Source organism: Chelonia mydas, chromosome 1 (assembly GCF_015237465.2).
Source record: "Chelonia mydas isolate rCheMyd1 chromosome 1, rCheMyd1.pri.v2, whole genome shotgun sequence".
Classification (NCBI taxonomy): domain Eukaryota; kingdom Metazoa; phylum Chordata; order Testudines; family Cheloniidae; genus Chelonia; species Chelonia mydas.
Genome location: NC_057849.1, coordinates 154859493 through 154989459, shown reverse-complemented (window position 1 = coordinate 154989459; position 129967 = coordinate 154859493). Strand labels below are relative to the sequence as shown.

The 129967-nt window shown below is 42.7% G+C and overlaps 1 protein-coding gene and 1 long non-coding RNA gene across 6 annotated transcripts; one reads left to right on the top strand and one right to left on the bottom strand.

Annotated features, from left to right (window-relative positions):
* Window positions 1-9568: 9568 nt before the first annotated feature.
* On the bottom strand, window positions 9569-28628 carry LOC122464074. Its single transcript, XR_006287933.1, has 3 exons — window positions 28545-28628; window positions 28195-28384; window positions 9569-9921 (listed from the first exon to the last, which is right to left on the bottom strand). It is a non-coding gene; the product is annotated as an uncharacterized LOC122464074 (long non-coding RNA).
* PDE9A (phosphodiesterase 9A) lies at window positions 26542-113540 on the top strand. Of its 5 annotated transcripts, none has more exons than XM_037903389.2 (19): window positions 26542-27012; window positions 39105-39175; window positions 40976-41053; window positions 42002-42045; window positions 59261-59315; window positions 60178-60248; window positions 70269-70353; window positions 78212-78293; window positions 80597-80671; window positions 94112-94198; window positions 98148-98252; window positions 100938-101020; window positions 102036-102192; window positions 103254-103367; window positions 104590-104694; window positions 106846-106974; window positions 107143-107238; window positions 110634-110720; window positions 113306-113540. In XM_037903389.2, exons 1-18 carry the CDS (start codon window positions 26944-26946, stop codon window positions 110682-110684), a joined length of 1557 nt encoding a protein of 518 aa, XP_037759317.1. In that variant the 5' UTR covers window positions 26542-26943; the 3' UTR covers window positions 110685-110720; window positions 113306-113540. The 5 variants fall into 5 exon arrangements, with proteins under 5 accessions (XP_037759317.1, XP_007064543.2, XP_037759326.1 ...); XM_007064481.4 differs by having other exon boundaries at window positions 26543-27012; window positions 113301-113540; XM_037903398.2 differs by lacking the exons at window positions 59261-59315; window positions 60178-60248 and having other exon boundaries at window positions 26543-27012; window positions 113301-113540.
* The last annotated feature ends 16427 nt before the right edge of the window (window positions 113541-129967 follow it).

The following is a 129967-nucleotide window of genomic DNA, read 5'->3' as shown; positions in this document are numbered from 1 at the left end:
TATCTTAATAAGGAAATTGTCCATTTCCTGCCTGTGAGAGTAGAGAGTAGCCCTTTCTTGTAGGAGTAGTGGAGCTAGTTTATTAAGGAAAACAAACTAGAATCTTTCTTCCAGACACAGTGGCTTTCTCACCTGAAAGTGGAATTAGACACCTTGGAGCAGGATGCAATGACCAATGTGACAATTAGAGAGATGATGTGGGTGAGGTAATAGCTTTTATTAGACCAATTTCTATCTGTGAGAGACATTAAGCCTTCCTCTCTGTCCTGTGTGAAAGCAGGCACTCAGGAAAGGAGACGGGCCCAGCACTTCTTATACTAGTTACTTTAGAGTGACATTTAAACTCCATGTCTATTATGTTCCATCTGTTCTTGGATTTATAGTCCATATATGTAAACAATGAATATTCCTTTGTCTTCCCTCTTACCCTGCTCTATCTTTTTTCTCCTTTTCCCTCCTCTCTGTTCCCAGCCCTCTCAAGAATTTCATGGTCTTGATCAACTTCATGTTTAATGTTGTGTGACTCTCCTAGAGATATAATGGGATTTAAAGCACTTCTGCATGGGGGAAAATGCTAGGAGCTGAAAGCAAGTTTCCAGTTAAGGAAGCTTTGCAAAATTACATCAGAAGAAAGATTTCCATGTGTCTAAAATACTTCTAAAGAAAATATGCAGGGGGACCCTGAAATCTAGTACCTTTTTATGGGGAGGTGAAGGGAAGAGGAGCAAGAGATGAAGAAATGAACAAGTATGAAAAAAAAAATTCACTTTGATGTACAAAAAACTGGAAGCCCTGAGGTGGGTTAGAAAACTATAAAGGCCCATATAGTACAGAGCAATTTCAAATGGCTTTGGTAAGTGCAGTCTGTAGCTGTGGCACTCCGCCTTACAGAGCTAGAGAGCTACTTCAGCGTCACAGAGATATAGAGCCATAGCAAAATAGATGGAGAGAAATGTTAAGTCCATCTGTCCGGGTGTTTGTAGGCAGACCCACACACTTGTCACTGCAGTGCAGACATGAAGCTGGTGTCCTGGAATGCAAAATGTATTGGGAGTAATCCCACCTTTGAGAATTCCTGAACCACTTCCTTCTCTGGTGAGGTTCCAAGTGGGACAGCTTCCAAAAACTATTGGCATAGTCCACTATTACTAGAATTAATGTACGTCTTTCTTTATTGGATCAAAAGACTCATCCTAATCTTCCCAAAAGGCCACTTCTCATTGGAATCCAGGGAACTAGAAGAGGCTGGTAGCTTTCTGAGCCACCTTCTGGCACTCTGGACAGGAGGCACAAAAACTTGCCATCTCATGATGGGCCATCAAGACTGCAACCAATCTCTGTAGAGTCTTCTCCCTTCCCATGTGGCCAGCAGAGAGTATGATATGGACAAGCCATAGAACTTCCCTTTGAACTAGTTTCGAGAATAATGTAATATATCCGAACTCTTTCATTTTTGGATAAATTGGTCCACTCAATAAAACAACTCATTTCTCAACTCAAAATGAGGAAACAAGGTGGCCAATCTTTCACGAGTTACCACCCTATTTATCATCCATCACTGGTGGTGTGCCTCCTGGAAGTTCTTCTCGTTCCCGTTCTGCCACTAGATTAAATTGTTCCCTGATAATGTCTGGTTCCAGGGTAGCAATTGATCCATATAGTAACCTGGTCTCAGAGGCCTTGAAAGTAAAAGCTGCTCCCTTATTTAGATTGTAAACCTTCAGTTTAGGGACTTTCTTTTACTATGTGTTTGTACAGTGCTTAGCACAATGAGGCCCTGATCCTAACTGGAACCTTTAGGCACAACCCAAATGAAAATAATAAAGAATATCTAACCATGCCTTGTAACTGGTTTGGCTGGTCCTTCTTCCTTCCAGCTCTCTTTGCACTTAGCCATCCGAGAGTGCATTGCCTCACATCCTGCTTTTGCTGCTCCATGCCCATGCCCTGGAGAAACTCTAGCCTCTCTGGAGCACTATGGGATAGCCGCCTACATTTTCCCAGAATGGATTAATACAAACAAGGTAGGTGTAGGCGTACAAACATGGTTGTGATGGCAGTAAAGCTGCTCCATGGACACAAATTGAACCATGTTGCCTGTAACCAGTGAAGGTGACTATGTCCTTCTCCCACCATGCTAAAACGTGACTTGATAACACGACTTCAGACATTTTAGCCTGCGTGTTGTCGGGGCTTTTTGGTCATGCAAAGCTAACTCGATTGAGCTAACCCTATTGGAAAAAACATACCCATTTAGCCAATCAAGCAAGGGTCTAGTAATTTACAAAACCAGGGTTCAAACCTCTAGTGAGGACAAAGGTAAAGGAAGTACAGTAACTCCTCACTTAAAGTTGTCCCAGTTAATGTTGTTTCATTGTTACGTTGCTGATCAATTGAGAACATGCTCGTTTAAAGTTGTGCAATGCTCCCTTATAATGTCGTTTGGCAGCCACCTGCTTTGTCCACTGCTTGCAGGAAGAGCAGCCCGGTTGAGCTAACTGGTGGGGGCTTGGAACCAGGGTGGACCAGCAGCCCCCCTATCAGCTCCCCTTTCCCCTAAGTTCCCTGTGCCACAGCCTCCCAGCAGGCTACCAATTGCCGGCAGTTCAGCTGTCCCTCCCCGCACTGCCATGTGCTGCTCCTGCCCTCTGCCTTGGAGCTGCTCCCTGGAGCCTCCTGCTTGCTGAGCGTGGGGGGGAGAGGTGGGGAAGGAAAGAGGGGGGCTAATGTGAAAGTGTCCCCCACCCCCCTGCTCCTGCACTCTGCTTACCCCATCTTCCATAGAACAGGGGGAACACATGACAGGGCTCAGGATGGAGGGAGTTTCCTGGCAGCAGCTGCTGTCTCAGCTTGCTGATCAACTTAAAAAGGCAGTGTACTTAGAGTGGTGTCAGCTACTTAAAGGGGCAATGTTCATCTCTCTCTCTCTCTCTCTCTCTCTCTCTCTCACACACACACACACACACACACACACACACACACACACGGTGTGTATCTCTGTCTGCCATGTTGTTTCCCCTCCCTCCATTCATGCTGCCTTGTAGAATGTGAGGCTACATTAACAACAATGTGTTAACCCTTGAGGGCTCAACCAATTGCTAGTTCACCACCTCAACCAAGCTTCACAATCATCATCGCTGTGTACCAGTATTAAATGGTTTGTTTAAAATTTATTGTGTGTGTGTGTGTGTATAATATAGTCTTTTGTCTGGTGAAAAAAATTTCCCTGGAACCTAACCTCTCCCCCCCCCCCCCCCCCACACACACACCCTATTTACATTAATTCTTATGGGGAGATTGGATTTGCTTAACATTGTTTCGCTTAAAGTTGCATTTTTCAGGAACATAACTACAATGTTAAGTGAGGAGTTACTGTAACTTAAATCTACTGAAAGTGCCCTGGGAGAAGCACTGTATTAAAACAGATGGAACCTTTAGCTCCTAAGATTTCTTTTCTCATTCCAGTGCTTATATTCCTATATAATACGAGTGGCAAATGTGATGTGCATGCAGGCTTATGGAGAGGCTACAGTGCTTTGAGTTTGGCAACAGAATACAAAGATGAAAGAAACACAGCAGAAATGTAAACTTCTGTACCTCATTACAGTCCATCTTCTAGATAGCCAAATTACTGTAAATACATTCCAGTGTCAGTCTTTCCTTTTTCATCTAATTGAAATAAAATTAGAAAGAATAATAACTCTGGAACTTTGCTTATCAAATCATGAGGGCCTGAATAGAAGCCATAATAGCATTAACCATCCATTGTTTGTGTATACCTCTTGGGATGTAAGTCTCTTTAACTCTGGCAGATGCTGCTGTAAATTCCCTGGAAATACCCATCTCTGTTGCCTGAAAAAGTGGAGTTTTATTTTTAATGGCATTTCACCTTCAAATACTAAAGAGACCACACGGAAGATTTTTTTGTCTTCAGCTTCCTGCAAGGGGTACGTGTGGCATTTTAAAGAACAAAACAAAAAACTCCTGTTGTGGTGGTTCTTGCATCTCAATAAAGGAATTTCAGATAGGATTCCTCCTTATACTTGTAAAAGTTATTCCATATGCTGAGTGTATATGTCCGAGGTACAAAGACTTTAGAACAATATCGGGGATGTCTAATTTATATTTATGCTGATGTCCTATTAATTCAGACTTTCTCAGTGACCTCTTAATAGATTTAAACTTACGATTCCATTTAGCCATCACCACCCATAGGTTCCTGCAGTGGTCAATACACAGGATTGCTAATGTTAAAAGTGACAAGGAGGGTTGAGGTAATATCTTTTATTGGACCAACTTGTGTTGGTGAAAGAGCTCAAAAGCTTGTCTCTCTCACCAACAGAAGTTGGTCCAATATAAGATATTACCTCACCCATCTTGTCTCTCTAATATCCTGGGACCAACATGGCTACGATGACACTGCAAACATCTATGTTATAAGTGTTGTTCAAAGTCAGATTGACCTAGTATATTACAGAAGTCAATGGACGTTCAGAGTTGTTGGATATTTTCAAACCTGGGTCTGATTTTAGGAAGATCAGTTTTAGTCAAACACAAGTTATTGGGCTCAATACAGAGAGATCTGGGTGAAATTCTTTGGCCTGTGTTATACAGGATATCAGACCAGATGATCTAAAGGTCTCTTCTGTCCTTACAATCCAAGAATTATGATTTCCTTACCTCGGAACTATGACTTTTTCAGCTTTTGGGGGGAGTCTGGTTTTTGGGGGGTGTTTTTAAAACTTTTGAAATAGAAATCACTTGCATTATCTGTCTTCTCTAATTACAGGTGAGACTGTCAAAGCTACTTTATGAATTTAGAAACACATCTCTCCTTAATTTCAATGGGAATTGTGCATCATGCAACTAGGGTGACCAGACAGCAAATGCGAAAAATCAGGATGGGGGTGGGGGGGTAATAGGAGCCTATATAAGAAAAAGACCCAAAAATCGGGACTGTCCCTATAAAATTGGGACATCTGGTCACCCTATCTGCAACGCTGAATTAGAATTTTGTGTATCCTCTTGATTGGGGGCTGGTTCAAATGTTTTTATGCTTTACTCTCAAGGGCTGTAGATGTATTATAATATACATTTCTCTTCAGAATTCAATTGTCTATATCGATGTAAAGAATTGAGCATTTCCCCTGTTCATTTCCCTTGTTATGGCTAATTTTCCGGGTGGAGTAATGTTGGAAATATATCTCCCTACAAGCAGAGAATTACTTGCCATTCGGGGAATATTCTATTGCACATACCCCTCTGTGCCACCGGAGACTAGGCTCTCTTTCTACTGCTGTAAACTTTTTGTTCATTCAAAGACTATAAACACCACAGCCAAACTTTTCTCAGACATGTTGCATATGAACGGTCTGTCACCTGTTTGAAAACCGTGCTGAGAGAATCTGTCGCAAGCTGTTCCTGAAGCTGTAGATTGCTATATATTCCTTTACCATGTTTTTATTTACTTTCTTCATCTGCCTGTTCCACTTTTTAGGTATAAGTAGGGTAGGGTAGGATTTTTTCCCCTGCTTTTACAAAAGGGGCTTAGCCATGTTTCCTTCATTTCCATGAGTGATCCAGAAGCTTACTCCATCTTTAAGGCAACTCTGCACTACAGTGGGCTTATATAGGTTCCTGTGGAAGCACACAATGCTGTATTTGACAGCTTTCTTCTCTGTTTACATAGCACAAGCTTCCCTTGATGGAAAAACATATTGTAATTAAATCGTTGTTGTTGGGGTTTGTTTTTCGTTTCCTTGTATCGCAGTACTGCCTAGAGGCCAGGGTTCCATTAAGATAGGCACTGTATGCACATGTATGCACACAAAATGAAAACAGTCCCTGCCACAGGAGCGTACAGTCTAAGTACATCACTGCTGTAAACGACACAACTCCAGATGCATCTTGCAGGTCCAGAAGACTTTTATTTTAAATTCCTGAATGACTTTTGAAATCGTGAATGACCTTGTGTTCACCTGTCCTTGGGTTCACCGGTAAAGAAATATTTTGGTAATCAAATCCATGGGGGAAATATAGCATTTAAACAGGGCCATTTTAATGCTTTATTTCCTGTTTTCTTATCATGCTTACTATATTTTCTAATGAAAGGACACCTCAAAGAAAAAATTGAAAGTGAGAATCATTTTGTGTCATTTTCTGTTATCAGAGGCAACGTTCTTTTCCAATTCTGGCAATGTTTATGATGTTTTCCCAACATTAAGTGATGATTATGGTTTTGGATACACCAGAAGACAGGCCTCTTGCGGCATACAAATGAATGCATTTGATGATGTGACGTAAATGCTTCAAAAGCTAGGGCCTGGGCTAGATTCAAGGTTTTAGAGATTGATTTGATTATGACATGATTATTTTATTTTTTTTAATAACATTTTAATTATATTATTTTAACTAGTTTTAGTTCCACACGTACAAAAAGAAGATAGGAAATGTCAGGGCTATAGCACTGTTTAGCAATAGAAAACACCACATATGCTATTTGAAGAACACTCGGCCAAGATTTTTTTAAAATGTGTGTCTACATTTAAGCTGCTAAATCAGTATGTATATTTAAAAAATGTGGCCTGTTTTGAAAAGTGCAGAGCACCTAGCAGCTCTCATTAAAAGGTGAATTTATCAGCTAACCCTAGTGTGTGTGTGTGTGTGCGCGCACACATGGGTGGGACAGGGCATTTGTGCTAGAATTGGGGTATGGACTCAAAATCTTCACTGGGAAAACAGAATTAAAACTGGTTTCAGAGTAACAGCCGTGTTAGTCTGTATTCGTAAAAAGAAAAGGAGTACTTGTGGCACCTTAGAGACTAACCAGTTTATTTGAGCATGAGCTTTCGTGAGCTACAGCTCACTTCATCGGATGCATAGCATATCGTGGAAACTGCAGAAGACATTATATACACACAGAGACCATGAAACAAAACTTCCTCCCACCTCACTCCCCCGCTGGCAACAGCTTATCTAAAGTGATCCTCAAGTAGAGCCATTTCCAGCACAAATCCAGGTTTTCTCACCCTTCCCCCCCCCCACACACACACACATACAAACTCACTCTCCTGCTGGCAACAGCCCATCCCCCTTTGAAACCCCTCTTTATAATGCGCATGATAATCAAGGTGGGTCACCTCCAGCACTAATCCAGGTTTTCTCACCCCCCCGCCTTTTCCAAAAACCACACACACAAACTCATTCTCCTGCTGGCAACAGCTCATCTTACAATGTGCACAGCAATAATCCAAGTTTAACCAGAACGTCTTGGGGGGGGTTTTGCAGGAAAAAAACAAGGGGAGACAGGCTACCTTGCATAATGACTTAGCCACTCCCAGTCTCTATTCAAGCCCAAATTAATAGTATCCAATTTGCAAATGAATTCCAATTCAGCAGTTTCTCGCTGGAGTCTGGATTTGAAGTTTTTTTGCTTTAAGATAGCGACCCTCATGTCTGTGATTGCGTGACCAGAGAGATTGAAGTGTTCTCCGACTGGTTTATGAATGTTATAATTCTTGACATCTGATTTGTGTCCATTTATTCTTTTACGTAGAGACTGTCCAGTTTGACCAATGTACATGGCAGAGGGGCATTGCTGGCACATGATGGCATATATCACATTGGTGGATGTGCAGGTGAACGAGCCTCTGATAGTGTGGCTGATGTTGTTAGGCCCTGTGATGGTGTCCCCTGAATAGATATGTGGGCACAGTTGGCAACGGGCTTTGTTGCAAGGATAGGTTCCTGGGCTAGTGGTTCTGTTGTGTGGTATGTGGTTGTTGGTGAGTTATTAAATTATTAATTAAAACTGCAGTCTGATAGATTCAGTGAATCTGTTTCAAAATAAGGAAAAGAACAGATGTAGCAAAATGACAAACTGGTATATGAATGCTCCTATTTTCAGTGTTATGATACAAAGAGTCAATTCTTTAAACAGGGAACAAATGGCCAATTTAAAGTACAGTCAACTTTTTTCAAAAGGTTTGGTTTTCTTCTGAATGACCAGCCAAAACATTGATATTAATTCTGCTGTAGAACATGAAAAATTATTTTTGGTCGAACAGTCATCATTTCATTGCATGTGAATGGGATGTGAGGTTTTAATTTAATAAATAAGGCTGATTCTGAATCTATTATTAAATCTCTCTAATTTATATGACAGGTAAGAACTGAACTTTGCAAGTTATCCTGTAACAGAATATGTATACTTGGGTCTTATATGATTAGTTATATGTATTAATACAGCTGGGATTAAAGTTAGCAGCTCACAATTAGAAAGTTCTTTACAACTACTTCCCTGCCTCGCTTTCCTTTGCCCTCAGCTCCACAAGGTTATGCATAATGACGTAATAACAATTTTAAAGTATATCTCAGCAGAGAGAGGGTCAGACCACAGAGAATTTTTATTAAGATTCATATCCTTTCATCTTGAACAGAACAAAGAACTCAGATGATGTAGAGGGATCTATGAGGGTCCTGTGCACTGGCATGAACTACCCTACTTAGGGTTTGGGTTTTGGTTCAGTGCTGAACGGGTTTTTACATTCTTCTTAGTTCTATTAGCTGTATTGAAATACCACTGAGTTTCTTTGTACTGGCCTCTCTGTATGAGTGCAAAGCAATTTGGATGGTGAACATAGAATGATCGTTTTATTTTCCTTTCCTTTTTGGTTGGCTGGTTTTTAAAAAAATCTTTGCTGTTATCCAAGTCAAGGTACTTTGAAGTGGGTATTGACTGCAGATTTGAGGAACTATTATTTTGCGGGGGCGGAAGGGGCGGGAATCTCAATCTAAAATCCTAAATGATGGTTAATTCTGAAAGCGGAATTAATTTCTTGCATAGATGAGGAAATCGAATACGCTGGCTAGCTCTCCTCAAAACACCATCTGCACATTACTGTTTGAAATAAGCCTGTGGATAGAAAGGTTATGAATGATGTAATTGTTATCATTAAAAGCAGAGCTCCTGTGTTTGACTAATCAAAATCCTCTTGTAGAACACCAAAATAATCCACTTGTTAGAGCAACACCAACATTTTGTGCCTGTGTAACCTCATAAAGGAATTTATTTTTAAGTACCTATTTGCTCCCAGGGAATATTGTTTAAGAGTTTTAATCCAAACCCTTAAAAGCATTCTAGCAGTTAAAATGAATGCATGGCAGCTTTTATGCTTTCATCTATACACATGTATAAATATCAACAACTAAGTTGGATTTTATGGTTATCTAAAATTTTCCTAGGCATGACTGAAACTGTATGCAGCCATGTGAGTCCCAAGATATCGGAGAGAAGGTGAGTGAAGTAATATCTTCTATTGGACCCGAAGAAGAGCTCTTTGTGGCTTGAAAGCTCGTCTCTGTCTCTAACAGAAATTGTCCCAGTAAAAGATATTACCTCACCCACCTTGTCTTTCAGAAGAATGACTGCCTGTAATTTATCATAGTGTTACTCATTTTTGGTATAAGGCAAAAATGTACAGGATCAAAGGAGCAGTCAGGAACTGCATGGTTTACAAGCAACTTTTAATATTCTATGACATATGAACCTAATGTCAAGCAAGGCTGTCCAAATGATCACATCATGGATTTCAGTCACTTGTCATCCAGCATCAAATTCTGAGTCTGTTTCAAGGTACCGTTCAGGCATCCTAGCTCCCCACTAGATCTTCTATTCTCAGTAGCAATGCTGTGGCTGACAGAGTCCCAGTTTGAACTTGTGGTGGTCAAGGTCAGGATGTTCTCACAGGAAGACCCATGATGATGGATTTGGCTTCTGCAGGGGATTGGGTTGAGTCTGGATCTCATCACCTTTCAACTATGATGCCGACTGCAGACCCACTTGATTATGCTGGCAGCCCCTCAAGCAATCTCATATAATGAGAAACCCAGCACAGATGGAATCGATCCACAGCACCTAAGCTAAGTAAGAAATTGACTTCAAAGGAATGAAAAGAGTACTACATTTTAGAGGTAACAATGTATCTTAATCTTACCAGATAGTCTGATAACAGAGTGAGTGTACTGTAGACATGGCTACAAATAATACTTAGCCAGGAAAATTTTTGTAAATGTAGACCCAAAGATTTACTATACATGATCTGATGTAACACAGCATATCAGGAATATGCATTTTTATAAAGCCATCACCTTCTTTTGCACTGGACCCCGTGTCTCCAATTAGTGGTGAGTAGTTGATTGAAATGTGAGAGAGTTTTTAAAATGGATCATATATTTGCAGGAATTTGTAAAACACACAAATAAATAAAAACACCAAGACCAGTTCTGAGAAGCAGATCATCAGCAAGAGGCTTTTATGTGAAGAAAACTTTTAAAAAGGCCAATTTTGCTCACTTTCCTCATGCGCATAATCCCACTGGAATGGGACATGTGCAGAAAGCAAGAAGAATTTGGATCAAGATCACAGATTTAATTCATGAAAACAAACGGATATATTGTACTTGGTCCTTCCAGCAAAGACAAGGCTCAACTGTCATTGACATCAAAGAAAGCCGAACTTGGTCTCACTGGGACTTGACACAAGGGGGCGTGGGAGTCACAGGAACTGACCAATTACAAAGGAGGGAGACTGCAGCTAAGAAAGTGAGTGCATATCAGGAATATCTTGGTTTAAGCATCTAAACTTTGCAAGAGGTAGGAATGGATGAGCTGGTTTTCTCCGGATTTAATAATCTATTGCAATAACGCAGGCTTGAAAATTGACCTCTAAATCAGGTGTTATTGGGTGGTCTGTTTGACTTAGGAGAGACTGTGAAAACGAAAGAGGGAAGAGGGGAAACTAATAGGGCAAAGGTGGAAAATGGAGCTGAGAGTGTGGGGTGAAAGGAGCAGAGGAAAAGTTGGAATGGAAAAATAAAATAGTGTGAAAGCCTTTTATACAGGCCACCCACTTGTTGTTTGCCTAACTTTGCTATATAGCTGTGTTACCAACTCTCTCAATTGTGTCACTAGTCTTGCAATATTTACTGTCTGACTTCAAGCCTCTGTCACAGAAGTCATGTGGTTGTTTACATGAGATTCTCTGCTTTCATTTATAAAACAAAATAAAAAATCTATCCTTCATGCTTGCAAAGAAATGCTTGACAATGTGGCCTGAGGGCAACCTAAAGGCTAAGAAACCTGACGGCAAAGAAAAAGAGCCCAAATGTATTACTTTTTTAAACTCTTTTTTTTTTTTTAAGCCAATCATGATTTTTATTTATTTATTTATTTACTTATTTAGTTTGGTCCCTGTGTCCTGATTTTTTTGTAAGTTGTAAATTACAAGAAAAGATGGTTAATTAACTCAGGCCAATTTGGGGAACCCAAAAGAGAGTTTGAGAGGCTTATGAAAAATTGAACTCCATGAGGCTCACCTGTCCCTGATTTAGCACTATTTTCATCTGCTTCAGACATCTTTTAGCACTCCACTGAAGCAAGTGAGAAGCCCTCAGTGCTGATCCGACCTGTTGTGGATCTAATTTGATCTTCTTCACTTGCTAAAATATTCTCCCCCTCCGTGTACTGTCATATCAGCGAGTATATCTCCACACATTCTGATATGTTGATTCTCTGATTCTTTGTATTGAAAAAGCATACCTATCTCTGCATGTTAGTGGAAGCAGTGCAGAATCATATGCATACAGAACAAAAATGTGATTGTTATGTATTATAAAGGAATACGTTTTTGTATCATACAGTGAATTATGTAAGCTAACTTCACCTGTACTGATGTAGCAAACTTCAGGTAGCTGATTCTGATCTTACCTATTGTACGTGTGTGTAAATCAGAAGTAACTTCTCTTTGCTAGGTTCCAGAGTAGCAACCATGTTAGTCTGTATTCGCAAAAAGAAAAGGAGTACTTGTGGCATCTTAGAGACTAACCCATTTATTTGCGCATAAGCTTTCGTGAGCTACATCGGCTGAATGCATCTGATGAAGTGAGCTGTAGCTCACGAAAGCTTATGCTCAAATAAATGGGTTAGTCTCTAAGATGCCACAAGTACTCCTTTTCTTTTTGCGAATACAGACTAACACAGCTGCTACTCTGAAACCTGTCCTTTTCTTTTCTCTTTGCTAGTTGAATTGTACTGGCGCGAGACAACTGAAAGTGAGATCACAAGCCCTGGAAGTGTCTAACGTGCTGTAAAACAAAGAATTTAGTTTTGTATATCACATCCATTTTAATTTTTTCCAATATGTCTAGACATAGCACACAAAAAAAGTCTGCAAGCAATGGATAATCTTAATAAAAAAAAATTAAGGAAATTAGTTAAGGAAGTGGATTGGACTGAAAAACTTGAGGATCTAAAGGCAGAGGAGGCCTAGGATTACTTCAAGTCAAAGTTGCAGAAACTATCAGAAGCCTGCATCCCAAGAAAGGGGAAAAAATTCATAGGCAGGAGTTGTAGACCAAGCTGGATGAGCAAGCATCTCAGAGAGGTGATTAAGAAAAAGCAGAAATCCTACAAGGAGTGGAAGATGAGAGGGATTAGCAAGGAAAGCTACCTTATTGAGGTCAGAACATGTAGGGATAAAGTGAGAGAGGCCAAAAGCCATGGAGAGTTGGACCTTGCAAAGGGAATTAAAACCAACAGTAAAAGGTTCTATAGCAGAATAAATAAGAAGAAAACAAAGAAAGAAGAAGTGGGACCACTTTACACTGAGGATAGAGTGGAGGTTAAGGATAATCTAGGCATGGCCCAATATCAAAACAAATACTTTGCCTCAGTCTTTAATGAAGCTAATGAAGAGCTTAGGGATAATGGTAGGACGACAAATGGGAAGGAGGATATGAAGGTAGATATTACCACATCCAAGGTAGAAGCCAAACTCGAACAGCTTAATGGGACTAAATCGGGGGGCCTGGATAATCTTCATCCAAGAATATTAAAGGAACTGGCACATGAAATTGCAAGCCCATTGGCAAGAATTTTTAATGAATCTGTAAACTCAGGGGTTGTACCGTATGACTGGAGAATTGCTAACATAGTTCCTATTTTTAAGAAAGATTAAAAAAAGCGATCTGGGTAACTACAGGCCTGTTAGTTTGCCATCGGTAGTATGCAAGGTCTTGGAAAAAATTTTGAAGGAGAAAGTAGTTAAGGACATTGAGGTCAGTGGTAATTGGGACAAAATACAACATGGTTTTACAAAAGGTAGATTGTGTCAAACCAACCTGATCTCCTTCTTTGAGAAGGTAACAGATTTTTTAGACAAAGGAAACACAGTGGATCTAATTTACCTCAGTTACAGTAAGGCATTTGTTATGGTTCCACATGGAGAATTATTAGCTAAATTGGAAAAGATGGGGCTCAATATGAAAGTTGAAAGGTGGATAAGGAACTGGTTAAAGGGGAGACTACAATGGGTCACACTGAAAGGTGAACTGTCAGGCTGGAAGGAGGTTACTAGTGGAGTTCCTCAAGGATCGGTTTTGGGACCAATCTTATTTAATCATTTTATTACTGACCTTGGCACAGAAAGTGGGAATGTGCTAATAAAGTTTGCAGATGACACAAAGCTGGGAGGTATTGCCAATATAGAGAAGGACCAGGATATCATACAGGAAGATCTGGATGACCTTGTAAACTGGAGTAATAGGATGAAATTTAATAGTGAAAAGTGCAAGGTCATGTATTTAGGGATTAGTAACAAGAATTTTTGTTATAAACTGAGGACGCATCACTTGGAAGTAACAGAGGAGGAGAAGGACCTTGGAGTATTGGTTGATCACAGGATGACTATGAGCTGCCAATGTGATATGGCTGCGAAAAAAGCTAATGCAGTCTTGGGATGCATCAGGCGAGGTATTTCCAGTAGAGATAAGGAGATGTTAGTACCATTATACAAGGCACTGGTGAGACCTCATCTGGAATACTGTGTGCAGTTCTGATGTCCCATGTTTAAGAAGGATGAATTCAAACTGAAACAGGTACAGAGAAGGGCTACTAGGATGATCCGAGGAATGGAAAACCTGTCCTATGAAAGGAGATTCAAAGAGTTCGGCTTGTTTAGCGTAACCAAAAGAAGGCTGAGGGGAGATATGATTGCTATCTATAAATATATCAGAGGGATAAATACCATGGAGGGAGAAGAATTATTTAAGCGCAGTACTAATGGGGACATAAGAACAAATGGATATAAACTGGCCATCAGGAAGTTTAGACTTGAAATTAGATGAAGGTTTCTAACCATCAGAGAAGTGAAGTTCTGGAACAGCCTTCCAATGGAAGCAGTGGGGTTAAAAGACCTATCTAGCTTCAAGACTAAGCTTGATAAGTGTATGGAGATGATATGATGGGATAGCCTAATTTTGGCGATTAATTGATCTTCGACTATTAGCGGTAGATATGCCCAATGGCCTGTGATGGGATGTTAGATGGGGTGGGATCTGAGTTACTACAGAGAATTCTTTCCTGGATGTCTGGCTGGTGAGTCTTGCCCACATGCTCAGGGTTTAGCTGATCGCCATATTTGGGGTCAGGAAGGAATTTTCCTCCAGGGCAGATTGGCAGAGGCCCTGCGGGTTTTTCACCTTCCTCTGCAGCGTGGGGCACGGGTCACTCGCTGGAGGATTCTCTGCACTTTGCAGTCTTTAAAGCATGATTTGAGGACTTCAATAGCTCAGACATAGGTTAGAGGTTTGTTACAGGAGTTGGTGGGTGAGATTCTGTGGCCTGCGTTGTGCAGGAGGTCAGACTAGATGATCATAATGGTCCCTTCTGACCTTAAAATCTATGATTCTATGAAATACAAAAGGATGACATAGCTGCAGCAATAATCTTGCCTCTAGATTCTTGTCCCCTTTTGAAATGAATGCAAACCCTGATGGATAAAGGAACTGTGCATAATTCCTTTTGGGGAGGGAAGCAATTATATAGAACTACTGTCCTTATAATTGTTCTGCAAAATGAGCATGTGAGAGAAAAATATATACAATATTACCAAAATAAAACAATATTATCCAAAACATTTAAGACTTCATACATCCAGCATGTCTGAGATTTTTTTTTTTAAATTTTTGACACTGTATCAGGTCTGTGGATCCTTTCATCCTGATATAAAAGTCCATTGAATCTTCCATCCCAAGTTCACAATAATGATTTGCCCACAGTATTCCAGAGCCAATATTATTATGAAAATATCAGTGCCTCTTTTCACTCTAAGTATCTCTCAACTTTTGCAGACTCCTTTTATTGTGATATCCAGTCCCTGTATCTGAATTATCTTACTTTCCTGGAGGATATAAAATAATACATGATTTTCCCTAAATAGAACCTGATACTTGTCTGTCTCCTATTTTGAGGCATATACGCTTGCCTAGAGCTCAGCTTCCTTGCCAAGAGGGTCGGCCAGTTTTAGTCTAGTGGACGGACTTTACTTTTCCATTTCTTGGCTATCATCTCTTTGAGTGATCCAGCAGGCGTCTCTAGACACAGTTAATTTTATTTTTTGCCCACCAGTTATTTAAGTTTTTCAGCTATGTCTATAAATTCTTCCATAACCTTGAGAAAATAAGTCCAGACAGATTTTAAGGTTGGGCTTTCCCAGAAACTCTGGATGTGGGAGCCAGTATTCTGACTACAGCCCCAACAGCTCATTAGAACATTTATACTTCTTCTTGTAGAAGAGTGCACAATGTCCGATGTGCAAGATTGTGAGGTGCTCAGATACTGTGGCAAAGAGGGCAAATAAGTAGGAATGGATTGTTGAAGTAAGAGGGGCACAGGATTAATGAAGGAGATCGGTAGAAAAGGGAAAGGAGGGAGAAAGGAGTGTGATAAGCAGGAACGGTGAGACTGTGCTGTTGAAGGGTTGCAGTGGTAAGGGAGGTGGGATGAGAGAAGGGGGACAAAAAACAGTGACAACACAACAAATGGGGTGGGAAGTTTGTCATTCTGCAATATTGGAGGCTGCCAGCAGATGGTGCCATGGCTTGGGCACATTAAATTTAAGAAAGAACTTTCTACAGGAACACTCAAAAGAGAGTCAGAAGGAAAACTGCTTAGAGATGAGAAATAGCTAAAGCCAGTTTGTGCCAGGGCCCTTAATATAACCAGCCTAAGCAGGGTCTGAATGAGCTCTCTGCTGACATGTAGTGATGAGCTATGGAAGAAAACTTCAGGAGCTGATCTCGTTTGCATGGGCATGCCTACCCTGCCGAGGTGCTCAGCATGATGGGATTGCTTGCCCAAATGATGGCTTTTGCCTGGTGTTGGATCCCCAGTCTTCTTGTTATTGGGGCAGGAGTAATAAAGAGGAGTTGTTCTTGTTTTGTGATTTAAGGGCAGCAAAACTGTGCTTAACATAGCCTGAGTGAGGGACTCATCCTCAACAAAATGACACTTGCTAGGCAGGGGACATGGGTTCCAACTTCCAGTGAGTGGGGAGAGGGTGGGAACAGGTATTTGTACCTGGTGGTGTGGGCCCTAGACAGTATTTGACCCTTCCTCTCTTCCCTGTGTAATAACATAGCTGATTAAGACTCAATTGGGAGTCTTGTTACACACCGCAGAGCTGAAATCACTGATATTTAGGTCTAAGCACTAGACCTGGGTCTCTGATACAAGAGGCTGCCCAGTGTGCACCAGCAATGAGGCTCCCCCACTAACAGCCAGCTGAAATCAGCGAGAGCTGTGTTAAGCAGTGAGACCTGAAGTCATCCTGGCGGATTGGTGATCGGGTGGCCGGCAGAGAAGACCAGAGTGCAGCCCTGCAGAGAGGTGTGGTAACGGATTGCAGGGTGGCCAGTGAACAGGAGCAGAGCACCGGTCGGCCAGCAGGGCAGCAGGCGAAGAGGAACAGCAAGCGAGTGCCTGGCAGCGGAGCAAGTAAGGTGCCTTCTTACTCCCCCGCCTCCCCGCACACCTCCACCCAGGCGGGAGGTGAACTGTGCAGAAGCACCTCTCAACTCTGGGTCTGCCCTGACAAAGGGCAACAACAGTGAGTGGGGTGCAGAGAAGGTGCAGGACTTTTGGTTGCTGGACTGAAGAACCTGAGGGAGAAGGACACAGCCTAATTTACTTGTCAAGGGTGGTGGGTCTTTTGCTCATGGTTTAGGTTTATGAACCCTATTTGCGGTGTTTTCCCAAATGAATGCTGGGTTACTTCCCTCCTTTTATTAAAAGTTTCTTTGCTACGCTCAGACTCTGTGCTTGGGAGAGGGGAAATATTGCCTCTTAGAGGTGCTGAGGGGGGGGGGGGTATAATTGTCCCAGGTCACTGGGGTGGGGACTTGATCTGGTTTCATGTTGTACTGTTGAAAAGGAACTCCTAGATACTGAATCCAGCCCTTGTTGCTGCCAACTCTGACTAGCAGAATAGAGGCGTTAACCTCAGTGTCCTGGCCAACCCCAGCTTCGATTACACACTTTCCTCTTTAGTTTCAGTTGGGTACAGTATTATTAACTTCCTCTCCTAAACTGTTCTCTAGAGCTTTGGTGTGCCATAAAACAGCTGCTGTTTTCCACTTCACTGGTCTTGGTGTGTATTTCAGCTTAAAATTATCAAGAGCTCTGGGATCCTTTTGGGATGACAGATGGTATATTATAGCATGCATTTATATTAGTGATAATAAGCTTTAAATGCAATAGCATAAACTCTGCTAAATAGTACAAGAGTAGACGTGCTCTACAATAAAATCTTCCGCCCACACACCATATCGGAAACCCTCAGCTTTGACCCCAATCTTGCAAACTCTTCTTAGCAAGCAGAGTGCTTACCGCAGTGACTAGTCCCATTGTAGTCAATGTAGTTGATGCGACTACTTGCAGCACTACACCCTCTAGCAAGTATTTGCAAAACTGGGCCCATAGACTTTGCTGGGACTTATCACATAAGAACGTAAGAATGGCCCTACTGGGTCAGACCAAAAGGCACTGCCAGGTCTGCCCCAGAGGGAATGAACAGAATAGATAATCATCAAGTGATCCATCCCCTGTCACTCTCTCCCAGCTTCTGGCAAACAGAGGCTAGGGACACCATCACTGCCCATCCTGGCTAATAGCCATTGATGGACCTATCTTCCATGAACTTATCTAGTTCTTTTTTGAACCCTGTTATGGTCTTGGCCTTCACAACATCCTTTGGCAAGGAGTTCCACAGGTTGACTGTGCGTTTTGTGAAGAAGTATTTCCTTTTGTTTTAAACCTGCTGCCTATTAATTTCATTTGGTGACCCCTAGTCCTTGTGTTATGAGAAGTAGTAAACAACAATTCCTTATCTACTTTCTTGACAACAGTCATGATTTTATAGACCTCAATCATATCTCCCCTTAGCCATCTCTTTTCCAAGCTGAAAAGTCCCAGTTTTATTAATTTCTCCTAATATGGAAGCTGTTCTATACCCCTAATCATTTTTGTTGCCCTTTTCTGAACCTTTTCCAATTCCAATATATCTTTTTTGAGATGGGGTGACCACATCTGCACACAATATTCAAGATGTGGGAGTACCATGGATTTATATAGAGGCAACATGATATTTTCTGTCCTATTCTCTATCCCCTTCTTAATTATTCTCATCATTCTGTTCACTTTTTTGACTGCCACTGCACCTTGAGTGGATGTTTTCAGAGAACTATCCACAATGACTCCAAGATCTCTTTCTTGAGTGGTAACAGCTAATTTAGACCCCATCATTTTATATGTATAGTTGGGATTATGCTTTCCAATTTGCATTACTTTGCATTTATCAACATTAAATTTCATCTGCCATTTTGTTGCCCAGTCACCCAGTTTTGAGAGATCCTTTTGTAGCTCTTCGCAGTCTGCCTGGGTCTTAACTCTCTTTAGTAATTTTGTATCATCAGCAAATTTTGCCACCTCACTGTTTCCTCCTTTTTCCAGATCATTTATGAATATGTTGAATAGGACTGGTCCCAGAACGGACCCCTGGGGGACACCTCTATTTACCTCTCTTCATTCTGAAAACTGACCATTTACACTTACCCTTTGTTTCCTATCTTTTAACTAGTTACCAATCCATGAGAGCACCTTCCCTTTTATCCCATGGCTGCTTACTTTCCATAAGAGCCTTTGGTGAGGGACCTTGTCAAAGGCTTTCTGAAAATCTAAGTACACTATATCCACTGGATCCCCTTGGTCCACATCCACATAACCCCCTCAAACAATTCTAGTAGATTGTTGAGGCATGATTTCCCATAACTAAAACCATGTTGACTGTTCCTCAACAAATTATGTTCATCTTTATGTCTGACAATATGGTTCATTATTATAGTTTCAATCAGTACTGAAGTCAGGCTTACAGGCCTGTAATTGCCAGTATCACCTCTGGAGCCCTTTTTAAAAACTGGCGTCACATTAGCTATCCTCCAGTCATCTGGTACAGAAGCTTATGTAAATGATAGGTTACAGACTACAGTTAGTAGTTCTGAAGAAACTCAAATGTGAAATTTCAGAACTCTTGGGTGAATACCATCTGGTCCTGATGACTTATTGCTGTTTAATTTATCAATTTGTTCCAAAACGTCCAATGACACCTCAATCTGGGACAGTTCCTCAGATCTGTCACCTAAAAAAAATGGCTCAGGTTTGGGAATCTCCCTCACATCCTCAGCTGTGAAGACCGATGAAAAGAATTCATTTAGTTTCTCCGTAATGACCTTATAGTCCTTGAGTGCTCCTTTAGCACCTCAATCATCCAGTGGCCCCACTGTTTGTTTAGCAGGCATCCTGCTTCTGATGTACTTTAAAAAAAATTGCTATTACTTTTTGAGTCTTTGGCTAACTGTTCCTCAAGTTCTTTTGTGGCCTTCCGAATTGTATTTTTATACTTCATTTGCCTGTGTTTATGCTCCTTTCTATTTTCCTCATTAGGATTTAACTTCCACTTTTTAAAGGATGCCTTTTTGCCTCTCACTGCTTCTTTTACTTTGTTGTTTAGCCACAGTGGCTCCTTTTTGGTTCTCTTACTGTGTTTTTTAATTTGGGGGTATACATTTAAGTTGAGCCTCTATTATGGTGTCTTTAAAAAGTTTCCACACAGCTTGCAGAGATTTCACTTTTGGCACCGAACCTTTTAATTTCTGTTTAGCTAACCTCCTCATTTTTATGTAGTTCCACTTCCTGAAATTAAATGCTACAGTGTTGGGCCACTATGGTGTTTTTCCTGCCACGGGGATATTACATTTAATTCTATTATGGTCACTATTACCAAGCGGTCCAGCTACATTCACCTCTTGGACCAGATCCTGTGCTCCACTTAGGACTAAATCCTCTGGTGGGTTCCAGGACTAGCTGCTCCAAGAAGCAGTCATTTAAGGTGTCAAGAAACTTTATCTCTGCATCCCATCCTGAGGTGACATGTACCCAGTCAATATGGGGATAATTGAGTTTTTTATGTTAATAGCCTCTCTAATCTGCCTAAGCATTTCACAGTCACAATCACCATCCTGGTCAGGTGGTCGGTAATATATCCCTACCACTGTATTCTTATTATTGGAGCATGGTATTTCTATCCATAGAGAGTCTATGGTACAGTTTGATTCATTTACGATTATTACTTCATTTGATTCTACACTTTCTTTCATATATAATGCCACTCTCCCACCAGCACGACCTGTTCTGTCCTTCCGATATATTTTGTACCCTGTATCCCATCGATTATGCTCATTCCACCAAGTTTCTGTGATGGCTATTATATCAATATCCTCATTTAATACAAGGCACTCTAGTTCACCCATCTTATTATTTAGACTTCTAGCATTGGTATATAAGCACTTTAAAAACTTGTCTCCTTTCAGCTGTCTGCCATTACACGATGTAATTGAATGGGACTCTTTTTTATTTGACTGGTTTCAGAGTAACAGCCGTGTTAGTCTGTATTCGCAAAAAGAAAAGGAGGACTTGTGGCACCTTTGAGACTAACCAATTTATTTGAGCATGAGCTTTCGTGAGCTACAGCTCACTTCATCGGATGCATGCTGTGGAAATCGCACAAGACATTTTATACACAGACACCATGAAACAATGCCTCCTCCCACCCCACTCTCCTGCTGGTAATAGCTTATCTAAAGTGATCATCAAGTTGGGCCATTTCCAGCACAAATCCAGGTTTTCTCACCCTCCGCCCTCCCACAAACAAACTCACTCTCTTGCTGGTAATAGCCCATCCAAAGTGACCACTGTCTTCACAATGCATATGATAATCAATGTGGGCCATTTCCTGCAGAAATCCAGGTTCTCTCACCCCCCTCCAAAAACCACACACACAAACTCACTCTCCTGCTGGTAATAGCTCATCCGAAGTGACCACTCCCCCTACAATGTGCATGATAATCAAGGTGGGCCATTTCCAGCATAAATCCAGGTTTTCTCATCCCCCCCCCCACACACACACACAAACTCACTCTCCAGCAGGGGGAGTGGTCACTTCGGATGAGCTATTACCAGCAGGAGAGTGAGTTTGTGTGAGTATGGGGGTGGGGGAGTGAGAAAACCTGGATTTGTGCTGGAAATGGCCCACTTTGATTTTCATGCAGGTTGTAGGGAGAGTGGTCACTTTGGATAGGCTATTACCAGCAGGAGAGTGAGTTTGTGTGTGTGGTTTTTGGAGGGGGGTGAGAGAACCTGGATTTCTGCAGGAAATGGCCCACATTGATTATCATATGCATTGTGAAGACAGTGGTCACTTTGGATGGGCTATTACCAGCAAGAGAGTGAGTTTGTTTGTGGGAGGGCGGAGGGTGAGAAAACCTGGATTTGTGCTGGAAATGGCCCAACTTGATGATCACTTTAGATAAGCTATTACCAGCAGGAGAGTGGGGTGGGAGGAGGTATTGTTTCATGGTGTCTGTGTATAAAATGTCTTGTGCGATTTCCACAGCATGCATCCGATGAAGTGAGCTGTAGCTCACGAAAGCTCATGCTCAAATAAATTGGTTAGTCTCTAAGGTGCCACAAGTCCTCCTTTTCTTTTTATTTGACTGTTTCTCATCAGACCCTGCCTGTATTTTATCATCTTCCACCCTCTCCTCCTTACTTGGACAGAGAGATTCTCTATTAATAGATCCTCCCTTAAGGGATGTCCGAACCATGTGCTCCTCCGCAGCTGTCAGCTTTCCCCCAGCCCTTAACATTAAAAAGGTCGTAGAGTAGTTTTTAAACTAAGTGCCAGCAATCTGGTTCCATTTTGGTTTAGGTGGAGACCATCCTTCCTATATAGGCTCCCCCTTTCCCAAAAGTTTCCCCAGTTCCTAATAAATCTAAACCCCTCCTCCCTGTACCATCGTCTCAGCCACGCATTGAGACTCTGCAGTTCTGCCTGTCTGTGGAACTGGGAGCATCTCCGAGAATGCTACCATGGAGGTCCTGGACTTCAATTTCTTACGTAGCAGCCTAAATTTGGCCTCCAGGACCTCTCTGCTATCCGTCCCTATGTCATTGGTACCTACATGTACCACGACCACCGGCTCCTCCCCAGCACTACACATAAGTCTATCTAGATGTCCTGAGAGATCCGCAACTTTGCACCAAAACAACAAGGAGTCCAGTGGCACCTTAAAGACTAACAGATTTATTTGAGCATAAGCTTTCATGGGTAAAAACCCCACTTCTTCAGATGCATGGAGTAAAAGTTACAGATGCAGGCATTATTATATTGACACGTGAAGAGACGGGAGTTACCTCACAAGTGGAGAACCAGTGTTGACAGGGCCAATTCGATCAGGGTGGATGTAGTCTACTCCCAACAGTAGATAAGGAGGTGTCAATTCCAGGAGAGGCAAAGCTGCTTCTGTAACTTTGCACCAGGCAGGCAAGTCACCATGTGGTTCTCCCGGTCATCGCAAACCTAGCTATCTATGTTTCTAATGCTCGAATCGCCCATTACTAATACCTGTCTCTTCCTAATAACTGGAGTTACCTCCCCTGGAGAGGTATCCTCAGTGTGAGAGGATACCACAACATCATCTGGAAGGAGGGTCCCAACTATGGGATTGTTTCCCTCTGCTCCAGTTAGATTCTCTCATGTGCAAGAACCCATTAATTGGCATCTGCCAGTCTTTGGTATGCTAGTGAAGTAGTAGTTCTAAAGGACAATGAAATGGTATTCAGGCATTACAGCTTTTAAATGATCATTATGTATTTATTTATGTTACAGTAGCATCTAGGAGCCCTGATCAAGAATCGGGGCCCCATTGTGCTAGGCTTTGGAAAGGGCAAGTATCAGTACAGATAGTCAAAGCTCCAGAGAGCTAGCAAACTACAAGGTAGACAGCATACAACATGGAGTGGAGGTGGGGGATTTGGTAACAATACCACAGTTTACCATGAAAGGAGAACTCTCAGAATTTCACTTGCCAAACTAATGCCAGATGGTAGCAATTTGTAAGCATCACAACAGAGGCAGGTTTTAAAGAAGGATTTAAAGGAGCGCTGCACATTTTAACAGGTATTTTTTTCCCCCACACAGGGAGGGCTGGCTGGGGGAACACACAAAGTTGCATAAGGGGGGAAGCAGATGGAGGCGGGTATCACTGGTGGAGCAAAGGAGAGGGTTGATGTCTCAGGAAGTGGGTAGATCTGATCAACGGTGGGGGATTAAGTGATGAAGCACCTTCAAGGCCAAGACGAGGGGTTTGTGATGGAACAGGGAGAGCTAGTGGAGAGGGGCACAAAGAGGAGGGTGAGGAGGCCTAAGCAGGGAGCCGGGAAGATGATCCTGGCAGCAGCACTTTGAATGGATTTTGGGCAGGGAGGGGGAAATGTGGCTGGTGCCAATAGTAGAGGTGCCAAAGGATGAGGGCTTGAACAAGCACCTTGGCAACCTGCACAGACAGGCGCAATGATATCTTAGAAATGTTCTGTGATCGTTGATTAAGCAGGATGTAATCAGCATCAAATGTGATTGTTTCCAGTGCTGGCTAGGGGGAAATGGCAAAGGAATAAAAGAAATGGGAGTAGAGAAAGTATTAAGGGCTAGTCTACATGGGAAAGTTGTACTGGTATAAGCTAAGGTGTGAATTTAAGGGGGTTTAAGATAAACCAAAAAAAAAACACTCTTATTTCAGAATAAGAGTATCTACACGGGTGTGTGTGTGTGTGTGTGATGCCCAATATAACCATCCCAGTATAATATGTAAAACCTTCCTGTGAAAACAAGCCCTAAAACAGATTTTTGGGGGGTGGAAATCTAGGAGTGAGGGTGGAGAAACTGAGCAGGGAAAAACCCTAAAAAAGAGGTGAGTGAGAAAAACAGATTCAGAGAGAGATAACTGGGGGGGAGGGAGGCGGAGGGGAAGGACAGTCAGAGGAAAGTTTTTGAGCTTCAGGGGCAGAGGAAATGAAGCATTAGAATAAATGAAAGAGTTAAAAACTGTGGAAGAGTAAAGCAGTAAGACAAGGCCCTGAGGGGAGCCGATGAAAGTCTGACCTGAGAGAGGCTTATAGCAGAAGCTCGGAAATTGGGGAAAAGGATGCAGGTGAGGCAGAGGAAGCAAAATGGGAGGCAGAGATACAAAATAGACTAGAAAAATGTGTTTGATTTCTTTTTAATAACCTCCCTGTACTTTAGCCAGAGCGGTGGCTACATGACCTAATCCCAAGAAATATTTTAGCTTCCTGAAACGGTTGGTTCAAATCATGCTAAGACCAGTGTCTGGCCCTTCATGCTTCTGAGGCAGATAATTACATTTCCATTTCCACTGGTCTGTGTGTCTCTTTCAGATGAAGCTTTAAAAACTGCCATCCTGTCTTTCCTGTATAAACACTAGAGAACCCACAGTGCTTTCCGTAAGTACAGGGGTTTCCCCTTGGTGGCTTTGATGAAAGCCTCCTTTGCATCCCCTGCCAGGATTGCTGGCACAGCTCTAGTGCACTGGATGGTTGAACCCAGTGTCACACAGGTCTGAGGTCCGCACTAGAAAATTAAGTTGGCTCAACTGTGTTGCTCAGGGGTGTGAAAAATCCACACCCCTGAGCAGCATAGTTAAGCTGACCTAACACCCAGTGCAGACTGTTCTAAATTGATGAAGAATCCTTCCATCAACTGAGCTACCGCCTCTCAAAGAGGTGGATTACCTATGCCGATGGGAGAACCCCTCCTGTCGGCATGTGGAGTGTCCACACTCAAGCACTGCAGTGGTGCCACTGTAGCATTTTAAACGTAGACAAGCCCAAAGTCTTATTCTCAAAATTACTTCTAGTTGTCTGGGATAGGAATGCAGTCACATGGATTTAAAACTGGCTGGAGGACAAAACACTGGTAAATGTAGAGTAGGGAATAAGATGCATGAGCAGGGAGCTGGATTAGATGGCTTTAGCGGTTCTTTAATTCTAGATCCACAAGAAAAGGGCAATGGTACATGGCAATCCGTCAAGTTGGAAGAGAGATCTATAGGGGTACGAAAGGGATTGGTGTTGGGTCCAGTCACACTTATCATAGATTCCAAGGCCAAGATGGACCATGGTGGTCCTCTAGTCTGATCTCCTCACATCTTCATTAATGATCATGAAGAGAGAGTAAACAGCATGTTAAGGAAATTCACCAATGATGCCATGTCTGCGTGAAGACTGAGAGAGCCAAAATATGGGCAGGAAATAACAAAACGAGGTTCAGCACTGAAAAATGCAAACTCCCTTACTTTTGTAGTGATAATCAAGATGGGCCATTTCCAGCAGTTGACAAGAACCTGTGAGGAACAGTGTGTGTGTGAGGGGGGAATAAACATGGGGAAATAGTTTTGCTTTGTGTGATGACACATCCACTCCCAGTCTTTATTCAAGCCTAATTTAATGGTGTCCAGTTATCCCTACAAAAGGTTTTTTTTTCTCTCCTGCTGGTAATAGCTCACCTTAACTGATCACTCTCGTTATAGTGTGCATGGTAACACCCATTGTTTCATGTTCTCTGTGTTTATAAAATCATCCTACTGTATTTTCCACTGCATGCATCCGATGAAGTGAGCTGTAGCCCACGAAAGCTTGTGCTCAAATAAATTGGTTAGTCTCTAAGGTGCCACAAGTACTCCTGTTCTTCTTGTGGATACAGACTAACATGGCTGCTACTCTGAAACAATGCAAAACAAGACAGACATTGAGCAGATGGCATTTGGAATTCACTTAGAATCAAAGAGCAAATGTATTGCTCCCTCCAGTTTTTAGACTGTGTTTTCAAATATGGTACACATTTCCCGGAGTACTTAACATTTCCCTACATTTCTTTTAAATGGAGGAATTGCATTTAGGACATTGGTCAATAGCAACAGGCAGGCTTTGTTTTCTTCAAACTTTATTACTGTAACTCTTTCTTGCCTGTCTTGTGTTCTATGCATTGATAACAAAGGTGGTATACAAATGAAACTGCTTCGTTTTAGCTGGGTCAGTCCCAGCTCTGGCTAAGTGGTGTTTTTAAAATGGGCTGTGTCCGTGTTCAGTGCAGCCAGGAGTCTGTCACACTTCTTAAGATGTATAGAAAGGCAACTAAAAGGATAGATGTTAATGGATTATTCTGTTTCCATTTCATCATAAAAAAGAGTGACACTGACTGCAATTCAATCTAATGTAGAGGATTCTCCCAGTGATAAGTGGTACTTTGCCTTGTGTGTTGAAAGCAACTAATCAAGCCCTGCTCTCCAGTACAGCATTACGGATTGATTGCCCACAGGCTCCCAGCTCTGAAGTCAAAGGGGGTTGCTATGGGAATCGGGAGGGCACTTGAAGACAGGATCTGAAGCTTGTGTTTCCCTGTCCAAGGCAGCTGAAGTCAGAGAAAAGGGAAACTAAGAGGAGGTGGCACACACACACTGCCACAGCAAAATGCATGCATGTTAGAGGAGGGATCTTCATAGCATGAGACTGTGGTATATAGAAAAGCAAAGACACTAAAGGATCTGGCAGTGGTGGCTCAGCATTGTTTGGCTAATCCCTTTTTCCTGCTATATAGCTGACAGTGAGAAAGTACAGTAAAAGTCCAACTGTAGCAAGATGGGATCCGGCTCCTCAACTTACCGGCCCAAGTGTATTTATTTGGATATTGATGGAAGAATTCAAAAGGTACTTTTCTTATGTTTCACAAACTGGTGTCTCTTTCAGTAAGCAGCAGCAATAATGATGGCAGGCTGTATTTATTTTGTGACCTATAAACTATAAAAGGTTGTTTATATTCAGCTCTGGTATGGATCTTGACTCTTTGCAAAATGCTCTTGAGTTACTTCTGTTTTGCGAATGAATATAGGGTTTTTTTTAAATGCATTTAGGACTCTCTGTGCTGCAGGGTGTGTGTGTGTGTATTCCTGATTTAATAGTCTTCCAGGGTTGCTCTACAAGAGCAGCCCTTTACGTGTTTGCAAAGTTTTGCATGTGGAAAGGTGCTTTCCTGGTTTTCACATGATCAATAGTAACTGGAAAAGAAGCTATGTTGCATTATTTTGAGATTGTCTAGCACATGGATATTAACGGTAGGAAGACATTTTAAAATATACTCTAAATGGTGTATAGGAAGCTATTTCATTCGTTATTATAATCTATTGTGTATTTGTATCAGCAGGTAGGGATCCCCAATAACATTGGCAAAGTTCTTCTTCCGTATCATTAAACTTTTATCAAAACTTCAGATATTGTGTGCTCCGTGCTATACAGAACATAGAGGAAGATGCAGTCCCTGCTCTGAGGAATGTTTAGTAACTAAAAAACAGACAGCTCAGAATATGTGAAGTATATTAGACATGCATTTTACACATAAACACCCTACTGTTTCTATTACTAATTTATCCTAGATCATCTTTCAGCCACAAATCAAGTGCCTTATCTTATACAGCAAATAGAAGACACTAAGCTATTAAAGAGTGATCTCAGTGTGGCTTGCAAAATTCAAAATAGCCATCTTTTAGGGTTCAAGCCTAAATTATTATTTTACCTAGCTTCAGCTTTTCCTTTGGAAAGAAATAGCATTATGCATTTCCCACATGTTTTAAATGACCTTATGAACAAGTAATTTAGGATTAGCTGCCTACAGTCATATCCAAATGTGTTGCCTTTGCCTACGGTCTCTGCCTTCCCCCCCCCCCCCCCCCCCCCCCCCCCCCCAACTGGTCTGGTCACCTATAAGACTTAACCAATTCTCCTGCATAAGGCAAGCTCACAGAAACATGCAAATAGAGAATCAGAAATGCAGTCAAAATAAGACCTTGAATAATGAAGAGCTGCACAAGTTTCCCCAGAGCAGAATATTATCACCTCATCATCAGTCTGGGGTCTTTGAGTTGAAGGTGAAATCTCTGTTGCTGTCAGCTCTTCGTCACTAGCAGAAAGGAGCATCCAAACTCTCTTAAACAGGAGGGAGGATTTATGTTTTGCCACGGTTTAGCAGAGCTAGTTGCCTAATAATCCAAGGAAACGACACTTGCAGTGTGAAGTTCCCCAGCACCTTCAAAAATAGAAAAACAAAGATATTAATTTTTATTTTAAAAAGATCGAGAGCATTTACATCATATTTACTAAATAATTCTTTTCACTTCCTCCTGCTAAAATTTGAGCATTTCCCAGGATTAGTCTCTGGAGAGTAATTGTATCGTAGAAGAACACACCAGAGGCATGACTGCATGAAATAGCAACGCAAACTCCAGCAATATAAATTTTGCTCAATAAACATTATCTGTTTCTTTTGTCAGATGTGAAATTCCATCTGTGCAATGTTTGGAAGGATTCCTGCAGTAAAAATACAGAGTAAACGCGGGTTCATTCAGGGGTAAGCAGAGCATATCGCAAAGCTTCATGCCTCCTAAGTAAAGACACAATTAGACAAAAGGAATCCATAATCTTCCAAGGAATGCAGTATTTGTGATTTCTAGAGGCAGCTCTTTAAACTAATGCTGAACTACTGCTTACTTGACCCAGTACTGAAATACGATCATTATAAAATTGTTTGGGCTAAATCCTTTCAGACTCAAAGTCTGACTGAACCGATGAACATTTCAGAGTATTGTAATGGAGGTGGGCATCTCATGATAATTATAATAATAAATACTTTTGCTTTTACATGGCCTGATTCTGACCTCACACCAGTTTTGCACTGGGGTACACCATTGACTTCTGTGGAGTTACTCCTCATTTACACGAGTTTAAGTCAGAGGACAATCAGACTTATTGAGTATTATGCCTGAGGATCTGGTATGTAGCACATTACAGTTGAGGATCTGTTAATGAAAACATTCACATTTAATTAAGTATCACGTCCTAGCAGGTCAGGGTACTGTTAGGTAAACTGAGGCACAAAGCAGTTACATAGCCTGCCCAAAGAGACCTGACTCAGTCTAACTACTAGACCAGGGGTCACAGTATGTTGAATTCCTGGTGATCTGCAGAATGAAAGTGTTTGAGACCCCAGCAGTAGAATCATAGTCCAGGAAGGAACCTCGCGAAATCATCTAGTCCAGTCCCCATCAGGGTAATCCGTTGGCGGGCCGCGAAACAGTTTGTTTACATTGACCATCCACAGGCACGACCGCCCGCAGCTCCCAGTGGCCGCAGGTTGCCTACCACTGATCTAGATCATCCCTGACAGGTGTTTGTCTAACCTGCTCTTAAAAATCTCCAGTGATGGAGAGTCCACAACCTCCCTTGGCAATTTATTTCAGTGCTTAACCACCCTGACCATTAGGAAGCTTTTTCTAATGTCCAACCTAAACCGCCCTTGCTGCAAGTTAAGCCCATTGCTTCTTGTTCTATCCTCAGCGGTTAAGGAGAACAATTTTTCTCCCTCCACCTTGTAATAACCTTTTATGTACTTGAAAACTGTTACCATGTCCTCTGTCTTCCTTTCCCCAGACTAAACACACCCAATTTTTTCAATCTTCCCTCATAGGTCATGTGTTCTAGACCTTTAGTCATCTTTGTTGCTCTTCTCTGGATTGTCTCCCATTTGTCCACATCTTTCCTGAAATGTGGTGCCCAGAACTGGACACAATACTCCAGTTGAGGCCTAATCAGCATGGAGTAGAGTGGAAGAATCACTTCTCATATCTTGCTTACAATACTCCTGCTAATACATCCCAGAATGATGTTTGCTTTTTTTGCAACAGTATTACACTGTTGACTCATATTTAGCTGGGTTTGCAAAGGACTCACTCTGACCCCCAGATCCCTTTCTGCAGTACTCCGGCCAACTTTCACATGCTCTTTATTCATATGAATAGTCCTATATGAGTACCCATAGGATTACAGTTATGCAGTGGCTCTCAACCTTTCCAGACTACTGTATCCCTCTCAGAAATCTGATTTTTGTGTACCCCAGCTTTCGCCTCAGTTAAAAATGACTTGCTTACAAAATCAGACAATAAAATACAGAAGTGTCACAGCACACTATTACTGACAAATTGCTTACTTTCTCCTTTTTACCATATAATTATAAAATAAATTAATTGGAATATAAATATTGTATTTACATTTCAGTGTATAGTATTTATAGAGCAATATAAACAAGTCATTGGCTATGAAATTTTAGTTTGTACTGACTTCGCTAGTGCTTTTTATGTAGCCTGTTGTAAACCTAGGCAAATCTCTAGAAGAATTGATGTACCCCCTAGAAGACCTCTGTGTACCCACAGTGATACATGTACCCCTGGTTGAGAACCACTGCAGTTATGCATGGTAATAACTGTCTGCAGGATCAGGGTCATAGTTCTTGATGGTAGACCGCTAAAGACAACAGCCTATGAAAAATAGTGCAGATCATGATTCATGTAATTTGTTTCAACTTACCCTGTGACTCATCACATTTCAGTGAATTCAAGGGAGCTGATAAAATAGTTTCTTTTTAGTTAGTAATGCAGCAAATTAAGCAATGGGCATTCTAAAACACCCTGTCATGTTAAACTATTTGTACAGTACAGTTTAGTGAATATTTTTAGAGTAAAAAATGGTTTAAAACAGACTGTTCGGAAATTTGGAAGAGGGGATCAATATCCATAGTTAATGCTCCTTTCTGCATTCCCTTTAAAAGGTGGTATCTCTATTTAGCTGGTTGGGTATCTTCGGCATATTTCTTAGAGCCTCAAGCATTCCTCCAAATGCTTCAAAGGCATAAGTTTATGGCCACCATCCTTCTGGCCAGAAGGACTGCACTGGATCCACGCTGAGCTCTCATCACTTCCTGTACCAGTCACTACATCACTAAAAAGCGCACAGCTTCTGCTGCACTCCTCCTTCCCAAGGCATTCCTGACCAGGAATCTAGCCTGGAGCTCTCATGTGCCAGTGCTTAATTTATTCCAGGGCTGAGCCCCGACGCCTCTCGGCTTGGCAGTTCAGAGCCCCAGGACTGTTGGACTTGCCGTGTCAGTTATGAAAGTAAAAAAAAAAAAAATGCTTGAACCCCGGCACCTAATTGCTTGAGCCCCGGCACCTCTTTAGTTACAAATTAAGCACTGACCAGTGCATATCACTGACCAGTATTGCGCCATGTGCCCACCAGATAATTTCTCTTTACTGAGGGTTCCACCTGGAGATGTTTCTTCCAAACCTCTCAGTTTGTGGATATTAAAAAATAGCAGAGGATAAAAAGTATGTTTGATCATACAGTCGTGTGTCTTGAAATCTCAATATGCAGGATCTTTCTGGTTTCTGAGCTTCATTTCAGAATCACATGCTGTCATTAGAAAAGTAATCACTTACTCTTCATCTGTGTACTGTGTTGAAGTGAATATCCTCAAAATATGCCAGTATTCTTGAGACAAGACTGGCCCATATAGATGTTAGATCTCTGGCCCCAATTGATCTAACATCCACCTCTCTGATACACAGGCAATGTGAAAAGCTAGTGGAGGGTTTAAGTTCTTGGATTGATGTTTCTCTCTCTTCCCCTGCCCCCAACTAGAGTTACACCTGCATAAACCAAGAATCAGGCATAACATTTTGAATAGAACATTTAAAACTTTAGTAGGATAGTAGCAAACACAAAATGAGCATCCTATGTGTTGTATCCTAACCACGCTCCACAGAAACTGAAATCATTTAGACAAGACTACCAATTGTAATTATACCCAGCTTTTATTGTTTTTTAATCAGTAGGTCACAAAGCACTTTAGAAAAGAGGCAAGTATCATTATCCCCATTTTATAGATGGGGAAACTGAGGCACAGAGAGGTGAAGTTACTCAGCCAACTATTAATTAGGTTGGGAAATAAAGGAGAAACAACCTGATATTTTGGATAGGGATGGGCTCAAGTTACACTACTTGTATCTGAATTTCAAACACTCCTAAACTCAGATGGTATTTAGAAGTGAGGTTTTAGATGGGGCTTATCTCTATGTTTGGGAAATATAACTGATAAGACAGGTAGTCTTATCAGTACTTTCTCAGCTTCTCAAGAACATTTGATTACAAAAATAGAAAAGAAAGTTTCTTCTTTCCCAGTGATTTCAACACAGTAGTATTTAAGTGCTCCTGTTTCACATTGATATAGCCATTTAAGGTTGTTGGAGAGGAAAGGATAATCATGATGACAGAAACATCACATCAGACTTCTTATTCAGCAGTTCAAAATTCTTCTGAGAAAACTGTTGTTAAAGCAATTCAGTAACACTTTTCACAGCCTGGACAAGAAACATTACACAATAAAGCATAATCGTATTGTGCCAGCTCCCTACCCTTTCTCTGAGCCGGACACGGGTGTTGGTAGATGTCCTAAGGTAGCATGCACCTGAACATATTTCTCTTTGGTTTGGGCATAGACCCCCTTTGCTTACATGGATCCAGAGGCCCCGAACACAAAGACCCAATTTCACAGACAGGAATTCTGAGACCATTTGTATAAAGGAATATAAGCAAGGGAATGGGTACAGACCGATGGGCTGAAAAGGGATGGGTGACTGAAGGGAATTCAACAGCAACAGTGAAACAATAGGTACCATCCCTCCCCTTTCCGGCCCACCCCCAACCCTCCCCCAAGGTACCCAAAACCATCTCACACGCACACACACACACACATACACACACGGCCTCAGATCACACCAGTGGTGCACATAAAGCAGAAATGCGCTAGCTTGGTGGAGCGCGCTGCTTGGTGGCTGCTCAGTCTGGACTGCTGACCTGTTGGGGTACCTTGCTCCTTGGCTACTCAGCCTTCACCTGCCCTTGGGACACATGTGAGTCTGAATCCAAAGTGTCCACCACTGGTTGCAGTCTAGCAGTGTTCATCACAGGCCTGTTCCCTGGGCTCACAGACACCCACACCCAGGGCACCACAGTCCTCCTCCCTCTCCACCGAGGCGCTTCTCCCCTCTGTCTCTCCACCTACTCTTCCCAACTGTTCTGGAATCCTCCGACTTCTTGCCCCTATTGGCGATTGATCCACCAAAACTTGGCTGCTTGCACTTAGGCACCATCTGCTGCCTTATTATGGTATGTTGTACCACACAAGCTATGCTGCAGTATTATTCTACAGACACTAGTGTTTCACATACTTTTAAAAGGTTGCAAACCCCGTACTGTTTGACAGTGATCCTGCCTATTTTACTGACTGAAAAAATACATCACCTAAGGGCTACTGGTGTCACATCCAAGGGATTGATACTACCATACAAAGGGCTGGAAGCCAAGCACAGGCTTACTTCGAAAGTATTTTTTGCACTACTCAATTAGGAATTTTACCAGGGAAAAAAAATTCAAATGCTTGTTGAAAAATTGGAACGAAATCCAATGATCAACAAAAATTGATAAGGGATAGAATTCTGGACATGTGGACAATGAGATACTCTGAAGCTAAATATAGAACAGAATTTGGGTTAATACTCTGTTTCCTACTCATGGTATCCATTTCCCAAAGTGAAATACAAAGTAATTAGTCTCAGCCCTACCAGTTTACAACTATGTGTAATCAGAGCAGTTATTGTATCTTTAATAATCACTCCTGCTCAGCCTTGAGTATTAAAATGTATTTTATTGAGTGGGAATATTGGGCAAGACACGGGTTATTAATCTCTAACCTCTCTGCAAAGTAACATGAGATCTTTGACACACACCAGAGCTGTACAGAAGGGACTAAGATAGAAAGGACATTTGTCTAAAAAAGTTACAGAAATATTAACATTGTGGATATGACCCAAAGCCCAGTCAATAAGCATTAGCGCTGACTCAGTGGCCTATTTCACACTCTTTGCACACTTAATCTAACTATTCTTTCCACTTCAGAAAGTCTCAGTCATCTCATTAGTCACTCTGCTTTCTTTCTTTGCTTCATGTTACCTTCAGAAGCAATCCGAGCATATCCTGTACTTAAATCAAATGGCTACATGTTGGCTTTGTTGGAGGCTTATTAAAATGATTGTGCAAAATATTAAATGATGACCAGTTTCACTGTCCTTTTTTCTAAGCCTATTGGAAATTCCTCTAAAGACAAGGGGGCAACAGGGACTGAAATGTAGCAAATGTTAACCCTAAAACAGGGGAAGCAAACTATGTGCAGTTGCTATAATGTTTTTGAGGATTGTATTTCTTCCATTGCTGTCTGGCATATGCATGAGGGAGAAGCAGTTAAGTGGATTTATATATGGTTGGGGATCTTGAAGTTCGCAATCTGCAAATTCAGACTGAACCCTCTAGCACCCTTTCCCCCACCTTTAGAGTGTTGTTAAAAAAGAACCAGAATAAAAATGACTAAACTGAGCTGGCTCTGATAGTTCAATGAAGAGAACTTTGAGACAGCATTTCTGCAGGGAACTGGACAGGGAAGGAAATAGCTGGTGAAATATAGAGCCTTCTCTCTCAAGGTGGCGAGTTCAAATCCAGTCCAGAATTGTAGTTACCAAAAGTTGCTACAACATGAGGTCTATCTGAAATTAACCTAATGGCACCAGCCCAGTTCCCAGCAGATAAGAATCCACACAATCATGTCACCCTTGCCAGTGAAGTTAACAAAGAATGGCTATATTGCCTCAATCCACCATTAAACCCTAGATGTCAGTTCTCCAGGGCAAGCTGAAGTGTGTTGCTGGGGCAGTGTAGGGCAACCTGAATTGCCCCTGCCTGTGCTATATCTCTTCTATGGGTACGTAGAAGAATTCAGTCAGAGTGCCAGCACCCTTCACTACAGTCACATGATTTTGGTCATTCAAGTGATTGGCACCCAGGTTGGCCAAGCAGCAGTGTGAGTGTCCTCACTGCAAAGCCACAGTGGAATTGCTGCATCCACACTGGTACTGTACTCGTGCCTGTAAGGCCGTAGAACTTCTGGGAGCGCGTCCCATAGTTCTTAGTCCTACTCTAAGCTGCGCCGCTCTATGAATTATTATTTTGTGGAAGCATATATTGGGACAACCTGGGCACCTGTGTGGAAGTGGTCTTAGCCCACCAACTCAGTGAAGTACTTCTTGTTTGGCACTCTCTAGATTTCTGTCCAGGATGGACCTCCGTCCCAATCTGTTGGTAACCATGTCTCCTACTGTGAGATGCTGGCATTAATGCAACTTAAGACGGATACAGGACATCAGACACAACAGAGGGCATTTCAGCAGCTGCTTGTCATCCTGAGAAAACGATGGCAGCAGGGCTTGCTAAGGAGATCATGCAGGCTGCATGGAGATATGGAGCAGTGGAGACAGCTGATGCAGCTTTTAATAGCTGTGGAATCCCAGTAAGCTGATTGGCAATTCTGGAGCAGGACCACAAGCACGGAGCGATGGGACTGCATTATCATGCAGACCTAGGATGACCGTCAGTGGTTCTAGAACTTCTGTATGAGGAAAGATGCCTTTCTGGAGTGTGTGATGAGCTTCCCTTGGCACTCAAGTACTGGGACATGCAGTTGAGAGAGGCCAGAAGTGAGCTGCAGTTGCCATCTGGAAGCAGGTTACCACAGACTGTGACAGGTCAGTGGCTAATCATTTTCCCATTGGCAACTAGGGTGACCAGATGTCACAACTTTATAAGGAAAGTCCCAGTATTCAGGGCTTTGTCTTATATAGACACCAGTTACCCCCCACCCCCTGTCCTGATTTTTTCACACTTGCTATCTGGTCACCCTAGGTGGCAATGGATGTTTGCAAGCTAATGTTGCTGTGGTTCACCCATAGATGGTGAAAATTGCTAATGGCTCTGGAATAAAAGCCGGCTCTGAGTGAATTGGCTTTTCAGACTTTGCTAGGGCTATAAATGGCGCACACACATGCCCAAAGTCCACCCACCCCCCCCCCCCACAAGTTACACATAATGTAAAATAGAAAGGATACTACTAGCTCATTAATCGAGCCCTAAGGCAAAATAACTCGCCACCACAGTCTCAGAACGAAGGGCCCAACTCTTTTCCCACTCAGAAATCACCAGGAAAACTCCCATTTACTTCATTGGGAGTAAGAATGTGCAGACAATCACAGAAACAATTGTATATTTGCTGGGAAATGATTGCTTGCTGGCTGACTGCCTTGTTTGAAAAGAGAAGGAAGCCAATCAGAAGAGCTCAGCAACTGACAAAGGAAAAGACCTTTTACAGCATAAAATCACTGGTTTAAAAAAAAACCTAAAGACAATCACTCAAATCTTGCTCTCCTTAGCAAAATGCAACAAGTGATTTATGAATCAGTTTCTATCAAACTTTTAAAAGACCAAGAAAATTAGGAATCTAGCCCACAGTCCACTTAAATATAACCACATAGGAATATCTTTATTGCCTAACTTTTCACTCTTTCATTATTATCCGGAACTTTTAAAAATTCATCCTGGCTTCATTGAAAGCCTTGTGTTTTCTTTCATGAAACGGGCTGGCTTTCTGACCTTTAGTGCTTCCTGAATATTTTTTTATCTTATCCCACTCTTATCCCAGTTTCTGGTCACTAATAATTGATTTCCAGAAGGAGAACCCCGGACACCTGAAATAGCGCTCCCAGCATGTCACAAAAGTTCGTTCTAAGTTCAGCTACAATTGCCATCATCTCCTAAATTATTGCATTTGTCAGTTGTTTGTACAATAATGGGCTTGTGATATTGTGTCGGACAGTTTTAGTAGCTAGAACCTCTGAAAGATGCTGTGTTTTGCTAAGAGCAGGATTTCAGTCGTATCTAAATCTGATTAAAAATATATTTAAAACCTTGATTTACTGCTTTGATTGCAGCTGGACTGTAATAAACTAAGGTCCATCACTGTGGTGATTATCAAAATAGCCATATAGGATAAATTGATGCCAGTTACTTTCCAAATAACATGTAATAACTGGTAATGATCTGTCTCAGGTTTTTAATGATCTAATTGTTCAATCCTGTACATTTAATCTAGATACCTGAATGAGTGGGGTCTAGGCAGTGAGGAGGAGGGCGCTGCAAAGACAAGAGCCATACCTGAGGAAGAATAGATTAGAACAAGGAGCCTGAGTGGGGCTGCAAGCTGATGGTGGGCGGGGGGAGAGGGAGACTTGGGCAGGCTGGTCAAGGAGACTGGGACTGGATGAATAAAGAGACTGGGATTATGAGCTAGGGAAGGCCATGGGGAGGGAGACATGGATCAGATCAGCAGTTAGGGCAGGAGGGAGACTAAGACTGGGAGCCAGGGAAGGTAATGGGGAGCAAGCCAGTAGGTGGGAGGATACTGGGACTGAGTGGGGGCAGAGTGAAGGAAGTGACCGGGGAAGGGAGAGAGATCTGATGAGGAGCTGGGTGCGGAGGAGAAGTGGGACTGACTGGACAAAAAGAGTGGTTCAAAGAGCTGGGACGCAAGAGAGAACAGTGAAGTTGGATGAGGAGACTGGGAATGTGGGTGGAGGGGGCAACTGGAGGCCAGGGTTGGGGAGAGAGGCAGACTGGATGAGAAGCCAGGAGGGGAGAACTGGGACTGGCTGAGCAAGGAGGTTGGGACTGGGGTGAGAAGCCTGAGGCATGGAGACTGGGAGCTGCCAAGTGAAGAGAATGAGATTGGAAGAAGGAGCTAGGAGTGAGGAAGCAACAGAATTGGAACAGGCTAGAGAAAGGGTCATGCTTGGGGGCGAATAAACAGAAGAATCCATGCCCAGTCGAGCACACTCCCCATTAGAGCCTGGAATGGAAAGCAAGATCCTTGAGTCTCACCATTCCTCTGCCGTCGGCAAATATGTGTGACACCCACTGGCAAAGCGTCCTGTCCCCCCTCTCGTGCTGGTCCACATACAGGAAGACAACCCACTACTGCTATCAGTTACTCGAATGGCAGAGGTCTGTGTGGTGAAAGGAATGAGGCAGGGGATTGCAGGAGGACCACGAGTGTGTCCTTTCTCTTCCTGCAATCCCCTTCCCCACATCTTCTAACTTCTGCAACAAATGAAGCAGCGGTCTGACAGACAACAGTCTTCTTTACAACACAATCATGCTTCATCTCCAGAGCAGGTCTATCCTGTGCACTGAAAGAGGCAGGGGTCCAATGGAAAAAATAGTATGTGATCATGTAATTAAAGACTGTATCATAATGCAAATGCACAAAGGCATGGCATGGAACACCTAATGCCAGCATGTCCTGACTTCTGGAGATTTTTAAACTGACATCTTTTAGGGTTGTCTTTGCAACCTTAATAGTGTTTTTTAACATAATTTTTTGTGTGTAAAAGGATAAAGGGCATTCTTTGGGGGTCAACAGCAGTTGCAAAAATTAATCTCAAGTGGATTCAACTGCATCTCAAGTGGATTCAACTGCTAACTTAACAGTACTGCAATAGTGCCATACATTACAGTGGGAAGTTTGGCTTACTTGGAAAATATTACATTCTGTCTAAATTACAGGACCGGATCCTCAGCTGATATAAATCAGTGCAGCACCATTGACTTGAATTAACCAATGCCTATTGACACTGAGGATCTGACCCATTCTATAGATCATGATCCTTCTCCAGATTAATGATAAAGTTTCTTTTGCTGTCATTTCAGATACCATATGCTAGATTTGTAGATAGTTGGGTTAGGATTCCAAAATCCCCTTTCCTGCTCTGCTTTCTCATTGAAAATAAATGAATTAGAAAAGGGGGAAGATAAGAAAGGGAGGAAAGAATTCCAATGCCCAGGGCAAATCAGATATTTCAAAAGCAAGAATGGTCATTTACGTAAAGCCAGTACATGAGGTCCATGTCCAATGAAATTTAACTGTACCTTCTCTTCTTTTTCTTGTTTTTCTTCACTGCTGCTGTTTTGCTTGGAAGGTGGTCTTCAGTAAATACTGCAATTCCAGAGATATTGTTGACCTCTTCTGCATTGCAACTGGGTTACCAAGGTAGGCATCACTTGATACATTTGACAAGGGCTAACACACCTTTCACCTTGGTTCCTTCCCTCTTCAGAACAATTCAGAGGTGGGCCCAAAATGGAACCTCACACCCAACAATCCCTGAGTTTTGGGAAGAGGAGAATATATTTCAAAATCCAGATCTGAACCCAGATTTGAATTTTGCATCTCAGGCATATCTCAAGTTACAGAACGTGAGAATCAGAAATTGGGGTAACAGTAATTCATGCATATTGAATAACAGAAGAGGGCTTAATGCACTATTGGAAGGTGCTCAGATATCACAATATTAGTCTGGTATAAGGAATAGAATAGAAGAGAGGGATGTTTTGAGAAATTGTGCACAGACAAGCCCAGTCAAGGATGCCAGTTTTACATTTGGGGCACTGTCAAATAGAACTATACCAGTCTTGTTCAAGGTTCCTGGTATCCAAACAGAGTACCCACTAGAATTTTGCACAAATGGGACAAACAAACAAAAAATGTCACCGAGTCCCTTGTTCCAGGCCATGTTCTCCTTTAAATGGGTTATTTTTGTGAGGTGGGGGGGCGGTCTAAAAATTCCATTAGTTTCCACTCCTGGAGTTTCTTGTTAATTGTTTCATTTGGGATAGAGTTTGGTGTACCTATCCTCCACAAAGAGAATTGGCTGGAGGTTTCACCCATGAATCTGGGGGAATCGGCCAGCAGCCCTTTGCCTACGCGTTGGAGTCCAGTTCCCACTGCTCCTTAGACATCACAGAACCCTCTAAAAGGGGTATGCAGAGAGGAGTATGATGTCCCTTAGATGTACACACCCACAGTACAAAACCCAAGAAAAAACATTAAATCACAGGGTTATTGAGTGTGGTTAACTCTGTTGGCATGTGGAGAATCCTACTGACTATTATTTACATAAAACTCTGGGATGGAATCCAATAAGCTTTGCTGTTTACCCTTGCTATTACCCCTCCTTTGATATTGGAGAGCTCAACTACTGTCATTTGCCTGTGATGTCAAGCATTTCCACTGTCCCTCAGAAAACCTTGTTTAACAATGTAAGCCATTCATGGACAATAACAGGAGAGTTTCAGTTAAACAGGTTAGGTTATGGTTTGTTTTAAATAGGGCCATACAAAGGGCTGCTGAAGTTTCACTAATTTCAAACAAGCTTCTGGTGAGCACAGTTCAGACTATGGTGCCAAAACTAGCAAACTAATATTCAGAAAACATTGCCCTCTTTTCAGTTGCTGTTGGTGTTTTGTTTTTGTTTGTTGTGAAGGAGTTTCTTTAACAATTTCAGAATTCCCTTTTGTAAAAGAAGTGGATAACAACACTGATAATCACTTGTGTAGCTTGGAGGGGGTTGGATTTTGTGTGTATTATCTCAAGGTAAGTATTTTTATTGATTTTTAACTCCGTCAATATATATCTGCCAAGTCAATAAATCATGATACCTCCTCAGTGGAAGTCAGTATCTGATTATTCAACAGCACAGCATATGTGATTTTATAGGGAGCAAAGTTCCCTCTGGGGAAAGACAAGACCACAATTGCATTTTAATCACAAATGTCTCTTGTGGTTATACTGTACAGAACACAGCCATTAAGACCTAATTCTCCACTGCCTGGCCCCTGGTGTAGTCATCTACACCAGTGCAAAGTGGGTGAGATACAGTAGCTACTCAAAATGGGAGTGTTTTAAGCCCACTTAGCCAGTTATACCTGTGCAATGCAAGGTCTGAGGCAGCGCAGAATCAGGACCATCACTTTCTAGGTTAAATAAACCTCTTTGATTTGTGTCTTTCAGGAACACAACTATCTCACTTTTGACAGTTGATAATTGCATGGTATCCATCGATCCAACAATGCCAGCAAACTCAGAGAGGTAAGCCTGAGGAGGACGCGATATTGTAAAATAGTGTCAAGCCCAGGGAAAAGGGTTTGCTTAGCCATAAACACCTTTCCTGTGCAATGTGGCAGGAGAGCCTGTGCAGTGGGAGATAGCTGTCAGCAGAAGTTGGGCACAAGATTATAACACTAATGCCTCTTTGGTTTGTAATTTTACCTGCTATTAAAGTAGGCAGAGCTATCTGAGGAAAAACTACTGCACATAAGTATTTCAAGTAGAACATCCGTTTACAACCCACTATGTTTACTCCAAAGGCTCTCAGCTCCCTTAATTCACAGTCTTTTTTATTTCTCTGTTAGAACTTAGGCATGTCATTATTTGGAAACGGGGTGGGGGGGGTCCCGGCTTTTATGAGGTGCTGCTCCAAGCCCAACTGCTCTGAACCCCATTTATTTTTGTCCCCTGGCTTCTCAGAGCTTGCTCTGCCTTGCTATTTTTTTTACTGTGGCCACTCTCATTATTTATTTATTTATTTGTATTACCACAGTGCCTAGGCCCCCACCCCAGTCGTGGGCCAGGACCCCAGTATGCTAGGCACTGTACAAACAGAACAAAAAGTCTGTCCCTGCCCCAAGGAACTTTCTTCTTCCCAGTGACTGTTTCCTTGACACCTCTATTTCCAAGCTAACCTGACTCTCCCCAAAGGGGAGAGATTTCTGCTGTGCTTGTAGTCTGACCCTGGTGTGTGCTGGTGGCACAAGTCCTTGACTACCAGTGCAGTGGCAAATTTGAAGGCGATAAATTCATAGAAAGTGCATGTTCTTTATTTCCATGGGTAAATTTTCAACCCACAAATTTCAAGCTGGCTTAGAATGCATTCATATACTTCCTCCCACTCTTTATGGCATGTACACCAGTCCTATACAGAAAACACAAAGTGTTTTATCAGTGTCATTGTAACCAGCCCTCTTTGATGTTTTGCAGTACTCCGTATAAAGTGAGACCTGTGGCCACTGGACAGTTATCAGGTAAAACGCCTTTATTTTAGTCATATTTACTAAAACGCCTTTGACTGAGCTGGTAGTTTGGGATTAAAATAATCTGGAAAATGTATTACTTGTACGTTCTCTAGCTATACTGCAAAAAAAAAAATTTGATCTGACATGGCTGCGGCTACGCCATAATCAAGAACTGTGTAAAATATTTAACTCCCAAGTAAAAAGTGGTTAAATTCAAGTTGGAGACACATCTGTGAACATGTAGCATGGAATTTTCAAAAGGACTCACCACTGGTCTAACTCCACTCCCACTGAGGTCAATGCTAAAAGTCTTAGGGTATGTCTACACAGCAACTAGACACCCGTGGTTGGCCTGTGCCAGCCCCTCTGGTTCAGGCTGTGGGGCTGTTTCTTTGCTGTGTAGATGTCTGGGCTCAGGCTGGAGCCTGGGATCTAGGACCCTGCAAGGTAGAAAAATCAGAAGTGTACAGAGCAATGAAACAGCCCTGCAGCCCAAGCCCTGTGAGCCCTAGTCAGCTGGCACAGGCCAGCCACGGGTGTCTAGTTGCTGTGTAGACATACCGTTCCCACTGACATCAGTAAGGGTAAGGCCGTTGCTGATCACTTTTGAAAGTGTTTTGTAGTGTTTTGTTTTGTTTTTTACCTCTGCAAACATCTCCTCAAAGTTGGGCACAACATTTGTACCCTAGTAGCACTAACAGGCTGAGGAAAGGGTGTCGTTCCTTCAAACATTTACTGGGCGCAGGTTCAGTAGCTCTAAATAAATGTGACATGACTGAAGAAGCTCTGGGTGGACAACAACATTGCATATACCATGTGTGCTTTCAGGGGCCTGTTTTCCAAAGCAGCTAAAGGAACAGAAATGGCACTTTCACTTCAGTCCGATCTGCTTCACGTTTTCTCTCTGCTTTTGAGCAACATGCTTAGGCCAGCAGCTCCCAGATTTTGGTGTGGCGAGCACAGGAGGTTCACAAGCACATTTTTGTGTTCAGCAGGGAGCCAGCTAGTCATGTGGTAGTGGCTGCTTCTGTCTACCTGGTTCTAGAGCAGTGGTTCTCAAGCTGTGGGTCTCCAGGGCTGACGTTAGACTTGCTGGCCAAAGCCCAAACCCCACCACCCAGGACCAAAGCCGAACCCAAGGGCTTCAGCCCCGGGTGGCGGGGCTTAGGTTATAGGCCCCCAGCATGGGGCTGAAGCCCTGGGGCTTCGGCTTTGTTTCCCCCCGCTCGAGGTGGTGGAGGTCAGGTGTGCTCAGGCTACAGTCCCCACTCCTGGGGTTATGTAGTAATTTTTGTTGTCAGAAGGGGGTCATGGTGCAATTAAGTTTGAGAACCCCTGTTCTAGAGGGATGCTGGCTTTGCACTGCAAAGAAGTGTGCAGAGGCCTGTAAAGGCAGCTAGAAACAAGGAAGAATAGCCTGGCCCTAGCTGCATCTGCTAGCTTCCATTGGAAGAGGAATGTCCAGAGGAAAAGGAAATGAGGCAGCCTGGTAATATGTCCAGGGGAGGGCCAAGCAATTGGGAAGCATGTCAGGAGAGAGGGAACAGGTGACAGAGAAGCATGTGCAGGGGAGCAGGACAAGGGAAAGGAATAGAATGGATTGGAAAGGGGAAAGGATTTTATGACAGTAAAGAGACTTCACATAGCAGTGACTGCTGAAGACTGAGGAAGGCTATCCAAATGAGAGGAGAGGGGTCCATGTGATAGCAAATGGGAAGGGAGCCAGCCCGAGAGATATTCTTCTTATTATTAAAATGTGCTCCACACTGTAAAAGTGTCAGAACTCTTGGCCTAGGAGCTAAATACCTGCATTATCGAGTGAGAAGGAAAGGGGTTTTAGGAGGTGTGCCCTTCCTTAAATTCCGACTAGTATCATTGTTTGCTTGCCTCATCTACAAAAAGGGACAGATCCTCATTTGGTATGCGTAAGTGTGGCTCTGCAATCGAGCTACACTGATTTACACTGGCTGAGAATCCGACCCAATGGCTCCAGGTAGTTTGGCTTTATTTACATGAAGCTCACTTTGTATTTTCCAAGAGCACATTTGCCTTTTCACACTTTCTGATAGTCCTGGTTTTTTGGTCAGCTGAGGGTGGGGGGAGGGGAGAATGCTTTTTGCAGGGTACGGCTCATCATTTTCATACTGTCTGTGGCTTCTTGCTTCATTTTACGAAGTAGGGATTCCCAAAGATCTAAGCTGAAAAGGGCTGGAAATTCCTGGTGGTTTAGTAGCCAAAGCAGGCAAACATTTTCTGTTTTGGAAAAAGGGAAGCAAGTTGGACTGTATGCAAGGGAATTAATGTTTCTTTCGTTTCTGTTTCTCATTTACATTGGTTGCCATTAATTTTAAACATTCCTGACCTTTTTCAGGGGATAAAAAGAATTGAGAGTGGCAAAGTGTTCTTTTCTGTAAAAATGCTCAGTTCTAGTTCTTTCTTTTTAAACAAACCTGACTTCATGAAAGGAGGGTGCAACCACATTCTGCTTTCAAAGGCAACTAGCTGTTAGTCAGATAGATGCCAAAAAAGGGTCACAGCAGTTTCCACAAGGGGTGTAGCTAGCACTATTCTTTTCACTGCTCTCTGACACAGCTGGAAAACAGTGAAGTATGGGTAAATGGAGCAAAGAGGAGCATGAAAGATGAGATTGGAAAGTTTGACCCTTGGAAAGGAATATAAGCAGCAGCTTCACTACAGTGAGGCCTGGTCTACGCTACAAAGTTAGGTCGACGTAAGCCATTTTGCATTGACCTAGTTGTACATGTGTCTACCCTTAAATTTGTCTCCCACCAATGTAAGTGCCCCGTTACAGCAATGCAGTTACATGCGCCTCCCCAAGCAGCATTGAGCCATGGTTGATGTACAGAGGTCAATGCTGTGCAAGCAAAGACACTGAGTTACCTGTGTTTACCCTAGCAGTCCTCCAGCAGCTGTCCCACAATCCCTACATTGACCACTCTGGTCTCAGTTGTGAACTCCACTGGCCAGGAGTCACAGAGACCAGAAGGCCCCTCCTTCCTTTTAATGCCCCATGAATTTTTAAAATGCCTGTTCCTGATTGCCCAGCCTGGTGAGCACACCTGGAAGCTCTCCACTGTTGTGAACAACTGCCCAACAGACCATGCTGGCTACATGCTCCAGATGAGCTCCAGCTTGGCATAGACAGGAGATACTGGATCTCCTAGGCCTGTGGCGAGAAGAGGCTGTGCAAGCACAGCTATGGACCCACCATAGAAATGTGGCCATCTATGAGCAGATTGCATGGGGGTTGCAGGAGAAGGTGTATGACAGGGACCAGCAGCAGGGCCGCATGAAAGCAAAGGGCATGTCAGGCATACCTGAAGGCCAGGGAGGCCAACAGTGATCCACAGGCCTGCTGTTTTCACAAAGAACTGCATGCCATACTTAGAGGAGAACCCACCACCGTGGATACCTCCAGGGAGCCTGAGCCACAGTTTCCTGACCTGAACAGCAAGGAGGAGGAGGAAGATGGGAGACAAGCGACCAGGGGAGGGGTCCAGCTATGCCATTAGCCAGGACCTGTTTGAGACTCCAATGCATCTAGTCAGTCCTGGCAATCAAGAATGAGTGAGCCCAATGGAAGGGAAGGATCTTGGGGTAAGTGTGTAAATTTATTTCCCATTACAGTGGTGGCACTCCCAACTTAACAGGACACATTTATCGATTTTGCATTATTTTACTTCTACTAGAAGAGGTAGCAGTACAAAAAAGAGAAGTAGTGTTGTTATATGCTTTTCATTCCCCTGTAGAGTTAGGCAAGGTGGGTACCATGAGGAGAAATTTGTTTATGTCCACAGGGATGTCCCTTGAATCCTTCTGAGAGATCTCGATGAAACTTTCATAGAGGTATTTGCAGTCCTTTCCAGAAGGTTTCCAGGGATGGCAGCCTTATTTCTTCCTCTGCGGTAGGACACTTTCCCATGCCAGTCAGCGGTAACTTCAGCAGGCCATTGCAGTACACAGGCTAGCAGCATACAGGCCTAGGCAACTTTGGGTCACCAGCAGCAGCTGTGATCTCTGTGCCTTTGTTACCCTCAGGAATGAGATATCAGCTAAAATCACCACAGTCTGTGGAAAATGGTGCCAGTATTCAGTGCCACTGCCCTAGTTTCATGCAACTGAGCAATTCCTGCCTCATTTCCCTCACCCCTAGCAAGACTTATTCACCACGGCTGGTGCTGAGTGGTGCCGTATACAAGCACTCCAAAGCAGAAGTGTCAATAGGCATGGTCTGTTTAAAACTTTGGGGGAGCGAGGGAAGTGAGTTCTGAACCTTAACTTTAGCTTTCTGTTTTATCTGTAACTGCTGAAGTTGCAGCCTTGAAGGGGTTTCCCCTTCACACCAGCAGAATACCTGAGCCAGATAAGGAGGAGAAAGAAGAGGACTTGGGACAACATGTTCAGTGAGATCCTGCAAGATAGTGCTACATGAGAATGGGAGCAGAGGGCCTGGAAGGTGAACATTGCAGACAGTCTGGAGAAGGAGAGTGTGGAGAGGAGAAAGGCCCAGGGTTCCCAGCAGGAAAAGGAGAGAGAGATGTATCAGGACATAATGGGGCTTTTCTTGCAGCAAACACAGGTGCTACAGGCTCTTGTGGATCTACGGGTTCAACAATCCTGGGGTCTCCTCCCTTTGCAGTCCATGGCAAACTCCATTACAGCACTTCCCTGCAGCCACCCATCAACATTCCACATGGCACCAGGGTCCACAGCCCTACCACACAAGGGGACATTAAGGACCACCACTGCTTCACTGACCTTATGAAAGCCACGGTAGCTGTATGTGTAGCACAAATGGATATGAATATTCTTTCCCCTTGATACATTTTGTTCTATTAATTTATTAAAGTTTTGAGTGTATTTGCTTTTAAATTGCACAGATTTTTCTCTGCACTGGTTTTGTTACTGAATAAAATTCAATTATTTGGAACATCTTCATCAGTTCATAACATACGTTGCAGAGTGCCTAGCAGTTCTGAAAGCACCCACTTACTTGTTCCTGCATAGTGTGACACAACTCACAGGATCAGTGACAAACCCACACAGTATAATAATCATAAATGTACAGCAAGCAGCACAAAATTAATAGGTACATTGACTGTTACATGCATAGATGTATACCAAGCACCATACAATTCCTAACAGGCCCCCTCACAGCAGGGCCAGGTAGAGCACACCACACCACACCATATTACTGTGGCTCACTGATAAAGTGCTCTTTCAAAGCCTCCCTGAGCCATATAGCTCCTTGAGATCTTCTAATAGCCCTTGTGTCTGGCTGTTTAAACTCTCAGCAGACAGCTGCTTCACCCTCCACTCCAGCAGCAACTTTTCCCCCTTTGCTTCACAGCTATAATGCAGGGCATAGCAGGCAGCTATAACTATTGGGATGTTTTTCTCACTGAAATCCAATCTTGTGAATAAACAACACCAGCGACCCCTCAATCTACCAAAAGCACGTTCAGCTGTCATTCTGCACCTGCTGAGCCGGTGGTTGTGCATCAATACGAGCACTCCTGGTGATTATCGCAAAGCGCCGATGCCAGGAGACAAGTGTGCACGCACAAGCGTATACTAACTGCAGCAGCTTTACTCTGACATAACTTGCATCAACCAAAGTTTGTACTGTAGACATAGCGTAAAGGTGTGATTCACAGGTGTACTGGTAAGAGGCCAGTCTTTGTCCTGGCCATAGTCACATGGGTCAGGACTGCGGAAGATTACCCCAGTCACATGATAGGGGCATCCTCCGTTAACTCCAGTGAATACTGTTATATCACAAGTAGCTTAGATTTCTGCAATGTGAAGACAGCGGTCTCATTCCTGAAGTTAAAATGGTCTTAGGACTCACAGATTCATGACAGTAGTGTTTTGCAACAACTAAAGTTCAAGCACTTCTTAATACGATAGATGCGAGTTAAATTATGCTGAAGATCAAATCCTACAGAATTCCAACCCTTAAGGAAAACAATAAAACTAAATTCCTCTCTAGCATTTTCTTTCTGAGGCCTCTGTCATCACTTAGATGCACCGAATTCACCTCTGAGCTTTTCCTTAGCGCCACTGTCACTAGCTCAGTCAGACAAGTCCTTGGGAAAAGTATAACAAAGTAACCTCATCACCAAATTTGGACTGCATATTGAAATGCAAAGAGATCAGTAGCCTCTTTGTCTTATCAACTGAGATGATATCTAGACAAACGCACAGGGCAATTAATGCCTTTACCACTTCTTTCTACAGAGCCTCAGCATTAGGAACAGTTACCAGTGCATTTCATATTGTGTTGGCCAGACAAAGAGCGAAGAATGCATCTCTGCCTCCAACTTCAGTTGCCCTTTATTTTCCTTGTCAATTAGCTTGTTATCAACCACTCATATGGAAGAAAGCCCATGATTCTTCCCCAGAGATACCAGCATGAATTGGAAGAGTTGGATCTACACAAATTAATGTAGCTGCCTGGTAGGAGACCTGTGTGCAAATCTGTTTATATACCCGCCTTGCTGATTGATGAGCCCATTGATGATATATAAGTGAGACCCACAGATTTTTTTGAATGGTTATATATAGCCTATTGTACCTATTCGTTATTTGTGAAATGACAGAAACTTGTCACCAATGCCTGAATCTACATATATGATGATCTATTTTCATTTAGGAGCCAAGATAATTCTTAAAACTTATGCAAGAGTGTGACATGCTCATTCTAAACAATGTCTTCAGGGAAAAGGTCCCCATCCTGCAAAGCTGTTCCCTACATAACTTATTCACACAAGTAGCTCGTGGGCTGGACTCTGATCTCGGGTACGCCAGTGTAAATCCAACAGCAGCTACTGTAACTTGCAAAGAGAGTACTCACCTGAGTAAGGGTTTGCAAGTTTCAGCCCTAATTAACTTGTGGAGCAATCTTAGATGATGAACTGCAATGGATTTGGGGTCAGAATTAGAGCTGACTACAAAACAAGAATTCCGTTTTGTGAAAAATTTCAAGGTTTCAGAATTTGTTTTTGTTCTGCAGTGGAACAAAACCATGACCTTTAAAAAATTTTCAGGGAGGCAGAGCAAGAGACCCTTAGCAAGAGCAAGAGACTAGCCTAGTGGTTAGGGCCCTCTCCTGGGATGTAGGAGATGCAGGTTTAAGCCTGTCCTCTGCCTGAGCTCTCTGGTCCTGTGATTATTAATTATTTCTGCAAAGTCCAACAGGAGAATTTGAGACTGACTCAATAGTCCAGTGGGTAGGGCACTTAGCTGGAATGTGGGAGACATCTCTGCCTGCTTCAGAATGGGCACTTGAACCTGGGTCTACCACATCCCAGGTGAGGGCCCTAATCAAATGACTATTGTACGGAGGGTCTCTTTTGTTCCCAGAAATTCCAGCTTAGACCTCAGCAACATTTCCATCCAGATTTCCATGGAAAGCTTTGGTTTTGATGAATCGGCATTTTCCAATAAAAACACATTTTGTCAAAAAATTCCTAACCAGCTCTCGTTGTGCCCATTTCTAAGGCTTTTGTTCTTCTGATCTTTTACATTTGGAAGTTCTATCATCCTCATCAAAACAAAATGCTTAGAGATAAATCCTGACTGCGAGCTGGACAGAGGCACAAGCTCGGGTAGGTGTGTTGAGGATGGGACCATGGGGCAGAAATTATCCAGCCTGATTCTGGTCCTTAGGCTGAGATTATCACAGGCCTTGCTTGGCCACCTAGGGAAGTGTGAGGTAAGCCACAACCTCCCCCCGCCCCACCACCTGGTTTGACCTGCTCAAAATGCAATTCTGACTGTTTTTCAGGGGAACAGGACCAAATTGCCTGCTACTCCCCACGCCCCGTGAGCAAGTCAGTGGGAAGTGGTAAGATCCCTGCTTCTGCCTCCCCATACTTGTAGGCTGCAATAGCTGTCTGGGGCCAGAGGTGAAGCAGGGGAGGGATTGTAACTCTGGCCATTCTAAAGAAGGCACCGAGGGATTATGGGGTATGAGGCCACCTGTTTTAGTGTGTGTGTAACCTACTCAGCCCAGCATATACCTGTCCTACTCTAAATTTCTCCTGATTCTGGCAGGAAAAATCTGTGCATGGCAGCAGTCTGGCACAGTACACTTGACAAAGAAAGTGCTTTTACAGCATTGGTATGCACCTGTTTTCTGGCCAAACCTGAAGACTGCTGGAATTTGGCCTTTAAAGAAAAAGGGCAAACTCCTCCTCTCTGATCCTATATTGCAGAGCTCATATCCAGGCTGTGGAAGCACTGCTGAATATCATGCCCTCATTTGGGGATCAGAGTAACAGCCGTGTTAGTCTGTGTTCGCAAAAAGAAAAGGAGTACTTGTGGCACCTTAGAGACTAACCAATTTATTTGAGCATAAGCTTTCGTGAGCTACAGCTCACTTCATCGGATGCATACTGTGGAAACTTTCCACAGTATGAATCTGATGAAGTGAGCTGTAGCTCACGAAAGCTTATGCTCAAATAAATTGGTTAGTCTCTAAGGTGCCACAAGTACTCCTTTTCATTTGGGGATGAATTTCCATTGTCGTCATACAAGAAACCTTGCCGAGAGCTCCACACAGAGCAAGTGCAGAATAGGTAACAGATAGCTGCAGAAAGAGTTGAATTTGGCCTGTAAACTGTGCAGCATTATTTTACTGCAATATCATTGGGTGGGTGTAAACCTTCTGATTTTCACTTGAAAAATGTTGGGGAGCAAAACTGAAGTCCTTTGCAAATTATGAAAAAACTCTTGTCTTGTAAAACCATATCCACTTTTGTAAATGTGAATTTCAGAATGAAGGTGACAATCACGTTGCATGTTTGCGTTCCAGTAGGAGCTAGAGGCCCTAATGAGGCCTGGGACACCATTGTGCTATGCACTGTGCATACATGTAAGGTCAGATTGTGATATCCTGGTGCACATTAAGTTACACAAGGAGTTGCAGTGAAATCAATGAGATTACTGATGGCATAAGGCAGTATTCAGCATGAGAGGGAGATTGCAATCTGGCCCATAGTAAGAGCCATTCCCTGCCCAAAAGAGCTAAATAGATACAACAGACAGAAGATAGGAGAATGGGAAGATTATTATTATCCTCATTTTACAGATGGGAAATTGAGGCACAGAAGTGCAGATCCTCAAAGGTTTTTAGGCACCTAACTCCCATTGATTTCAATGGGAGCTAGGGTCCTAAATGCCTTTGAGGATCTGAGCCAGAGAGATTAAATGGTGTCTGCATAATTCTCTTTTTTTTTTTTTTTTTTTGCAATAAGCAATTATATCATTCTTGATTAAAATGGTGCAAAGAAATGGTGCTTTGTCTCTTTAAGATGAGAGGCACTACCATTGTTAGTCATATATATTTACTGCACTCTAGGGTTGTAAAAACATACATTTTTGTTCTGAAAGTCATTTATTACATCCATAAACATCACATTGCAGTTGATTGTTCCCTGGATTAGAATGTCCTGGTACTTAGTGAGTTTTGACAGGCGGAAGGAGTGAAAGTAGAACATCTAGTTTTGTTACTGGGTTGGTTTTTAAAAGCAACTTGTCACTCTCTTGTATGCTACAGCCATTGAGACAGATCTGAGAGGCATTGAATTCAGGGTACACAGGTTTCTGTGTTTATTCTTACTGCTGGACTCGTAGCATTCCAGGCATTGTATACGGTAAGCAGAGATGAAGCTTTCCTGGTATTTTAAATAAGAAGTATTATTTGTTTTGTTTCAGCTCTTTGATTTTCAACAGCAGTTTTAAAACCCTTTCTGAGGTAACTGAAAGCTATTCCCTGTAATGGAACAAATCTTTTTATTTGCTCTTCGGGTCACTGAACCCGGGAATCAAATAAAATAAAAACACAACAGAGCATGAATTAGATCCTAGACTTTCAGATTACTGTGTGCTTGTCCCATTTTAGAGTCATAATCATGTAATAATCAAATCATTTGGAAAATAAAAGCACATGTTCCTGAGAAGTATTACTGATATCTCTCATAATTAACTGTAATATTTTGAAGAGTAGCCTAGTGATAATGGATGCTCTCAAAGGAAACAGAAGCTGTTTTAAAGAAATATATTTTATATGTTGGGTATCTATTTCTTACATGTGTATACAACTGATTCTTTTCCAAAACGTATTTTGCATTATGTATGTTACATTCATGATACATTTTGGTATATCAGAAAAGTACAAGAGGCAGCTGTTAGAAATGACAATATGTTATTTATGCTTAAGGTATAAATGTGTGTGTGCCAATATATTAAAAATATATTTAAAACATATGCGAGAATATCAAATGTTTAGCTTGCATTTCCAGAAGAGAGTGAGAGAAATATAGCATATTGCTACTCGACTTCATTTGTGGAGGACGGGATTATATTAGCACCATTTTCTCATTTTACTGTTTTAAACCTAACTAAAAGAACCTACTTCTTAAAATCTACTATCTTGTTTAAGAAGCAGTTGCTGTTTCCAACACTAATTGCATGGTCTTGTGGATAGTCTCAGCAAAGAGTCTGGGGATTTACTAGATAAAGGAAACCTGAACTACTCTGCTGAGCAAGTTTAATTGACACAGCTGCTGGAGACAGAGAGCTGTCTACACTAGGACCTCCAATGTTGCAAACAACAGTGCAGCTGAACCAGTGCTGGCAATGGTGGGATTTTTACGTTTTAATTCCCTACTGTAGACAAGGCTGTAGAGATGGGTTAGGTTTGATTTTCAGGGGAAAGTGCTTGGGAAGTTTGTACTGCAAATGCCAACGCTCTCCCTCTCCTATGGATACTCAGAGGACTCTGTTCTCCAGCGCTGTCAACCTGGCACTTCATATTAGCACTTTATGCACTTACATTTTTTAAAGGTTAGCAACTTTTTTAAGTATACTAAGGATTTTTAAAAGAAAGTCTGTTTTTTTTTAAAAATAAATCAATTAATATATTACCATATAATATAAATTTAGTGGTCTGATCCTGCCATCTTTACGCAGGCAAGATTCCCATTACTCTATTAGGAGTTTTTCCTGGGTAGAGACTACTCCTGGGAGAATTCTGCACCACTGCGGACATGCAGAATTCGTGTGCGGTACAGAATATTTTTTTCTCAGCAGAAAATACATTCTGCCAAGAAGTGCTGCAGTTATGCCTTTCACCCTCTAGGAGCCACTGTGCGCCGGAACAGAGAGCAGCCACTCTGGGGTGGGAGCTGCCCCATCGGCAGATAGGGAAGAAAAGAGGCTGCGTTCCTCAAAGTGCCCTGCCCATGGGGCAAGGTCAGGAGGCAAGGGATATGGAGGGATGGAAAGGGTGTGGCACATGGACCTGCTGGGGGTTCATAGATTGGGGTTCAGAAGGGCCAGTGGGGGGCACAGACTAGGGTGGGGGCTGAATAAGGATGGGGGTACAGGGACACATGGGGCAGAGGGAGGGGGCTGCAGAGACATATGGGGGGGCTGGCTGAGTGGGGATGCAGGGACACATGTGGACAGGCAGATGTGCCTGACTGAATGGGAGAGACTAAGGGTCAGCCAGGGTCTGCATGGGGAAGGCTCCCTAACAATTCTTTCCCGCACAAAAAAAACCCTGTTCCATACTTCTCCCACCCATACCCAACAACCCTCCAAGTTCACACCCAGGATCTTCCAAAGCAAGTACTTCCATCTCCCTCAGCTCCTCTGTTACCCTTGGCTCCCCCAAGCCTTTGCACTACTTCTGAGGAGCATAGGAAATACGTTTCTGTATCATAGTTTAAATGAATTATTACTCCGATGTCTGTATTAATATGCCTAGTAATTAATCTATTGGTCAAAAAACCTTTCCTGAATCATTTTTGTTGTCTGTATTCTTACAGACATACTTGCTGACAGGTATTCTGAAATAAATTACCAAAATAATTGAAACTGGCTTGATTATATTGTGTTATTTTGACAAATAAAATATGCAGAATTTAAAAATATTGTGTTCAGAATTTTTTATTTTTTGGCAGAGAATTCCCCCAGGAGTAAGACCTCAGGATTATGCACTTTTCTGCTTTATCCTAAGAATGTTTGTGTAGTACAAAGCAACTTTGCTGTCCTGCTGCATTATCAGTGGTTTAGAACACAGCTCTGTGACTGGGATTTTACTTGGAAATACTGATACTATGATTGGTCCTTGACTGGGGCTGCTGGGCACTATGATAATACAAGGATATTATCTTGTAGCATATTGGTAAAGCAGAATGTAGCCTGTAGCATATTGGTAAAGCAGAATGTACGGACTAGTGAGGTGGTCTCTACTGCAGGTGGGATGCATAGATGTTAATTCTCATTTAAGTCCATGCTTGAATGGGGAAGAAGGCATAAGCCATGTGCACAGAGGTAAAAATTAAAGCGTGAGTAGCAAAATCTAATGTAGAAGTAGGTTATCTCCCAAGCAATGTCAACAACAGATACATCTTCCATGTTTACTTTCTAGATTTACCTCACTTAATCCAAAACTTTGGACACATTTATGTTTAATGTTATTTCAAATGCTCCATCTTACTTTAATTTGCATTCGTGCCACAGACTCTTGTCCAGTCAAAGTTATTTCTTTTTCATATATATTTATAGTTTTACTGAATGTCAGTAAATACAGCCTAAAAAACAAACCAAATGCCAGCAAAGGATATCAAGGCCAGTGAGGATCATAACATTTCAGACAAAAGAGTTAAGGGGTACCATTTTTAATAGTACCTAAGTTACTTTTGAAAATGATGCTTAGGTGTGGAAGTCATTTAAATGCTTTAAAATTTTTTACCCAAGATTTCCTTTTAGAATTATAGGCCTGTTCTACTTTAAAATGTCTATTGCTGATTCCTTCTCTATTGGTTACATTACATTTGGATAAATAGCGCAAAACAAAGAGTTTGGGACAGATCCTCAACTGGTGTAAACTGTCATAGGTCCATTGATTTCTATGGAGCTATGACACTTTATATCAGCTGAGGATTGCCCTTAGACATTTATATATTGTGTGTGTGTGTGAGAGTGTACATATAGATGATAGAGGTAAATGATAACTCTGTGAGTGTGATATAGGTGATGGATATATCTTCTGCAGCTATACTGGGGAGGATATAATCTGGCTGTCGTGTTTCATGCTTCAGGGCATAAGCATAAATAAAAAATCATGTCCCTATAGTATGGCATTTCATAACTAGAGCAGTTACCCACTGTCAGGAATAGAAAGGATACTAGACAAGTTGGATCAAGGGTCTTCCCCAGTATGGTACGTCTTAGTTTTTATTGCAAGAATTATTTACTGGAGATTGTCAAAGCCAAGTATATCCTGAATGTCTTTCATTCTGTCAAACATCAGCGTTCTGGAAAGTTGCTCCTTACTTATCTGTCTTAAGGTTTGCTAACATGCCAACCACTGCAGTACTAAGCATTGTAAAGCCAAGATATAGCATGAACCTTTCCTATGTGTCTAAAGTGTACTTGCTGTAGTTGTCTTGTCATAAAGAACAGTAAAGAGATAGAATTCTCTCCTGCAGTAAGCATTGGTCTCAATGTTTGGTGTATTGCTTTTCCTCCCATTGAAGAATTAGCAATGTTTTACTTGTGAACATGGACACCACTTCTGTAGGTTTTAGGCTGTTTTTTAATATGTACAAAATCAAGAAATTTTACTTGCTGTTTTCTAGCTACCTGGTCAAATCACTCAGTGCTGTCTAGGGCAGTGATTCTCAAAGCTGGTCTGCTGCTTGTTCAGGGAAAGCCCCTGGTGGGCCAGACCAGTTTGTTTACCTGCCACATCCACAGGTTCAGCCAATCACGGCTCCCACTGGCCGCGGTTCGCCGCTCCAGGCCAATGGGAGCTGCGGGAAGGGTGGCCAGCACGTCCCTTGGCCCACGCTGCTTCCTGCAGCTCCCATTGGCCTGGAGTGGTGAACCGCGGCCAGTGGGAGCCACGATTGGCCAACCTGCGGGCGTAGCAGGTAAACAAACTGGTCCGGCCTGCCAGGGGCTTTCCCTGAACAAGCGGCAGACCGGCTTTGAGAACCACTGGTCTAGGGTTGCCAACTTTCTAATAGCACAAAACCAAACACCCTAGCCCCACCCCTTCCCTGAGGCCCCGCCCCTGCTCATTACATTCCCTCTTCCTCAGTGGCTCACTCTCCTCCACCCTCACTCACTTTCACTGGGCTGGGGCAGGGGATTGGGGTGCGGGAGGCGGTGAGGGCTCTGGCTGGGAGTGCAGGCTGTGGGGTGGGGCTGGAGATGAGGGGTTTGGGGTGAAGGAGAGGGCTCCAGTCTGGGGGGTGGGGTCGAGGGATTTGGAATGTGGGAGGGGGCTCCGGGTTGAGGCAAGGGGCTGGGGTGCAGAAGGGGATGAGGGCTCCAGCTGGGGGTGCAGGCTTTGGGGTGGGGCCATGGATGAGGGGTTCAGGGAGTGGGAGGGGGCTCTGGGCTGGAGAAGGGAGTTGGGGGGCAGGGGGGTGAGGGCTCTGGCGGAAGTGCAGGCTCTGGGGTGGGGCTGGGGATGTGGGGTTTGGGGTGCAGGAGAAGGCTCTGGATTTGGGCAGGCTCAGGGCTGGGGCAGGAGGTTGGGGCTCGGAGTTGGGGTCACAGGTTTACCTCAGGCATCTCCCAGTCAGTGGCGTAGCAGGGCTAAGGTAGGCTTCCTGCCTGTCCTGGCTCCATGTTGCGCTGCGCCCCAGAAGTGGCCAGCAGATCCAGCTCCTAGGCGGGGGGGCCAGGAGGCTCCAAGCGCTGCTCTCACCCGCAGGCACCGCCCCTGCAGCTCCCATTGGCCATGGATCCCAGCACGCTGAGACCCCTGGCCCTCCCGCCTAGGAGCCAGACCTGCTGGCCGCCTCCAGGGCACAGCACGGAGCAAGGACAGGTAGGGACTAGACTGCCTTAGCCCCGCAGCACCACTGACCGGACTTTTAATGGCCCGGTTGGCAGTGCTGACTGGAGCCGCCAGGGTCCCTTTTCGACCGGGCTTTCCAGTCAAAAACCGGACGCCTGGCAACCCTAGTGCTGTCCTATCATTTATAGCTTGACTTCCTTTTCAATTTCATGTGTTGGGCCCTCTAGAAAATTAAAATGGGATTCGTGCTAAAGCTAATAGAGCAAGTTAATACACAGACTGGCCTTTCTTGTTTGGGGACCTGAATTTTAATCCTAGTTTGGATTACAAAGGAAAATGAATATGGTGGTCTCCTCTCCTCCTGCAGACAAGTTTAAAAACAAAACCACTGCAGAACTGGCAGTCTCTGGGGAAGTAAGTAAAAGACATTTGCAGGTCAGGCATGAGGTACATTTACTGTGTTGTGTGGGAGAAACTGTCACAACATCTGCTTGCACACTACCTGATTTATGATCATGCTACTAGTCTCTAACTTTCATGAGCACTAAATTCACCTGAAATTTTTTAAGTTAAAAACAAACAAACTAGAGGATCTAGTGGTTTCCTAGGTCTCCAGAAAGGTCAAAATTTTATATTTCCTGTAATGCAGTTTATTTCTACATTGTAGTTACTCACAATGGAGGACAGGGAGTAGGCCAATATCTGGAGTGTGTTTTTGCAGGCAATGGGTGAAATGCACTACAGACTCCACAGTCAACCAGCCAGCTCCGACTCTGCAAAATCACCTTATTTAGCAATGGGGTGTTATGCCTTTGTAAAGAAGACACTTCTGATACTATTACCTACCCTAGAATACAACATGGTTATGGAATGACACTTCCTAGATTTAAGAAGTTACTGAACTTTTCTGCTTTTTACAGTCCGTGCCAAAGATAGGACTAAAGCATGATCCCAAGCTGTGCTTTAGCTACGTTGAGGCATTAACATGTTGTTACTGGGTTCTTCAGACAGTGTGTTTATAGTGTAAATGCAACCTGTGTGAGACAGAAAGAGGAAAGTGGGCCAAGATTTTCAAAAGCTATTAGTGATTTTGGGTGCCTCCAGTTTTGGGTGTCCACCCTGAGATACCTGAAAGGGGCCTAATTGTCAGAGGATAGGTGCAGAATTCTTTCTGGAAATCAGATATTTTTCAGATATCTCAAGTTGGGCGTCCAAAATGACCAGCCTCTTTTGAAAACCTTGGCTGTAATCTGTAGCCAGGGGATATGAGACTGTGGTAGAACCAAGGAAGTAGCAAGTTCAGTGGAAGGGGAAAGGTACCATCACTGGCATATCTACGTTCCAAAACGAATGGTTACATTCAAGGCACCAGAATAGCTGCTTTGCTTTATATGTTTCTTTGATGCGGACCCACTGCGAAAACAGGACAGACATGTGGATGGATTTAAGCCGAAAGCTACAAATCTTATTAAACTTTAACACAGGGGAGGGACGCTACCTACAATCACCCCTGCTCATCTATACCAGGCATTTAGTTGGTTCCAGTGCAAGACTTCCAGAGCTCCTACCACATCACTCATAACTCAGTGTAGGTACTGCTCAGCCTACCCCCTGGTACTCCGCTCATTCTGAGTGGCAGCACAATGTACCCCCACAAGGGGAACAAAGGGTGCAGCAGAATGGGCACTCTGCCCGTGAGGGCCCTAACGTCTCACTTTGTCCCAAAAGCCCAAGGCCCATCACCATAATCCTAGGTTGGAAACTGTTTGTTTTATCCTTTTAACTGTGGTGGAACCAGCTGCAAATTGTGAAAAATCAACAACTCAGTCAAAGTACCCCCGTTAGGTACCAAACGCATTCCTACTTAACCCACTGTGGCTTGAAGGTGCTGCGAAGAAGGCAAAAAACTCTCTGGTCCTCTGCTACTTGGCCCATGGGGGAAAAAGAATCTTTCCTGACGCTCCTAATCAGACGATGAGCTAGGTCTGCAGCCTCTGTCAGGCCAGGTTCCCATTCCTAGTTCAGGGTGGGTAGGGTGGGGCTGCAGGAATAAAGTCCAAAGAGGCTCCACATGGCTCCCTATTCCAGGTTAAAGCCTGGGAGCTAGGGAATGCTAGCCAATCAGTACCCTTTTCCCCTCCAGCTGGCCAATGAGTGCCAGAGACTCCAAGGGAGAGGTCCTTCAGTGAGTAGCTCCTTACCTCACTGCTGGGACTGTCCCCCTTCACTGATGGCTCCATCAAGTTCCCCGACCTGTTGCAGCAGGTGGGTGGCATTTGCCAGGCCCTAAAGTTGAAGTAATGCATACAGTATCAGACTTCACTGTCTTCTCTTTCTGTGTCGTGTACTATGTTTTCCCATTGTTTTGTTTTTTAGAGAAAGAGGAATTGTTCCAGAGTATACTGACACAGGTTGCTGAACAATTCTCAAGGTAAAAACTTTACATCGTTGTTATGAATGCAAAGTTCTATTTCTTTTATTGACCCCGGCTGAGGCTTTCAAAGGGGGCTAAAGAAGTGAGGCACCCAACTTCCACTGGAATTCAAAGGGAGTTGGGCACCTCATGACCTTAGAACTCTTGACAATTCCAGCCTTACTGCCAGACTCAGCCCATACAACTCCCATTGACTGCAACGAGGAGATGCACAAGGCTTAGGCCAAGATAGAATTTGGACGGTATTTGCAGAAGAAAGGAAAGGTTAATTGATTTAATTGTGCTTCCATCATCTTATTGGCCGCAAAAAAAAGTGCTGCTTTGTTTAGTTTTGTAGGCTCAGCATCGGTTTATCAATTTTAATGTGCGCATTTTTCTTCCCTCAGATAATAATTCTGAATGTTTTTCGAATGTTTGTTTTATCCTCACTGGCTTCAGTAAGAGGGATCAATTCTGCTACATCTCTGCAAGCCACCAATATGATTGAAAGAAAAAAGAGCTTCAAAGGTGTACAAATACCTGTATGCTGGTCTTGAAGCACTATCAATTTAGTTTTGCTTCCCTAAGGGGCATGATAACAAGTATCTGCTGGAAGATGGGGTGATGACTTCATTTTCTCAGAGCCATAACTACAGCATTCTCTTTTAATTTTCATGGACTCTCCATCGCCTTTGAATGTGCACATATCTTTCTTCAAGGTTGTACATTCAGCACAGATTTTGCTGTTCTTTACTTGCCGTTAAATGTCATTCCTTAGTCCACCCTTTGAAACTGGTGTGTGGTTTCTAGCAGAAAATATTTTCTTTCTTGTGTATATATAGATATAAATGTATATTTCAGATCTGAATTTGTTTCCCAGGGTGTTTAAAATCAATGAACTGAAAACTGAAGTAGCAAATCACTTGGCAATGCTGGAGAAAAAGGTTGAACGTAAGTGCCCTTTATTTTTTAACACAACTAGGAATTACTATATATAAAATCGACATCTGTTTAATTATAATACAAGGGACTGGTAGCATTGCCTATTATTAAAGTCTCCTGACACTTCTCATTATATCACTCTGTTTTCAGTTACTTATGACTTTTACCAGACTTTAGACATTTGGGCTGAAATTTTCCATGCTGGGTCTTTGCCTGAGGCTGAATTGTTCTGGAAATTTTCAGCCAAAAAAGTTAAGCCATTTCCAAGAAGAAGGCTAGGGGAAAATATGGTGTTTTGTCCATGTTAAAAAAATTCTGGTGACCTTTTCATTGACAAGCTCTAGCGCCCCTATGCTTTGGAGAAGGGAGGGGTCTTTATGTCAGGATGTGCCTTTTTCTGTCCCTATGAATATTTGCCCAAATTTGGACAAGTAATAAGCCTCTGAAAAATCACAGTTTACACATGCTCAGTAGAGACTGCTTCAATTTTAGCTGCTAAATTCCCCAAATATTCCATCTGTACTGAGCACGCTCCAGTCCAGTGATTAGCAGGATTTTCTGCACAATTGTAGTTCTGAGCTGCCATGGGCCAGAGCAGGGCCAGACATTGAAACTGAGGGCAGACAGCCTGTCTCTCCACGCCCTTCTGCTGCTGATGACAAGGTAGCGTGTAGGAAGAAGCTGCCTAATTTGAATGCAGAGGGGACAAGAGCCTCACCTGCAGGGGAGGCAGAGGGAGCAGATGGTGACAAGGAGCCTGTGGGAAGACTGGGACTGGGGACTGGGACTGGGACTGGAGACTGGCAGGGGGAAGAGGGAAACGGAGACTGGAAGTTGAGGGGGGGGACTGAAAGCTAGGGAGGGAAACAGGAGGGGACTGGGAGCCAATAGATTTAGGGGCTGCTGAGAATGGAAGAGAAGGTGGGGGGGACTGGGACTGGATGGACAAGGAGACTGGAACTGAGAATCAGGGTAAGGAGATATGGGAGGAGGGGAGACAAATCTGACAAAGAGCTAGGGTATGGAGGAGAACTGGGAGGGGGCCTGGGATTGAGGGAGAGACTAGTACAGAGAGTCCAAAGAGTTGAGACTTGGAGTCGCTAGGTAAGGAGACTGGGCCTGGGAGGAGAAGCTGGAGGAGTGGAGGCTGGGATGGGAATGAGGAACAAGGGATGGGGAAGAGAGGGCTGGGACAGGGACATGTTGGAGGGGACGGGGTAGAAGGGGTCATGTTTATGGGGGACAGACACTACAATACACTCCCATCCAGAGCCTGACATGGAACAAAGGATTCCTGAGTCTCACCTTTCCTCTGCTGTCAGCAAATATCTGTGAAACCCTGTCCCGTCCCCCTCTTCTGCTGGTCCACATGGAAGATGACCACATGAAAACCTACTACTGTCGGTTACTCTATCAACTCAAGTGGCAGAGTTCTGTGAGGTGGATCTAAAGGTTCCAATCCTGCTAATGACCCATGTTGGTGTCAATAAGTTGCCACATGATGGAATTTCTGTTTTTTCGGTTGGCTTTTTAAAAAGCCTAGGAAATTATACACATACAATACTGTGTTAACAGAACAATATAAGGTTGCAAAGTCAAGCACTCAAAAGTTAGGAAATGCCAGAATTAAGGTGGCTTGTGCTACCTTAATTCAGCCCCCTTGTGTGTATGCATGCATTATGATACAGTCCTTAATTACATGATCACATTTAATTTTTTTTCTTCAGGACCTCTGCCTCATTTAGTACACAGGATAGAGCTGCTCTGGAGAGGAATCAGGGCTGTGTAGTAAAAGAAAATGTTGTCCGAGGGACTTCTGCTTTATTTGCTATAGAAGTTGGAAGGTGTGCAGTGAATAAGGCAGGGGACTGCAGGAAGAGGAAGGATAGTTTCATGGTTACAGTAGTTGAATGCTGGCTTGGAGAATTAGATTCTGTCCCTGCCTCTGCCACAGAGATCCTATGAGATGCTGAGCAAGTCACTTAAACCACACTTTTCAAAGATGGTCACCAATAGTGTGTCCCTCCTTTTCTGGATTCCTGATTTGAGACCTTGGGATCTGGTTTACAGAAGTGCTGAGAATTCAGAGCTGCAACGGCAGTCAGTGGGAGGTGTAAGGTGAACATATAAAGTGGTATAGAATGCTAAGCACTCTGAAAAATGAGGTCCTAGGCATCTCAAACTGGGCACCGAAACTTAGTGGACCGTAATTAAAATTTTTACCCTAATCTTGCTGTGCTTCCATTCTCCATCTGTAAAATGGAGATAATAGGGTTTGGGAAGATAAAGTAATGTTTGTGAAGCACTCAGATAACCTAGTGATTAGCGTGAAAACCAATGAGGAAATTAATAATTGTATATTCAGAGCAGGGTTTGAATAGTGTGCAGTAAATCAGGCCTGGGGCCACATATTGAACAATGAAAAGAAAACAAAATATCAAATAGCTGCTCATTAAATGAGCACTGCCCATCCTGTGCACTAAATGAGGAAGAGCGCCTGTGGAAAAAACAGTATGTGATCGTGTAATTGAAGACTGTATGATAATACATGCACACAAGGGAGCAGAATTAATTCTGGAATTTCCGATCTTTTAATGCTTGACTGTTCAACCTTAATACTGTACTTTTAAAATACGTTGGGTGTGTGGATGTGATATATATATTTATAGTGCTGTTTTCACTTTTATGTGAAGTACAACTCCAAAGGATAAGTGCCTACGCTCAATAAAGTGTAGTCCTTTAAAATATAGTCTCATTCCTTGAATGTTTTTAGTACTTTTTAAAAATTAATTAAATGATGATAATGTAGCTAACTTCTTCCATTTTATGTGGTTATGCTGGATATCTGTACAAATCAGAACCCTTGTTATTCATTTACACTCCCTCCGCTTACAGTCAACCTCTTTCATTAATACATTTACCATATATTAAAGAGAATACCATTGAATACCTTCTTCTCATTGAATACTCTAAACTTCCCATTATTAGCATTAGGTTTTTAAGGTATTTCCAATATATGTGAAAGTATCTCACTTCCTTTTTCCCTTTCTGTACTCTCACACTGGATGAAATCTGGATCTCACTGAAGTCAAAGGAAAAAGCCCCATTAATATCAATGCAGGTTTTTACCTACTGTGGTTCCTATTCTAGCTGCAGCACACACACTGATTCTGAATATGTAATGTAAGTAAAATGTAAAATACTATATTGTCCACACCAATAAATATACTGCATATATAAAATAAACTACATCTATTTCGTGTGACTTCACATAGTTTAGACAACAAAGGCTACCTGTGCTCTTTATTAAAGAGGCAGAGGCTTTAAATTACCTTGGCCAAAACTGGAATTGTAAACACAGAACACCCACGCCTTTCGTCTCCTGTTTCCTGGTTGCAGATTAAAACACTGCAAGGCTCTATTATTGTTTCTATTCTTCCTTATTGTTTTAACAGTAAAATGATTGTTCTTAGTTACTCTGCAGCAAGAAAGTAAAGTTCAAAGCAGCATTTTTCAATATATAATCTGATTTTTATTTTTTCAGCCTGTGTAGTGCATAAAATAGACCTATGGAAGAGAGGGCAATAGGACAGATAAAGCACTGTCATACAGCACAGTTTTGACATGGTCAAGTTCTCATTTATATGCTCCACGGGCATAGGCACATTTAAGACAGAAATTGACAGAACCTTCTGCCACACCGCAGCTGCAGCAATGCCTCTTCACTCTAGGCTAGTACCAGCAGCTTGCCAGAATCCATGGACCAGAGCAGGTGAGGCCAACACTTCTGTGGGTCTCCCCATCAAACGGGTATACAGAGCAGGCACCAGAGTGAGTGCTCTATCAAACTATCCCAGCCAGCCAAATGCTTCCTTCTTCCACTGGCTCTCTCCTTGGTGGCTTACTAAACCCCAGTTACAGATGCACTCTGCATGCACAGCCTTTCAGCACAGGCATGCCAGCTGGAATGGGAGGAGATAAAGAAAGGTTGCTGTCACATGGTTCAGGGTTCAATCCAGACCAGTGCGGGGTTATGTCACCACTGGCCCTGCCACACTGGGTTCCTTACGGAGCTTTGCTGCTGTAGCTTCTAGCCTGGAATGCTCAAAAGCAGCCTACAAGGATGCAGGTCACACCCTGAAGTGTTTGTGTGCTAGACAGCCCTGGTTCAGCAGCTCTGACCCCAGCACCCTGTCTGCAGCCCCACTCTAGCTTCCTCCAGCCTTGTTTCCACAAAACTGTGTGCTCTGCAATATCCATTCTTTCCTGGACAGTTCAGAGAAATGCTAAGGTTTCTGTGTTCTTCTAAAGACACAAAAGCACATCACAGCTTATTAATTTAACTAGGGTAAATGCACTCTTCCATTTAAACACAGCTTTGAGTTGGTTTATAGTTAAAAATAAATCAACTTTGTTAACAACAGGACATAGGTTGAGTGATGCCAAGTAAAAGGAATAAAGTTAGAAAGGGTTACAAGCAAATAAAAGTGAAAACGCATCTAGAAGTTCTAAAACTTAATCTAGCAACGTACAGGCTGTGTTCAAGATGGTTTCTCTCACCAGACATTTTTCTCCCAGCCATGGCTGATTTTCCCTCAGTCAGGACCTTCCACAAAAGTACAAGATGCTGGCTTCCCTTGTCTTCCTAGGTAAAACATTTTTGCCTAAGCAGGTTTCTAACCTATATTCAGTTTCCAGAGACTTCAAACCCCGCCATCTTGGTTGAAGGACCCATCTTTCTCAGCTTGCAAGAGCTCTGGTTTCTTTTGTCTGTCTAGTGATGAGTGCCAAAGATGACTTCTGTCTTTGCTTATATCTTGCAAAGTTCAGTTATTTTGTTTCAAGAGGCAGGATGTCTTCATGCTGGTTCTTCCCTTCCCGTGGGCCTCCCATTCCTCTGTATGTAAATGGGGCTTCAGTTGTTTTGATTCCACCTTGCTTAATTTACATAGGAGACAGGAAAATAGCTACCTTCTTTCCTGTCCAGGGGGGGAGTACCTGTTTCTTCCTGTTTGGCCACAGATTTGTAAAGCATAATATCATAAAATATCCACATTTCCTCATATATTGTAAACATATACATTTCACAATATTAATCACCAGTGTCATTAGCTTTCAGAAAAGACCTTACTCTATAAACTTTTATAATAAAGTAATATTCTATATAATCATTTGATTCAATTGCTTATCACTTGGGGTTCAGCCCTCCTGTCTTTATAGACAAGTAAACCTTTACAATGTGTTCTTTGAAAAGTAAAACCCGGACCCAGCTTCTCTCTCCTGGGTCATAGACACCATCCTATCTCCTCCCCCATTTTTCGGCTCAATAGCCTTGTTTACCTAATATGTAACAATGGACTTTCACTGTCTGTTTGAAGACCTGTCTGGTCAGAGAATCAAATATGTATTCCTTTTTCGGAGGCAGACTGTGCTTATGCATTACTTACCAAACACCTGGTATTGACCAATGGGAAATCTTGGTAAGTGATCATAATAAGTGGCGCCATTGTCTCCATCAGGGTATCAAAGTCTATGACAGAAACTGGCTCCTACAGCTTGAAGAGAAAAGAGCCCATAGGAAGCAAGCAGCTCCCAACCAAGATACATACATTTTCAATAACTGCCAAAGATCATGCAAATCTCGGATTGGACTATTCAGACACATGAGACATTGCAAACCGTCTACAACGTAGGCTACAATTCCCACCATCTCTCGCAGAGGAAAGGATGCCGACACACACCAAACACATGTCAAGAATATAATTCTAGCACATACTCATGAGTTTTTGTCCGTACTCTTTGCATACACCTTGACAGAATATTAACGATCAGTGAGTTATTAGTTTTCCGGTGATGTATTGCATGATACCTTTTAGATACAGATTATAACCATAGTGAGTTAGGACACACTGAATTGGTTGGGTCAGCTGAAACTCATTACCTGATACCAGCAAGTCCCTTTCCCTCTGGCACTGGGATGCTTTTAGAGTCACAGTTGCAAACTGTCTTATTTCAGCTACATGGTGAAATAAGTTATGTATCTGCAGTACATGGGACTTGGTAGTTGGATTTGGGAAGCCAGCATTCACAGAGCTGACAAATTTTCCCCAAACAAGGCTCCTCCTTAAACTGGGTTTCACTCCTGATAGAAATAACAACAGATGTGGCTGTCCAGGGCTATTTCTGCCTGAATGGATCAGATCGCATCTCCAATAGCCAGTGCTGGTGAAGAGGTGCTCCTTTTTTCCTGTCTACGAGTGCACACATCTGCTCAGAATTTGACCTCAAGATCTTGCAACTGTGCCAAGTATGCAACATTTTGAAATAATTCCAGGTCTTCGTGTTTTAAATGTATAAGTGCAATGAGCTGGATCCTGAACTCCTTACTTAGGCAAACTCCCACTGAGTTCAATAAGAGTTATGATCCAGTGCAGAATTCAGGATTTGCCTTTTTAAACTACAGGGTCTTTTAAAAATGTATTTGTTGCTGCAAGTTAATGTAAAGGGCCTTGATCTGTGTGCATAAACAAGGCAGTTTATCATATATAAGTAGTGTGAAGCAAATAACGCTTTTTTCAGCTGCTTCCTTTGCTCTTGACTTCTGCAATGGAGACCAGGTGCTGGCATACAAGGGATGTGAAAAGTATAAATAGGTGCCAAGTGGACACCTACAGGGTGTAACTGACTGAAGTATGTAAGGCCTTGTCTACACAGGAAAATTTTCTCAGTATAATCCAATGTATTTATACTTGGGCAGCCCTCATTGGGACACTCTTATTCTGGTATAAGAGTGACTTTTCCTTTTCTTACATTGCTTGGGAAGGGTTTACAGTTAAACCCCCTCCCGCCCAAAAAAGCCATTTTTATGCTGAAATAAAAGTGGGGAGTAATATCTCTAAAACGATACCTGTAAAACTTCCCCATGTGGATAAACGTGTAGTTAAGACAGCAAAGCATCCTGCAGTAGAATAAATGGCCTTAAACGAGGGGTGTAACAAGGGTGCAACTGTGAATCCCAAAGGAGCATGACTCAGGGTGCACCTGAACAAAATACACAACCACATTGTGCCAGGAGGAAGAAAAATGACCCTTTTGTCAATGTCCTCCTCCCCGGCTCAAAGATCTATGACGTCACAGTAGTTATTAGATAGGTCAGCAACCATAGCTGAAATTCATTATCTGAAAAGGACACCTAAAGGAATGACATCTAAGGCCATGAGTGAGCTCAAACCACTTTATCTATCTATCTTTCATTGGTGCATCGTTGATGGCATTACATTTAATGACCACAAAGTGTTTCACAAATGTAAAGTGAGGGCAGAATCTGGCCCTGCCTCTCAATTTAAACTGCTGTTACATGTGATTGTACAATGCTAACAACATTAATTTCATGACCACAAATTAATTTCATGACCGTTTCCGGCCTGCCCAAAAGCTATGTAAGGAAGGAGAAGAACACTTAATTTTTTTTAATTTTAAAAACACCTTTTAAAAAATAATTATATTAGTTTTCTTTTCCCGTGTTGATGGTGAGCAGGTTTGAGGAAAGCTGAAGCGCAACTGTGACCGGAGTCCCAGGGGAGCCAACTGAGGTCACTCAATTAGGGTGAACTGCAAAGAATGGGGCAGACAAACCCCAAAGCTGGTGAATATTCCAATACTTACTTTACCGAGCCAACACAAAACAGCTTCTACAGTACCTCACTGGTTGCCCAGAAGCCAACAACACAGTTCCCTTATAGTAACCCAGCCTCAGGCCTCCACCCAGATACCCAAGTCAAATATGATGAGGATTATTGAAAATCTTATTCATCATATAAAAACATTCTACCAATCCCAAAGGATCGGACACATGACCTCCCAAGTTAATGAATATTCCAGATCTTACCCAGATACACGCTTACAGCCAATTCTTATTAATTAAACTAAAATTTATTTAAAAAGAAAAGAGAGAGAGTATTGGTTAAAAGATCAGTATACATACAGACATGAGTACAATTCTTGAGATTCAGATTCATAGCAGAGATGGTGAGCTTTGTAGTTGCAAAGAGTTCTTTCAGAAGTAGTTCACAGGTTATAATCCAGTTTATATTCTGGGCTGTCCAGTCAGAACTGGGATCTCAGTCCTTATGGATTAGGCTTCTCCTGCATGAAGCCTCAAGCAGATCTGAAATAAAACCGATTGGGACCCAAATATCTTCATATAGTTTCAGGACTTCTTTTAACAGCTCGGAATCCTTAGGCGAACAATAGGCACTCATGTGGACTTTGAAGTGGACCCAGTTCCTAAGCATCCCCGGTAATTATCCACGCAGATTAACATAAGGCGATTTCCTGTTTTTCCACCATTCGCAGATGAGTTGCTATACATTTCAAAGAAAGATGAATACAGCGATATCGTATGTTTACAGTTCATTTAAATGTTAAGATGTCCTTTTGATCTCTGAATTAACAGAATACACATAGACAGGGACTGTTTGATTACATTGTTGACCTCTACCAATATATATGTAAAAACTCAAAACCACAAACATTATCTCCCCTTATGTTGTTAAGGGTTGAATTTGAGTCATTTATCCTGCCGGATGCTTAACTCTTTCTGGTCATGCATCACAGAGGTCATCATACCAGTGTATGAGACAGGAAGTGCAACTGATTACCAACAAAGCAGTAAAATTGAGCATACACCAAGTGCTGTCAAAAGCACACCAAACAAACACTGAATAAATAAACCTTTTTTCTCTCATCCCTTTCAGCTCTAATCATCTTAAGGGTTACTCCTAAAAATATTAAGTACAAAATGTTCCGATGGAAATGTGATTTCCAAGTCCCTTTCGTCAAACATGAATTATTTTCAGAACCCTCTCCTTTTCCTCTTCTCATATGTAATAATCTGGATTGAGCTTGTGTATCCCTTGTGTTTTTCCCCTTCCCATACCCAAAAGCAATAACTGTAGATACTAGCAATTAGATGAAATCTGAGTTCTCCGCTGATCTACAGGGTTATGTCCGTCCCAAGCAATTTTTCATCACTTGCATGTTATGCTATGGGTGGGTAGGATGATGACTATTTTAAGAGAGAGTGAATGAATACTGATCCAACAGTTAAAAGTTCCCTTGAGTTTCCTGCACATCAGCTTGTCTACGTAAACAGTGAGTACAGTAAACAACTGAGCTGTGGCATGATCACACTGTGAATGATATGCGCTTAATAAATGGATTGGTATTATGTCCTTGAGTATGTTGGTAGCCTGAGAGTGAGAAGGGAGGGAGATCCACGCATTGGACCTGTGTAAGGCTCTCAAGGCTGCAGGGAATGAAACGAGCTGCAACATAAACACAGACTCTCTGCCTTGTGGCACTTATAATACATAGAGATGAGAGTATAGTATTTCCTGTGCTGTATGCAACAATGACCCTGGATTGCACAACAATTTATCCGCAAGGAATCATGACATATTTTAGGTAATTAACTGAAATAAAATGATTTCTAAGCACCAAGACATTTTTAAAATGTCTATTTTTGGTTTCTCTGTATCCAGGCATGCCTCTCAAAGTCTCTTATTGCTCCTGGGGGGAACTTTTTAAATTAAAACCTTTTATCTTAATGAAGAATTTGAATTCTAGCAGGACACTTTTGTGACTGTACAGTCTGGCAATCTTATCACATTACTGGAGCAGTTCTTTGCCAACTAATTCCTTTGATTAGTGTTCGAAGGAAGAGGGGGTGAAAAAGGTAACAGAGCAGTAGACTGTTGCTAACTACTCTGAAAAGATTAGATGCTATAGCCATTTTGTGAATTAAAACACGAGGTAATTTCAAAAATTGGCAACAGAAAATTCCTAAGGATTTTAAAGCTACATGGTGTCAGGAACTCCTGCACATATGGGAACTGCAGCATGTAAGAACCTGTTGACTCACTGGATAACCCCACTGTTACAACCCTTTTGAAATTCTGCACAATTAATGAAATAAGATCCTTCATGTTTCTCCATGGTAACACCCCTGTTGTTTTGCTTTGTTGACAGTGGAAGGACTGAAAGTAGTAGAGATCGAGAAATGCAAGAGTGACATTAAAAAGATGAGGGAGGAAATGGCAGCAAGAAGCACCAGGTAAGTTCTGCTTTAGTTACCATAGGGGAAAAGAAAAATCCAGCTGGATTTCTGTATTCAAACTCTGGTGAAGTAATTCCATTGAATTTAGTCATTCTGGTTTTTTAAACACAGAAGCAAATCAGCAGCTCAGTGCTGTGCAGGGCATTGGCTTCATTTGCAAAGACTGTGGTTTCATTTAAGAATTTATGGAAATTCAGTAGTTAAAAAAGCTTGTTCCAGATGACTGAAAGAAAAATCTTCTTGGAGACAGAGATTAATGTCTTGTTTTTTCTGTGTTCAGCCATCCAGTCATAGGAATTTTGCACCAAGTTTTATGCAGAGAGAGAAACTTCTGTCAAAGAAAACATTTTTTTTGTAAGAGGCTAGTGTTCTAATTAGCTCCACTAAGATTTAAAATCGAAGTTGGGAAAATATCACATAAATACATAACAGTTCTTCTAATTATGATCTCACACTTCTGCAGAATTGACTTCCAGTTTCAACTAGCAATGAGGGATTTCCTTCTAAATTCAAGGAGTCACCCTACCGATCAGCTATTACCAAGTTTAGACTTGCTGTAATTAAAACAACAGCAGAGGGAATTGTATCTTGTTGTGATACACTGCATCAGCTGGAGTGTTGGACCTTTATGTCTCCAAAATACATCATTAAGATAAACATATCGGCAACTAAGAGATTATTAACACTGCTGGTACGGTTATTAAGGAGAAATACACCAGGCAATTCAGACTCTTGCTAAAAAGGGTATCTCCTAAGCAAAGTTAACTGTGTGTGTTGTCTTGAAAGCCTTTCACTTTTGTTCTATATTTAGGGTCACACTTTTTGGTCCTTAAGCAGACAAATCTTTCACTGAAGTAGATGGGAGATTTATTCAAATATAATAATTTGGTTTTATAATTTTATGATTATCCAGATGAATGTGATGCAAGAGTTCAAAAAACACATTTATATTAGATACTATCTTAGAGCCAAATTCTGCTCTGTCATTCTGGTGTAAATCTGGAGTAACACATTAACCTCAATGGAACTGCTCCAGATTTACAGCAAGCAGCGTGACAGACACAGATTTGCCTGCCGGCTACATAGTCACTTGTTAAGGCATCTGAGGGAATTTCATTAGCATGGCTAGGAATGAATTTGGCAGCAAAATCAATAGGATCAATAGGAAAATTGAAAGGTGGATAAGGAATTGGTTAAAGGGGAGACTACAACGGGTCCTACTGAAAGGTGAACTGTCAGGCTGGAGGGAGGTTACCAGTGGAGTTCCTCAAGGATCGGTTTTGGGACCAATCTCATTTAAGCTTTTTATTACTGACCCTGGCACAAAAAGTGGGAATGTGCTAATAAAGTTTGCGGATGATTCAAAGCTGGGAGGTATTGCCAATTTACAGAAGGACAGGGATACCCTACAGGAGGATCTGGATGACCTTGTAAACTGGAGTAATAGTAATAGGATGAAATTTAATAGTGAGAAGTGTAAGGTCATGCATTTAGGGATTAATAACAAGAATTTTAGTTATAAGCTAGGGACACATCAATTAGAAGTAACGGAGGAGGAAAAGGACCTTGGAGTATTGGCTGATCATATGATGACTATGAGCTGCCAATATGATGTGGCCGTGAAAAAAGCTAATGCGGTCTTGGGATGCATCAGGCAAGGTATTTCCAGTAGGGATAAGGAGGTTTTAGTACCGTTATACAAGGCACTGGTGAGACCTCACCTGGAATACTGTGTGCAGTTCTGGTCTCCCATGTATAAGAAGGATGAATTCAAACTGGAACAGGTACAGAGAAGGGCTACTAGGATGATCCGAGGAATGGAAAACTTGTCTTATGAAAGGAGATTCAAGGAGCTTGGCTTGTTTAGCCTAACTAAAAGAAGGTTGATGGGAGATATGATTGCTCTCTATAAATATATCAGAGGGATAAATACTGGAGAGGGAGAGGAATTATTTAAGCTCAGTACCAATGTGGACACAAGAACAAATGGATATAAACTGGCCACCAGGAAATTTAGACTAGAAATTAGATGAAGGTTTCTAACCATCAGAGGAGTGAAGTTTTGGAATAGCCTTCCAAGGGAAGCAGTGGGGGCAAAAGATCTATCTGGCTTAAGATGAAACTCGATGAGTTTATGGAGGAGATGGTATGATGGGATAACATGGTTTTGGTAATTAAATATTCATGGTAAATAGGCCCAATGGCCTGTGATAGGATATTAGATGGGGTGGGATCCGAGTTACTCAGGAAAGAATTTTCTGTCATATCTGGCTGATGAATCTTGCCCATATGCTCAGGGTTTAGCTGATCGCCATATTTGGGGTCGGGAAGGAATTTTCCTCCAGGGCAGATTGGAAGAGGCCCTGGAGGTTTTTCGCCTTCCTCTGTAGCATGGGGCACGGGTCACTTGCTGGAGGATTCTCTGCTCCTTGAAGTCTTTAAACTACGGTTTGAGGACTTCAATAGCACAGATATAGGTGTGAGGTTTTTTGCAGGAGTGGTGGTTGAAATTCTGTGGCCTGTGTTGTGCAGGAGGTCAGACTAGATGATCATAATGGTCCCTTCTGACCTAAATATCTATGAATCTATGAAAAAAAAATTGTGTTCTAATATATGTTAGATTCAATTTGCATATGGGGGGGGCAGGAGAGGCGGTTTGATTCCTGACTTTTTGTAGAGTATGTGAGTGTGTGCATGCAGGCATGCAGAGAGACAGAACAAAAAATTATGTTAATGCTACATTAAGGTTGCACAGTGAATATCAAACCAAAATTAGGAAATGCAAAACTTATTGTTCTAACCTCAGTCTTGACTCGTTTGTGCTGCACATCCTGTTGTTTTGTGGTCTATATTTTGTAATATGAGCAGCAATAGAGTAAGCTGTCCATTTAACCAGAAAATCAGAAATAGAAAATACTACATACATTCAATGTAGTCAAGTTAACATTGCTGTGGGACCGAAATGTTGTCTTTTTGTGGTTTTAACTGGGCAGTCATAAGGCTGATTTAACACAGGTTTTTTGCATTTAAGTAAGTAGGCTTTAAAAGAAAGAATGAACTTGCCTGTGCTTAATAATGTGACGATTTAAATGCATCCAATTAGCATGTGGAGTTCACACCTCCTCGAAGTCAATGGTGCACTGGAGAAGTGAGATCCCATCTTTGCTGTTGCGGTTGTTCTACAAGGCTGCAGATCTGTAACAGCTGCATCTTTGCAGTAGAAAAAGATAGAAACTTGGGGCCTGCCTCACCATGGCAAAATTCCAGTTTTATGTTGATGTGATGCCGTTGAAATCAATGTGTTAAAGAGTATGAAAGGTGAAAAAAATAAAATCAAATTGTTTTTTTTCATTTACTGCTGATTGATGGTGGTTGGTCAAGGCACCCTGGTTCCCCTAAGGTCAGAGGGACCTGTGCCAGCAGGGGCCACTGTTCAGAGGTAGTGGTAACTATAGTCAGTGACTGTTGGTCTTCTTGAGTTCTTTTTGGCCAATCTTGGGATAACCCCAGTTGATTCTTTTCTCTCCCTTTATTCCCAGCGAGGTGTAGGGAGCAGCTTTAATTACCTAGTTACTGTCAAATCACAGTTACATTTAACCTTGAAGCCCTCTGCTTCAAAAGCATGGGCTCCTAGCCAATTCACTACACTGTTATCCCCATTTTACAGATGAGGAAGACAAGGTTGAGAAACAATCTGACAGGATCATGTAGTAAATCTGGGTATGTCTACACAGCAAAGAAAAAAACCGTGGCTGGTCCATGCAGGGCTAGGGCTGCAGTACTGGTTCATTGCTGTATTGCCTGCCGGGCTCTGGCTGGAGCCCGGGATATAGGACCCTCCCACCTCTCAGGGTTCTAGAGCCAGACCATAGCCTGAGCCTGGAAGCCTCTGCAGCGATGAAACAGCCCCGCAGCCTGAGCCCTGCAAGCCTAAATTGGCTGGCACGGGGCAGCCACGGGTTTTATTTTGCAGTGTAGACATACCCCCAGTGGCAGGGCCAGGATTAGAATCCAGGTCTCCTGATTCTCCATCGTGTACTTTAATCACAAGATCATCCTTCCTACCATAATACTTATATAACTTACATGAGTATTACGAGACTTGATGAGTGGGGTTGACCACTTTGACATCTTCAGGAGAAAAACACTGTAAAAGTGCAAAATTAATTATTTGTATTAATTAATTGCTTTTACTTTAATTGAGACCACTTACATCTCAGATTCTCCATTAAACGTATGGCTGCAGCAAGGAATCCCACAAACACACATACTCCCTCTCCCACATCATCAAGGTAAAAGAAAAGTATCAGCTTACTCATTCTTATTTTTAGACGGAAGACTGAGGTCCAAGCCGAATGACCTAAAAGCGTGCATAATAAGCCACCCACTGTAGTCATCAGCCTTGCATCAGCAGCTGGACCTGAGCTGGACCAGAATATAATCAAAGATCCCAGTGAATTGCTTTGGTTTTCTAAAGCAAGGAAAGTCTGCTCCTTGTGTGGCATTGTCCTGAAGAAGGACCCCCACTGAAGTTGTTGAGTAATTACAAGTAGCTACCAGTTTCCCTAGCAACTATGGCTCAGCTGGAGCAATGACATGAAGGAGTGTTGACTCAGTGCAAGAGGAGCTTCATCCTTGAGTTGCTAAGCAAACAAGCCCTCCCCACGGCATGAGGGGTCTAAAAAAAGACATCCAAGAGCAACGTAGTGGTTTTCTTTGCACTTCATCCAGCCTTCGTACCACAGTATTTCATTCACTACACAGTTTATTAAAACGTATATAGACATAGTCGTATTTTAATGGTATAGAATAGAATAGTAATGCTCAAAGTATATGTTTTTAAAATGCGGATCATCACATACAGTTAGAAGCACATCAGCTTCTTCAAAGAAGAGGAGCAAAGCTCCCTTCCCCTTACCCACACACTAAGGGTCAGATTGTTAATGCAGGCCCCTATTTTTTGCACCTGCAGCTTGTAGAGGCTAATAACATGAGGATGTTTGTGGGGTATAATTTAGGTAATGCATATACGTAAGTGCTTGATTATGTCCTGGCACTGGTGCAAGTTACAGCAACATGAAGGCTGCTCCATGCTGCTCTGCCCTCCCCCCCAGTAGCTACTTTCAGCCAGGTGCAGGGATGGCGGGACCACACCACCTTTTCTCCTATCATACCCCTAGCACAGGGGCTTGGAGGAGTGTGGCTTATGAACCATTAATGTGCCTGTCCTCCACCTGGGGATTCCCCCTACACTAGACAGGAGAAACTGACTGGTTAATCTGAGTTTACAGAGTTTAGTACCCCCTCAAACTGCACAAATCAGCTGTGGGCTAGTGATGAATCTGGCCTAGAGATTCCCATTTCTATAGCAGGCTCTGATAATGAGGAAGGCCGTTCTTGTGATTAATGCATTGGACTGCATCTCAAGAGATGTGGGGTCAGCTCCACGTTCTGCCACAGGCTTTCTCTGTGACCTTGGGCAAGTCACTTAAGGTTAGATCCACAAGGGGATTTAGGCACCTAACTGCTACTTCAGGCGCTTAAGGCCAAAATTTAGATCCTCAAAACCCACACTCAGCTACTGCTTAAGCCTGTAGGTACCTCAATTTCCGAGGTGCCTAAAAATCTGACAGCAGGCATGTGCACAGCTGCTGAAGTTCTGACACGTCACTCACACTTAAACTCTGATGGGATCTTCAAACCAGGTGTTTCCCACTATCTCGCCTGTGGAGCCCAACCCCCGTAGGTGTGCTCAGATGGAGCCTTGGAGCAGGCCTACCGTAGAATCATAAAATCATAGAAGATTAGGGTTGGAAGAGACCTCAGGAGGTCATCTAGTCTAATCCCCTGCTCAAAGCAGGACCAACCCCAACTAAACCATCCCAGCCAGAGCTTTGTCAAGCACTGAGCACCCCTGGGGCCTGGAGGAAGCCAGCACCTGTGGGAGCAGGATCACAGTTGTGAATTCCAAATGGATATAGGTACCAAACTCTGGGCCAGAGTTAGGCGCCTAAGTCCCTGAGAGGGGTAGGGCTGAGGCCAAATCCCTCTCCTTGGTATTTCCTATTGGCTAGCTTAGGCCGCTCCCTATTCAATGTGCTGGCTTTTGTAGATCCCATTTCTGGGCACCTAACTATCTTTATGCATTGTATAGGGAGCCTGAGCATCTGACTTGGAGCTGTGGGCTCAGGTGGGAGGCAGAGCACCTGAAGTTAGGAGATGCAATGCTAAGCCTAAATCCCCTTTGCGGATCTAGCCATTGGTTTCTCTGCACCTCAGCACCCTGCCTGTAAAACTGGAATAATAGTTCCTTTCTTCTGTACTTTGTCCGTCTTGTGTATTTAGATTGTAAATTCTTTGGAGCAAGGACTGTCTTATTCAGTGTTCATACAATGCCATCACCATGGAGTCCCAATCTCAGCTGGGACCTCTAGGAGCTACTACAATACAAAGAGTAATACTATTAATGTTCATGAGCTGATTGATTTCTTAGAACTGTTTTGGACAATCTCTGACCTCACCAGTGATACTGCTAATGCATAAAGCCCTTGTTAGATGGTATTCAGTACTGATCACCATCAACCAAAAGCCAAAATTGCTTTGCAAAGAATACAAAATACAGCAACAGAGATGATAGCAAACATCAAAGTTACAAGGAAGAAGTTAGAGGATTGGGATATTCACACTGGAATAGAGGAAACGTTGTGACATAATAGAAATTTCCAAAATTATGAAAGGAAGAAACAAAGTTGATAGGTTGTTTTGATTTTGTTGGGTTTTGGTTTTTTAGTTTTTTGGATTTGGGGTTTTTTTAGTTTTCTTTGTTTTTTGCTTTTTGTTTTACTATTGAGTGTTTTTAAAATAAAAAGGGATAATCTAAACATTAGGAATCTAGGAGTGAAAGCTAAACTCAAGCAGAACTATTTTACACAAAAGATAATAAAGATATTGAATCGGTTGAATTGAAAGGTTTTTCGCCCTTCCTCTGCAGCGTGGGGCACGGGTCATTTGCTGGAGGATTCTCTGCACCTTGAAGTCTTTAAACCACAAGCTGAGGACTTCAATAGCTCAGACATAAGTTAAGGGTTTGTTACAGGAGTGGGTGGATGAGATTCTGTGGCCTGCGTTGTACAGGAGGTCAGACTAGACGATCATAATGGTCCCTTCTTAAAGATCTTAAAGTCTATGATTCTATTAAAGATGATTAAATTAAAGAGTATGAATGAATTTCAGATACACCTACATTTGTTTCCAGAGAGTTTCTTGGTTATTATGGTGGCCTCAATTATATATTGCCTCATACAGAGGCAAGAATGACTTGGCCCTGATTCTTTCTTATGATTAGAGAAAATGAGATTGTTAGGTGAGATTGGGAAGCAGTGTAACTCTAAGGATATGTCCACACTGCATTGTAAAGCCAGGTCTGTGGGACCTTGGCTTGTGGGTTTGGTGTTTCCAAACCTACACTTCAGCTTTCGCACTGCATTGTAAACCTGGGTTTACATCCATATGGCACCACACAGATCTTCTGACTTGGGTCTGCAGCTTGAGCTTCATCCACATTGCAGAATCACAGGGCTTGGACCTCAGTCACAGCAGAACTTGGGCTCGGAGCCACCCCCTAGCTGGTCCTAAGATCCAGGCCCTGAGTGCTCGCTGACCTGAGTTAAACTGATTTGTGTGTGAATGGAAGTGGGGCTTGGGCTCAAACCTGAGTTAGTACCCATGCTTAAGATGCAGTGTAGACATACCCTCTATGTGACCACATACCAAGATATTTTATTATATTCAGTGCTACTCAAGAGAATGCACCTGCTGTTGTCCCAATGTTGAGTGCTGAATTTTTCATTTGCAGGACCAGCTGTCCCTGTAAGTACAGCTTCTTAGATGAAAACAAGAAGTTGGCACCCCGAAGGGACGTACCATCCTATCCAAAGGTACCAAAAGATGTACTTTGTTATCAGGATGTTAATTAAAAGAGTATGCCTTCCTATGAGAAGCTGGAATACAATGCATGACTTCACATCACTCTATAGCTTAATTGTTTAGATCAGTGATTCCCAAACTTTTTCCCATCAAGGACCCTTTGGCATCTAACTAACTGTCCGGGACCCCTTTCATATCCTGTACTATTGGAACAACCCCACCAGTGTGGGAACACCCCTGCCAGCGTGACCTGTCATGCACAGTGTGCGAAAGGCCACACTGTGCTGAGGATGTCATTTTGAGAACAAAATGGCATCCTCCATGCAGCAAAAATACCAGAATGCTGTTTCAGCATGTTCCAGCCCTGGCTTAAGGGTGGGACTCCCATGTGACCCACAGAAAATCCCCCAGAGTCCGGGGACACCACTTTGGGAACCACTGGTGTAGATCAAGGGCCTAATCCAAAAACCCTGGAAGCCAATAGAAAGACTCCCATTGATTTCAATGGGTTTGAAATCCGACCCTCAATATTTGGAATCTCATTAAAGCTGAAAATGTTACTGAATTCCTGAAATTTGTCGAACATTTCGTGTTCTGTTTTATCTAATGATACTTAGTCTGCAGGCTCAGAACAAGATTTATTATAGTCTATAACTTTATTCCCTATTCTGTAATGGCGCCTCTACTTTTTTCCCTCTCAGTGAATTATTTTTCAGTTAAAGTAATTTATGTAGTCCTGGCATCTGTCTCTTGAAAATAGATTTAATGAGCTATAAAATGTCATTTCCATTTTGGCTTTGCTTAAATTTATGTGTGTTGTTGACACTACTAACACATGCTTTCTCAAACTGCTCTACATTCCTTTGTTCCATGATACGTAGACGGAAACTATACCTTAACCTTTTACCCACTGCTAGAATGCTTGGCTTCTGAGATTAACTATTACTGAAGAGAGTTGCACTAACTGAACACAGTGGTAAACTGTTGTTCCTTTCTGCCTCGAGCCCAAGGCTTTTAATTGCTTGGTTTTAGGAGAAGTTCAGGTTTTGTTTGCTCTGTGTGTGACATTCGATATGGCTTTAAATACTGGATTTGCGTGACCTCAGGCATGTTAGGAGGTGGCAGTTCACTTGAAAAAGATTTGGTAATTACAATGCTGTTATTAATGAATACATCAGTATTGCTAATTTACAGCTGTCTAGCAAAACTCTATACTACAAATAAAGTATAATGCAAATGCAAGATTACTTCCTTCCAGAGATGAAAAATTAATCCTCAAATGTAATTCTTGCTTGAATTAAATAACAATGGAGTGGCGCAGATCATTTCATTTATATTCTCAGTATAGTATACCAAAACTAATTATAGCCAATTATGGTAAGTGGACCAATTAAGATACTAGATTTACGTATTCCAAGAATATTTTGATCATGTTGTCTCAAAAACACGGTACAATAGTGGTTAGATACCTTCAACATCTTCTAACACTCTAGAATTTTTTACAAATTGCCAGCCAACAAGTAACAACCCAGAACACTGGGGGCCAATGCTTAAAGTGCTGTGAAAAAAGTGTCGGGGGGGGAGAGGTCTGTCATCCTCTCCACATCTGCCCATCTCCTGCCCCCAAACTCCAAATCAATCCTGTCTCCCCAGCCTCACCACCACGACCACCAGCTCGGAGCTGCTGGTCTCTTTCTACTCCCTCCTCCCCTTCCCCTTCTGTGAGAATGGTGTCAGCTCCTGAGGGGAGGGAGAAAGAGCCTTACCTGTTTCCTGCAGCAGCTCTGCTTGGCTGCACTTCCCCAGGATGCGGGCAAGCAGGAAAAGCAAGCAATCAGAGGGGCTTTTCCCCCAGGGGTACTAAAAATGTGTACCCTAGGTGACCCAGCTTGCTTTTTAGAAATGTTATTTCCAGGGTCTGTGTTCTGTGCCAGCCCAGCACACTTTAAGTCCTGCTGGAGGCTGAGTTGGATTTTGTTTTGGAGCTCTGAGTACACAATAAACACATGCATAAACTTTGCTGCCTGGCACCTGATTGAAGTGTGGGAACACTTGAGAAAAACAACTGTTCAAAATAACAATATAAATCACCTGCAGTTAAATATTTCATTCCCCAAAATATGAAGAATTTAAGATTAAAACCAACAAGAGACAATGCATTTTACCCAGCCACGGCTGAGGCACTAAATTTTGGAAAATGAATTAATGGCATGCTGGAGAACTTCTGATGAGCGCAGAACGCAGCTCCCACAAAGACATGAGGGGAACTCAGTACTGTAGTAGTTGATAATAGACTCTGTCTTTTTGTCTACAGTACATGCTGTCTCAAGAGACCATAGAAGCACTTCGGAAACCAACGTTTGATGTCTGGCTGTGGGAGCCCAATGAGGTAATGAGGCAATGAGTAAACAAGTTGTTGGTACTTGTGGCTTATCCTATGACCGCACTGAGACGGTCAGGAAAGCCGTCTTTAGTATCTAGCAATGGAAGCCTAACGAAGGCAATGCAGAACAAAGACCTGGCCTACACTCAGGAATACCCTCTGTTCATCGACTGGCCACCGGAAATCAATGAGACCACATGGGCGCTGACCCCAAAGTGTAGAAATGAACATCCAAGGAGTTGCACTGCCTGACTCATCATGCTTTACCCCACATACAAGTAGGGGTGCGCCTCTTTCACTCTGTCGAACAAATCCCTGTGTAACCCTTCTGCCCGTCAGAGTTGGCAGCAACAAGGGCCGGGTTCATTATCTAGGGGATCCATTCCAATAACACAATGCAAACCGGCTCGAGCCCCCACCCAGTGACCTCGGACAAATATATACCACCCCTGCTGGCGCCTCCAAGAGGCAATACTTCCCCTCTCGCAAGCACATAGTCTGAGTGTAGCAAAAAGCCTTTTAATATCAGAGAGAAATAATGTGGCATTATGTTGGGGAAACACCACCAACAGGATTCATAACACAACCCATGAGCAAAAAAACCCACCCCAAGCAAATTGGGGCATGCCCCTTTCCCTTTGGTTCTTGAGTCCAGCAACCCCAAATCACCCAAAGTCCCAAAAGTCCAATGACCCAAAAGTCTCTGCCCCTGGTCAGGACAGCCCCAGAGTTCGAAAGTTTATCTGCGGAGCTTTACCTCCCAACTTGGGTGGAGATGGGACGGGGGTAAGAGGCACCTTACATGATCTGAAGCTGACCGCCCCACAGCTCCATAGGCCTTCGCTCCGCTTCGCCAGCCGCCCCACGAACTCCTTCGCTCAGCTCCGCGGCCCACCAACAGCTCCCGCCATCCCACAAACTGCTCCACCAGCCGGTCCACAAACTGCTCCACGTCTCACCAGCAGCTCCCGCCGTCCTACGAACTGCTCCACCAGCCTGTCCACAAGGCACTCCAGCCGTCCCGCAAACCGCTCCACAATATATCTTCAGGCTCCCCCACTACTTAACACAATGCTCAGTGATTTCAGCTCTTAGTCAGCTCAGCTCTTTGGTGAATTCAGCTTGTAGTAGGGGAGCCTCAGTGCTGGTGCACTGTTAGCCCAAAGTGAGCTCAGCAGCCTGTAACTAGACTTCTAATGAAATCAAAATTAGCTCTGATATTCCACAGTGGAGAGAGGAGGAAGTGCAATTAGCATGTAAGGCCCTCACCAAGGGGCCCATGCCACCAAGTATTAATACTTGTCCCCAGCCTCTCTCAATTCACAGAGTTTTGGAACCCATGACCCTTGCCTAGCGAGTGCCACTTAGTTGATGGTGAGTGCCTCCATCATAACAAAAGGCCAAGTACAGTAGCTATCTCCAGGTAAAAACACCCCCTTTTAAGCAGTGAAGGCGTAGCCTCAGTGTAGAGAAGGGCATGCAGATGTAAGCAGTGTCAGGATGAGCTCCACCCTGACATCTGGTGATGAGGTGTGGCAAGTTGTGGAAAAGAACTTCAGGGGCTGATCTCATTTGCATAGGCACACCCACCCCGCCTAGAATGAGGCCATAGCTGCCCAAATGGTCACTTTGGCTGCTGTGGGATCCCCAGTGTCTCTGTTATTGGGGCAGGAAGAATAAATTGTTATTACCCTGATTATGGGAACTGGGCTGGAGCTTGAGCTCTGGGACCCTCCCACCTCGCAGGGTCCTAAAGCCTGGGCTCATGCCCGAGCCCAAATGTCTATACCGCAATTAAACAGCCCCTGAGCCTGAGCCCCGTGAACCCAAGTGAACTGGCACTGGGCAGCCATAAGCATCTAATTGCAGTGTAGACATTATCCTTAGAGATCAGCAACTGAGGGGGTACACCACTTGCTGGATCAGTGCTATTCCCAAAGGTACACAAGGCCAAAAATATCCACTCGAGAAAGTTTTGTTTTTTCCTTTTCAGATCCCCTTACCTAATATATATTTTCATGACTCCTCAGCTTTTAAGTTGAAATTTGCTGTTTTAAACATAGAATTGGTGGATCCAGGTAATATGCCTGAAATCTAATTCTTTACTGAGTGAATCATTCTGGAGTGCAATAATTTTTGTTCCCTAAAGGTGCCAAATAGATTGTCCTTATTATAGAACTCCTTGTTTATTTCTTTATAGTCCAGATATTGGTAATGTCATTCAAGGACAAGTGCAACAAAGTTAATGCCAGCCTGTGTTCTTTCATGCCCTCTAGTATAAGTGAGCCTATCCCTGTTCAGCAAAGCACTTAAGCACATGCTTAACTTTAAGTAAGTGACCAATCCCACTGAAATCAATGACACTACTTTCCTGCACAATATTAAACAAGTATTTAGGTGCTTTGCTGAATCAGGGCCTGGGGGCAGACATTGATTTGTATGCTCCTGTACAGGGATGTTGGTGTGCAATACATTCAGAGGAGATGCAAATCTAAGTGCACAGCATATTATTATTATTTATTAATCATCATCATCTGTGTTATGGAAGCTCCCAGGGGGCCCATTGTGCCAACTACTGTAGAAACACAAAGGAAGAGGATGCCCCTTTTGTGGAAAGTTATAATGTGAAACAAGATTCAACAAATGGATGTAACAAACGATAGCCCAGAAAGGGAGAAGAAGGACGTAACTAGATCAGTACAATAGCAACAACAAAAAAGGAGAGAGAGTGGAGTTGCAAACTAGCAGCACAAATCCATCTTCAAAGAAGTGTTATGCGAACAGGAGCCATTCTGCTTCAGAATCGCTAGATGAACATATTCCATGATGAAGCAAATTTCCAAAGATTAAAAAAATCCCAACATAAATAATGACAGGTTTCAGAGTAGCAGCCGTGTTAGTCTGTATTCACGAAAAGAACAGGAGGACTTGTGGCACCTTAGAGACTAACCAATTTATTTGAGCATAAGCTTTCGTGAGCTACAGTATCCGATGAAGTGAGCTGTAGCTCACGAAAGCTTATGTTCAAATAAATTGGTTAGTCTCTAAGGTGCCACAAGTCCTCCTTTTCTTTTAACATGAATAATGTTCTTCATTCAGTTTCTTTGTTAACATACTTCCAGTTGGTAGGAGTAACAGGAGGACTTTTATGTGGGTTCAGAGTTCAGTCTCCTGTTGGTTGTTAGAATATATAGCCATGCACATTCACATGGAAGGTAACAGCATTTTCACCGCACACTTCTTGCCAGTTTGAGGGAGATTCTTTATGGTTATTTTTTTTCCAGGCACCTGTAGTTAAGCATCAAAGTCATTTACTTGTCAGGCAAAACGACTTACCCACCATCTTAAAGATATCTAGCCTGTGGTGTTTTTACTGCCCTAAGAATTACAATGTGCCAGGTGGATCATAAAAATGTTGGCAGATTGTTTAGCAGACCATTAATAAAGAGTAGGACTAGGGAAAAAAGCATTATCCATGGATTTTTGTACACTGAGGCACAGTATTTTAACAGCGTAACTCATTCATTGTAATGGGAACCATTACATTGTGGCATGCACACTGATAGCATGAGGGTATGGAGATTAGGAACATACCATATGCGGGACTTAGGCTCAGAAACAATCACACAAACCACTGTGGGCACAATACCATATGGTAATGTCTGTTGACATTTTCACCCTTTTGACTCTGTTTTGTGTTTACATGAATCATTTCAATTATGTTAACGCTTACTTAACAGTAAGTGGTGGTTTATGTGGCTGATTTTGAGCAAGTGGGTTGTAAATCACCATGCTAGAGTGTAACCAGTGTGTAAGGCAATAACGTAATAGTTTGCTCTACAGTATTTCATCAACCCACCTGGAGAATCTCTTGCTCCCTGAGGAATGTATGACAATATAATCATATTTTGTCCACTGGGGCTAAAACCTAACCTTCTCTTATGCAGTAGTAACTGGGGTGTTAGTCCCTTGTTCCCTTCTCAAGCAGCTTACCTGATCAGTCCTGAGGACTGTCGAGCTATATGCAGAAGGAGGACAAAGAAACGAGGTGACCATTTTCTGTTTGGATTTATGGAGCTGCTCAGGAGATAGGGCACACTCATATATTGACTTCCTGTCCCACTTGTCTCCTCACACTGAGTATCTCTGTGAATTTGTTGTCCCATTTCTCCCCAGACAGGGCTAGCAGACTATCAGAAGTTATTGCAGCCATGGGGCTTCAAATACCTCACCAGGAGCTTCCCCATGGAGATTGAGAGGAACCAGAATGGCTCCTCGCTCCAAGCCTTTAATGGGTGCCCATGTCTTTGTAGAGGGGTACCATGCTGCATATATATTTTAAACCCATGTTATTCCTTACATCCTTGAACTGGTCCAAAAAGGTCAGTACCTTTTTCAAATCCCTCCTCAAAAGCCACCTCTTCCACAGTGCTTACAATGTATCTGCCAACAGATGATGCCTAAGCTCAGCCCTGAAGGGAAAGGAAGGAAAGAAGCTTACCATATACCTGTACATTAACAAATCATATGTGAAAATTGTATATATTTTCAGTGTTGCCAACCCCAAATGTTCAAAAATCATAAGGCCCTCCCAAATCATGAGATTTTTAAATTAATAAATGGGGGGTGGGGGGGGTTCTTTTCCTTCTGGCTTAACTCCCCTCCCCAAGATTCTCATGTTTTGTCCTGATTCCAGGAGCTGGAGCTTTAAGAAAAACTCCAAATATTGTGAGACTCACAATAAATCACAAAGAGTAGTCAACACTGTATTTTAGTGTTTCCGTCTCCCCCACCTTTTGTCTGCCACTTGTCTTCTTTGATCCCAATCCTGCAAGATATTCCTTGCTGGCAAACCACTGTGCCCAATGACTTCAATGGGGCTCTGTGCCAGCATCAGTGTGTCCCTTCTGCTCCCACCTCCACCCCCATTTACCAGCTAGCAGAATCAGGGCTTTAGACTGTAAACTCTGCAGGACAAGGTGTGTGTCTACATCTGTGTTTGTACAGTGCCTTGTACAGTGGAGCTCTGATCCATATTTGGCCTACGGGTGCTATCATAATATGAGTAATTGAACATAAATAATGTGCCAGCTTTTCAAAAGTACTCAGCATCCAGCAGCTCCTCGAGGGAGCTTGTCATTAACCTTAATGGGAACTACTGGGTGTACATTTGCAGAACTGGCCACTTCATTTAGGTGCCTTAATTGAAGCTGAGCACTTGAAAATCTGGCCCAATTATATAACCTGTAAATTGGCAAATTGGTTAGGCAGGGGTGTGGACAGGTTGTGTAGCATCTCCATAATGTCATCATCCAGGGCAAAAATGTGACAGACAGACATAAAATATAGAATAGATGTGCAGTATTTATAAATTAAAATTTTTCTGTCTGTACTAAAAGTTTGAATTTTCTGAATTTTGTGTCTGCAGAATGTTAACCCTATTGTTGTCATTTTGCATTATATTTCCCTTATTTTAATATTATTCATACAAAATAGAAAAGGAAATATAAGAAAAAATGGAGGAGATCCTTTACTGAACCAAAACATTTAATTTGCCAAGATCCAAATATACACCTGCTGGATAATTGCACTAGATGCAGTTCAATCATTAAGGAAAATGAAGCTCAGCAAATGTGAAGTCTGCAGCTTGTTTCATTAGCAAAGAGTGAAGTGGAATGCAGGTCAAGCTGAATAAATGGAACTTTATTAAACCTTTTGCCCTGCTCTGTCCATGTGGCTGATTAGCTTCCAACCAACCTCCCTGCATTGTCTGTTCTACTGGTGTCTCATCTAAAACAGGCCCTCCTGGACACATGGGCCCTCTGACTCCAGTTCCACTGATAATGATGCCCTGCTTTCAATTTCTTAGGGTATGTCTACACTATGGAATAAGGTCGAATTTATAGAAGTCGGTTTTTTAGAAATCGGTTTTATATATTCGAGTGTGTGTGTCCCCACAGAAGTGCATTAAGTGCATTAACTCAGCGGAGTGCTTCCACAGTACCGAGGCTAGAGTCGACTTCCGGAGCGTTGCACTGTGGGTAGCTATCCCACAGTTCCCGCAGTCTCCGCTGCCCATTGGAATTCTGGGTTGAGATCCCAATGCCTGATGGGGCTAAAACATTGTCGCGGGTGGTTCTGGGTACATATCGTCAGTCCCCCCTTCCCTCCCTCCCTCCCTCCGTGAAAGCAAGGGCAGACAATCGTTTCGCGCCTTTTTTCCTGAGTTACCTGTGCGGACGCCATACCACCGCAAGCATGGAGCCCGCTCAGGTAACCGTCACCGTATGTCTCCTGGGTGCTGGCAGATGCGGTACGGCATTGCTACACAGTAGCAGCAACCCATTGCCTTGTGGCAGCAGACGGTACAATACGACTGGTAGCCGTCATCGTCATGTCCAAGGTGCTCCTGTCCGCGTCGGCTGGGAGTGCCTGGGCAGACATGGGCGCAGGGACTAAATTTTTAGTGACTCGACCAGGTCATTCTCTTAAGTCCGGCAGTCAGTCCTATTGAACCGTCTTATGGTGAGCAGGCAGGCAATATGGATTGCTAGCAGTCCTATTGTACCATCTTCTGCCGAGCAGCCATGAGATGTGGATGGCATGCAGTCCTTCTGCACCGTCTGCTGCCAGCCAAAGATGTAAAAGATAAATGGAGTGGATCAAAACAAGAAATAGACCAGATTTGTTTTGTACTCATTTGCCTCCTCCCCCATCTAGGGGACTCATTCCTCTAGGTCACACTGCAGTCACTCACAGAGAAGGTGCAGCGAGGTAAATCTAGCCATGTATCAATCAGAGGCCAGGCTAACCTCCTTGTTCCAATAAGAACAATAACTTAGGTGCACCATTTCTTATTGGAACCCTCCGTGAAGTCCTGCCTGAAATACTCCTTGATGTAAAGCCACCCCCTTTGTTGATTTTAGCTCCCTGAAGCCAACCCTGTAAGCCGTGTCCTCAGTCGCCCCTCCCTGCATCAGAGCAACGGCAAACAATCGTGCATCTGAGTTGAGAGTGCTGTCCAGAGCAGTCACAATGGAGCACTCTGATTGGGCTAAAACATTGTCGCGGGTGGTTCTGGGTACATATTGTCAGGCCCCCGTTCCCTCCCTCCCTCCGTGAAGGCAAGGGCAGACAATCGTTTCACGCCTTTTTTCCTGAGTTACCTGTGCGGACGCCATACCACCGCAAGCATGGAGCCCGCTCAGGTAACCGTCACCGTATGTCTCCTGGGTGCTGGCAGATGCGGTACGGCATTGCTACACAGTAGCAGCAACCCATTGCCTTCTGGCAGCAGACGGTGCAGTATGACTGGTAGCCGTCCTCGTCATGTCCGAGGTGCTCCTGGCCACGTCGGCTGGGAGCGCCTGGGCAGACATGGGCGCAGGGACTAAATTTGGAGTGACTTGACCAGGTCATTCTCTTTAGTCCTGCAGTCAGTCCTATTGAACCGTCTTATGGTGAGTAGGCAGGCAATACGGATTGCTAGCAGTCGTACTGTACCATCTTCTGCCAGGCAGGCAAGAGATGACGATGGCTAGCAATTGTATTGTACCATCTTCTGCCGGGCAGGCAAGAGATGACGATGGCTAGCAGTCATATTGCACCATCTTCTGCCAGGCAGGCAAGAGATGAGGATGGCTACCAGTCGTACTGTACCATCTTCTGCCGGGCAGCCATGAGATGTGGATGGCATGCAGTCCTTCTGCACCGTCTGCTGCCAGCCAAAGATGTAAAAGATAGATGGAGTGGATCAAAACAAGAAATAGACCAGATTTGTTTTGTACTCATTTGCCTCCTCCCCCATCTAGGGGACTCATTCCTCTAGGTCACACTGCAGTCACTCACAGAGAAGGTGCAGCGAGGTAAATCTAGCCATGTATCAATCAGAGGCCAGGCTAACCTCCTTGTTCCAATAAGAACAATAACTTAGGTGCACCATTTCTTATTGGAACCCTCCGTGAAGTCCTGCCTGAAATACTCCTTGATGTAAAGCCACCCCCTTTGTTGATTTTAGCTCCCTGAAGCCAACCCTGTAAGCCGTGTCGTCAGTCGCCCCTCCCTCCGTCAGAGCAACGGCAGACAATCATTCCGCGCCTTTTTTCTATGCGGATGCCATACCAAGGCAAGCATGGAGGCCGCTCAGCTCACTTTGGCAATTAGGAGCACATTAAACACCACACGCATTATCCAGCAGTATATGCAGCACCAGAACCTGGCAAAGCGATACCGGGCGAGGAGGCGACGTCAGCGCGGTCACGTGAGTGATCAGGACATGGACACAGATTTCTCTGAAAGCATGGGCCCTGCCAATGCATGCATCATGGTGCTAATGGGGCAGGTTCATGCTGTGGAACGCCGATTCTGGGCTCGGGAAACAAGCACAGACTGGTGGGACCGCATAGTGTTGCAGGTCTGGGATGATTCCCAATGGCTGCGAAACTTTCACATGCGTAAGGGCATTTCATGGAACTTTGTGACTTGCTTTCCCCTGCCCTGAAGTGCATGAATACCAAGATGAGAGTAGCCCTCACAGTTGAGAAGCGAGTGGCGATAGCCCTGTGGAAGCTTGCAACGCCAGACAGGTACCGGTCAGTTGGGAATCAATTTTGGAGTGGGCAAATCTACTGTTGGGGCTGCTGTGATGCAAGTAGCCCACGCAATCAAAGATCTGCTGATATCAAGGGTAGTGACCCTGGGAAATGTGCAGGTCATAGTGGATGGCTTTGCTGCAATGGGATTCCCTAACTGTGGTGGGGCCATAGACGGAACCCATATCCCTATTTTGGCACCGGAGCACCAAGCCGGCGAGTACATAAACCGCAAGGGGTACTTTTCAGTAGTGCTGCAAGCTCTGGTGGATCACAAGGGACGTTTCACCAACATCAACGTGGGATGGCCGGGAAAGGTACATGACGCTCGCATCTTCAGGAACTCTGGTCTGTTTCAAAAGCTGCAAGAAGGGACTTTATTCCCAGACCAGAAAATAACTGTTGGGGATGTTGAAATGCCTATATGTATCCTTGGGGACCCAGCCTACCCCTTAATGCCATGGCTCATGAAGCCATACACAGGCAGCCTGGACAGTAGTCAGGAGCTGTTCAACTACAGGCTGAGCAAGTGCAGAATGGTGGTAGAATGTGCATTTGGACGTTTAAAGGCGCGCTGGCACAGTTTACTGACTCGCTTAGACCGCAGCGAAACCAATATTCCCACTGTTATTACTGCTTGCTGTGTGCTCCACAATATCTGTGAGAGTAAGGGGGAGACGTTTATGGCGGGGTGGGAGGTTGAGGCAAATCGCCTGGCTGCTGGTTACGCGCAAACAGACACCAGGGCGGTTAGAAGAGCACAGGAGGGCGCGGTACGCATCAGAGAGGCTTTGAAAACCAGTTTCATGACTGGCCAGGCTACGGTGTGAAAGTTCTCTTTGTTTCTCCTTGATGAAACCCCCCGCCCCTTGGTTCACTCTACTTCCCTGTAAGCTAACCACCCTCTCCTCCTCCCTTCGATCACCGCTTGCAGAGGCAATAAAGTCATTGTTGCTTCACATTCATGCATTCTTTATTCATTCATCACACAAATAGGGGGATGACTACCAAGGTAGCCCAGGAGGGGTGGTGGAGGAGGGAAGGAAAATGCCACACAGCACTTTAAAAGTTTACAACTTTAAAATTTATTGAATGACAGCCGCCTTTTTTTTGGGCAATCCTCTGTGGCGGAGTGGCTGGTTGGCCGGTGGCCCCCGCACCGCGTTCTTGGGCGTCTGGGTGTGGAGGCTATGGAACTTGGGGAGGAGGGCGGTTGGTTACACAGGGGCTGTAGTGGCAGTCTGTGCTCCAGCTGCCTTTGCTGCAGCTCAACCATACACTGGAGCATACTGGTTTGGTCCTCCAGCAGCCTCAGCATTGAATCCTGCCTCCTCTCATCACGCTGCCGCCACATTCGAGCTTCAGACCTCTCTTCAGCCCGCCACTTACTCTCTTCAGCCCGCCACCTCTCCTCCCGGTCGTTTTGTGCTTTCCTGCACTCTGACATTATTTGCCTCCACTGCATTCGTCTGTGCTCTGTCAGTGTGGGAGGACAGCATGAGCTCAGGAGAACATTTCATCTCGAGTGCGTTTCTTTTTTCTTTCTAATCTTCACTAGCCTCTGGGAAGGAGAAGATCCTGTGATCATTGAAACACATGCAGCTGGTGGAGAAAAAAAAAGGGACAGCGGTATTTAAAAAGACACATTTTATAAAACACTGGCTACACTCTTTCAGGGTAAACCTTGCTGTTAACATTACATACATAGCACATGTGCTTTCGTTACAAGGTCGCATTTTGCCTCCCCCCACCGCGTGGCTACCCCCTCAACGCTCCCCCCTCCCTGTGGCTAACAGCGGGGAACATTTCTGTTCAGCCGCAGGCAAACAGCCCAGCAGGAATGGGCTCCTCTGAGTGTCCCCTGAAGAAAAGCACCCTATTTCAACCAGGTGACCATGGATTAGATCTCACTCTCCTGAGGATAACACAGAGAGATAAAGAACGGATGTTGTTTGAACGCCAGCAAACATACACTGCAATGCTTTGTTGTACAATGATTCCCGAGAACGTGTTACTGGCCTGGAGTGGTAAAGTGTCCTACCATGAAGGATGCAATAAGGCTGCCCTCCCCAGAAACCTTTTGCAAAGGCTTTGGGAGTATATCCAGGAGAGCCGCAAATGCCAGGGCAAAGTAATCCTTTCACATGCTTGCTTTTAAACCATGTATAGTATTTTAAAAGGTACACTCACTGGAGGTCCCTTCTCCACCTGCTGGGTCCAGGAGGCAGCCTTGGGTGGGTTCGGGGGGTACTGGCTCCAGGTCCAGGGTGAGAAACAGTTCCTGGCTGTCGGGAAAACCGGTTTCTCCGCTTGCTTGCTGTGAGCTATCTACAACCTCATCATCATCATCATCTTCTTCGTCCCCAAAACCTGCTTCCGTATTGCCTCCATCTCCATTGAAGGAGTCAAACAACACGGCTGGGGTAGTGGTGGCTGAACCCCCTAAAATGGCATGCAGCTCATGAGACAAGCGGCATGTTTGGGGCTCTGACCCGGAGCGGCCGTTCGCCTCTCTGGTTTTCTGGTAGGCTTGCCTCAGCTCCTTCGGTTTCACGCGGCACTGCTTCGGGTCCCTGTTATGGCCTCTGTCCTTCATGCCCTGGGAGATTTTGACAAAGGTTTTGGCATTTCGAAAACTGGAACGGAGTTCTGATAGCACGGATTCCTCTCCCCATACAGCGATCAGATCCCGTACCTCCCGTTCGGTCCATGCTGGAGCTCTTTTGCGATTCTGAGACTCCATCATGGTCACCTCTGCTGATGAGCTCTGCATGGTCACCTGCAGCTTGCCACGCTGGCCAAACAGGAAATGAGATTCAAAAGTTCGCAGTTCTTTTCCTGTCTACCTGGCCAGTGCATCTGAGTTGAGAGTGCTGTCCAGAGCGGTCAAAATGGAGCACTCTGGGATAGCTCCCGGAGGCCAATACCGTCGAATTGTGTCCACAGTACCCCAAATTCGACCCGGCAAGGCCGATTTAAGCGCTAATCCACTTGTCAGCGGTGGAGTAAGGAAATCGATTTTAAGAGCCCTTTAAGTCGAAATAAAGGGCTTCATCGTGTGGACGGGTGCAGGTTTACATCGATTTAATGCTGCTAAATTCGACCTAAAGTCCTAGTGTAGACCAGGGCTTAAGAACATAAGAACGGCCATACTGGGTCAGACCAAACGTCCATCTAACCCAGTATCCTGTCTTCCAACCGTGGCCAATGCCAGGTGCCCTAGAGGGAATTAACAGAACAGGTAATCCTCAAGTGATCCATCCCCTGTCGCCCGTTCCCAGCTTCTGGCAAACTATCCTGGCTAATGGCCATTGATGGGCCTATCCTTCATTAACTTATCTAGTTCTTTTTTTAACCCTGTTATAGTCTTGACCTTCACAACATCCTCTCATCTTCACATAAAATGTTCTACCTTGTTAACTAAAATCCTAGCATGGATGCAGTCATATTGATGATTTATACTGGTATAGCTATACCAGTATGGGAAGGGAAATAAGCTGCACTGGCATTTTGTACCATTATAACTGCATGCACACGAGCAGTTGTACAGGTATAACTGTTTTGGTAATAAATCACAACCCTAACTGACAAAATTATACCAGTACAACTTTTCAGTGTAGACCAGGCCTAAATCTTTGTTTCAGTAACAGGCTTTGTTTTGTTTGTTTGTTTTTTAATGTATCAAACAATATGTTCTGGCCTTGGGTACCAGGGAACCAAGCATGATACTGTAAAGCAAAATTGTGATGGTATTATCTGAGTACTTCTGAGATTTTTCTTGCAGTTTTGTGGGAAAACCTTTTAAATTCACATTTGAATGACCCAAAGCCAGCCGTAATGGAATTCTACTAAGCATGATATTAAATATTGATATTAAATTAAATATGAGCTGACAAACATAGGAAATTTCACTAAGGGAAGAAATTTTTCTGGGATGCTATGAGTGCCCAAAAAATAGGGGTTTAAAATTCAAATATCTCCTAGGGCATATTTATAACACTATTCCAATGTTACTATAATTGAGATGCAAAAACTGGGTCAGCCATTCTTAAACCAAGACCTAAGTAGCATATAAATAAGTTATTTTCTATAATATTTCCAGACAGAACAAAATCTGTTTGGCATAGCTGAGCTAGTTGTGTTCTGTTCTGAAAACACAAATGAATGTCATATGCTGTTGTCTTAAACAATGTTTTGCCTTTGTGTTTTGGTATTCATAGATTCATAGATACACAGTTATGGGAGGGAATATGCACAAACCTGCTCTAATTTTGTAATTTTACAGTCTGAGGGGGTTTTTTTTGTCTGTTTAGTCTATTGAGGATACTTGATTTTTAAAAAATTCCAGGAAGTCACACATGAATTAGATGTGCCCAGTTATCTAGACTGCACTCTACCTCCAGCCACTCTTATCTTCTGCTGTCGTATTTCTATGCACTTGAGTCCTAGTACAATGTCCATTGAAGTCAATGAAAAGGCCACCATTGACTTCAACTGGGCTTTGAATCAGGCCCATAAACCGGTTCCATTAGCAAAATCAAATTACTTCTTCAAGAGGTGATATAGTTTTGATTTTCATGAGCAATGATCACTGTGACGCTCTGGGATGAATTAGGGCCCAATCCAAAACATATTGAAGTCAACAGAAGTTTTTATTTTGTCTTCAGTGGGCTTTGGATCAGGTCCTTAGTGAACTGGTTTTGATCTTGCAATCTTTGAACAGCTTTGTTTCATGATTAACAATAGGGCTCCATTAGACATCAGTGCTTGTAATGTGAAGATTTACATTACATTGTACTTTGTGCTTTATAAACAACAGTGATTAAAACAATATCCTGTCTATTCATCATGACAGATGCTGAGTTGTTTGGAACATATGTACCATGATCTCGGATTGGTTAAAGGCTTTAATATCAACCCCATCACGCTGAAGAGGTGGTTGGTAAGTATTTCTTTAAAATTCCCAGTATTTGTGATTTTTAAAATACAGCCCCAAATCCTGCAAACACTTCCTCATGACATTAACTTTATTCAGATGAATAATCCCACTAAAGGCAGTGAAACTACTCACATGTTTAAAGTTAAGCACCTGTGCCAATGTTTGCATGATCAGGGTCACAGAGGACATGTTTTGGCATAGGTCTGTATTTGTTTACTTAAATCTTGATTCGGAGCTTTCTGTGGACTCACTACGGCCAAATTTATTCCTAGAGTAACTCAATTGTTAACATGGAAAAAACAGGTTAACACAGGGTGCTTTAAGGCTAGATACTCCGTACAGTGTTTAATATTAATGATCTGAAAAGGGAAGCGAGTAGTGAGGTGGCAAAATTTGCAGATGAGACAAAGTTATATAGATTAGTCGGGACTGGGTAGACTGAAGAACTTCAGAGAGACCTAAATAAATGAGTTGGCAAATGAAATTCAGTGTCAATAAATTCAAAGTAATACACACTGGGGGCAAAAAATTAGGCAACTAGTACACTTTAAAAGGTTCTAAATTAGATGTGTCACCTTAGAAAAATGTCCTGGGTGTTATTGCAGACAGCTCAATGAAGACCTCTGCAAAATGTGCTGCTGTGGTCAAAAAAGCCAACAAGACATTAGAATTCCTAAGGATTGGGATGGAGAATAACACAGAAAATAGTATGATGCCGTTATGTGAATCAATGATGTGACCTCATTTGGAATACCTTGTGTCGTACTGGTCACTATCTCTCAAAAAGGATACTGCAGAATTAGAGAGATTTCAGAGAAGAGCCACCAGAATGATTAGGGTAATGGAAAAACTCACATGAATTAAAATTGGGATTGGTTTGCTTAGAAAGGAGATGAATAAGAGGGATCTTGATAAAAGTATATAAAATAATGAATAATATAGAGAATGTAGATCAGGAATGTCAGTTCTCCCTGTCTTGAAACACAAGAACAAAGAGACATTCAATGAAATTAAAAGGTGGTAAATTCAAAATAGAAAATGCAATGCATAATTAGACTCTGGAACTCAGTGCCACAGGAAGGTGTTGAGACCAAGAATTTAATAAGATTAGACACTTATATAGATATCAAGAATACCCAGAGTTATCATGATAAATGCTAATAATTCTTTTTGGAAGAGACATTAAATCTCATGTTTCAGGGCTTAACCCAATCTCTAACTATTATAGATGAGGTAGACCTAATGTGGTGGGGGGACAGATTATCCCACATTTCCCTGTGGGGTTCTTACATTTTCCTCTGAAGCCTCTGGTACTGGCTATGTCAAAAACAGGAGCTTGGACTAGATGGACGTTGGGTTTGATCCAGTATCAGTGGTGCTTGAACAGTTTTTGGAGTGGGGGTGATGAGCTGCACCCCTCTTTCCCCTGTCTGCGCCCCTCACCGCCCCCTAGAGCTGGGGCCGAGAGCAGGGCCATGGCTCCAGGAGGTGGGGACACGGACAGAGGTAAGGCAGCAGAGGCTGGGGCCACAGCTAGAGGCGGGGGTGGGGGCAGGGCCGGTGGCCGGAACCCCACATGTGGGGCTGGTGGCCAGGACCCTGGGCTGGCAGCAGCCCCCGCACTCCTACTTCCCACGCCTATGTCCAGTATGGCATTGTCTGTGTTCCTATATTATACATTGGTTTAGCCTGAAATTACTAGTACTGGACATGATGTGACTCACAATACTTCTGTGTGTAGGTTGTTAGACTGTTTTTCATAAACATGGCATGTCTCTGCACTTCTATGCACAGCAGAAAATGTACTGTCTTTTAAGTGTATGTCACCTAGCATGTTGCTCTGCAGGATTATATCATTTTTGTCTGGTGGATGCAATGAAAACTATTTGATTGCTCTTTCTCTGGCCAAAAGTAGCAAATGTCAGTAAAATGGCACTTGCTACAAAAATGATTCAAGGACTGGAAAACATGCTTCACTGTGAGAGACTTAAGGAGATGAATTTAGTTATCTCACTGGTAAAAAAAATCAAGAGGTGACTTGAGTGTTATCTCTAAGAATCTAAACAGGGAGAAGATTTCTGGTAGTAGGTGGGTCTTTAAACTATTAGAGAAAAACATAACAAGATCCTGCGGCTGAAAGGTGAAGCTAGAAGTTCAAACTGGAAATAAGGTGCAGATTTTTAAGAGTGAGGGTATTTAACCGTTGGAACAACTTTCCTAGGAATGTGGTAGATCCTCCATCACTTGGAATCTTTAAGTCAGGATTGGCTGTCTTTTTAAAAGATACGCTTTTGTTCAACCACAAATTGGGCAAAATTCAGGAATTATGGGGTGACATTCTATGGCCTGTGTGGTACAGGAGGTCAGACTAGATTATCACGATGGTCCCTTTTGACATTAAAAACTATGAATCTGTGCCACCTACAATATGTGTAGAGACGCGTTCACATCAGTTCAAATTTCCCTGAGTAATTCAATGTGCTACCATTAATAGTTAATACCATCTCATTCTGAACCATGTGTGCGGCTCCTTATTTATTCTATAAAAATCTGAGCGTTACAAAAATTACTTAGCAAATATTGGCTTTGCAAAAAGGGATGATAAAAAGAGACCCACAGTCCCTAATTCCAGGTGGTGATATTTCCCCAAAGCTTATAGTGTGCTTAGAGTTGAACTCAGGTGGACGAGAAAGAGCTACCTCACTTTACTTGAACGTTTCCTTTCTCAGTCCCACATTTACCTGCCTTAAAAATACCACCGAGAAACTGAGGAACAGGATGACTAATGCAACCAAATATTTTTAATAGCTCAGCATGCAGGGCTGATACAGCTTCCGAATCAGGAATCACATCTAGTGTTCTGACTTCCACTGATCGATGCATGCATTACAATCATATTACCTTGCACAATGAATGTGTATGACCCACATTTCAGTGCAGAAGTTGTATGAGATGATGTTTATAACATTTGAGGAGATCATCAACATAGAATTTTTAAAGTTACTTTCAAAAGTCCTTCTCTACTGAAATAGAAGCCAAACAATACAGGCCTGGTTTTTCAGAAGTGCTGAGCTTTCGCAGCTCCCATTGACTCCAGCTAGAGGTTTGGGATGCTTAGAACATCAAGCCCAAGAACAAGAAGCTGATCTGGTCCTGATCTGGCAATGCACTTAGGCTCAGTTTAACTTTAAGAATGTATGTAATCCCACATATGGCAATGGGGCTAGTCCCATGCTTAAAGTTAAGCACGTGCTGGAGGCCAGAGTGCTGAGCACCTTATAAAATCAAGCCCTAAGTGTGTGGAGCTCAGTAGTGCTGGGGAAGATTGGCTGTCTGATAAGATGTCTTCAGTGTATATTTGTAAATTAAATAACTATTACATTTTTGCCTTTGAAGACCTCAAGAGTTGACATTCAAATTATGTCAGAAATGAGTTTTGTGGCCTCTGTATATTCCTAAATGGGCCTTTGTCCCCAGCACAGTTTGGCAGACTTGGTGGTGTCTGCTGAGGAGATATGCAAGACCAGAGCACATGTTGTGCATCAGGACTGGGAAATCTTGCTATTGCCTGCCTATACTACTGGGTGAGGCAGATAACCAAGAGAGGGACTACTGACAATCCCTGGCCTCATATTGCTATCCCTCGTATGGCTGGGGAAGGAATGCCCCCTGGTACTTTTCAGTGACTCCATTGGATGGTTCACAGATTCTGTTAATAAAACCTTCATAGGGAGCCATATCTAGTTCTCCTCAGCCAGAAGGAGGAGGGTGGTGTTGCAGGGCTGCATGTTGTGATTTTTGAAGGGGCAAAAGTGGAGAATGATGTGGGATCCATATGTTTCACATGGCGACGTGCAGTGCCTCGAGGGAGAGCGGGAAGTGCATGGACTCAGATCTTTCCATTCAGAAACATCTCTACAGTCATTAACTGTTTTACTCCTTCTTTTTGTAGCTGAGTATTCATGACAATTACAGAAACAACCCATTCCATAATTTCCGGCACTGCTTCTGTGTGACTCAGATGATGTACAGTATGATCTCACTCTGCAATCTCCAGGTGTGTCTCTAGTTTGTCCACATACCTATCTGTATTTCTGCTTCTATCACCAGACAAATATTCATTCACTAAGAGTCATAAAACCCAGGACATTTTCCTTCCAAAAAGGACCATCATTTTGTTTGTACATGACTCATTAATTTATTGAAAGCAAACAAGAAAACTTTAGGAAATCTAATTATAATTAGGTATAGTGGAAAGAAAGGCTGCTCAATGGTTGGGGAACTAGCCTAGGGCTTGGGAGACCTGGGTTCAAGTTCATGTTCTGCCACAGATTTCCTGTCTGACCTTGAGCAAGTCACTTACCCTCTCTATGCCTCAGTTCTCCACCTGTAAGATGGAGATAATAGCACTGCCCTACCTCAAAGGGGTGTTGTGAAGATAAATACATTAAGATTGTGAGATGCTCAAATATGACAGTACTGGGGCTATGTAAGTACCTAAGATAGGTAGGATGGGTCTCAAAAGTTTAGATAAGTATCCATAAGCACAAGAGCTTTACCAGAAATGACCTAAAGTTCTGGAAACTCTCAAACTTGGATAGTCCGCTGCTGGCTCCCTCCCTATGAAACAACTCCCTCAAAAAGCCCCAGCTCCTCTATCTTTGCTGATCAATGCTCCTTCCTCTTTGCTATGCTTCTGGGGAAGAAGACTTCTCCACTCCTCCAGTGTGGTACTCTCTTCAGTGGAAAGCCATGCAGCAGCCCTCCCCTCTCTCTCCCTTTCTCCAGAAGCAGCAGCTGAGGACAGGACCCAGTAGTGTCTCCGCTGATGCTCCTTCACACTCCACTCATTCTGACTCTTCCCCAGTACTTGGGTCCCAGACTACACCATCACCTTCTGAAGCCCCTGAGCCAATTAAACCATGTGCCTGCCTGTGCTCCAGCAGGGCATTCTGGGGAGCATGTATCAGGGGAACTCTAGACTCTCTGGAAGGTTGACAAGAGCTGCAGCAGCAATGGCTAGGACAGAGGCTAAACTGCCACCCAAGGAAGGAAGGAGTTTTACAGTCTTCTCAAAAGAGGATCTGCCACTGTAGATAAGTGGTTGGGCTGGTCACGGGACATAGTGAAGAGACTTATCGAACAGATCCAGCCATGAAAAGGAGGCTGTGTTTTGTTCTGAAATAAAAAATGTTTCCAGTGGGTTCTTATTTTACCCCAATTGGTTCATCTATGTCCAATTATAATGAGAACCTATTGCCCTGGATTATATGAAAAGTCATTATTTAAATCACGGAATAAAATGCTCAGTCATTTCAGAGACTCTTTCATTTAGTCATCTAGGCCTGAATCAGCAAAGCACTTAAGCACAAGCTTAACATTAGGAAAATGACAGAGTAATCCCATGGAGACAAGGGGTAGTCCAAGGTGCTGCACCCCTATAGCTCTCACTAACTTCTTTGGGATTTGTGAGTACTCAACACCTCTGAAAATCCACAAGACAGCTGGCTGACTGGCATGCCCCATGGAATGAATTAAGATTTAGTTATAATACAATAGAATCCTACAAATAGGAAGACTAGAAAACATCTCCTTCTATCATCCTGTCAAAGATATCAGTGATCCAGAGACGTAGTAAAATTCCAGATTTCCAGACAGTAGTTGTGACTGAAGTATATCTGACCTTCAACAGCCCAAGGGTTGGCCTCTTTGATTTTAATCTCAAATTTAGGTCTCCCTGTTTAAATTGACCTAGAAGTAGAAAGAACCATCATTCAAGCTAAAGTTGTCTCTTCCTTGTCACTACTTCCCCAGAAGACCCCTAAATCAGACTGCAGCTCAAAGAAAGAGTGCTTATTAAAGCTGGAAGAACCATTCACAATGTATTAATTTAACCCTTTCTCTGGATGCAGGTAGTCTGACATTTGTATGAATTTGGGGCTGGTCAAAATCCCAGTGAAGTGACTTTCATGGTCTATGAATTGGGACTTCATTCACTATATAAAATATTTCAGCAAATGTTTTCTGCTAACTAGATTCAGCCTATGGGTTGTTCACGAACCGCTCACTGAAAATATTGCTTTGCATGTTCTATGTTCACGATTCATATTTATTCTGTATGGTCACCTTAGCCAGGTGTATTTTTCCCTCACTGGATGACCTAACATTTCTAAACTGCTTTCACTTCCACACAAAACAAATTTTAATTTCATCACAAACCACATTTTGTTCCATGGTAAAATGAATCCCAGGTACTGGCAAGAATTTGTGTTCTTGTGGATATACATTTGAGCAAAACCACTTCCACGAATATTCATCCTGTTTGGAAGTTGCTGAAATGTTTGTGAAAAATTATCCTCACTCTCTTCCCATCTCTAGTTAGTGTGAAAGATAATAGTATGTAAATTGTCTTCCAACCCTCCCTCAGCTAGTGTAGACACTGGAATGATTTCTAAAGGCCTGAGTATTAACATCTCTGTGCTTTAAAACATAATATGAATATGAATAACTCTCAGACAAAATTCTACTGGCCTCCTCCAAACTGCTTCTATTTAATGCGTCAAAGCCAAATCTGAGTCATTTGTTGCTGCAGTGAACATCTTCTTTCTTATCTGCAGTAAATTTAATTAATGAATAATGGTTAATTTTACCCAGGTGACTTGTTTTTCTGAAATGTGAATGTGTTGGGGGGAAAAAGTATAGAAATTGTAAGACACTACATTATTATGTTTTTCTTTTGCAGGAGAAATTTCCCCAAATTGATATCTTAATTCTGATGACTGCTGCAGTTTGCCATGATTTGGATCATCCAGGATATAACAACACGTATGTGTGCCCTTTATTTTTTGTTCCTTTCAAATATATCTGGAAAACAATGCAGATCAGCATTTTCTTCTCATGTCCAGAGCAGAGAGTAGGGCAGCTGAGTAGGAATCTACCCACAATGCTCTGCTATTATGGCCAAACACTGACAAGAACAGAGCCACCACTGGTTAGGTTATATGCAACGCTAGCCATTAGCTTACTCAATCCTGAGCTGAGGCTGCTAACTGTGCTAAACTCTGAAAGGAAAATGGCTCCCTCTTCAATTTTCTCATAAAACTTAGTATTTTCCATTAAAGGAAATTGGCAGCTAGAAAACATTCTCAGGTCAAATTCTTTTGTTAATTATCCTATGTAGTAGAAGAATGGTCATATGATTGAGGCTCAATTACACGGGAGGAGTTTCTGGTTCTTTTCCCAGCTCTGCCAAAGACCTTAAACAAAGCACTTAACAACTGTCTATCTCCATTTGCCCATCTATACAATGGAGATAACAACAGCTAGATGGCAGGGGTGATCTGAAGATTACTTCATAAATGTCTGTAAAGCTTGGTGTGAGCCTCAGATGGAAGGTGCTAGAAGTGCTAAGCATTATTACTTCTGTGAACTACATATAAACTTTAATTTACTTGTATTCAGCTATTAAATAAGGGCCTGATCCAATTTGCATTGAGCTCCATGAGCATCTTTCCACTGACTTTACTGGGAGTTAGTGGGAGTCAAGCCTGTGAGCTAAAAAGAAGAAGAGTCCCCTCTATCCTTCCCCCATATGTTTTTAAGTTATAGAAATTCAGTAATAACAAGTAAATAATGAGAGTCTTTGAAACAATGTGGAAGTATGATCATTTTCTCAAAAAAAAATTTGGATTTAATATTAACTGTTGCAATAATTTATTATTAATTAATTAGGTATTCACAACAATATACATAAAAATAACCAATGTCTAATGTGTAATGTATATTTTTAAGTATCGGGTGTAGGCAACATGTGAGACCTCACTATTTTCCTTCACATCAGCTACCAGATTAATGCCCGAACAGAGCTTGCCGTGCGCTACAATGACATCTCCCCACTGGAGAACCATCACTGTGCTGTGGCTTTCCAGATCATTGCCCAGCCAGAATGCAACATTTTCTCCAATGCTACCCAGGAACAATTCAAACGTATAAGACAGGTATGAATGTTGATCCAGAAGGGAGGTATGACATGTAAACCGCTGTTGAAGTTTCAGTGTGCACAAATCTACCTTCTGAACAGTCCAACAGAATAATTCCATCAAGAGGTTAGAACTGAATAATCTCAAACTTGAAGTAACACAGAGAAATTCCTGGGCTATTTCTCTAGCAACTTTCGTTGGACAGTTGAGCTGACCTTCCTTGGGTACCAATGAGCAAAGTTTGACTCTTAAACTTATACTCTTCTGTGTAGAAACTTACATTATGAAAAGAGTTGTTAGGATGTGACTGTAACTAGGCCAACTTGCTCATATGGTAACAACTTAACCATTAGGAGAACATTATGCTGAACTTAAACAGGGAGTTCAAACTGGAGACAATTTGTAAAGACATAAACAAATATTCACCTCCTATACATTTTATCATCTTTTTTTTCCCCATTTTTCATCAGTATTAAAAATATTTGTGTTTGCACAAAAGCTTCAACCTCTGGAGCCCATCTCTTTTTCTGTTGTGTGACGCAATGAAGTCATAAGAATAAATTCACAATATTTTCCGTGACAACAAACTAAGATGTAATTCGCATAGCATTATGGGCCAAATTCCGCCCTCAGATTCATGGATGCAACTCTCCCATCCATTTTAAATGAAAATGCAGAAATGCAAAACTGCCATTGACTTCTGTGGGACCAAGCTTGGGCCTCAGCATGTAGAATTGAGCTTTTAGTTTATTTCTTTGTGCACTTTGCATTCATACTAAAAATCAAACAAAGCTCAGAACAAGAAGCAGTAGTTTCTCCAGCATATAATTATACAAAACCAATTACATAGTTAGTCATTCTCTTATGTCACTGTGAATTCTTTAAATTAATGGTCTACTTTGTCAAGTGGCCTCAAGTATGAAAGTTCCTCTTTCAATGGTGCTGATATGATACATCTGTTCTTCTTGTCTGTGTTCTATCATAAGGTATTTGTGTTAATTTAAGCACATTTCTTTACACAGCAATAGCTGTGCCTTGTGAGACGTTAAATCAATGTATTATTATGTTTGTTTTGATAGGGGATAATTACATTAATCCTGGCAACAGACATGGCAAGACATGCAGAAATACTGGACTCTTTCAAAGAAAAAATGGATAATTTTGATTACTCAAATGAGGAACATGTCACCTGTGTAAGGAGATTACGTGTTTATCATTTTTCAGTGCCTACCATGGTTCGTAGTGATACTGCTACATTCTAAACTTTGGTTTTGGCCTAATCATGCAAGATGTTGAGTAGAAGTAGTCAGAATTTTTCTGTCAAAATGGGTTTTTTCAACAGAAAATGCAGTTTCTGCAAACTTGAAATTTTCTGTGTGGGGAAAAGATTTTGACAAGAAAAAAATCCAAATGAAATAGTTTGTTTTGGGTTGGATCAATTTGAATTGAATACTTGGATAGCTCCCCTCAGTGTAGCATATAAGTGCCTCCAACACCCCTGTGAGGTAGAGAAGTACTTCTTTTACAGCTGGAGAAGTGAGACCCAGAGAGACTAAGTGACTTGCCCCAGGTCTCACAGGAAATCCTTGGTAGAGCAGGGTATTGGCCGAGCTCTCCCTAATCCCAGCCTAGCTACCTAACTATGGAACCATCCTTCCTACCCTTTTTGGGTGTCACTGTGAGTGGGTACCAAATACTGCAGGGAAATGTGTGCCTAAAAACAACCGTTTGCACTGTAACGTTAAAAGAAACGTCAAAGTATTTCTGTAGATTTTTATAAAAGCTTTTTCCCCAAAAAACAATGAGAAGTCTGGGGTCACTTGAGACAAAGAAAGTCTAGATTCCTCTTTCAGATTTTGAAATCCTAGAGTCATCTGAGCAAGAAATAATTACTGTATCTGTCTAGATATAAATTCTTAGTTTCATTCTAGTCTCCATTACATCCATCATAACAATACTTTGCTCTAGCCGTAATCTAATTCCCATTGAACTCAGTGGGAATCTTTCCACTGACATTAATGAGGGTGGGATCAGGCCCCTATAGTGCCTTCCCTCCAGGAATGTCAAAGCCCTTTACAATCATTCATGGATTAAGCCTCATAAGCCTCCCATGGAGTAGGTAACCATTATCCCCCTTTCACAGAAAGGAAAACTGAGCCACAGAGGGGTTAAGTGACTTGCCAAAGATCATACAGGAAATATGTGGCAGGCAGAACCAGGAATCAAATCTCTCTAGATAGGAGGAAGAGAAACCAGATCAGTCTTGTGCCTTAGCCATAAAACTATCCTTCTTGTCTGAGATCATTTCCCTCTGCCTCTCTAAAAATGAAGGACTCATGGCTTCTATGGCTTCTGTAAAGGCAAAGAGGCAGGCTTCTATATTACCAGAGTGTTAAAGTATTTTTCCTTCTTCAGTTGAAGATGGTACTGATAAAATGTTGTGATATCTCAAATGAAGTCCGCCCGATGGAAGTAGCGGAACCATGGGTAGACTGCTTATTAGAGGAGTATTTTATGCAGGTAAGAATGAGAGACAGAGACACAGATACACAATCATCATCATCATAACAGTAATTCCTATTTTAACTATAGCTGACAGCTGTCTGGTAATACTGTATGACAATCCAGTGCCACAAAGATGAGGAAGTTTCTTTTGCATAAGGTGACAGAAGTGTGGCATAAGACAGTATGTTCAGAATAAAAGTTACTGTAATTGACTGCAATTTGTAAGATAAATGACAATAATGTAGAAATGCTAATGTCATTGGACTGCAGCTTGTTCTCACTAATAGGGCTCTCTTGTGAGTTTATTTGGCATGTAAACCCTTGTCAAGCCAAAAGGGCAAGAATTGTGAGTATAGAAAAAGTCAATTAAATGTGCAGTGTTAAATGGTCCAAGTTTAAATTATATCCGTGATGATTTGAAATGCCCGAGGCTGCATAGGATGAACATTTGCTTTAAAAATGAAAACATTCTGATTATTTCCAAAGGACACCATCAACTTCATTAGTCCTGAAAAGTCAGCTTATGCTCCCAAAACAGTTGCTTCTTTCTGGATTCCCATCCCTCTCTAGTGTGGCTTCTTGTAGTATAAAGCAACATTAAAACTAACAGCAATCCTCTACTCTCTCCTACCCAAGCCAAGCTGTCTGTGAAGTAGCTGGCAGCATGCAAAGCTTTATCGTGATTGGAGGAACAAGATGCCAGAGTTTTCTTCTTTCTATTTTTTTTTAACATTTTCCCTGTGCTGAAGGAATCAATTTGACAAAGAAATGGCATTAGACGTATCCAAAAGGGAAGGCTTGACAATAGGGAATCTTAATGACAGTTAGCTCATTGTCTCTGCAATATTTTTATGCAAAATAAAATGATCTGTCTCTGCACTTTATTGTGTTCCTCACCCTAATATCTGACACAAGGTACTTCTGTACACACATTATTAAAGCACGTCTGACAGATGAGAGTAAATTCTGGCAATGAAGTTAAAAGGGTGTCAATTTTTGGCGTATTCTGTGCCCTTCTTACTAACTATGCACTTATAGGACAGTCTAATCACTGTAGACCCATTTAAGTCAATGGAGCTACGCTGATTTATACTAGCTAAGGATCCAGCCCATTATTTGTAAAGATCTTTCCAAAGTTTGGCACACAGAGATACATCCCTCCCTGAATCTGTATGTACTAGGAGCCACTTGATAGACTAGAAACACTCAACCATTTTTGATCATGGTTGGCTAGTTGTAGCTTAATACCCAAAAGAATAATTCTCCAGAGGAGAAAGAAGTCAAGGACCCTTTCCCTCCTATGTAGAATGGCTAAGGGCTAGATTCTGCTACCTTGTCTCACACTGAGTAGTGCTTTACTCCACAAGAAGTCCCATGGATTTTGGGACTTGTATGCCTCTGAGTATCTCCCTCTTACGGTATGTCTATACTGTAGCAGGGAGCAAGTGCAACCCATGCCTGCTTGGTGTGGCACTCTGTCCTCCTCTAGTGGCAGCTAGAGATTGATGAGTCTGGTACAGCCTGGACTAAGAGGCATGTCTTTTAGCTCATGCAGTAGAGGCTCATGCATTAAGCTCCAGAGGTCCCAGGTTTGATCCAGGCTGACAACGACTGGGGTCTGTTGGTGTTACACAAGCATCTTAAGTCAGGCAGGCAGACTTGTGCTAGTGCGCTTACGCTAAATATAGCTGTACGGACATTGCACTAGCAGAGGCTTAAGCTAGCCACCTGAGCTCAAGCCCACCCTGCCTCCTGGGTTCGAGGTGAGGTGGCTAGCACCTCCAATGCCGAAACAGCCACACAGCTATTTTTAGCACTCTAGCTCGAGTCCCACTAGTGTGAATCAGTCTACATGGGCTGTGATGCTCGCTCCTGACTGCATACATACCCTTATGGCCTTGTTATAATATGATACTTTTCTGTACATGCAGCATTTGTGAAAAACCAAAAGAAACAACAATACAAAGGTTATTAAAACAATAAGAGTCAGCTTCTAAAATGTATGACACACAGTTTCCCTTTCATTTGCTGTTGTCACGTACACCATTGAGGCATGTGTATAGGATATCAGTGATCTAGTTACTGGTCTGCAAACAGTTTGTGTTTTGCTGCCCTCACAGTCTCCCTGTTGATAATAATCTTTGTTAACTATTGAATCTGTCCTAGAGTGACCGAGAAAAGTCTGAGGGACTTCCAGTGGCACCTTTCATGGACCGAGATAAAGTGACCAAACCAACAGCACAGATCGGGTTCCTTAAGTTTGTCCTGATCCCAATGTTTGAAACAGTAACGAAGGTACGTTACTAAGGTTCTAAGATGCCTGCAGGAGTTGAGAACATTTCAGCTTTTGTTTTGATAAACATTTAGTCAGCCAGTGACACCTCCTCTCACTCCATTTTTATCATTTACAGGTAAATAAATATTTAAAGAAATGGTAGTTTGACTTTTCTCACTTTTGTTTAGCTTTTTCCAGAAGTTGACGAAGTGATGCTCCAACCTCTTTGGGAATCCAGGGACCGCTACGAGGAATTAAAACAACTAGATGATGCTATGAAAGAGGCAAGCTATACATACCTAGAACTGGGTGACATATTTCAGTCAAATCTTAAATTTGCTCAAAAATTCAATGAGAAGTGACCAAAACTGTTTGTGAATATGGGTTGAATTCAGCAAATAGTTTTTGCCGAATAATTTTTTTTTTTAAGTTGAAAAAGTCTAAACGGTTTATTTTGGCTTTTTAAAGGCAAAATGTTTTGACTTTTCATGTCAAAACAACATTTCTTTTTGAAATCTAGCTCCATTTGTTCAAATTTTTATTTAAAAGGGTAAAAACACCTGAAAACGTAACAAAATGAAAAAAATTGTTTCACTCAAATTACATATTTTGCTCAAGCCAAAGTGATTTTTTTCAGTCTTTTTGTTTCATCAAGAAAAAACAAACAAAAAAATCCGTTTCAATTCCAAACAAACTGATTTTGTGGATTTGAACTGAAAAATCGATTATTCTCTCAGCTCTGTACATACGCTCTGGGTGGTACTAAGAAGTGAAACAGACAGTTCAAGTTCTTCAGTTTGATGATATTTATTGCTTTTGATTATATCTATGGTCACTTTTTCTTCCTATATATTTGTAAAGCACCAGGCATACCTATGCCACAAGATCATTAATAATAATTATAAACAGAAAGAGCAAGAGAAGCAGCCATGATACCTAACCACAGAAAAGAAAATGGCAAAAAAATTCTGGGTGCACAGAATGAGTCATTCAAAAGAGCCTGCCGAGATATCACCAGATGTCACTGGCATTACACCAGGAATTGCTCTTTCTCTCTCTTATACTGCACACACACGTGCACAAACACACATACCATACAATACAATTAAACAGACGGCCACATTAATTCATTTTATGGCCCAGGTTAAACTATCTATCAATGGTATTTACCAGATGTCTCTCCCGTTGGCATGTAAGACCTCGGAGAGCTTTGATGATATCTGTAACCAGGCGTCAGGACTTCCGGCTCTCTCTGACCTGGGCCAAGCAGGGGAATCACAGCACTGGGCAAGCAGGGGAATCACAGTGCTGTCGTGCTTGGTCCTGCTCCCACTGAAGTCAATGACAGAGCTGCCATTGACTTCAGTGATACAGAATGACGCCCTTAGTGCTCAGACTGTGACCTCTGCTCCTGAGTCCTCTCCCTCTGAGGTCAGAGTTTAGGTTTCTTTTCCTCTTGTCATGATGCCCAACAGCAGGTAACCCCAAATTCACTACATCCAAATCCAGTTACCTTACATAAAAGCAGAGTTTATGGGCACAGGAGAGAAAACAGAAAAATCCGAAAATAAATTAGGATTGTGAATAAGCTCATCTAGGTGGATGCTCTGATAAAAGCACGGATCGAGGGGCACAAAGCTGGCATTACAAAGTATGGAAATAGGAGTACTTGTGGCACCTTAGAAACTTAACAAATTTATTTGAGCATAAGCTTTCGTGAGCTACAGCTCACTTCATCGGATGCATGCAGTGGAAAATACAGTGGGGAGATTTATATACACAGAGAACATGAAACAATGGGTGTTACCATACACACTGTAACGAGAGTGATCAGGTAAGATGAAGTGAGCTGTAGCTCACAAAAGCTTATGCTCAAATAAATGTGTTAGTCTCTAAGGTGCCACAAGTACTCCTTTTCTCTTTGCGAATACAGACTAATACGGCTGCTACTCTGAAACAGGTAAGGTGAACTATTACCAGCAGGAGAGCCGGTGGGGGGGGGACCTTTTGTAGTGATAATCAAGGTGGGCCATTTCCAGCAGTTAACAAGAACGTCTGAGGAACAGCGTGGGGGGGAGGGGGGAAATGGACATGGGGAAATAGTTTTACTTTGTGTAATGACCCATCCACTCCCAGTCTTTATTCAAGCCTAAGTTAATTGTATCCAGTTTGCAAATTAATTCCAATTCAGCAGTCTCTCATTGGAGTCTGTTGCTGAAATTTTTTTGTTGAAGAATTGCCACTTTTAGGTCTGTAATCGAGTGACCAAAGAGATTGAAGTGTTCTCCAACTGGTTTTTGAATGTTATAATTCTTGACATCTGATTTGTGTCCATTTATTCTTTTACATAGAGACTGTCCAGTTTGACCAATGTACATGGCAGAGGGGCATTGCTGGCACATGATCGCATATATCACATTGGTAGATGTGCAGGTGAACGAGCCTCTGATAGTGTGGCTGATGTTATTAGGCCCTGTGATGGCGTCCCCTGAATAGATATGTGGACACAGTTGGCAACAGGCTTTGTTGCAAGGATAGGTTCCTGGGTTAGTGGTTCTGTTGTGTGGTGTGTGGTTGCTGGTGAGTATTTGCTTCAGGTTGGGGGGCTGTGTGTAAGCAAGGACTGGCCTATCTCCCAAGATCTGTGAGAGTGATGGGATGTCCTTCAGGATAGGTTGTAGATCCTTGATGATGCGTGGGAGTGCATGGGTCATTACACAAAGTAAAACTATTTCCCCATGTTTATTTCCCTCCCCCGCCCCACACGTCCCCCCCCCTCCCCTCCCGCTGTTCCTCAGACGTTCTTGTTAACTGCTGGAAATGGCCCACCTTGATTATCACTACCAAAGGTTCCCCCCTCCCCCCCCCCGCTCTCCTGCTGGTAATAGCTCACCTTACCTGATCACTCTTGTTACAGTGTGTATGGTAACACCCATTGTTACATGTTCTCTGTGTATATAAAATCTCCCCACTGTATTTTCCACTGCATGCATCTGATGAAGTGAGCTGTAGCTCACGAAAGCTTATGCTCTTAATAAATTGGTTAGTCTCTAAGGTGCCACAAGTCCTCCTTTTCTTTTTTTTAAGGACAGTTCCTTCTCCAAGGAGCTCAGATTCTAATTCTGATTAAGAGTGGAGAGGAACAGAACACAGGCCTTGTGGGGAGAGTTATATAAGGGCAAATAAAATCTTGTGGAAATTCTCAAGTCTACAACAGAAACATGAAACATTCCTTAAAGAAACTAAAAATAAATTCAAGGTAATAGTGGGGCTTTGAGAAGTTTCAAGCTGAAGTGAATTTCTATACCTGAAATGTAAAGCTGTCAAAAACAGAGTTTCTATGGAAACTGATAGAGCCTTAATTACAGTATATCGGCACAAGGAGTGCTGGTATAATGAGAACTGTGTAAACTCAGAAATGACATCAAACAAATAGCAGGTAGCGAACAATCTCAGAAATTAAGTCAACAGATAATGAGAAATACTGAGGTGCACTTTCTCCAGTCAAGTACCATAGTTATTTTGGATGCAATGGGGCCTGTGATGCACCAGATTGGTGTATACTATTGCATTAGAGATTCAGCTGATATCTTATTGAGGATTAGTGATCAGCTAACTGTAGCAGTCTGTCTGGGATGTGCCAGTGGTGATATTTGTTCTGTTTTGCTCTTTATTCTAGTTGCAAAAAAAGAAAAGTGCAAGTTTGACAACTGAGAGCACACAGAAGTGAAAAGAAAAACACTCTTAGCTACACAAAAGTCACAAGGTGAGTGAGTTTGTTTTTAAAATATTTTAAAAGTAGACACACGTGGACAGAAGATGGTGCAGCTCAACTGACTTCAGTGAACCTGTCCCTTCTTGTGCCCCTAGAGAATTTGGCTGGGAGTCCATCCACATAAGATGAAGTTTTAGCAACCACCCTTTTCTGGAAAATGATTCACAGAAGTCAACAACAACAACAAAAAAGTCTTTCTGATTCATGCACTAAATACCTGTAGGCAGCCATATGACAATTACAGCATAATCTAACTAATCTTTGTATCCTAATATTTATGAGTCAGTGGGTGTAGCATGCTGCACATGCTTTGTTTAGAATCATAGAATATCAGGGTTGGAAGGGACCTCAGGATGTCATCTAGTCCAACCCCCTGCTCAAAGCAGGACCAATCCCCAACTAAATCATCCCAGCCAGGCCTTTGTCAAGCCTGACCTTAAAAACCTCTAAGAAAGGAGATTCCACCACCTCCCTAGGTAACCCATTCCAGTGCTTCACTACCCTCCTTGTGAAAAAGGTTTTCCTAATATCCAACTTAAACCTCCCCCACTGCAACTTGAGACCATTACTCCTCGTTCTGTCATCAGCTACCACTGAGAACAGTCTAGAGCCATCCTCTTTGGAACCCCCTTTCAGGTAGTTGAAAGCAGCTATCAAATCCCCCCTCATTCTTCTCTTCCGCAGACTAAACAATACCAGTTCCCTCAGCCTCTCCTCATAAGTCATGTGTTCCAGTCCCCTAATCATTTTTGTTGCCCTCCGCTGGACTCTTTCCAATTTTTCCACATCCTTCTTGTAGTGTGGGGCCCAAAACTGGACACAGTACTCCAGATGAGGCCTCACCAATGTCGAATAGAGGGGAATGATCACGTCCTTCGATCTGCTGGCAATGCCCCTTCGTATACATCCCAAAATGCCATTGGCCTTCTTGGCAACAAGGGCACACTGCTGACTCATATGCAGCTTCTCGTCCACTGTAACCCCTAGGTCCTTTTCTGCAGAACTGCTGCTGAGCCATTCGGTCCCTAGTCTGTAGCGGTGCATGGGGTTCTTCCGTCCTAAGTGCAGGACTCTGCACTTGTCCTTGTTGAACCTCATCAGATTTCTTTTGGCCCAATCCTCTAATTTGTCTAGGTCCCTCTGTATCCTATCCCTACCCTTCAGCGTATCTACCTCTCCTCCCAGTTTAGTGTCATCTGCAAACTTGCTGAGGGTGCAATCCACACCATCTTCCAGATCATTTATGAAGATATTGAACAAAACTGGCCCAAGGACCGACCCTTGGGGCACTCCACTTGATACCGGCTGCCAACTAGACATGGAGCCATTGATCACTACCCGTTGAGCCCGACAATCTAGCCAACTTTCTATCCACCTTATAGTCCATTCATCTAGCCCATACTTCTTTAACTTGCTGGCAAGAATACTGTGGGAGACCATGTCAAAAGCTTTGCTAAAGTCAAGGAACAACACGTCCACCGCTTTCCCCTCATCCACAGAGCCAGTTATCTCGTCATAGAAGGCAATTAGATTAGTCAGGCATGACTTGCCCTTGGTGAATCCATGCTGACTGTTCCTGATCACTTTCCTCTCCTCTAAGTGCTTCAGAATTGATTCCTTGAGGACCTGCTCCATGATTTTTCTAGGGACTGAGGTGAGGCTGACTGGCCTGTAGTTCCCAGGATCCTCCTTCTTCCCCCCTTTTTTTTTTCTGCCCTGCCTGTCCTTCCTGAACAGTTTATATCCATCCATGACAGTACTCCAGTCATGTGAGTTATCCCACCAAGTCTCTATTCCAATCACATCATAATTCCTTGACTGTGCCAGGACTTCCAGTTCTCCCTGCTTGTTTCCCAGGCTTCTTGCATTTGTGTATAGGCACTTGAGATAACTCGCTGATCGTCCCTCTTTCTCAGTATGAGGCAGGAGCCCTGCCCTCTCGCGCGCTCCTGCTTCCTCCTGGTATCCCACGTCCCCACTTACCTGAGGGCTTTGGTCTCCTTCTCCCGGTGAACCTAGTTTAAACCCTCCTCACTAGGTTAGCCAGCCTGCTTGCGAAGATGCTCTTCCCTCTCTTCGTTAGGTGGAGCCCGTCTCTGCCTAGCACTCCTCCTTCTTGGAACACCATCCCATGGTCAAAGAATCCAAAGCCTTCTCTCCGACACCACCTGCGTAGCCATTCGTTGACTTCCACGATTCAACGGTCTCTACCCAGGCCTTTTCCTTCCACGGGGAGGATGGACGAGAAGACCACTTGCGCCTCAAACTCCTTTATCCTTCTTCCCAGAGCCACGTAGTCCGCAGTGATCCGCTCAAGGTCATTCTTGGCAGTATCATTGGTGCCCATGTGGAGAAGCAGGAAGGGGTAGCGATCCGAGGGCTTGATGAGTCTCGGCAGTCTCTCCGTCACATCGTGAATCCTAGCTCCTGGCAAGCAGCAGACTTCTCAGTTTACCTAGCAATATTCCAGAGATTATGACCTAACAGTGTATTTGTCTATATAATCTTCTGAATTATATTATGTTTAGTTGACATGTAATATATTTGATCTGAATTTCCTTTCTGTACCAGAACAGAATTGTTGAGACCTTAAAGGTCTGTTGTGTTTGTTCACGGAGTGGACTGATGCAGCTAAGTATCATGGAATCCTTCAGCCCAGAGGAAAGATGGTAGAAAGCTGCCGAGACCACGTCAAGAACATATTTTCTAAGAACTGTTGCTATCTTCATGGACACAAAAAAAGGAAACTTTGATGTATAGAATTTTTTTATTTTTCAACTGCTCTTCTAAATAATATATTCTTATACAAACCTGGGTGCTGTAATTATTTCCTTTCATAGATGTGTATATAAAGGACTGCTCCCAAAAGAAAAATGTTTTCATATATACATGGAGGAAAGGAATGGGGGTTGGACCTTTTAGAGGAGCCATTTTATAAACATTTGTGTATGGTATAGTGTGTGTCATAACAGTAAGAACAGAAAAATGCTTTATTATTCATGTATGGTTATGTAAATATTAGGAGCCAAATCCTGCCACAGGACACTAACCCTCACATGAAGAAAAGGAGGACTTGTGGCACCGTAGAGACTAACAAATTTATTAGAGCATAAGCTTTTGCGAGCTACAGCTCACTTCATCGGATGCATGCAGTGGAAAATACAGTGGGGAGATTTATATACACCGAGAACATGAAACAATGGGCGTTACCATACACACTGTAACAAGAGAGTGATCACTTAAGGTGAGCTATTACCAGCAGGAGAGCGGGGGGGTGGGGGAACCTTTTGTAGGGATAATCAAAGGAAAGGGAGAAAAAAGTTTGACTCTGGTGGTCTAGGGGTGTTGATATGCACTGACATGTGGGAGAGGCAGGTTTATTTACTAGACCTAGTCCCTCCCGCCCCTGCCAGCCTACTGAGGGCCAGATTGTGATTGATCCCGTGCAAGAGCACACGGGGGGGGGGGAGGAGGAGGGGTAAGGAACCGTTGTTTCTTGTGCCCCCACTGCAGGGGTTAGCCGCAATCTTAGTCCCGGCGCAACCCTGAGTGCAGGAACTGGTCCCTGCTAGCACCGGCTGGGACACTAGCTGCCAGAGTTGGCCAGCTGCACAGCGGAGTCCCCCCGTTGGGCGGTATCCATGGGTGTGCTCTGTCTGTGTGACAGCTGCCCTCTTGGCTGACACACGGGGAACTGGACAGGAAATGTCCAAAGCTAAAAACATGAGCTGCTACAGCTGGCGCTAAACAGCCAAAGCTCTGTAGTTAGGGACTGCAACAGCTCCTATCCTCTGTATCTCGACACAGAGGGGCAGAAGTAGCCCGTGTTCACCCAGGGTTACATCTGCACACAAGGGAATTCCGAGCAGCATGCACAGTAGTGCCAGTGCTGGAGTGGTGCTCAGCCGTTCCACCCCCAAGGAAGGTTCATGGCTAGTAGCCACAACAGAGCCTGGAACGGGCTTCCACACGTATTACCGAGGGCAGAATTTGGCCCTTGGTTTTTAAATCTTCACATGACAGAAGCGTAAGAAGTATTGCACTGTAGCTTTCACATAGGTATGTTTTTAATCAGACTCTTGTGGTGGAAGAAAACAGGCTGCCTTTTCTGTGCTTTGTCTCCTAGGTTATTCTGTGGTTGCGCTATAAATACACAGAGTAGCAAATAAGGAAGGCATGGTGCCCACGAATGCTCCTGTTTCTCTTTGAAGGGCACACACACTGAAGCCATATGTCTGCAAGCTCCAAAGCTGCATGTGAAGTCTTAGCTCATTTTAAAAAGAAAGAAGAAGGTGGGTGGCTAGTCCTTCTTCCTTGTGACACAGGCAACACTTTGGGAATCTCAGGCTTTCCTTTCTAGGAGCACCAAGTGACTAACACTCGCTCTTTTCAGCATTGAATAATAATCCTTACATCCGTTTTGTACATTGCTCTGGCATTTCAAAGCCTTTATTCTCCTCTAGTTTGTGTTTGTTAATTCTCAGCTTCACATTGTTTCTCACGTGGTGGATATCCCAGTATGGTACTCCGCTCTCCAGACCTCCACAGGCTGGGCAGCTCCTTGAAATCTTTGCCCTCTTCCTGCTTGGCTGCCCCAGTGGCAGAACCGCAGTGGGTAGGGCTGACTTTTTCTGTTGTAAATTGCATGGTAGCCAGAACCAAAGCCTGGATTTTAACACCCTGACAAGGAAAGGTTCTAAACCCAGATTCAGATGCAGGTTATACAAATACCTTTATAATACAATGATCCAAATACACCTGAACTCTGTGATGTTTGAGAATTGAATCTGAATTTTGCAGCTACCTGTCTCTAGTAAATATTATACTCCAGAGTTCATGATGAACCAGATTCATTTTGCTGTGGAGTTCCTGGTTTCTTTTCACAAGGGAATCAAATTTACCAGTTAAGTGGATTTCCTCCACAAATCAGCCCCCAAAGCAGATGTGCTGTGTAGTAATTACAAACAATTGCTTTAGGATATACCAAGTTCAATGAGAGCATTACATGAGAAAATCTCTGGTAATAAGACCACCTCACCCCACTCATAATAAAGATTTTTGAGTGTTTATTATTATGTTGTGTTACCTCGTAGGTTTCATTTCAACTGAAAGGCTCTTCAGCAAACCAAAGCTCTGATTCTCCAAGCATTTGCTTAACTTCACACACATGATAGTCTCATAGACATTAATGGAACTCCACACCTGCATAAAGTTAAGCATGTGCATAAGCGTGTTCAGGATCAGGGCTCATCATGAGCTTGAGCCTTCTCCCATTGAAATCAATGAGAGTTTTGTAACTGACTTCAGTGGGACCAAGCTAATTCCCCATCATGTTTAAGGGTAGCCTGAAATCTCTGATTTACTTCTGAAGGGAGATTACTATAAAGGACACTGATGCAACCCTTCTGGCTTTAATGGAGGTGCATCAGTATTACTGAGGAGAATTTGGCTCTTATGTACTCAAGCATATGCTAATACCTGTCAGGCTCTTGTAACATATACTGCAGTTTACTAAAGGAACATGCAAAGTGCAAGCAGCTGTTTAGACAAAATGAAAACAAGATCCCTTGTTTTATTAACCAGCTACTGATATATTTTGCCTCCTCTGTATCTGTAGTGTTTTCCAAGCAGTCCCTGTCCAATTTATGTTTAAACATGGGGATTGGAAGGCATCCTCTCTTAATTCTAGGTTTCATCTGTCTTTCCATAATATTGGATATTGTGATTTATATGTAAATGAATGGATTTGATAAATCCTGGCAATCAGCCCTTTCAATTGTCATGCATTTTCAGTCTGACATTTGAAATCTATACTTGGCATAAAAATGGAGCTTTTGGAGACATCCAGACAGGCATCTGAAGTGTGATTTAATCATTTTTTTCTAACCCAGTCAAGTATATATCTATTAATGTTATATTGTAATATTATTTTTGACTCTGTGATATGTGCCTTACAAAATGTTACACTCTCTGCTCTTCATATCCTTTGAGCATCATTATTATCCTGAATGCATTCCAGCCTGGTATTTTTATCCTTAGAATCACAGGCAAATACAAAAGAGTTTATAGCTGTTCCACATTTTTGGCTTGGGAAACCAAGCTAGGGCTCTGTTTTGTTTTTAAATAGAGCGATGTCCCCCGAGTCCTGTACACACTTCACTCTTGCGCAGAGCATTTCTAATCAGATCAAAGTAAGGTCATATATCATAACTACGTAGCTGGGAAAGAGACAGCTTTAAAAACTTGACTACTCCACAGCAGCCAATTTTAAAGGAAAGTTTAGTGCATGTTAAATACATGGACTATGTAATGCCAAATAAATATCTGTACGTGGAAATTGTTAAAAACAGAGTTGCCTCTGCGGTGTAATAATAATAGCATCTGTTCCCTATGGCAGTGAAGCACAATACTGGTACTGAGGATGAACCCATCGTGAAAAGAAATGTCAGACACTATTTAATTTTCCCTTTTACATCATGGGCTATTGTTCCAACCTGCCTCTCTGCTCCAGAAACATTGGAAGCTAGAGAAAGTCTTTGTGCCTGAGTTGTAATATTAAAAATTCATACACTTTTTATTACAATCCTAATCTCATTGTTTGTTATAATAATGATAATAATTAATAAATAATAAAAAATAATAAAAGATTTCAGGAGAAATACACTAATTCTGGAACAAATTTTCCACAGAGTTGGGCAAAATCTTCCCTGCCTTGCTTATACCCCATGTCATCTCATTGACTTCATTGGAGTTGGATGGGGGTGGGGGGGTAAGATGGGGCAGAATGAAGCTAGCTCCCACTGATTCCCTGGTATAACATTAGAGGCACTTAACACAAGGCTGGAGGGAGACTGCAAGAATTATACACCTCTGATCCTGGGGTCCTTGTGAGCGGACTGGTCCTCAAAATAAACACTAGTTTCTAGAGGCCCCCAGGGGCTGTCTGTGCAGCTGGGAATCGGGCAGGAATAAGGTAACCTTGGCCATGCCATGTACCCCCTCCCCCACTGTCCCCCCGTTCTCTGGCCACGTCCAGAAAGGGTGGCATACAAGGCTCTGTATCACCTAAAGATTCCCCGGTGCATGGGGAATACTCCAGTGTCTAGATCTGCTGGGTAGGGCTGTTTTTTGCTGGCAAAGTCTTCTCCACATGCTGGCGAATCAAGGCCTGCTGTGTTTAAAACATTGTTAATGTTTTTCCAGGCAACAAAAAAGTGGGTGGGAAGGTCTGTTCTCAATCCCACAGGAAAGCGCAGAGTAAAAGTTAGTGACTGGGCTCTGCAGAACTGCACTAGAAAGCAGGCAATAAGTGCACCTATCACAGGAGAAAGGCCAACAGCCATAAACATGTGCCCTCCCCTTCCTTAAAATATAGTTACATTCATAACATTCCTCTGCACCCCTCATTTAACAAAAATAAAAAGCTTACCCAGAACCTTCAAAAATCAGAGCTGCAAAAGCGTCAGTATAGCTTCCTGTCACATTGCATTCTGCCCCTACTAAACTGAATGCAAGAAACGGGGGTTGGCATGTGGTGCAGTTATGCACAGGACTCTGACTTACGTTCTCACCTCACTGTCTTTCCCAGTGGTTTTGTTGGCATGGGAGTGAAATTCTTCCCAGCTAGTATCCAATAAGTGTCACGTGCTTAGGGCTCAATTGTTCTGGTAAGCCAAAGTCCTGATCCTCTACCCCAGGGGAGCTGTGGGACGGAAACCCAGCCACACAGGAACAGTGGATGATGCACCGTCCCTTCAGCATGCTCAAGTCACCTTGTCCAGTCAGCTCAGCAGGCCAGTACACTGGGAGTGAAGGGAGGAGACCATGCTCCCATCTCCTCCTGGCATTTCTGGGATGTCTTGTGACTCCAGGGTCAGACCCTGTACTTCCCTAGCATCTTGTCCTCGTTGAGTACCCCAGGTGAGTTATATGTTCTGTGAAAATGTATTCCCTTTGCTGCCTTTCAGTTTCATTGATTGGCCCCTCATTCTTGTAGCATGATGAAGGGTAAACAGCAATGCCTGGTTTACCATTTTTATGCCCATTGTTATCTTGTCTAACCTATGTCATGCCTTGTTTTATTTGTGTTCCTTCTAATTATATACACTCACATTAATATTAATAATATTTATACATACATGATATGATATATTAATACATTAATGTATGTATATATCCTATTTATAATTAAGAATAGCCTGCTAATCCTCTTACATATCTTGAAAAAAATATATAAAGTTTGAGTGAAAAGGCGTAATCCCTAGATGGGAGGCTTGAGGTTCTAGTTGGGGGCTGGATAGTTTATATTTCCAGCTGGACCTGTGATGCTTGTACTGGCATGTGTACAGGCCTCACACACACACTTGCTATCTGTAGATGTTTTTATAATGCTGAACTTTCTCTGTTACAAGGGAAACTTAGAATCGGGAGGGTCTGGCAAATATGAACTGATTCTGTCTCAGCCAAAGCTCGCTATAATTCTTCTTTTGAGGAAAAATCTTTCCCTTCCAAATTTTGTTGCTCCATGTTCCCTGCCCTGTATGATAGACGGCAGATCTTCCCCAGAGGGGAGCTGCTAAATAGTAGGAATTTGGTATAGCTATATTTCTTTCTCGAGTAAATCAATTTGCTGTCAGACCATCAGTGGTAATTCTGCTATTAAGATAGCTGGGGCATTTCTGCAGTCAGCAAAAATAAAATCAAAGTGAAATATATGTACCCTAGTCTGTGTGCTCAGAGCACAGCTGCTAACAACAGAATACTTTCCCAGGCAACCAGTCCATATGGGGTCAGCTGCTCCAGCCATATTGCTCCACACTGTAGTGCTCATTCCAGCAGAGACCTGCCAAGCCTGCCAGCCACAGCAGCGGAGTGAGGGGTGCTTTCAAAGTGCCCTTAACTAATGCTGAGCCAAGGAGCCCTGTTAGACACACATCCTCCACCTGACAGGCTGACCCACTGCAAACCACAGTTTTGGGGCTCTGGATAGTTCACAGCCAGGCACACTGGCCAACTGTTCATCTGCTGTAAGCCTGCCTAACATTTCCTGATTGGACTTAGCTACCATTAGCTAGAGAGCAGTTAAAAAGTCCCACATGACGAAAAGTGACGTGGGGATACATAATAAATGCCCGATGGCCCAAGTTCAGGTCACTCTGCCTGGAGTGCTCAGCAGGTATCACTAAGCTGAATAGCAGTCACTAGAAGGGTCCTAAGCACATGCAAATAAATTGCCAAGTCAATGCAGCGGGAAAGCCGCTAACATTTCCCTTTCCCATCTTGGGTCTTAAACTGGTTTTGCTCATTCCAATGTTTCCAATTCTTTTGTGGTGTTTTGCAACAAATTTCCAGCTGGCTATGGAAAGAGTTCAATCTGCTTTTCAAATCAGCAGGCTGACAATCTAGTCTAGTGGCAGTGTTTGGATCCTGCTATCGTTAGCGCTGGCGGGTCTATCCGCCTTTCCATTGTCAAAAGCCTTGTAGTTGGGGCTTTATAACTCAGGCTGTGGAAAGGATCACTTAAGGTTGCAATTCTTTCTTAAAATTAAATTTTGAATGCAATTAACCTGAAACCCTTCGCGTTAATCGCTTTTTCAAAAAATCAAATTTCTCTCCTACACAGCCCCCCTCGCTCCTTACTTCCCAGCCATTCGCTTCTCCTGCTCACTCCTTGTGCACTCCTTGTTCAGCCTGTCTCACACACGTAGGCTTTGCCATCTCCATAGCTGCAATTCTTCACCATTGCAGCTCTGCCGGCACTAGGAATGGTGGAAGCTGTTGTGTCAGCAAGACTCGGGCATTTTTATTTCTGTGTCATCTGACCCTGATCAGCTGATACATGCTGCTTCCCCTTTTGGTTAGCTGATCTTTTTGGCTGCTTATTGCTAATCAGGATTATTCTACTGGACTCTGTGGTTCTAGACTGATGTTTGGAAATTTCACCAAAGTGTCCTCGCCAAGTGAAAGAAACCTTTGACACTGAAGAAAAGGTAAGGAAAAAAAGGTCTGGAGGTGGCCCCACTAAGGATGAGTGGTAAAAAGAGCATGCACGAAAGGGTCCTCTCCGACCAGGGCTATTGTAGGCAGAGCTGTGGGCCTCTGGATGCACAAGAAACATCTGATGACTGAGGTCCAGATTTGTAAAGGTGTTTAGATGTTGCAGCACTCAACATTGCAACACCTAACTGATGTACATGCCTAAATCACATTTTCAAAAGGGATTTAGGCACTTATGAGCCAAAATGCCCCGGACAGTCAGTACGTAAATCCATTTTGAAAACGAGATTGAGACTTCGAAATCGCTGCCACGCTGAGCATCTCAATGCCAAAATGCCTTTGAAAATCTGGGCCTGAGAGTTTGGTCTTGCTCTCACTGAAGTCAACGGCAAAACTCCCATTAACTTCCAGAGTGTAGGATCAAGCCTCTGAGGAACAAGGTTTAACAATGATAAGGTAACAGTCCTCAAGGGATATTGTTATTTGTTTAGCACAGTTCAATTACTGTAAACTGGCATGTACACTTACCGTATAGTGCTACTGAACTAACAAATAAAAATCTAGTAGCCAGGAAAGTGGTGATTAACAGCTTTGGCTTGAACAGGGCATAGCATGAGCAGCTGTTGTGCAAGCTTTCCCACACAGCTCTGCCTATGCTCCTTAATCTCACCCAATACCCCTCTGCTACTCAAGTCCTAAACCTACCAATTTAATTCCCATGTAAATGGGTCCTGCTAACTTCCAGTGACACGAGCAACTTTCTAGGGCAGCTGTCCATGGATCCTGCCTCGATGAGCTCGTCCACTGTACCACCTTTAGAGTTGTGGTTCTTACACTACCAACATTTTCTTGCGCTGGCTCACAACAGATGTCGCTGCGGCTGCCTCTCTTGGGCTGTTGACAAGCTCAGGAAGCCCAACAGGACGGTTAGACTAATAAGGGGGAGGGCAGCAGAGTTAAGACTTTTATAAATTAATGGGAAAAAATCAGCAGCGGTCCCATGAGAACGAGCTACGTCTATTCCCCTCAGAGTGCTCTGCACTGGGGCTGCCTCTAGATCTGGCTCTAAGGGCCTGATTTTCAGAGGAGCTGAGTTGAAGTCAGTAGGAGCTGAGGGTACTCAGCACCTCTGAAAATTGTGTCTATATTATCACCTAGTAAGATTTGCTCAGGATGGCTAAATGGGGTCCTGATCTCGCAAACCCTCCATGTTCAGAACTCCCATTGCTTTCAGTCGGAGTTCAGCTCCCAGAAGACTGGCAAGATCTGGCCTTTGATCTCTGAGCCATTTGTTCAGCTCAGTGGGAAGAAATGGCTCATTCTTCACTTCCTGAAGGAGTCTCAGGAAGTTGCAACAGTCAACATCAAGGTTCAGCTGAAGTTGCAACAGTCTTTTCCCGAAGCCAAGGCCATAACTACTTTGTATTTTCATGGGTGATTTGACTGTTGCGCAGTTAAGACCTCGCTGTGATGAAGTGTGTATTGCTGTGCGCTGACAGGTATTTATACAGCATGTTCCAGTTAAGACTGACCACGTACAACTAATCGCTGATTTAATTTTCTCCCAGTGATTTACAATTCTCTGTTTATTGTGTCATCCTTCACACACATACTTTGCCCTTATACAGCCCTTTCCATCTCCGGATCTCAGAGGGCTCTACAAACATTCAGTAAAACTCACAATACCCTGTGAGTTAGGGAAAGATTATCCCCTCTCTTTTATAGACCAGTAAACTGATGCACAAAAAAATTAAGGGACTTCCCCAAGGCAGCATAGCCATTCAAATACCAGGAATAGAAGCCAGGAGCCTTAGCTCTCCATTCCTTGCTCTAGCCATTATAGAGGATACTTGACCCTGACAATCCTCATCAATCTTCTCTCTTCTTAATCCTCTTCTCTCCTTAGGACCATGGTTTCCTTTTGATTCTACTCATGTAGTCCCTTAACTAGCCACCTGAGCTAAGAGGATCATGGCGACTCTGCAACCTTTTGCTCAGATCTCCCCCATGGGGGTAGCTTCAGTGTTAGGCCGCCCACTCAGGTTGCTAGAACAATTATTACCATGGTGTATAAGGTGAACCAAGGTGGAGAAACAGTGCTAGATAAGAGCAACTTTATGAGCGTACATGTTTTGTACCTGCTCCATGAGGCAATGAGAGTCCAATGTAACCCATCCAGAGCTAGAGAAATAAATTTCTAGAGCATATAAGACAAAAAGTCTAAAACACTAAGTATCTGCCGGAGGGTCATTAGGTTTATAGGCACATGTTGTAAATTAAAATATTACTTCTTCCAGGCTGTTTTTAAGGACTTTGTGCTTCCTAGTCATAGTTGTTACTCCCTATACAGTAAGGGGCAGATCCTCAGTGGGTATAGGCCAAGCTCTGTTGTCTTCAATGCATATAAACTGATTTACGTTTGCTGACGATCAGGCCCGTTGATTTTTTTTTCAAGATAATTCATTTGACTAAATGAAAAGCTTTTCTTTTTTTTAAATATTTCTCTCCCCATTTCCCCCCATCTCCTCCTTTTTCAGTGGCCAAATGGAAAAAGGACAAAGGGGAGACAAAAAATTGTTGGTTAAAAAAAATCATGAAAAATGAAGGAAACAAACAAAAAGAGTTGTTCCTTTTTTTTAAAATAACAGGTACAGAAGCTGTGCAAGCTCCCACATGCTGCCCCTTCATTCTGCCATAACTGACACATAAGCAGCTCTACTGGGTGTGAAAGGCTATTTTGTTCACCATGCCTATTCAGTCTGGTCCTCTCAGCTGAAACGGTCAAACAAGGTGACAATTGTGTGGTGAGGATATTTTTTGTGATACGGACTTGTGTTCACGTTAGGATTTGAACCAAGCTCACCAGCTCAATTTAACATATAAACTGACAGTGCCGAGTTGTTTTGAACAAATGTAGCAGAGTTTCAGATAAGTTAGGGTTTGCCTTCACAGCTTTTGTCAAGGAAGGAATCTGAAAGTGGGACTGGATTGAGAGAGAACCCCCGTTTGCAGCACACATTTTAGTAAGCTGAAAAGTTCAGGCATTCCCCCTTGTTTATTCTTTTGCACTTTATGCAACCAGTCAGTTTATTTCTTAATCACTTAATTAATCCTTTAATTTTGTGGGAAAAATGTTGTATCCTCAAATAATGCCCCCCTCCATTTTGCACCTTCAATGAATTGTAGGCATTTGTATATCTGCACTGAGTCCCTTTACAGCAATCAGGCCCAGTGTACGTCCTAGACCTAAATACATGCAAATAAAGTAAATGCTACAAACACATTAAAAATGTATTAAAATTTGATTAAAATAAATTCTATTTTATTCCTTTCCCTTTGTACCAAACAACAATCATCAAAGGAGACCTCAATGAGCTTACTTTTTTCCTTCTTCTTCTTTTATAAATTAAGTTAAATATATTATTCACAATGTAATAAGCTTATAACACCTCCGAACTTATCTCTGGGACAAAGGTCTTTTCTCATCCCTGGTTGTTAAAGTTTAACTGGAGAGATAGTAGTTATCTTTGAAGACATATTGCACAGGGAGGGGAATTCTGTGGAATGACTTGTAAGAGGAATTCAGCATTTGCCGAGTAAGAATGGACTTTACAGGCTGTAAAGCGAATAACAACCGACTGCACATTGTTACAAAAGAGGGAAAATTCTTCATAGCGTTACAGGAGATGATTCATGCTCCATGTTGCGGAGGTCAAGTTCTAAGCCTGTGTGTTAGAAAAAGCTTGCTTGCTGTATTAATTTGACCCCTGTGTCATTTTAGGGTTCTGTAAAATGTAAAACTATCACCAATAAAAACAACACAGAAATTAGCCACCTTGGTTGCAAAGACAGACTTTGCAGTATGAACTGATGCAATGTAGTCTTCCTGAGACAACAGACAGAAACCTAAAGAGTGGGTGACTTGGCCCAATTCATTTCAGTTCATTACATTGGCTCTGAAGCCTAATGGTAATGTTATAAATGTCAACAATGATAACTGTTTAACTGGTGATTATTTTAACAGAAACACCCATCTAACGTGCTTAGCTCCGTGGCGCCATCTTTTCTGTCCCAGTCTCTCAGGCCAAGATCCTCAAAGGTATTTAGGCACCTAACTCCCACTGAAGTTTGGCACCTAAAAAACCTTGAGCATCTGAGCCTTAGTGCCAGTGCCTTCCTTCTGACTCAGTCCCCATCAAGAGGCTTGAGCGGAGAGAGATAAATCAACTACTGCTGGACTTCCCCACTCCCTGTTCAGAAGAAGGGAAAGAATAAAAATAACATTTTTCTCCTGTACTTCTGCCCCTCTTCCCCCTGTCAGAAATGTCATTATCTGTTTCTGAGTCACTGATAACTCAGAATAAATTGATCTTGAATGTTTATAGATCAGTGTCCTGACATATAAAGCACAAGATCCGGTATTAGTTGGTGCCTGGTATCGACCACCAACTAACACTAGGGAACAGGATGACTGATTTCTATACTTGGTACTTTAAAAGGATCAGTTTCACAAAGCTGCAGACAATTATGGGCAGAGTCAGCTGAGAGGAAGAATTTAATTAGAAAAATGTGAATCATAATTAGAAATCATTTAAGAGCATCTTACTAGATGCCCAAAAATCCACAGTCTCTCAACTGAGGAAGAAGGCTATGCTGGTTAAAAAAACAACTTGGTTTAGAAGGAAAGTGAAGGCAGTTATTAAAAAATAACAAAATAATATATAATAAATGGAAGAAAGGGGAAGTTGAGAGTAATGAATATAAATCAGAAGTTAGAAATTATAGAAAATTGACAAGGGAAGCAAAGGAACATCAGGAGACATCTATGGCTGGCAGAGTTAAGGACAATAAGAAGAGGGTTTTTTTAAAAAAAAAAATTACAACAAAAAGAATCCTGACAATGATATTTGTCCATTACTAGTTGGAAATGATATAAGTATCAGTAATAATGCAGAAAAGGCAGAAGCGTTCAATAAATATTTCTGTTGTGTATTTGGAGGGGAAACAGATTATATAGTCGCATCATATGGTGATGATAATGCTTTTTCCATGCCATTAATATCACTAGAGGATCTTAAAGAACAGCTACTAAAGTTGAACTTTTTAAAATCAGAGGGTCCAGATAACTTGCATCCAGGAGCTTTAGAACAGCTGGCTGAGCAGCTCGCTGGACCATTAATGTTTTTTTTCAATAAGTATTGGAACACTGGGGAAGTTCCAGAAGACTGGAAGAAAGCTAATGTTATGCCAATTTTTAAAAGGGGTAAATGGGATGATCCATATAATTATTGGCCTGTCAGCCAGATATCGCTCTCAGGCAAGATCACGGAGCAGCTGTTATGGGACTCAATTCATAAAGAATTAAAGGAAGATAATTTAATTAATGCAAATCAACATGGGTTTACAGAAAATAGTTCCTGTCAAACTAACTTGATATATTTTTTGATGAGATTACAAATTTGGTTGATAAAGGTAATAGCATTGCATTAATATACTTGGACTTCTATAAGGCATTTGACTTGGTACGGCATGACACTTCAATTAAAAAATGATAATGATATAGAATTAACATGGCACACATTAAATGGATTAAAAACAGGTGTCAAATTGTAATTGTAAATGGGAAATTGTCATTGAGTGGCTGCATTTCCAGTAGGATCCACAGGGATCGGTTCTTGGCCCTAAGCTCTTTAACATGCTTCTCAGTGACCTGGAAGAAAACATAAAATCATCACTGATAAAGTTTGCAGATGACTCAAAAATTTGGGTAGTGGTAAATAATGAAGATGGCAGGTTACTGACACAACGCGATCTGGATTGCTTTGTAAACTGGGCACAAGCAAACAATGTGCATTTTAATTCGGCTAAATGTAAATGTATACAGCTAGGAACAAGGAATTTAGGCCATTTTTACAGGGTCGGGGACTCTATCCTGAGAAGCAGTGACTCTGACAAAGATTTCAGGGTTTTGGTGGATAATCAGTTGAACATGAGTTCCCAGTGACTCTGTGGCCAAAAGGGCTAATGCAATCCTGGGATGCATAAACAGGGGAATCTCGAATAGGAGTAGAGAGGTTATTTTACTTCGTATTTGGCACTGTGCAGCCTCTGCTGGAATACTGTGTCTGTTCTGGAGCCCACAATTCAAGAAGGAGGTTGATAAATTGGAGAGGGTTCAGAGAAGAGCCACGAGAATGATTAAAGAATTAGAAAAATGTCTTATAGTGAGAGATTCAAGAAGCTCAGTCTATTTAGCTTAACAAAGAGTAGGTTAAGCTTTGGTCATCTGTCATCTGCAACCAGTCTCTGAAGACTTGATCACATTCTATAAATATCTACATGAAACACAAATATGTAATAATGGGCTCTTCAATCTAGCTGAGAAAGGTATAACATGTTCCAATGGCTGGAAGTTGAAGCTAGACAAATTCAGCCTGGATATAAGGCATAAATTTTTGACACTGAGGATAATTAACCACTGGAACAATTTACCATGGGTTGTGGTGGTTTCTTCATCACTGACAATTTTTAAATCAAGATTGGCTGTTTTCCTAAAAACTATTCTCAATTAATTACTTTGGGGAAGTTCTGTGCCTGTGTTACACAGGAGGTCAGACTGGATTATTACAATTGTCCCTTCTGGCCTTGGAATCTGTGAATCCCTGAAGTCTGCTGGCGCAGCTGTCTCTGAATCACCGTGAGGAGCAGCTGTCTCTGAATCACCTCCCTTTTAAATGCTCCACCTGTCAGTGCTCTAAGAGAGGTGGAGGAGAAGAAAAGTATTCATTATGGTAGAGCCACCACAGAGTCTGGGCAGCTCTCCATTGAAGATTTCCCACTGGAGTCTGCACTGAGGTGAGATTGGGGAGGAGAACTCTTCCTTGGCCCCTTTTGGGTAGTTAGCACCCACAGGATGATAGTAGGGTGTAGTGCTGGTGTGCCTAGAGGGATTATACCCAGAAGCTTCTTGCACCTTCTCACTTGAGCACCCACTCAGAGCCCACTGTACAACAAGTATAGTAACTATGTAAAGGCCACATTCTACCCTCAGTCTTTGTGCAAAGTTCCCATTGACATCAGTGAGTTCTGGTGTTCTGGGAGTCATAGCATACGCTAAACTTGTAGCCATGGTGCTAGCCCCCTCTTCAAAATGAAATATGGACCTCCCGTAGAATGTGTCTGATGCCCCTGCCCTGCAATTTGTCACACCGCGGATACTAAAGCCCTACGGAACTAAGGTGACCTGCTGGGCAAGGTCAAAAGAGCCTACACCGTCTACATGCTGCCGTGTAGGTGGCGGAGGCCTGTTTTCCACAGCTGTGCGCCAGGAAAGGGAGGTGTGAGTGAGTCATGCCCATGCACTCTGTAACTTGCAGTAATGTTGCAATTGGATATCAGCTTTCTGAAGTGTTACTGTGTGTCCAAATGGAAGTTTGTGCAGCCGTACATACCCCTCCCTGTTCAGAATTAATTGAGTCCCTTGTAGACAGGGAGTGAAAGGAAATTGGTGTCAGTCACTGAGCATTGCATCTTAAACCTAGCAACCAAAAGAGTAAAAGTAAGGAACATATTGCACCTAATTAAGGAACAGATGCTAATAGAAAGGAACCAATCCAGAAAACCAGAAGCAGTTGGTCACTCTAACTCTTGGCTAAATGCTATTTTGAAGTCACAATATAGCATCTGAGAAATACTCTTGACTGTTAAATTTGCATCCAAACTTTTTGCCTTTAAAAATTCATTCTCCAAGTCTAAAGAACATTAGATGTGTCAATTAGCGTGGAACAGAAGAGAAGGAAAAGAAAACATATAACTGGCAAACTTGCTTGTTCCCTCTGCCAATGCTGCTTGCTACAAAAGGATTCCAATTAAATATTCAGCGTATACAAAGCAGCAGATATTTAGTCCTGATAGAAATACATGCTGTTTTAGGCAATGTGGTGACTATACTGTGTATTTTTCTATCTTCAGAGGTGGTAATGTCTTTTTCTGTTCATATATAGATCATCCTACTTGTGTAGGCCCCCATCCATTTCCAAAGTAAGCCGCAATACTGCAACAAATTTGAAAGCCTCTCATCTTCTCCAATTTTTCATCTTTTCAAGGTTCTTTTATTCTCTGTTACACAGCACCAGAGGATCCTTTTTACCAAATGACATGAATAAATGCATTCAATTTTATGTAAAAGCAGCACCTATTAGCAAGCAAAATACAGGGCCCTACAATTCTTTTTATGCCTGTTACTCACTGTTTAAAATGTCATGGAAAAGTGATATTTAGGTATCTTACTTCTCTCATGAATACAAGGGACTAATAGCTTGCAAAGGACCTATGCTTATATAAGAAGTCCAGTGCATTAACTAGGTCATTATGTTATCTAACAAAGGACATTGAAATCCGTATTGGCTATCATTTACATCCAGTTACCTCACGCCCCTTACTACACAGCTACTGTGTTCAACAATTATCCGTGAACAGCAAGAGAAGGAAGCAGCACAAAACTTTCATAGTCCCTGGTTCAGAATATCTTGGGTTGTGGGTTTCTTAATTTTTTGTCACCAAATAGGGATGACCTTCACGGGACTGGATTATGTTTACAATAAAGAGCTTTTGCAGGCATTTGACAATCACAAAAGCTATTTATCACCTCATATACTCCCCTGCCAAGAATATTTTCTCAGAGATAATGACATGTCATCAGTCATTAGAATTCAATTATTAGTGGTTTTCCAGTCACAGCTTTCCTCAAAAACATGCAAGATTTAAACACTATTATAATCATAACTACCGCATGTGGGGCCCGGTTTTTAAATCCTTGGATCCAAGCCTGACATCCATTTTGGTGTTGGGATGAATCCCAATCTAGATGAGGCCTATTTTCTGAATCCAACTCAGATTCAGATGAAGATGGCAACAATTTCACTAAAATGGCTGATCGTAGCAGATTACCACTATCTTGAACTCAAACGTCACAGGCCCAAGCCTCTAACTCTAGACTAAAATTATTCTAGAGCCAAACACTGTCTCTTTGGCCTATCTCTAATACGAACTCTCCTACAGTATTTACCTACATAAACATATAGAATGGTAGCATTTCACTAGAAGCCTATTACAGTATTTTGGAATATAGCTAGCCTTGCCCAGGAACAATTGCACTTCATCTAGAAGGCAGAGGCTCTGAAGGTAAAAGTAGCTATCTTAGACTGTATATACGAAATGGATTTGTCTTGGACCGCAAGTGG

Excerpts from the sequence above, each read along its gene's own strand:
- PDE9A (XM_037903389.2), top strand. The coding sequence starts at position 26,944 with ATGGGATCCGGCTCCTCAACTTACCGGCCCAAGTGTATTTATTTGGAT. Across the intron at positions 80,672-94,111 it reads GGCTGTGGGAGCCCAATGAG|ATGCTGAGTTGTTTGGAACA; the intron begins GTAATGAGGCAA and ends TCATCATGACAG. Across the intron at positions 101,021-102,035 it reads CATCCAGGATATAACAACAC|CTACCAGATTAATGCCCGAA; the intron begins GTATGTGTGCCC and ends CCTTCACATCAG.